Source organism: Haliotis rufescens, unplaced genomic scaffold, assembly GCF_023055435.1.
Source record: "Haliotis rufescens isolate VD_foot unplaced genomic scaffold, xgHalRufe1.0.p SCAF_11, whole genome shotgun sequence".
NCBI classification, from domain to species: domain Eukaryota; kingdom Metazoa; phylum Mollusca; class Gastropoda; order Lepetellida; family Haliotidae; genus Haliotis; species Haliotis rufescens.
In genome coordinates, this window is record NW_025963791.1 from 93,763 (window position 1) to 230,290 (window position 136,528).

General features: G+C 41.4%; 3 protein-coding genes and 1 long non-coding RNA gene across 6 annotated transcripts; 3 read left to right on the top strand and 1 right to left on the bottom strand.

Moving 5' to 3' along the window:
• Positions 1–3,002: 3,002 nt before the first annotated feature.
• LOC124113712 (telomere length regulation protein TEL2 homolog) lies at positions 3,003–83,365 on the bottom strand. Of its 3 annotated transcripts, XM_048392093.1 has the most exons (19): positions 82,908–83,365; positions 81,257–81,457; positions 77,650–77,804; positions 74,590–74,737; positions 71,474–71,576; positions 66,584–66,652; positions 56,125–56,266; positions 55,412–55,548; positions 54,959–55,038; positions 48,194–48,304; positions 46,027–46,207; positions 44,099–44,215; positions 41,536–41,607; positions 39,659–39,915; positions 39,054–39,153; positions 14,199–14,263; positions 11,937–12,052; positions 8,054–8,136; positions 3,003–3,267 (listed from the first exon to the last, which is right to left on the bottom strand). In XM_048392093.1, the coding sequence occupies exons 1-19, from the start codon at positions 83,324–83,326 to the stop codon at positions 3,238–3,240; spliced, it is 2,586 nt and encodes an 861-aa protein (XP_048248050.1). In that variant the 5' UTR covers positions 83,327–83,365; the 3' UTR covers positions 3,003–3,237. The 3 variants fall into 3 exon arrangements, with proteins under 3 accessions (XP_048248050.1, XP_048248051.1, XP_048248052.1); XM_048392094.1 differs by lacking the exons at positions 3,003–3,267; positions 8,054–8,136; positions 11,937–12,052 and adding an exon at positions 13,683–13,729; XM_048392095.1 differs by lacking the exons at positions 3,003–3,267; positions 8,054–8,136; positions 11,937–12,052 and adding an exon at positions 13,744–13,968.
• Positions 17,865–34,558, top strand: LOC124129959 (allatostatin-A receptor-like). The gene is made up of 2 exons (XM_048392096.1): positions 17,865–18,376; positions 32,117–34,558. The coding sequence occupies exon 2, from the start codon at positions 32,281–32,283 to the stop codon at positions 33,304–33,306; it is 1,026 nt and encodes a 341-aa protein (XP_048248053.1). The 5' UTR covers positions 17,865–18,376; positions 32,117–32,280; the 3' UTR covers positions 33,307–34,558.
• A 258-nt stretch (positions 83,366–83,623) lies between the features above and the next one.
• On the top strand, positions 83,624–91,935 carry LOC124113713 (dynein axonemal light chain 4-like). Its single transcript, XM_046474218.1, has 3 exons — positions 83,624–83,802; positions 85,592–85,675; positions 90,738–91,935. Exons 1-3 carry the CDS (start codon positions 83,731–83,733, stop codon positions 90,900–90,902), a joined length of 321 nt encoding a protein of 106 aa, XP_046330174.1. The 5' UTR covers positions 83,624–83,730; the 3' UTR covers positions 90,903–91,935.
• A 19,488-nt stretch (positions 91,936–111,423) lies between these two features.
• LOC124113723 lies at positions 111,424–117,010 on the top strand. The gene is made up of 3 exons (XR_006857799.2): positions 111,424–111,476; positions 112,161–112,261; positions 116,875–117,010. It is a non-coding gene; the product is annotated as an uncharacterized LOC124113723 (long non-coding RNA).
• Positions 117,011–136,528: the final 19,518 nt, after the last annotated feature.

The window sequence follows — 136,528 nt, forward strand, 5'->3', positions numbered from 1 at the left end:
CAACATGTATTCCCTTATAAGGGAATTTGTAACATCGTACCTCAACCATAACAATATCACGTATTTGTTCCAATCTATTCCTCCAGATCACAATTCCTAACATGCGATTGTCTTTCCTGGTTCTCCTTCAAACTCAGCTCAGTACAATCGCGGTTTCTCTTCAAAAGAATGTAGGCGGATGTATTTAGTTCAGTTGACTATGGCACATAAATGTTTTCTTCTTAATGTTTTTCTGTATTTTTCAAGTTCATATCGCATGTATTCTTGTAGATTCTTGCTTGTCTCATAGAAAACATTTTTCTTATCCTCTTTTGCATGTCTATATTGTATTGGAATTACGAAAATTACTTTTCAATGTCTATGAATTGTCCGTTGAAGTTGTAATACTGAAATAGCATAGACTGTGTACCTGAAGGCAACTACTACGTCATGCATATCAAGAACTAATATTTCGAAAATAAAAGTCCAAATATAACAGTTCGGATTATCTCATTCGCCAATATTTGCATACTGCAGCCATTGAAGTGGTAATTCAAGAGTTCAAATTATTTCATGACCTGAGGCTCATAATAATAATGTTTGCAACTTACACTTGTTTGGAATTAAGAATGAAACGTTTAAGATTTATTTGGAGTAAAATGATACAATATTCAGATAATCATAGTACAATTACTATCTACATGTGTGGGTTTGACGATATTATCAAATAAGATTTATAACGCCTGATACATGACAAAACAGATGTGTTAAAGACCTCATTCCCACTTGCTGATTTGACATGTATCTGTCATACACACACTAATTAGATATACACTTACTTAATTATTAAAGATATTTCATGCATGTTACTGTGCAGTTAGTGAATGTTTATATCTTCCCGCCTAATATTGAAGCTATTCACATATATAACAATATTGTTAAAAAAAAGACTTAACTTTCCTTTCAAGCATTATCCTGATATACTGATATAGATGCAGTGTGAAAGTGTGTGTGTTTCATGTTACGTTTGTTTTGGGTGTTAGGGGTGGGGATGAAAGCTAAGTTTCGCAGTATAATTGGATAATTATGTTACTTTCACAGAAGTATCGCATGGAATTATGTCCCATGCAATTCCCTATTTAGATTTGTACCATATGTTCCCGTGCTTTTTTAGGAAAACTATTGACTTCGCATGTCTGCCAATGGTGGGGCAGGATACCCTGAACCTTTCGCAAAAACCTGTTCTCATGACTTTTCTACATCCATGCTAATGATATAAGCAGAATCCTACAATGGACAATGCTATTACTATATTACTATTATTATTACTAGCTGAGATTACTTGTGATCAGGGAAAGAATGTTATGGTGTTTGTTAACGCACACCCATGTTTAATCACCTCAGAAAACATAATTATCACAGTTCCCGTTATTGCACATTACTTTTTAACCTGTTATCTGGTCCATCAAATATAACATCTGTCTCCTTACAAATACTGACATAGATCATGCTTCATAACTCCAACACTCCGTTCTAACTATAGAGTCTCTCCTATGCGTCACCTACTTTTTAAAGACATTACCCTGATGGCAGAGTTCTCAACGAACACGATGTCCATCATATCAACTTACAGGTCTCTTGTTCGTATCTTAGCTACAGTGCAGAAACACATGAGTGATTGCAACATGCTTTATATTTGTATTTATTTAGTATGTTACATAATTTAATTGTTTAACGCCGTATCAACAATCAGTCGCCTAACTATTTGCGGCGATTGTTCTTGAGGATTATGGACCGCATTAACCAAGTAAAGTGAAGATGGGCGTCCCGTTATCTTGTGAATTGTTTTCTTTATTAGTGAAATGTCACACACTTACATAATATTCACTTCCCTAAACATGGTTGAATTTGTGAAATGTTTGAATGTAAACTGATCAACATTAATTATGATGTTTGATAAGAGCTTGATTTTATGGACTGTGTCTAGGCTACAATAGTGCTTCACTATAACGTGAGTGCCAGCATGTGTGCACGTGCATGTGCATTTGTATGTGCCATGTGCTCGGGTGATGTCGTATTCGGCAAAATATTATCCAGTAATCCATGGGGTAGGTGAAGGAAGGGAAGAAGAGGAAGGAGGGGAGGGATCTGTACAAAATGTTAATCTATTCATACTTCTCCGGGGCTACAGATAAGCTGCGTACAATACGCAAACTATATTTGTAAGTCACCAGAACCCATTTAAATTTGAGTTGCTTTCGTACAAGTGCTAGTGCTAGTTACCCAATGTAGCGTTCATAAATGTGTTTACAGTTCTCTTCTTACTGACTGAATGCAGGCATCGTGTATACAAGAACTCTACCGCAGTGATTAATGCACAGATCTCGCTTATGAACTTAGACATATTGCACTGTTGTGACGAAACACATATAAGTTAGAAGTTGAACCCTAAAAGAAAATAGAAGTACACTTAGTTTTCAAAAAGGCCATTCACCGGTAAACAAGTGAGTGAGTGAGTATGATTTTACGCCGCTTTTAGCAATATTCCAGCAATATCACGGCGGGGCACACCAGAAATGGGCTCCACACATTGTACTCATGTTGGGAATCGAACCGGGTCTTCATCGTGATGAACGAACGCTTTAACCACTAGGCTACCTGACCGCCCCTACACGTTTACAAAACCCAACAGAATGGAAGAAAGTAATAAAATACTGAATACACCAAAAAGTATCAATACCCAATGTGAATGATAATGATACATGATCGTAGCTTTATATGCAATAAATGCCCGCAGTCTGTTCATATCGCAAATCTGTTCTTTGCATGCATTTCCTCCTGTTTTGGGTTTGTTTCAATGGTATAAACTCCTGCTTTTGGTCCAGTGAATGCTGGATTCAAACACACAACCATTCCTGGCACTCTCAAGGGTAACTGGGCCATGAGCTGAACGATCCTGTTGCATGTTGAAGATAGAAGACCCAGAGGGGTCTTTATGCAGATTTGACAAACAACAAAATAGGTTTTTTGTTTAATATCAAGTTTATTTCATACAGCAAGTTTCTCATCATTTTAAATGTATGATAAGTAATGTGTTTGGCAGGCCACCTCAGGATCTCTTGATTCACCTTGACCCTGTCACCTTCACAAAGAGGTGAGTCTGATCTGGTCCTGCTGACAGGGGATCGACTTTCCCAGCATGCAACAGGGGGACTGTTACCTTCTTCATCAACCATCTTCAGCCGTTCCTTGTCCAGGTCATGTAACTGGTGTTTCCACATGGAACTCCTGTAGGGCAACACAGGTTATGAGGTATTTAACACCCTCATGCAGTAACAAACATTCAACATTAGGGTTATGACAGGTCCTTTGACTTTCAGGCTTAATTTTAAACACTGCTACGAGTTTAAATTAGAATATTCCACATGTCAAGCTGGTGCAATAACATAACATTTTTCCCAATTCCATTTACAAAGGTTAAACTTTCAACTCAAAACTATCAGTACAACATATATTGGTGCTAACACCCACACAGATTATGAAAACATTTGGGTAAAAATTTCTGAGAAAAAATTCAAAATTGAGCCACTGCACTGCAGCTCACCTGGAGATGTAGTCAACAGTTCCAAATGTCAACAAAGCCGTCAACTTAACATAATTTACTACATTCATATCAACTGTTTCACAAAAGATCAACCCACATGAAGTTTCAGTGACATAATAGTTTAATCAGCTGTATCTGATATAAAATTTCAGAAAGTAGACAAGAGTCATCAGAAGATGACCAGTCCCCAAAAGTTGACCAGTCCCCCTAGGCCAAACAAATTTGAAAGAACAAATCATTTGACTGTAACTAAAGTCCAATGTATATTTGGCAAGAGTGTTTGACTATTCCCCACTCCCACAATACCCCACACTGACCTTTCCTTACATGGACATTTCCCCATATTGAATATATATATATATACTCTATATTACAGTTTTATTTAGAATTTAACAAGAGTCATGAGAAGATGCCCAATCCCCCCGGTCCCAACAAATTAAAAAGATTAATTCATCTGACTGTTACTTGAAGGGAGAATTTCCATCTTATCTGTCTGTCCATAAACAAGAGTAGTTTTGAGCTATCAAAACAATACCATGGAATTGGGATTCAGAACTTTGTATTAATATGTCAGGTACACACCAATATCAATATGAACAGAGTCAAAGTCAAACTTGTTGCCATGGAAACGGAAAAAATATAAATTCTAAACACCCCTAAGTAGCAAAAGGCACCATTTGACACACTTGTTTTGTGTGCGTAAAGTGTCATGAAAGAAACCTATCAGTTTTCGAGATATGGTCCGGACAAACACATCACTATGAATAGAAGTAAAGTCAAAACTATTCCCATGGAAACAGGAAAAAAATTAATTTTTATACAATTCCTCAAAAGCAGAAGGCACCACTTCAGCCCTTGGTTAATACATGTACCAGATTTGGATGAAAAGACTTTCATAGTTTTCAAGTTGTGCTCCCCGTGTTAGCTGTCGTTTCAGAAGCACAACTTGAAAATCCCTTACCCCTTTTTTGAGACTAAGTCCAAATGGTTTCGAAATCGAGAAATATATAAAAGCCAAGCATCCACAAATAGCAAAAGGCTATATCTGCTAAAAGTTTTTGAGTTGTGCTCTGGAAAAGAAATCCATCCCCTTAAGAGGCTACCGTATGTACAAATTGATTCCATGGAGGTCAAGAAAAATAAAAATGCCCAAAATCCATAAAAATAGCAAACAGCACCAGTTCAGGATCTGTTAGATATATCTGCTGTGTTTTGTTGAAAAATATTGAACAGTTTTCGAGCTGTGCTCTGGAAACAAAATGATTATGGACAGACAAACGAGGAATCAACTATATACCCCGCCATTATATGCCGGGGGGTTAACACTTATAAAGGTTGTGTTCTTGAGAAAATGATGTTAAAACTTGCAATTTAACTTTTATTTCTAAATTTAACCAAATTTAACACAATGATTTGGACAAACTATGACGCCATCATGAACTAACATGTACAGAAGCAACCTGAATGTTATGAGAGACTAGTAGAAGCAATGAAAACAGTTTAGTATAAACATCATTCAACCGCAGACAATACAGTAATTCCTGCAGACACACATACCCACCTCACACACTGGTGATACTTACATATATACACACATGCATACCATAGACTAGCACAAGATGCAAAAGACCAACACAATCACAAGCACACACACACAAATGCACACATATACAAGTACACATGCCATGCACGCGCATGTCTTTTTATGCACTCACACACCCCAAAACTGGTGTGATTCATTGACATTCACAACACCAGAGTAGTATACTGAAAAACACAACGCCTGGCAACACCATCACACAAATAATGAAGCTGACAATAGCAATCAGTACCAATTTATTGGTGTTCTGCGAAGAAATCGAAAACCGTTCATTTCAACACCAGCTCACACCACACCATGCAATGAAAGATTATTGTCAACCTAGGAATCAGCAATGACTCTGCAGTCAGCATCTGGAGTGTCCATCCCTCTCACGGAGGACATTCTCCTGATGCTGCAGATCAGACGTCCAAGTTTCAACATTGGTATCCTCTTCCATTCCTGATGCAGTGCCTGCATCGGTTCGTTTAGGTTTTGAACTGGAGGGTCTCTAGTTCTCACTAGGCAGCAGCACATACAACATGCACCACACCCACATTCACCACACCCACATTCACCACCATACAAACTTAGAAATACACATAATATTATCAGTTCCTACAAATACTACTACATACATACTGAACCGCAAAAGAAACGTCACCAGCCCTTGGACGATTGCAAGCTGAACAAACCGCCCCGCAAGTAGCCAAGGCATTTCAAGTCCACATAAGGACCATATACAGGCTCCAACAACAGTACCAGACCAACAACACTACAGATGACCGACCACATAGTGGAAGACCAAGGGTCACCACCTGACATCAGGATCGTCAGATTGTGCGACAGCATCTTCAAGATTGCTTTGTTACTGCTGTGGAAACTGCTCGACAGACCATGGGGACACACCAGCGACACATTAGTGCGGATACCGTGTGTCAGTGATTGATGAACAGACACCTCCACTGTCACAGGCCACACCGAGGACCCATTCTGACAGTGGGCAACACAGCACCAGCATTGGCGCCACCAGCAGTGGAGAAGAGTTGTCTTCTAAGACTAGAGCCATTACTGTATCTCAACAGCAGAGAGAGAGTCTGGCGACGCCGTGGGGAATGCTACTCAGGTGCTTGTGTTGTTGAGAGAGACTCATGGGGTGGTCCGAGCATCATGGTGTGAGGTGGAATTGGTCTTGCACAGAGGGTCGGCCCTGTGGTGTTCTAGAACATTGTCCCAGTGAGAAGCAATGGTGTCACAGCAGCTTGGTACATTGATCAAGTCTTGAGACCACAAGCCATACCTCATTTGACACTTCGCCGCAACCACGAGTTTCAGCATAATAACGCCCGAGCCCACACTGCAAGAGCAACAAGAGACTTCCTCCAGCAGAGTGGCATCAGAACCATGCAGTGGCCTGCCCTCAGTCCCGATTTTAATCCCATTGATCACCTGTGGGACGAGATTCAAAGACGGCTCAATGACGTCAGACCAAGGCCAACAACTGCAGCTGAACTGCGTCAGGCGTTCCTCAGAGTGTGGGCTCAAGTGCCTATGGCCTTCATCAACCGCCTCATCCATTCCATGTATCGGCGTTGCACAGCAGTCATCAATGCACATGGAGGACACACGAGATACTGACTTGTGATGCCATTTTCTCAGAGACTAGTGTTGTGTTTCACTTTAAGAACATTTGACACTTTAATTTCAACCTTGATGATCAGTTTACAGTGTTTGGACAAATAAGATTTCTCATATATCTATCTATGGTGACATTTCTTTTGCAGTTGGGTATATATAATTCTAACAAGAGCAGTAACATAGTACATATGAAACAGTCAAGAAAGCAGTTGATATCAATCCATGGTTGAAATGGTATTGCAGATTTCATAAAAATATATCTGGTTTATTTAAGAGGTGTGTGAACTTTTCGTGTGATGTTGTTAAGAGATGGGAGCATGTCATTCAACTGCATTTCTGTAAACATGTCATATCCTAAATCAGTGTACATGTCACAGTCCATGAGGAAGTGTATTTCACTTTCAGTCTTGTCTGTGCTGAACAGGCACACCCTGTCGTTGAGCATCTTCCTGAAGCAAGGGAGTTAACTGACTGTAAAACTTCGGTTTCAAACCTTGCCGAACGAGGCTTGATTTCTGGGCCTGATCGTAGCGCGACCAGTGGCTATTATGAGTTATGTCCCTTCTATGTCCCTACTATTGACCAATCAGATTCCACCTCTAGTATCACTTGCATTTGCTTCAAACAAAATGGCGATGAGTAGTCAAGATGATCTGATCGATAATCAAAATCTACATGGTGATAAAATAGGTCTTACTTTGCAAAGTGCATCAAAGCATGTGAGCTCCTTGATTAAAAACATGAAAGGATTTGAAATATATTTGTTGCCATCGAGTTGGCGGTACACATGCTTTGCAATCCTGCAATTGACCGAAATCTGCACTGCAGTTTACAAACCAGATGTCAATTTCGTTGGACCATGCATAGACTCGTTAGTCCAGCCAAAATATAACTCCATAATTCCAGCCTAGTTCGGCAAGGGTGGAAACTGGACTTTTAAAGTCAGTTAACTCTCTTGCCTTGGGAAGATGGTCATTGTAAAGTACTGGGGGTCCACTGTACGGAAGTTTTTCTATGTTAAGTTGCAGGCTGCCGCAACAAAGATTAGAAAATATCTGTGTTTTTTCGAGGAATAGATTTTCATAGTACGTTGGTTTCAGGCTACATAGTAGGTAGGTTTGAACTCAAGGTTCATATGATATATACCATGTTGAAGAAACATGGCTGTGTCATGTGCAGAAATGGATTCTAACACCAAAGACAAGCAGAACTTGACAGACTTGACCTTCACTCCCGGTTTTGAGTTAACATACCTGTCTCATCACATTGCCCAACAGCACCAGGGCCTGGAGGGCAAGCTCCCGGCACTCACAGTCAGGATCTCTCTCCATTACCCCTGTCACATAAACATCAAGGGTTAGCTAGGAACATCAACTGATTATATCAGATGATCTTAAACCTTACTGATATACCTCTGGACTCGGATATTACGTAGAGGGGAATGTCCAAGTAACACTTTGATAAAACATTCTCTTGTGGAAAATATTTGAAAAATAAACCAGAACTCTTTGAAGCCTGTATTTATTCTGTGTGAGTTGCCCTTGCCTGATGAACAAGGAATGTGTTCTCTGTCACTGTTGCGCGTGCGCCAATCCAAGATTGGAGTTATTGGATTTGAAAATATTTACTAGTTAATTTCAATCCATATCATCATGTGTAACCACAGCTGAGGTCGATCATCAGACGTCTTCAAATCAAACAATGTGGGTTTGAATCCCAATGGAGACACATGTTTTCCGACAAAATTTGAATATATTCACATGTCAAAATACTTTTAAAATAGTTAAGTCTATTCCAAGAGCAAATTAACTAAAATGTTGTTTCAAGATTATGTATAATTGACAAACAACTACATTCCTGAAACATAATGGAGTGTTTGAACAACAGAATGATGTCACATATGTGTTTAAAGCAGCAGGTAGATATGTTATGAATTATCATAATGAGCAGTTGTTTAATTTCCATACTGGTTATGATGTCGATAATATTCTTAATAATCATATTACACAGGAAGAGATTAAATCATCTGTGAAAGATCTAAGCAGGGTAATGCCGCAACAAGATGGTATTAAGGCTGAGATGATACAAATCGGCAGTACTGTTTTAATTCCACATTTGTCAGTTATGTATAATAATATGTGCTCAACAGGTAATTTTCCATATGAATGGCTAAAGCTGTTATTCTACCACTACACAAAAAAAGGAAGCTTTGATTATGTTAATAATGATAGAGATATATTATTGACGGATATTTTATGGCAGATATTTTGAAGAATAGAAGAATATTTGGGGCCACTGTAGTGTTATTATTGTATGCTGATGATAATATATTGTTGATGACACTGTTGTTCGTTTGCCCCCCAAAATTGACATTTTATGTAAATATTGAAAATCATGGCGCTTACTGGTAAGAATAGGTAAGATTGGAGTTATTTACAACATTATCAGAAGTGGTCCTTTGATGGAGAGCCACTAAAAACAGCAACTTATAATAATTATTCAGGTGTTATGTTTTCGACTAGGTTGTCAAGGAAAGTGTTTAGAAATATTCTTGTATCAAAAGCCAATAAAACTCGGTTATTAAGCATTTAAGGCATAAATAAGTATTTTGTAAATTGTTTAAAATGTCTTCTGATTGCTATGCCATGCAATGTTACCTAATTATTAAGTATATTGATTCAGGAAAGGAATTAAGACATGAGGATTGTGTGTAAGATTGTTGTTTATATCGGTATGGTTTGGGATTTGCACGGGTTAGTCAAGGTACTGAAATCATTTCCTATTTTCTGTGGATGTTCAGGCAGAGATTAAAAGAATGTGGACAATGATTCCACTGACTTGCACATTATAAGAATATACAGCAAAATCTTTTCAAATCAAGACTTTCTCAAATTCAGATTTCGGGGGGGAAAGTTGGTCCAAAATTATCATTGCTCAAACTGACATACAACTCTCAAATTTGGACTTTCTGCACTTCAGACTAAAATTATGGTGCCAACAATCAATTTACTATGGAAAAGAAGCTGCCTGAATCAGATGGACCAGACCGGACCCGGATGTTCTCTCACTTTGAAGTAAACTCAAGTCATTGTCATCTTAAACAACAATGCTAATCTTGCATGTAACCCTATTGATCGTAACACTTTGTTGCCCACTAAGTTAATTAGAATGTACTCACCTGTTGATAAGAAACTCAACTTAATCAGATTAACTCAGTGTCATGAGTGACAAGTATGGCTGTCCTGGATACATATATCATTGCTTTTCGTTTTGTGTTCAGTCCAACTTTTTGTAATCCGGACCTTGCCGTAAACCAGACTTTTTTTACCAGTTCGTACTGAGTCTGAATTGGACAGATTCCACTGTATCGTCATTACCGACTGTTGTATATTATGTTACATAATGTACAAATATCAGTGTTAGGGAATTACGAAGATATGTTTGTTGAGATTGCATGAAGTGCCGCTGTGTTATAATATCAGACATAAAGAAGCCATAACTGTCAACCAAATTTACAGGATGTGTTATACTAATATTATTGAAGAAAAACTCAATTTCATATTGGATTGTGATGCATATGTAGTGTGTGAAAGAAGCTCTGAACATGTGAGTCTGCTCTTGATAGTTAGTATATTGATTGTTTCGTCTACCACATTGGATAGTAAGTATATTATTTGTTTCATCTACCACTCTTGATAGTGAGTATATTATTTGTTTCATCTACCGCTCTTCATAGTTTGTTTGTTGTTTAACGCAGCACTCAGCAATATTCCAGATATATGACGGCGGTCTGTATATAATCGAGTCTGGACCACACAATCCAGTGATTGACATCATGAGCATCGATCCACGCTATTGGAATCGATGACGTGCATCAACCAAGTCAGCGAGCCTGACCACCCACTCCTGTAAGTCGCCTCTTACGACAAGCACAATCGCCTATTACAGCAACCTTGGGTTGCTGAAGACCTATTCTACCCCGGATCTTCACAGGTGAGTAAGTACATAAATTGTTTCATCTACCGCTCTTGATAGTTAGTATATTAACTATTTCATCTACAGCCCTTGATAGTTAGTACATTAACTGTTTCATCTACAGCTCTTGATAGTTAGTACATTAACTGTTTCATCTACTGCTCTTGATAGTTAGTACATTAACTGTTTCATCTACAGCTCTTGATAGTGAGTATATTAGTTATTCCATCTACCGCTCTTGATAGTTAGTATATTAACTATTTCATCTACAGCTCTTGATAGTGAGTATATTAGTTATTCCATCTACCGCTCTTGATAGTTAGTATATTAACTATTTCATCTACAGCCCTTGATAGTTAGTACATTAACTGTTTCATCTACAGCTCTTGATAGTGAGTATATTAGTTATTCCATCTACCGCTCTTGATAGTTAGTATATTAACTGTTTCATCTACCGCTCTTGATAGTTAGAATATTAACTGTTTCATCTACCGCTCTTGATAGTTAGTATGTTAACTGTTTCATCTAACGGTCTTGATAGTTAGTATATTAACTGTTTCATCTACCGCTCTTGATAGTTAGTATGTTAACTGTTTCATCTACCGGTCTTGATAGTTAGTATATTAACTGTTTCATCTACCGCTCTTGATAGTTAGTATGTTAACTGTTTCATCTACCGGTCTTGATAGTTAGTATATAAACTGTTTCATCTACCAGTCTTGATAGTTAGTTATTAGTTATTTCATCTACCAGTCTTGATAGTTAGTATATTAGTTATTTCATCTACCGCTCTTGATAGTGAGTAAATTAACTGTTTCATCTACCGGTCTTGATAGTTAGTATATTAACGGTTTCATCTACCTGTCTTGATAGTTAGTACATTAACGTTTTCATCTACCGGTCTTGATAGATAGTATATTAACGTTTTCATCTACCGGTCTTGATAGTTAGTATATTAACGGTTTCATCGGTCTTGATAGTTAGTGACAGGGACAGGGATCGAACCCTGACCTTCTGAGGACATGAAGGACAACAGACAATGGACAAACAGGCAACGACATATGTTCTGCTGACTTTCCGGGAGGTGAGGTACAAGAGTTCACGCCAGGAGGAAGTCATGAGAAAGTCAATAGCCTGATGCAAACAGAGCCAGCCACCCACCTTCCAGCCACAGTTTCATCTCTGTCACCTCGGCATTCAGGTCTGATATCAGACTGTGACATGGCACCACCAGGATGATCATTGACGTGGCAAACAGCACCGCTTGGCGTACAAACCTATATCAACAGATTCAATGTCATACTGACATGGCAAACAGCACCGCTTGGCATACAAACCTACATGAACAGATTCAATGTCATACTGACATGGCAAACAGCACCGCTTGGCATACAAACCTACATGAACAGATTCAATGTCATACTGACATGGCAAACAGCACCGCTTGGCATACAAACCTACATGAACAGATTCAATGTCATACTGACATGGCAAACAGCACCGCTTGGCATACAAACCTACATGAACAGATTCAATGTCATACTGACATGGCAAACAGCACCGCTTGGCATACAAACCTACATGAACAGATTCTATGTCATACTGATGTGGAAAACAGCACCGCTTGGTGTACAAACCTACATGAACAGATTCAATGTCATACTGACGTGGCAAACAGCACCGCTTGGCGTACAAACCTACATGCACAGATTCAATATCATACTGACATGGCAAACAGCACCGCTTGGCGTACAAACCTACATGAACAGATTCAATGTCATACTGACATGGCAAACAGCACCGCTTGGCATACAACCTACATGAACAGATTCTATGTCATACTGACATGGCAAACAGCACCGCTTGGCATACAACCTACATGAACAGATTCAATGTCATACTGACGTGGCAAACAGCACCGCTTGGCATACAAACCTACATGAACAGATTCTATGTCATACTGACATGGCAAACAGCACCGCTTGGCGTACAAACCTACATGAACAGATTCAATGTCATACTGACATGGCAAACAGCACCGCTTGGCATACAAACCTACATGAACAGATTCAATGTCATACTGACATGGCAAACAGCACCGCTTGGCATACAAACCTACATGAACAGATTCAATGTCATACTGACATGGCAAACAGCACCACTTGGCGTACAAACCTACATGAACAGATTCAATGTCATACTGACATGGCAAACAGCACCGCTTGGCATACAAACCTACATGAACAGATTCAATGTCATACTGACATGGCAAACAGCACCGCTTGGCATACAAACCTACATGAACAGATTCTATGTCATACTGATGTGGAAAACAGCACCGCTTGGTGTACAAACCTACATGAACAGATTCAATGTCATACTGACGTGGCAAACAGCACCGCTTGGCGTACAAACCTACATGCACAGATTCAATATCATACTGACATGGCAAACAGCACCGCTTGGCGTACAAACCTACATGAACAGATTCAATGTCATACTGACATGGCAAACAGCACCGCTTGGCATACAACCTACATGAACAGATTCAATGTCATACTGACATGGCAAACAGCACCGCTTGGCATACAAACCTACATTAACAGATTCAATGTCATACTGACGTGGCAAACAGCACCGCTTGGCATACAAACCTACATGAACAGATTCTATGTCATACTGACATGGCAAACAGCACCGCTTGGCGTACAAACCTACATGAACAGATTCAATGTCATACTGACATGGCAAACAGCACCGCTTGGCATACAAACCTACATGAACAGATTCAATGTCATACTGACATGGCAAACAGCACCGCTTGGCATACAAACCTACATGAACAGATTCTATGTCATACTGATGTGGAAAACAGCACCGCTTGGTTTACAAACCTACATGAACAGATTCAATGTCATACTGACGTGGCAAACAGCACCGCTTGGCGTACAAACCTACATGCACAGATTCAATATCATACTGACATGGCAAACAGCACCGCTTGGCGTACAAACCTACATGAACAGATTCAATGTCATACTGACATGGCAAACAGCACCGCTTGGCATACAACCTACATGAACAGATTCAATGTCATACTGACATGGCAAACAGCACCGCTTGGCATACAAACCTACATTAACAGATTCAATGTCATACTGACGTGGCAAACAGCACCGCTTGGCATACAAACCTACATGAACAGATCCTATGTCATACTGACAAGGCAAACAGCACCGCTTGGCGTACAAACCTACATGAACAGATTCAATATCATACTGACGTGGCAAACAGCCCCGGTTGGGGTGAAACAGATTCAATGCCTATCTATTAGGTTTTTCAGCAGTGACCCAGTGACATAACACCAGTTCATTGTATGTGTCATAGTTGAACTCACTATTACTCCCTGCGACAAACACTTACACATCTGAGTGGAACCTGAGGCCCCAGGTGAACTCCAGTAGAGAGCTGCCCATCTGCCCACTTGCCTGGAACAAACAGATCAAAGTATTCATCATGATCATCAAGTCACAGGAGCATTACATATATCACAGGAGCATCACATATATCACAGGGCATCACATATATCACAGGGCACCACATATATCACAGGGCACCACATATATCACGGGGCACCACATATGTCACAGGGCATCACATATATCACAGGGGCATTACATATATCACAGGAGCATCACATATGTCACAGGGCACCACATATGTCACAGGGCACCACATATATCACAGGGGCATTACATATATCACAGGAGCATCACATATATCACAGAAGCATCACATATATCACAGAAGCATCACATATATCACAGGAGCATCACATATATCACAGAAGCATCACATATATAACAGGAGCATCACATATATCACAAGGGCATTAAATATATCACAGGGCAACACATATATCACAGGAGCATCACATATATCACAAGGGCATCACATATATCACAGGGCACCACATTTAACACAGGGGCATCACGTATATCACAGGGGCATCACATATATCACAAGGGCATCACATATATCACAGGGCATCACATATATCACAGGGGCATCACATACATCACAGGGGCATCACGTATATCACAGGGGCATCACTTATATCAAAGGGGCATCACATATATCACAGGGGCATCACATATATCAAAGGGGCATCACATATGTCACAGGGCATCACATATATCACAGGGAATCACATATATCACAGGGCATCACATATGTCACAGGGCATCACATATATCATAGGGGCATCTCATATGTCACAGGGCATCACATATGTCACAGGGCATCACATATATCAAAGGGGCATCACATATGTCACAGGGCATCACATATGTCACAGGGCATCACATATATCATAGGGGCATCACATATGTCACAGGGCATCACATATGTCACAGGGCATCACATATATCATAGGGGCATCACATATATGTCTCAGGGGCTTAGGTGAAGCTAATACAAACTGCCTTGTGTTGAATTGTGCTAAAGGTGAGGTTCAGTGACATGGGATTTGTGCATGTGCATGAGTGTGTGTGCACTTGTACTAGTCTGCACTAATAGTCCCGATTTCATAGTTCTACCCCACTGAGATACCATCCTGCAGTTTAATGTGGATACCCCAACCCATGCTTGTCGTGAAAGGCGATTAATGGGATTGAGTGGTCAGGCTCACTGACATGGTTGATGCATGTCATTGGATCCCAATTGCCTAGATCGATCCTCATGAAGTCACTTGATTGTCTGGTTCAGACTCAATTATTTTCAGACCGCCGTCATAAAAGCTGGAATATTGCTGAGTGCAGTATCAAACAACAAATAAACAAATAAAACATGGATACCCCACTCAGACAAAGAATATTGACTTTGAGCCGACCAGTCCTTGTTTTATTCTCTCAATGTCAAGCTTCAAACAGTACCATCTTTTAATGTCTTTTGGTATGACACACTCAAACCATCGAACCACCAGCCTTCCAATCACTGGGTTGTACCGCAATTTTCGGAGATGTAAAATGTATTTTCTTTAAACAGCAATAACAATTGCTAAAGATCAGTGCAAGGAATGATGCCTATAAGAAAGAAACACATTTTATTGTATTAGTTTAAAGAAAAACAGCTTAATTCTTATTTGACATTTTGAAAGTGCCCATCCTTGTGCTATACATTCCCACAAACCATCATCTCTCTGGGTCCTATTGTCTCAAATATAACACATTTGCAAACAACCAACCCAGTGGTTTCTAAAAAGAAATTTCAAAACTTAAATCTACTTTTTATTTTACTGATAAGAAACAGAGTTCCATAATATTGGAACACACAGCTCCCTAGATCTTGAAGCTATATTGAGAAGATGAATCTTAAAATTAAAGATTTTTCACAATTAGAATTTTGGTCATTTTTCTCAGTCAAATCCTATAGTGGTGCAAAACATCCTCCCAAAGTTTAAGGTTCATCCCCTCATCTGTTGAGGAGAAAGTTAACTGACTGACACTTGGTGTTCTAGTAAACAAAGAACATTAGTACATTTTATGTGTTTTCTGACCTACTCAAACTAATTCATCAGTATTAAATCAAAATATCCATCCTTTTCACAATCTTGAAAGGAATTGAATACTGATGTCTTAGACGATTTCTAAATGCCCAAAATAATTAAATGAGGGTTCCTTGGCTGGAGGCCGTACTGAATATCACATCGAAACTAAGTTAACAATACCAGGAAGTCATCATGATCAAGCATCAAGAAATATAGTGCAGACATTAAGAAATGCTGGCCAGCACAGCATGCCCCACATGATTAAAAACATGGATCAAACATGTGTCCCTCCGTCATCCATTCAAGGACACTGCGGGTGAAGATGTTCTCATGTGTCCACGGTTCACTCGTGTTAACACATTACTCACAGACCTCAGGTGGCAAATGTGAAACTAAGAATATCCCACTGCTGTAATATAATGCTACAACAACACAAATAATGAATATAGTCCCTAGGACCTGTAGTTCACCTGAAGAATCAATTTTAGGATGCTTCAACCATATCATGATGATAAAAACCCATCGTGGGTGAGCAAAATTTGCAAATCATGTACACGCTAATCAGACCTTAAAAACATCCTATAAACCGCCTCTGTGGTCTAGTGGTAGAGTGTCTGTCCGGAGATGGGAAGGTCATGGGTTTAATCCCCTATTAGCGTCATACCAAAAGATGTTAATAGATGGTACATGTTGTTACCATGCCTGGTGCTGGCAAAAAACAAGGATTGGTCGGCTTTGAGTCATTATACTATGTCTGAGTTGGGTATGCACGCTAAAAATATGGCATGGTATCTTAGTGGGCTAGCACTATAAAACAGCATTAGTCCAGACTAGTACAAGCAGTCATAAACACACACATGTATGCAAGTTGCTACATAAGAGCAATAATCTTGAACATGACATTAAACCCCATTTCACCTCATCTCATCCAACATGAAAGCCACTGAAGCTAGGAAAGAGTCGTAATGTTAGTCCTCCACACTGTAGAATAAAGCCAAAGGCAGTCCTTCTATCATAATACCATTCTAAAGGTGCTACAGCTAGGTTCATACTAGCTATTTAAAGACTTTTCCGTCACACCTCAAAATCATGTCGTGATTGTTAACCTGCGTGGAACAAATCCCATATAAGAAATCATCCTGTGATATGTCTGGCCGAGAGCTGATGTTATTTCCTTGTCACTAGCACTGATGAACATAAAGCATCCCAAATGAGAAAACAAAAACACTGGACATCCTCAAGTGTAATATTTGAGTGTTTCAGCTACAGTAGCATAACAGTATAAATATAGTATTAACATAGTATTATTATAGTATTACCATAGCATTATTATAGTATTACCATAGAATTATTACAGTATTACCATAGTATTGTCAAGTCCCATTAATCCGATATGGTTGGTTGCATATGATTATGTCGGATTACTGAGTATGTCGGTTAAACGAAATTAAGTAGTATCAACGTTCATGATCGAAAATCAGATAACTACACGATAGGTACCGATACAAACTCGTAAAAAAATGAAGCAGGTGATTAATCCTGTTTTCTTTATCTAAAGCATATATTGTTTAATGTTAAGCAAGTTTATCTCTGCAGCCGTTGTAATGTGCAGCTACCAGCCAACTCATCTCGCATGAAAACACGGGTTGTGTACTCGCGGGCAGATGACCACGGATTAACAAGACTGATTAACAAGTGATTTCAGTAATTCGTTGCAAATTAGGTGTGTCAGTGTCGGATTCTTGGATTAACGGGTCTAAATAGCACTGATTTAATCTGTTCCCATCACTAGTGTCGGATAAAGCCAATTGTCAGATTATATAATAATAAATATAATTCTCGAGACTGAGAAATGGCAGCTATTATGCATTGTCTCCTGTTCAGTAGGCAGGTACCACGCCAATTCATCACTGCTCCCCAGAGGCCAGGTTGCAGCTAACACAGTGTCTAATTCTGATGGTGAAGCCACTGTGGTGGCCCCAAGGCTGAGAGCAGATAGCAGTTCTGTCATACAGATGAAGTAAACAAGCCATCCATTGACCAGCAGCTAAAGGTAGGAAATCAAGTTTTAATCAATCCGTTTGGTGTTGGATTAGGATAACAAAAATAAATTCTAGTTTTAGCTAAAGAGCCAAGAGATGAATTATAGATAAAGGTATCAAGCAATTTAAAAACCTAAAATACATCAAACCATATGTCATATTTTATTTTACAGTAAATTTAGTGTACTTTGTAATTTGGACTGAACAGCCTTCAATTATATTGTTGCAAGAAAGGCAACGTTTGTCACCACACGGAGAAACCTATGAAGTAACCACAACAGAATCAAATTTAGGACTTTAAAAAAAATCTCGAAGATTTTTAGTTGTCTTTGGCTGTTGATAATTTTGTATTTGCTAAATACCTTAATACATTGTCCATGGTTCAGTGATAACTGGCTATTTTGAATCACAGTACTTAAACCATGGACAATGTTTTTACATGATTTTTGGTTGAAGGTAGATACAAGCGTAAAATTGTTCCCCACTCGTTTTCTGCAGACCTTTCTCTGTTCAGTCCAAATTACAAAGAACACTAAATTTAGTGCAAAACAAAATATGACTTGTGATACCAGAAATGTTATTTACGCGACTGTTTGTTGTGGGTGCCATTAAAAGTATATCGGAAAGACAGAACTTAAATTAAAATAAAGAAAAAACCTTCACCGTTCACAAATAATGCAGCCACACAACGTACCGTACTGTTCCACTCCACTATTCCACATGTTGGTTGGTTTGTTGTTCAGCTAGTATTCCCGCTATATAAGCTTAGTTTTGATCGTGAACCCACACTGTTTCAAAAAGAGCAACATTTCATTCATAAATATGTGCAAAAGTTATGGCCTATTGAAATAGCCTGATTGAAAGCGCTAGCCAATCAAAACTGTGTGTTCAATGTTACTACTCTTATTTACTTTTTGCCATATTGTGCCTGATAGTTAGAACTTTACTGTGCTTTTATATACTGAACCACAAAGGAAACATCACCATGGATAGATATATGAGAAACCTTATTTGTCCAAACACTGTAAACATACTTTGAGACATTAAAAAGATGAAACTTGGAAAAACTGATCATCTAGGTTGAAATTAAAGTGTCAAATGTTCTTAAAGTGAAACACAATACTAGTCTCTGAGAAAATTGCATCACAAGTCAGTATCTCGTGTGCATTGATGACTGCTGTGCAACGTCGATACATGGAATGGATGAGGCGGTTGATGAAGGCCATAGGCACTTGAGCCCACACTCTGAGGAATGCCTGACGCTGTTCAGCTGCAGTTGTCGACCTTGGTTGGACGTCATTCAGACGTCTTTGAATCTCGTCCCACAGGTGCTCAATGGGATTTAAATTGGGACTGAGGGCAGGCCACTGTATGGTTCTGATGCTTCTGGAGGTAGTCTCTTGTTGCTCTCGCAGTGTGGGCATGGGCATTATCATGCTGAAACTTGTGGTTGCGGCAATGTGCTAAATGAGGTATGGCGTGTGGGCTCAAGACTTGATCAAAGTACCGCGCTGCTGTGACACCATTGCCTCTCTCTGAACCGATGTTCTGGAAGACCACAGGGCTGACCCTCTGTGCAAGACCAATTCCACCCCACACCATGGTGCTTGGACCAGCCCACGATTCAGAATAACGTTCCCCACAGGGTAGCCAGACTCTTTCTCTGCCATCTGCTGTTGAGATACAGTAACGGTGGTGACCCTTGTACTTCCACTACGTGGTCGGTCATCTGTAATGTTGGTGGTCTGGTACCGTTGCTGGAGCCTGCATATGGTCCTTATGTGGACTTGAAATGCATTGACTACATTCCGGGCGGTTTGTCCAGCTTATAATCGTCCAAGAGCTTGTTGTTGCTGATTTCTTGTGAATCTTGGCATGTGGTAGCAATTCAATAGCGAATGAATGTTATCCGATCTGGGTGGGTTTTTATAGGGCAAGAAATAGGGGATCAAATTTTTCCGGACAAGGTAACGTTAAAGTTTAGAAACTTTGACAAAAATTACCCAGATATTTAAATCACAACTTTTATTGCAATGTTATTTGGGGTGACGTTTCTTTTGCGGTTCAGTATATATATGCATTATATCAGGGCTGTAACCAAGTATGCAGATGGACACCTAGTGCAGAATATCAGCGCTGTAACTAAGTATGTAGATGGATTCCTAGTATAGTATATCAGGGGTGTAAAAAAGTATGTAGAGTGACTCCTAGTCCAGTATATCAGGGCTGTAGCCAAGTCCGCAGATGGACACCTAGTGCAGTATATCAGGGCTGTAGCCAAGTACGCAGATGGACATCTAGTGCAGTATATCAGGGCTGTAGCCAAGTACGCAGATGGACACCTAGTGCAGTATATCAGGGCTGTAGCCAAGTACGCAGATGGACACCTAGTGCAGTACATCAGGGCTGTAACCAAGTACGCAGATGGACACCTAGTGCAGTATATCAGGGGTGTAATCAAGTACGCAGATGGAAACCTAGTGCAGTATATCAGGTGTGTAATCAAGCACGCAGATGAAAACCTAGTGCAGTATATCAGGGGTGTAATCAAGTACGCAGATCGACACCTAGTGCAGTATATCAGGGCTATAGCCAAGTATGTAGATGGACTTATTGCAGTATATCAGGGCTGTAGCCAAGTAATGGACCCCCAGTGCAGTATATCAGGGGTGTAATCAAGTACGCAGATGAAAACCTAGTGCAGTATATCAGGGGTGTAATCAAGTATGCAGATGGACACCTAGTGCAGTATATCAGGGCTGTAGCCAAGTATGTAGAAGGACTCCTAATGCAGTATATCAGGGCTGTAGCCAAGTAATGGACTCCCAGTGCAGTATATCAGGGATGTAACCATGTATACAGATGGACTCCTAGTGCAGTATATCAGGGCTGTAGCCAAGTAATGGACCCCCAGTGCAGTATATCAGGGATGTAACCGTGTATACAGATCGACTCCTAGTGCAGTATATCAGGGCTGTAGCCAAGTAATGGACTCCCATTGCAGTATATCAGGGTTGTAACTTAGTATACAGATGGACTCCTAGTGCAGTATATCAGGGCTGTAGCCAAGTAATGGACTCCCATTGCAGTATATCAGGGATGTAACCATGTATACAGATGGAATCCTAGTGCAGTATATCAGGGCTGTAGCCAAGTAATGGACTCCCAGTGCAGTATATCAGGGATGTAACCATGTATACAGATGGAATCCTAGTGCAGTATATCAGGGCTGTAGCCAAGTACAAAGATGGACACCTAGTGCAGTATATCAGGGCTGTAGCCAAGTACGCAGATGAAAACCTAGTGCAGTATATCAGGGGTGTAATCAAGTACGCAGATGGAAACCTAGTGCAGTACATCAGGGCTGTAACCAAGTACGCAGATGGACACCTAGTGCAGTACATCAGGGCTGTAACCAAGTACGCAGATGGACACCTAGTGCAGTATATCAGGGGTGTAATCAAGTACGCAGATGGAAACCTAGTGCAGTATATCAGGTGTGTAATCAAGTACGCAGATGAAAACCTAGTGCAGTATATCAGGGGTGTAATCAAGTACGCAGATCGACACCTAGTGCAGTATATCAGGGCTGTAGCCAAGTACGCAGATGGACACCTAGTGCAGTACATCAGGGCTGTAACCAAGTACGCAGATGGACACCTAGTGCAGTATATCAGGGGTGTAATCAAGTACGCAGATGGAAACCTAGTGCAGTATATCAGGTGTGTAATCAAGTACGCAGATGAAAACCTAGTGCAGTATATCAGGGGTGTAATCAAGTACGCAGATCGACACCTAGTGCAGTATATCAGGGCTATAGCCAAGTATGTAGATGGACTTATTGCAGTATATCAGGGCTGTAGCCATGTAATGGACCCCCAGTGCAGTATATCAGGGGTGTAATCAAGTACGCAGATGAAAACCTAGTGCAGTATATCAGGGGTGTAATCAAGTATGCAGATGGACACCTAGTGCAGTATATCAGGGCTGTAGCCAAGTATGTAGATGGACTCCTAATGCAGTATATCAGGGCTGTAGGCAAGTAATGGACTCCCAGTGCAGTATATCAGGGATGTAACCATGTATACAGATGGACTCCTAGTGCAGTATATCAGGGCTGTAGCCAAGTAATGGACCCCCAGTGCAGTATATCAGGGATGTAACCATGTATACAGATCGACTCCTAGTGCAGTATATCAGAGCTGTAGCCAAGTAATGGACTCCCATTGCAGTATATCAGGGTTTTAACTTAGTATACAGATGGACTCCTAGTGCAGTATATCAGGGCTGTAGCCAAGTAATGGACTCCCATTGCAGTATATCAGGGATGTAACCATGTATACAGATGGAATCCTAGTGCAGTATATCAGGGCTGTAGCCAAGTAATGGACTCCCAGTGCAGTATATCAGGGATGTAACCATGTATACAGATGGAATCCTAGTGCAGTATATCAGGGCTGTAGCCAAGTACGCAGATGGACACCTAGTGCAGTATATCAGGGCTGTAGCCAAGTACGCAGATGGACATCTAGTGCAGTATATCAGGGCTGTAGCCAAGTACGCAGATGAACACCTAGTGCAGTACATCAGGGCTGTAACCAAGTACGCAGATGGACACCTAGTGCAGTATATCAGGGGTGTAATCAAGTACGCAGATGAAAACCTAGTGCAGTATATCAGGGGTGTAATCAAGTACGCAGATCGACACCTAGTGCAGTATATCAGGGCTGTAGCCAAGTACGCAGATGGACACCTAGTGCAGTACATCAGGGCTGTAACCAAGTACGCAGATGGACACCTAGTGCAGTATATCAGGGGTGTAATCAAGTACGCAGATGGAAACCTAGTGCAGTATATCAGGTGTGTAATCAAGTACGCAGATGAAAACCTAGTGCAGTATATCAGGGGTGTAATCAAGTACGCAGATCGACACCTAGTGCAGTATATCAGGGCTATAGCCAAGTATGTAGATGGACTTATTGCAGTATATCAGGGCTGTAGCCAAGTAATGGACCCCCAGTGCAGTATATCAGGGGTGTAATCAAGTACGCAGATGGACACCTAGTGCAGTATATCAGGGCTGTAGCCAAGTATGTAGATGGACTCCTAGTGCAGTATATCAGGGCTGTAGCCAAGTAATGGACTCCCAGTGCAGTATATCAGGGATGTAACCATGTATACAGATGGACTCCTAGTGCAGTATATCAGGGCTGTAGCCAAGTAATGGACTCCCAGTGCAGTATATCAGGGATGTAACCATGTATACAGATCGACTCCTAGTGCAGTATATCAGGGCTGTAGCCAAGTAATGGACTCCCATTGCAGTATATCAGGGTTGTAACTTAGTATACAGATGGACTCCTAGTGCAGTATATCAGGGCTGTAGCCAAGTAATGGACTCCCATTGCAGTATATCAGGGATGTAACCATGTATACAGATGGAATCCTAGTGAAGTATATCAGGGCTGTAGCCAAGTAATGGACTCCCAGTGCAGTATATCAGGGATGTAACCATGTATACAGATGGAATCCTAGTGCAGTATATCAGGGCTGTAGCCAAGTATACAGATGGACTCCTAGTGCAGTATATCAGGGCTGTAGCCAAGTAATAGACTCCTGGTGCAGTATATCAGGGCTGTAGCCAAGTAATGGACTCCTAGTGCAGTATATCAGGGGTGTTACCAAGTATACAGATGGACTCCTGGTGCATTATATCAGGGCTGTAGCCACGTAATGGACTCCTAGTGCAGTATATCAGGGATGTTACCACGTATACAGATGGACTCCTAGTGCATTATATCAGGGCTGTAGACACGTTATGGACTCCTAGTGCAGTATATCAGGGGTGTTACCAAGTACATGTATACAGATGGACTCCTAGTGCATTATATCAGGGCTGTAGCCACATGATGGACTCCTAGTGTAGTATATCAGGGGTGCTACCACGTATACAGATGGACTCCTAGTGCAGTATATCAGGGCTGTAGCCAAGTAATGGACTCCCAGTGCAGTATATCAGGGTTGTAACTTAGTATACAGATGGACTCCTAGTGCAGTATATCAGGAATGTAGCCTAGTAATGGACTCCTAGTGCAGTATATCAGGGATGTAACCATGTATACAGATGGACTCCTAGTGCAGTATATCAGGGCTGTAGCCAAGTAATGGACCCCCAGTGCAGTATATCAGGGATGTAACCATGTATACAGATCGACTCCTAGTGCAGTATATCAGGGCTGTAGCCAAGTAATGGACTCCCATTGCAGTATATCAGGGTTGTAACTTAGTATACAGATGGACTCCTAGTGCAGTATATCAGGGCTGTAGCCAAGTAATGGACTCCCATTGCAGTATATCAGGGATGTAACCATGTATACAGATGGAATCCTAGTGCAGTATATCAGGGCTGTAGCCAAGTAATGGACTCCCAGTGCAGTATATCAGGGATGTAACCATGTATACAGATGGAATCCTAGTGCAGTATATCAGGGCTGTAGCCAAGTACAAAGATGGACACCTAGTGCAGTATATCAGGGCTGTAGCCAAGTACGCAGATAAAAACCTAGTGCAGTATATCAGGGGTGTAATCAAGTACGCAGATGGAAACCTAGTGCAGTACATCAGGGCTGTAACCAAGTACGCAGATGGACACCTAGTGCAGTACATCAGGGCTGTAACCAAGTACGCAGATGGACACCTAGTGCAGTATATCAGGGGTGTAATCAAGTACGCAGATGGAAACCTAGTGCAGTATATCAGGTGTGTAATCAAGTACGCAGATGAAAACCTAGTGCAGTATATCAGGGGTGTAATCAAGTACGCAGATCGACACCTAGTGCAGTATATCAGGGCTGTAGCCAAGTACGCAGATGGACACCTAGTGCAGTACATCAGGGCTGTAACCAAGTACGCAGATGGACACCTAGTGCAGTATATCAGGGGTGTAATCAAGTACGCAGATGAAAACCTAGTGCAGTATATCAGGGGTGTAATCAAGTACGCAGATCGACACCTAGTGCAGTATATCAGGGCTGTAGCCAAGTACGCAGATGGACACCTAGTGCAGTACATCAGGGCTGTAACCAAGTACGCAGATGGACACCTAGTGCAGTATATCAGGGGTGTAATCAAGTACGCAGATGAAAACCTAGTGCAGTATATCAGGGGTGTAATCAAGTACGCAGATCGACACCTAGTGCAGTATATCAGGGCTATAGCCAAGTATGTAGATGGACTTATTGCAGTATATCAGGGCTGTAGCCAAGTAATGGACCCCCAGTGCAGTATATCAGGGCTGTAATCAAGTACGCAGATGAAAACCTAGTGCAGTATATCAGGGGTGTAATCAAGTACGCAGATGGACACCTAGTGCAGTATATCAGGGCTGTAGCCAAGTATGTAGATGGACTCCTAATGCAGTATATCAGGGCTGTAGCCAAGTAATGGACTCCCAGTGCAGTATATCAGGGATGTAACCATGTATACAGATGGACTCCTAGTGCAGTATATCAGGGCTGTAGCCAAGTAATGGACCCCCAGTGCAGTATATCAGGGATGTAACCATGTATACAGATCGACTCCTAGTGCAGTATATCAGGGCTGTAGCCAAGTAATGGACTCCCATTGCAGTATATCAGGGTTTTAACTTAGTATACAGATGGACTCCTAGTGCAGTATATCAGGGCTGTAGCCAAGTAATGGACTCCCATTGCAGTATATCAGGGATGTAACCATGTATACAGATGGAATCCTAGTGCAGTATATCAGGGCTGTAGCCAAGTAATGGACTCCCAGTGCAGTATATCAGGGATGTAACCATGTATACAGATGGAATCCTAGTGCAGTATATCAGGGCTGTAGCCAAGTACGCAGATGGACACCTAGTGCAGTATATCAGGGCTGTAGCCAAGTACGCAGATGGACATCTAGTGCAGTATATCAGGGCTGTAGCCAAGTACGCAGATGGACACCTAGTGCAGTACATCAGGGCTGTAACCAAGTACGCAGATGGACACCTAGTGCAGTATATCAGGGGTGTAATCAAGTACGCAGATGAAAACCTAGTGCAGTATATCAGGGGTGTAATCAAGTACGCAGATCGACACCTAGTGCAGTATATCAGGGCTGTAGCCAAGTACGCAGATGGACACCTAGTGCAGTACATCAGGGCTGTAACCAAGTACGCAGATGGACACCTAGTGCAGTATATCAGGGGTGTAATCAAGTACGCAGATGGAAACCTAGTGCAGTATATCAGGTTTGTAATCAAGTACGCAGATGAAAACCTAGTGCAGTATATCAGGGGTGTAATCAAGTACGCAGATCGACACCTAGTGCAGTATATCAGGGCTATAGCCAAGTATGTAGATGGACTTATTGCAGTATATCAGGGCTGTAGCCAAGTAATGGACCCCCAGTGCAGTATATCAGGGGTGTAATCAAGTACGCAGATGGACACCTAGTGCAGTATATCAGGGCTGTAGCCAAGTATGTAGATGGACTCCTAGTGCAGTATACCAGGGCTGTAGCCAAGTAATGGACTCCCAGTGCAGTATATCAGGGATGTAACCATGTATACAGATGGACTCCTAGTGCAGTATATCAGGGCTGTAGCCAAGTAATGGACTCCCAGTGCAGTATATCAGGGATGTTACCATGTATACAGATCGACTCCTAGTGCAGTATATCAGGGCTGTAGCCAAGTAATGGACTCCCATTGCAGTATATCAGGGTTGTAACTTAGTATACAGATGGACTCCTAGTGCAGTATATCAGGGCTGTAGCCAAGTAATGGACTCCCATTGCAGTATATCAGGGATGTAACCATGTATACAGATGGAATCCTAGTGAAGTATATCAGGGCTGTAGCCAAGTAATGGACTCCCAGTGCAGTATATCAGGGATGTAACCATGTATACAGATGGAATCCTAGTGCAGTATATCAGGGCTGTAGCCAAGTATACAGATGGACTCCTAGTGCAGTATATCAGGGCTGTAGCCAAGTAATAGACTCCTGGTGCAGTATATCAGGGCTGTAGCCAAGTAATGGACTCCTAGTGCAGTATATCAGGGGTGTTACCAAGTATACAGATGGACTCCTGGTGCATTATATCAGGGCTGTAGCCACGTAATGGACTCCTAGTGCAGTATATCAGGGATGTTACCACGTATACAGATGGACTCCTAGTGCATTATATCAGGGCTGTAGACACGTTATGGACTCCTAGTGCAGTATATCAGGGGTGTTACCAAGTACATGTATACAGATGGACTCCTAGTGCATTATATCAGGGCTGTAGCCACATGATGGACTCCTAGTGTAGTATATCAGGGGTGCTACCACGTATACAGATGGACTCCTAGTGCAGTATATCAGGGCTGTAGCCAAGTAATGGACTCCCAGTGCAGTATATCAGGGTTGTAACTTAGTATACAGATGGACTCCTAGTGCAGTATATCAGGAATGTAGCCTAGTAATGGACTCCTAGTGCAGTATATCAGGGATGTAACCATGTATACAGATGGACTCCTAGTGCAGTATATCAGGAATGTAGCCAAGTAATGGACTCCGTGTGCAGTATATAAGGGATGTAACCATGTATACAGATGGACTCCTAGTGCAGTATATCAGGGCTGTAGCCAAGTAATGGACTCCCAGTGCAGTACATCAGGGATGTAACCATGTATACAGATGGACTCCTAGTGCAGTATATCAGGGCTGTAGCCAAGTAATGGACTCCCAGTGCAGTATATCAGGGTTGTAACTTAGTATACAGATGGACTCCTAGTGCAGTATATCAGGGCTGTAGCCAAGTAATAGACTCATGGTGCAGTATATCAGGGCTGTAGCCAAGTAATGGACTCCTAGTGCAGTATACAGATGCAGTATACAGATGGACTCCTAGTGCATTATATCAGGGCTGTAGCCACATGATGGACTCCTAATGTAGTATATCAGGGGTGCTACCATGTATACAGATGGACTCCTAGTGCAGTATATCAGGGCTGTAGCCAAGTAATGGACTCCCAGTGCAGTATATCAGGGTTGTAACTTAGTATACAGATGGACTCCTAGTGCAGTATATCAGGGCTGTAGCCAAGTAATGGACTCCCAGTGCAGTATATCAGGGATGTAACCATGTATACAGATGGACTCCTAGTGCAGTATATCAGGGCTGTAGCCAAGTATACAGATGGACTCCTAGTGCAGTATATCAGGGCTGTAGCCAAGTAATGGACTCCCAGTGCAGTATATCAGGGATGTAACCATGTATACAGATGGACTCCTAGTGCAGTATATCAGGGCTGTAGCCAAGTAATAGACTTCTGGTGCAGTATATCAGGGCTGTAGCCAAGTAATGGACTCCTAGTGCAGTATACAGATGCAGTATACAGATGGACTCCTAGTGCATTATATCAGGGCTGTAGCCACATGATGGACTCCTAATGTAGTATATCAGGGGTGCTACCACGTATACAGATGGACTCCTAGTGCAGTATATCAGGGCTGTAGCCAAGTAATGGACTCCCAGTGCAGTATATCAGGGTTGTAACTTAGTATACAGATGGACTCCTAGTGCAGTATATCAGGGCTGTAGCCAAGTAATGGACTCCCAGTGCAGTATATCAGGGATGTAACCATGTATACAGATGGACTCCTACTGTAGTATATCAGGGCTGTAGCCAAGTAATGGACTCCCAGTGCAGTATATCAGGGATGTAACCATGTATACAGATGGACTCCTAGTGCAGTATATCAGGGCTGTAGCCAAGTAATGGACTCCCAGTGCAGTATATCAGGGGTGCTACCACGTATACAGATGGACTCCTAGTGCAGTATATCAGGGCTGTAGCCAAGTAATGGACTCCCAGTGCAGTATATCAGGGTTGTAACTTAGTATACAGATGGACTCCTAGTGCAGTATATCAGGGCTGTAGCCAAGTAATGGACTCCCAGTGCAGTATATCAGGGATGTAACCAAGTAATGGACTCCTAGTGTAGTATATCAGGGGTGTAACCAAGTATACAGAAGGACGCCTAGCGCATTATATCAGGGCTGTAGCTACGTAATGGACTCCTAGTGCAGTATATCAGGGGTGTTACCATGTATACAGATGGACTCCTAGTGCATTATATCAGGGCTGTAGCCAAGTAATGGACTCCTAGTGCAGTATATCAGGGTTGTTACCAAGTATACAGATGGACTCCTAGTGCATTATATCAGGGCTGTAGCCACGTAATGGACTCCTAGTGCAGTATATCAGGGTTGCTACCAAGTATACAGATGGACGCCTAGTGCATTATATCAGGGCTGTAGCAATGTAATGGACTCCTAGTGCAGTATATCAGGGGTGTTACCACGTATACAGATGGACTCCTAGTGCCTTATATCAGGGTTGTAGCCACGTAATGGACTCCTAGTGCAGTATATCAAGGGTGTAACTTAGTATACAGATGGACTCCTAGTGCAGTGTATCAGAGCTGTAGCCACATAATGGACTCCTAGTGCATTATATCAGGGCTGTAGTCAAGTAATGGACTCCTAGTGCAGTATATCAAGGGTGTAACTTAGTATACAGATGGACTCCTAGTGCATTATATCAGGGCTGTAGCCAAGTAATGGACTCCTAGTGCAGTATTTCAGGGCTATAGCCAAGTAATGGACTCCTAGTGCAGTATATCAGGGTTGCTACCAAGTATACAGATGGACTCCTAGTGCCTTATATCAGGGATGTAACCAAGTATACGATGGACTCCTAGTTCAGTATATCAGGAGATGTCTAACCAAGTATGCAGATGGACTCCTAGTGCATTATATCAGGGCTGTAACCAAGTATGCAGATGGACTCCTAGTGCAGTATATCTGGAGTTACCAATTATGCAGAGTGACTCCTAGTGCAGTATATCAGTGGTGTAACCAAGTATACAGAGTGACTCCTAGTGCAGTATATCAGGCTGTAACCAAGTATACAGATGAATTCCTAGTGCAGTACATCAGGGCTGTAGCCAAGTATACAGATGGACTCCTAGTGCAGTATATCAGGGCTGTAGCTAAGTATGTAGATGGACTCCTAATGCAGTATATCAGGGCTGTAGTTAAGTATACAGATGGACTCCTAGTGCAGTATATCAGGGGTGTAACTAGGTATAGAGATGGACTCCTAATCCAGTACATCAGGGCTGTAGCTAAGTATGTAGATGGACTCCTTGTCCAGTATATCAGGGCTGTAGCCAAGTATACAGATGGACTCCTAGTGCAGTATATCAGGGCTGTAGCTAAGTATGTAGATGGACTCCTTGTCCAGTATATCAGGCTGTAACCAAGTATACAGATGAATTCCTAGTGCAGTATATCAGGCTGTAACCAAGTATACAGATGAATTCCTAGTGCAGTATATCAGGGCTGTAGCTAAGTATGTAGATGGACTCCTAGTGCAGTATATCAGGGCTGTAGCCAAGTATGTAGAGTGACTCCTAGTGCAGTATATCAGTGGTGTAACCAAGTATACAGAGTGACTCCTAGTGCAGTATATCAGGCTGTAACCAAGTATACAGATGAATTCCTAGTGCAGTATATCAGGGGTGTAACTAGGTATAGAGATGGACTCCTAATCCAGTACATCAGGGCTGTAGCCAAGTATACAGATGGATTCCTAGTGCAGTATGGGAACACATGACCACACTTCAATATGGAGCACATTCATGGATACACATGATCACACTTCAATATGGAGCACATTCATGGATACACATGATCACACTTCAATATGGAGCACATTCATGGATACACATGATCACACTTCAATATGGAGCACATTCATGGATACACATGATCACACTTCAATATGGAGCACATTCATGGATACACATATGATCACACTTCAATATGGAGCACATTCATGGATACACATATGATCACACTTCAATAAGGATCACATTTTAATGGTTACACTTTAACATGGAGCACATTCATGGATACAGATATGATCACACTTCAATATGGAGCATATCCATGGATACACATATGATCACACTTCAGTATGGAGCACATTCATGGATACACATATGATCACACTTCAATATGGAGCACATTCATGGATACACATATGATCACACTTCAACATGGAGCACATTCATGGATACAGATATGATCACACTTCAATATGGAGCATATCCATGGATACACATATGATCACACTTCAGTATGGAGCACATTCATGGATACACATATGATCACACTTCAAACTGGAGCACATTCATGAATACAGATATGATCACACTTCAATATGGAGCACATTCATGGATACACATATGATCACACTTCAATATGGAGCACATTCATGGATACACATATGATCACACTTCAATATGGAGCACATTCATGGATGCACTTCAACATGGAGCACATTCATGGATACACTTCAATATGGAGCACATTCATGGATACACTTCAACATGGAGCACATTCATGGATACACATGTGAACCATTGATTTATAAGTGTTTGTTCATTAGAAGGACAACTGAGAGTCAATGTCCCATGATATTTGCTAGCATTGTTCGTTTGTTTGCTGTTTAACGTCACACTCAGCAATATTCAAGCTTTATGACGGCAGTCTGTAAATAATCAAGACAATCCAGGGATTGACATCCTAAGCAGCAATCTACGCAATTGGGATATGATGACCAAGTCAGTGAGTCTGACTACTGCTCTTCTTCCTGACGTAATGCAATGTTTTGCTTTGTTTCAGGGTTAACACTGAGGAATACTTCTGGAAGTCCCTCTGAACATACTGTTTTTACTAAAATACTCCTTGTGACAATGGAGGAAAATTAGTGCCAAACTATTGTTCCAGTACTAACATATTGAGACTATATTGAAGCCACTAACAAAGATTCATGTGTATGACAAGAGATGTCTGATGACTTGAAGCCATCTTCATCCATCTTCAACAAGACCACACTCTTTGGGAGTGATGCCATTGGGGCCACAGCTCAGTTCTTATACATGTTTATTTCACTACTGCTGGCAGGGGGAGGTAACTCCCTTGTTATCACAACCATCATAAGACAACACCAACTCCATTCAACTACCTACTACATCCAGCTTGGCCTTGCTACAGCGAACCTAGTGTTTGCTGCTGTCTGCCTGCCCACTGCAATGTCCGTGGTGAGTGTTGCGCATGCTGGGTTTGCCGGCCCCTGGTGTCAGATCCAGGGCTCCATCATATTCAGCACTGGAATTGCCAGCATGCTGCTCTACACCATCTCCTCTCTTGATAGGTTAATATGCATCCTCCATCCTCTCTGGTACATCAACTCCTGCTGGGCTAATCGCCCATACATCTACATCATAATTATCATCAGCTCAGTGCTTGTTGTTGCCATTGTTCCTCTGGCAAAGCAGAGCTTCAACTTTCATGAAGGCATGATGGTGTGCACTCTCATGTCCACATTCAACTATCGTGAACACACATACATCTCCATCATAGGCACTATCCTCTTCATCATCTGCATCCTCATCGTCAGCATAACACAGATATCCATATTCCTGATAGCCCGGGCCAAGATCAAACACATTCGCCCCTGGAACCAGTCAAACCAGCACCTGATGATGACACTGAGAGCCCACCTCAAGGCCCTCAAGCCCACCAGTCTTACCATCCTCATCTTCGTGCTCACATGGTTAGCCTACAGTGCCATGATCATTGTGGACAAGAAGGCTGAGAACTTTCATAACACAACACAGTTCAAGGCCACATCCCGAGCCATCTGCCTGATGTTCATGACACTTCCCCAGTTCTGTAACCCTTTCATTTACACAATCTATGACAAGAAGTTCTGTGATGCTCTCAAAAGGCTGCTCAATATCAAGAGCTTTCACACCAACACACAGCCACAGCCAACTCAATACCCACAGGAACAGATTTCCAGGTTCTAGATGCTCACAGCATCATGGCCACCAAGGTGTGAGTAAATGTAGAGAATATGTACTTCCATGTGACTTTACATGCCTGTACAAAGGGAAATACTACCATAGCTTTCCTATTTGTATCCTACTGATACTTATTTTTAACATTGGCTTACTGATCTGTCCATCCTGAAAAATTGAAGAGAAGAAAAAATTAAACTGAATGCTGATAGCAATAGTTATTATTATTTGGCCAAATGTAAAGTATTGAGTTGGCCATAAATTGTGTGCATACATTGTGCATACAAATTGTTAAACATGAGGATCACTTTAGCAAACCTTTTACATTTAAAGCCTTAACCAAGAAACAAAAGAAAGAATGTGAAGGCACCAGGTACAATCAACATGTCATAATGTTGTGAAACACTTAGCCATAAAGTAAGGAGACTCCAGGTGTCTGTTGTCTTTGTAATGTTGTCTGTTTGATGTGAGCATTGTGAGAGGAGAAGTAGAATATAAATGGTTGTTGGTTGGTTGGTTGGTTGTTTAACGCCGCACTCAGCAATATTCCAGCTATATGACGGCGGTCTGTAAATAATCGAGTCTGGACCAGACAATCCAGTGATTAATATCATGCGCATCGATCCACGCAATTGGGATCGATGACATGCATCAACCAAGTCAGCGAGCCTGACCTCCCAGAATATAAATGGAATATTTAGGGCTCCTAGCCAGATTGACTAAGAGCCCTCTTGAAATTGTCCAATTTATTATTTGTTGTTATTCAGCCACTTATTGTTGCAGAGATCACTCAATAAGAAGTGGCCTCATTCTGTCCAATTGTTTTAAGTAATTTCAAAAGTGTGGCCACAACATCTAAACGTAAGTCAACGTCATATTTTAAACACATTGTGTCAAGGTCAGTTTCACAGATGACACTTCAGAAGTTCAGACCCAGTTTCTGTTGATGATACAAGCAATAAATACATAATACAACTTCTGAAAACATCAAAGTTAAATTCTAAAATGAAACTTAACCTTTTTGCATTTAAGTTAACCACTTATGGATGGCATGTGCTGTAAAGTTCACTTTGATTGGTTTTTCCTTTCACTGAAACTGTGATAATGCGAGATGAATGGTTTGCTGGAATAGTATTTTCATGGTGTCTTATGTACATGTAACATACTGTAAGCATACAAGATAATATTTGATAACTTTTGTTTGTTTGTTGCTCATCACCGCACTCAGCAATATTCCAGCTGTATGACAGCGGTCTGTAAATAAACGAGTCTGGACCAGACAATCCAGTGATTGACATCATGACCATCAATCTAAGCAATTGGGATATGATAATATGCATTAACCAAGTCAGTGAGATTGACCACCTGATCCTGTTAGTCGCCTCTTATGGCAAGCATAGGTTGCTGAAGACCTATCCTCTACCTGGATCTTCATGAGCATCCATGTATGCAATTGGGATACGATGACATCACAGGTGTTGACAGGGTGATGCGTATTTCTGCATACATGCAGTAGTGTGCAATAACACACTAAACATGTTGGTTTATTTTATAATGCACATTATAAATATCTTCAGAAAATGGAATATATTATCCTTACAAGATAGGTTGCATATTTTCAACATTCTGCTATTGATATTTATCAGTATTAGGTTTACAAATTATTGATGTAGATTGATTATCGTATGAAAAACTATTAAAAGTCTTTAACTTTTCTTTGATATGTTATCTGTTGTCAGCAAAGAATAAACACTACTTTTTCGTTACATGACGTTACAATCTTTTTTGTCTGCTAAATGGCAATTGGTGATTTTCCGCCACTGAGAATTTGTTGTCAGGACAGGTGGCGCTTTGATTGACCTCTGGTGTAGTGGCTAGGGCTACAACGGGTCCAAAAATATGGACTGAAGTACCCAAGGGGTAAGACTCGGCTCGTGCTCGAGTACCCGCAATTATACATCTATTCAATAAAATTGGCAAATATCCTATCGTATACAAAATGAAAGAGTCACGATGACATCGTAGATCACTAAGAAAACAAATGTGATCGCGTATCAAATAAAATACCTTTTAAATTTGTATGCTGATTCGTTGAAGCTTCACTGAAATAAGAATTGTCAACTTGGGAAAAGAAATCGTTTCAATGTATCACACGCCATGTTCTGGGTGAAAAATGAAAACAATATTGCACACGTGATCGTCACGTGATGTATGTTGCGATTGGTCAATGGCTGAATTAATAATGATTAACGTTACGATGCTAATTTAGAATGAATAGGTCGACAGTTTAATAGTTTCGTAAAACATCCCTTTTAAAGAAGCAATGAAGTACTTTTTTAAACCAGGAAATATCCTTATGAAATGGTTGTAAATAAGTGTATTGTTTCGAAAAATAACGAAAATCAAAGCTATTGACACTTTTATTTGATTTAATTGATTACTCCTGATAAAGAAAGTTACATAAAGACACGTTTCTATCAACTTATTGAAAGTCGACCAAATTAGAGTTATCTCCCTTGGTCGAGCACTCGAGTCTCACTAAACTCGGCCCGTGCCCGAGTACGCGAGTACTCTTTGAAGCCCTAGTAGTGGCGTGGATGACGTCACATCAAACAGCTGACCTGTGCTGTGGTTGTATAATGGAGACACATGGCTTTTGTTTCAAAGTGACAATGATATTCTCTTTGATTGTAATAGAACCTAGCACCTCTGGTACACCATGATTGGGAAGAGTTCGACAGTGACCTGTGTGTAAATGAAACTGTTTATTGTTTGACCAACAATGTCTCACAAGTTTGCGCCGTTTTCTAATTTTGGTGTTCTGACATGTCCTTTCCATGTCTGACTTAAGGCAATATTCCATGACAATAATGGGCTTTGTAGTTATTGACCTATCAAAACTATACCATGGAATTGGGATTCAGAACTTTGTACCTCTATGTCAGGTCCTTTTTGGCTAACATATGAGTTAGGGGATGTCGAACAAGTGGCACATGGCTTATGCTGTAATCTGTTGCATTACCAACTGCAGTTATCAATAGTTACTGAAGCCCCCCTTTCACATTAAACCTAAATTTTATATATTGCCACTTAATAGAAAAATATATATTAATGTTTACACTAAACATATCCCTTGTGTTACTTTGGTTACCTTCACTGGTGAATTGTGATCTGACCAGAGTCAAAGTCACACTTGTTGCCTTGGAAATGGACAAAATAAAAAAATCCCAAAATTCTTAATTTACAAAAGGCACCAGCTGACAACCTGGTCTTTCTGTGTGTAGTTTAGAGATATGACGGATGGACAAACAAGTGCTGTTTGTACCACATGGTGCCGACTTAAGAATGATGAAACATAGGTTTCTGAATAGATTTGCTGCCGACAGAAATGCTTCAACAATTAATGATATCTGAAATTGAGCTGACACTTTGAGGATTGTTGGACTATTTAGCCATCTTTAAGTTTTTGTTTTTGTTTTGTTTCACTGATGGAAGAGCACTGACAATGAAACCTATATGGACATAACCAGAATGTCATCAAGGTATATAATCCAAACTGTCATATTTACTGCAATGCAATCTTTGAAACAGTCTGCTTATGAACTAACTAAACATATACATGTTGAATCAATTAAGTCAAATTATCTCCGTTCACAATATTGATGATACAATTATTGGACATCAATATTTTGAATGGAGCTTATTTGACTTTACTTGATTCAACATGTATATGTTTTTGAAACTGCCAGGCACCATGAGGGTTAATAGGAAGCATGTTTTCCTCATCCTCAGCATGTGAAAAACTGCTTACACAGTGACAAACACTTGATACTGCATATATTTACCATATGTGTTTATTATTCCCCTAAGGGAATGAACACAAAAGATTTGGTGAAACTCTTACGTAAGTAATTGTCATGTATACTGAAAGAAGTGTCCGTAAAACATGTGAATAATCCTCCATTACCTGCCCCTACATCTGTGACAGGAGACATGGACAGTCTTGTCTAGATCTTGCTGGTTGTGCATAAATGCACTCATCTAGAACAGGATCTTGCTGGTTGTGCATAAACTCACTCATTTAGAATATGATCTTGTTGGGTGTGAATAAACTACCTCAGTTAGGATAGGATCTTGCTGGTTGTGCATAAATGCACGCATCTAGAACAGGATCTTGCTGGTTGTGCATAAACGCACTCATCTAGAACAGGATCTTGCTGGTTGTGCATAAATGCACTCATCTAGAACAGGATCTTGCTGGTTGTGCATAAATACACTCATCTAGAACAGGATCTTGCTGGTTGTGCATAAAAGCACTCATGTAGTACAGGAGCCTTGCTGGTTGTGCATAAACGCACTCATCTGGAATAGGATCTTGCTGGTTGTGCATTAACTCACTGATTTAGAACAGGATCTTGCTGGTTGTGCATTAACTCACTGATTTAGAACAGGATCTTGCTGGTTGTGCATTAACTCACTGATTTAGAACAGGATCTTGCTGGTTGTGCATAAATGCACTCATTTAGTACAGGATCTTGCTGGTTGTGCATAAACGCACGCATCTAGAACAGGATCTTGCTGGTTGTGCATAAACTCACTGATTTAGAACAGGATCTTGCTGGTTGTGCATTAACTCACTGATTTAGAACAGGATCTTGCTGGTTGTGCATAAATGCACTCATTTAGTACAGGATCTTGCTGGTTGTGCATAAACGCACTCATCTAGAACAGGATCTTGCTGGTTGTGCATAAATGCACTCATCTAGAACAGGATCTTGCTGGTTGTGCATAAACTCACTGATTTAGAACAGGATCTTGCTGGTTGTGCATTAACTCACTGATTTAGAACAGGATCTTGCTGGTTGTGCATAAATGCACTCATTTAGTACAGGATCTTGCTGGTTGTGCATAAACGCACTCATCTAGAACAGGATCTTGCTGGTTGTGCATAAATGCACTCATCTAGAACAGGATCTTGCTGGTTGTGCATAAATACACTCATCTAGAACAGGATCTTGCTGGTTGTGCATAAACGCACTCATTTAGGACAGGATCTTGCTGGTTGTGCATAACCTCACTCATCTGGAATAGGATCTTGCTGGTTGTGCATTAACTCACTGATTTAGAACAGGATCTTGCTGGTTGTGCATAAACTCACGCATCTAGAACAGGATCTTGCTGGTTGTGCATAAATGCACTCATCTAGAACAGGATCTTGCTGGTTGTGCATAAATACACTCATCTAGAACAGGATCTTGCTGGTTGTGCATAAACGCACTCATTTAGGACAGGATCTTGCTTGTTGTGCATAACCTCACTCATCTGGAATAGGATCTTGCTGGTTGTGCATTAACTCACTGATTTAGAACAGGATCTTGCTGGTTGTGCATAAACTCACGCATCTAGAACAGGATCTTGCTGGTTGTGCATAAATGCACTCATCTAGAACAGGATCTTGCTGGTTGTGCATAAACTCACTCATCTGGAATAGGATCTTGCTGGTTGTGCATAAATGCACTCATCTAGAACAGGATCTTGCTGGTTGTGCATAAATGCACTCATCTAGAACAGGATCTTATTGGTTGTATATAAAATATTTACAATAACACAAATTCAACAAGTCCAGCACATCATGGCAGTGCTGGTGGTACCAAGGAACAAATAGCCCAACCATTTCTACAGACAAGACGTGAGTCCTCACCGTTGTGTCTCTCTGTGACATTTCTTAAATTATAATGACATAGTTGCCGTCTTACCGGAACATGCAGGGCAGCGTACAGGATCATGCCTAGACTGTACACCAGTCTCCCCAGCACCAGGGTGTCCTCGCCAAGCAGATCAAAAGTGTTCTCCTTCCTGAAGGTTCAAATCATCACAATTACTGGACAGAGAGCTACAAGCACTACTTCAGGGCTAGTTTAATTAATACCATCTGATTGGGTCAAATGTTTGTGAAACAACAGAGAAAGTGACGTAAATATACCTAGGTATGCTCCCCGTATTCAACATACAAAGACCCACTGATCCACCGATGTCACCGATGTCACAAATATGTCATTACTCATTCTTGAGATACAAAAACTAGGTGAATACTTTTTAGTGCGATATTAGATCTGTCTTGTGGCCACCAGTCGACCCTCAGTATGATGTCTGTACAGGCAAGCCAGCCAACTTGTAGGAAATGTCAGAAAACAGCTAGTGGCCACATCAGATTTTACAATGAGCAATGATAATGTTTAAACACACAAAACATTTAGGTCACAGGAGTGTATTAATCATGTCCAGATAAACATATTTCTCTAGAATGTTGGTTTTGCGCTGACTTTAGAAATGTAACCTAAAGATAACAGAGAGACCATACCTGTCAAAGTTTTTCATGAGGGGGTAGAAGAAGTGTCCTGCCACTGGTGCAAACATGTTGGGCATAGGCTGTGGCAGGGGTTGTGATCGACCTCTGGCAAACCTTCGAGTCTTAGACTCAATCCTCTTCTCCACAATCTCCCTCCATGTAGCACTGTCCGCCTGGCTGGAGGACTGTATCTCTTCCACCTTCCTGTGCGCTGCTTGCGTCGACGGTGGAGATGGTTTAGATAGCTCCTTAGCTGCAGCCACAAGAACCTGGGGGAGGGGGAGAGGTAAAAAGCTGCACGAAATATTACTTCCTTGCAATTGGTAGAGATAATAACCCATTATTTAGCAATTCAAACATGAGACAGCATGTTGTTTTCATGTGTGAGGATAGTTTATTTTATTGCCGCAGGATGCACAAGCTTCCCCATGATCATGGTGTGGTGTGGACAAATCCAGGATTATAATCAGGTGTATCTTGGGTTGGCACCAACAGCATACAGATCTCTGCTGTAATTATCTCTGTACAGTTGTAGCACCTGAGACCACATGGCTATTCTTGCCTCTTACAAAACATAAAGAAAATATATACAAATACACAATACAATATCCTATATATAAGTGGGGTCAACATGAGCTTATGGATGTCTGGTGGTAACTGTGTAGTTGCAAATGTTCTAACATACTTCAAGTCATCTGGCACCAATATGTAACAGGATTGGTAAACTATAAGACAAACTGTCAAAGATACTGTGTTACTCCAACAAAAATCTGAATTATTATATATTGTCTGCAGCAAAGGTGAATGAGAGCGCCGCCTCCATGTCACTGTACTGTACCCCACCATGTGACATAATGGCTCTGTAGGATGGTATCAACGGAATCACAGTAGAAATTCAGGGAAATTTGTAAATGCAGACATTTGTATCCACTATCCATACAGACATTATACTTTCTAAAACATGAATAATGTTTTGTCTCTTACATTGTAATAAGGTTAAATTCCATGACTACTATCTTCTTGCAAGCTTTGGTGCTGTCGTAACCAAGGGTGTCTGTATCACAATAGATTGCACAGTGACCACCTTACTTTTTCATTTTGACAGTTACACTAAATCACTTTAGGATATTACTGATCTAAAGGAGATGAATACTCCCACTACAGACCAGCACACATTTTGACAGTTACACTAAATCACTTTAGGATATTACTGATCTAAAGGAGATGAATACTCCCACTACAGACCAGCACACATTTTGACAGTTACACTAAATCACTTTAGGATATTACTGATCTAAAGGAGATGAATACTCCCACTACAGACCAGCACACATTTTGACAGTTACACTAAATCACTTTAGGATATTACTGATCTAAAGGAGATGAATACTCCCACTACAGACCAGCACACATGTTTCATTTGCCCATTTCCATTCATTTCATTCTAATATCAATTCTATTATCAATTCTACAGTAACTCAGAAGATACCAGGACACAGGGATGTGTGATGTCCTTCATCTGTGTTTATCTGGCCAACAGGTATTAGCATCACAACCTATGGAACACTGGTTCTGGAGCATTTGCCTCAACTCACATGTTTCAGCAGAACTTCTGCTCATACTACCCTTGGTGCAGTCTGGAGATAAACGTTCTGGAATCCTGAGGTTTGCATTTTGCACTATATGATCATGAGTCTGAGCTTGTGAAAGTATCTTTAGAAAAATGTATATATGCTTGTTAGATTCATACTTTTACTATTAATGTTTAGTACTTTTGTTTCAAATTTCCAATAAGAAATCAGTGCATCCTGTCATCTAAGGGCTGCAATGTTTAAGTCAGTTTCACAACTCAGCATAGCCCTATAGTATGTTATATATCAGTTGATCACCTCTAGGATGTCCATCCTCTGCCGCAGGTTGTAGTTCCTCTCATAGAACTCCTGTGTCAGATAGTCAGCCACCTACAACATGGAGGGTAAGAAAGAGTCTCTCACTGTAGTCGGAAATACTACAGCTGTATTACAGCAGTCTTTCACTGTTGTCAGCAATACTACAGCTGTATTACAGCAGTCTTTCACTGTTGTCAGCAATACTACAACTGTATTACAGCAGTCTTTCACTGTTGTCAGCAATACTACAGCTGTATTACAGCAGTCTTTCACTGTTGTCAGCAATACTACAGATGTATTACAGCAGTCTTTCACTGTTGTCAGCAATACTACAACTGTATTACAGCAGTCTTTCACTGTAGTCAGCAATACTACAGCTGTATTACAGCAGTCTTTCACTGTTGTCAGCAATACTACGGCTGTATTACAGCAGTCTTTCACTGTTGTCAGCAATACTACAGCTGTATTACAGCAGTCTTTCACTGTTGTCAGCAATACTACAGCTGTATTACAGCAGTCTTTCACTGTTGTCAGCAATACTACAGATGTATTACAGCAGTCTTTCACTGTTGTCAACAATACTACAGCTGTATTACAGCAGTCTTTCACTGTTGTCAGCAATACTACAGCTGTATTACAGCAGTCTTTCACTGTTGTCAGCAATACTACAGCTGTATTACAGCAGTCTTTCACTGTTGTCAGCAATACTACAGATGTATTACAGCAGTCTTTCACTGTTGTCAGCAATACTACAGATGTATCACAACAATCTCTCATTGTAGTCAGCAATACTACAGATTTACAACACCAATCTCTCACTGTAGACGAAAATACTACAGCTGTATTACAGCAGTCTTTCACTGTTGTCAGCAATACTACAGATGTATTACAGCAGTCTTTCACTGTTGTCAACAATACTACAGCTGTATTACAGCAGTCTTTCACTGTTGTCAGCAATACTACAGCTGTATTACAGCAGTCTTTCACTGTTGTCAGCAATACTACAGCTGTATTACAGCAGTCTTTCACTGTTGTCAGCAATACTACAGATGTATTACAGCAGTCTTTCACTGTTGTCAGCAATACTACAGATGTATCACAACAATCTCTCATTGTAGTCAGCAATACTACAGATTTACAACACCAATCTCTCACTGTAGACGAAAATACTACAGCTGTATTACAGCAGTCTTTCACTGTTGTCAGCAATACTACAGATGTATTACAGTAGTCTTTCACTGTAGTCAGCAATACTACAGCTGTATTACAGCAGTCTTTCACTGTTGTCAGCAATACTACAGATGTATTACAGCAGTCTTTCACTGTAGTCAGCAATACTACAGATGTATTACAGCAGTCTTTCACTGTTGTCAGCAATACTACAGTTATATCACAACGATCTCTCACTGTAGTCAGCAATACTACAGATGTACAACACCAATCTCTCACTGTAGTCAGCAATACTACAGATGTATCACAATGATCTCTCACTGTAGTCAGCAATACTACAGATGTACAACACCAATCTCTCACTGTAGTCAGCAATACTACAGATATATCACAACGATCTCTCACTGTGGTCAGTAATACTACAGATGTATCACAACGATCTCTCACTGTGGTCAGTAATACTACAGATATATCACAACGATCTCTCACTGTGGTCAGTAATACTACAGATGTACCACAAGGATCTCTCACTGTAGTCAGCAATACTACAGATATATCACAACGATCTCTCACTGTAGTCAGCAATACTACAAATGTATCACAATGATCTCTCACTGTAGTCAGCAATACTACAGATATATCACAACGATCTCTCACTGTGGTCAGTAATACTACAGATGTACCACACCAATCTCTCACTGTGGTCAGTAATACTACAAATGTATCACACCAATCTCTCACTGTAGTCAGCAATACTACAGATGTACAACACCAATCTCTCACTGTAGTCAGCAATACTACAGATGTATCACAGCAATCTTTAACTGTAGTCAGCAATACTACAGATGTATCACAACAATCTCTCACTGTAGTCAGCAATACTACAGATGTACCACACCAATCTCTCACTGTAGTCAGCAATACTACAGATGTACCACACCAATCTCTCACTGTAGTCAGCAATACTACAGATGTACCACACCAATCTCTCACTGTAGTCAGCAATACTACAGATGTATCACAGCAATCTTTAACTGTAGTCAGCAATACTACAGATGTATCACACCAATCTCTCACTGTAGTCAGCAATACTACAAATGTATCACAACGATCTCTCACTGTAGTCAGCAATACTACAAATGTATCACAACAATCTCTCACTGTTGTCAGCAATACAGTCTACTGAGACTGTGTGATTCCCGCAGATAATGGCAGGTAAACATAGGAGACATTGCAGATTCCTGCAGGTCTTCTTTTACAAGATTGAAACTACAGGTAGCACAGTGTTAATCCTCTACAAAAGACATCTGTCAAGTAAAAACCACAGTTACTGTGGTAGGAGTATCAGTAACATGAGTAACAGCTACTGTTGGAGGTAGAAGCTGTGACATACCGTCCGGGGACACTGCACTGTGAGAGCCACCATTGCAGCAGAGCGCCTGGTGATGAAACCCCTGTAGCTGGCGCCGTCACTGAGGTGGAGCAGGACCTTTGTGAACTCGGCTGCTATCTGGACACAGAGAACAGTGGTAACAGCAACAACAGGAGAGGAGGGGTCAGACTGTGTCTAACAATAGCAGTCATACCAGTTCAATGTAATGTAACGATTTGCTAAAAGATTGTCATGTGGGTATAACGATGCTGTCTTAAAGATGAAATAAAGAATAAAAACTGTGTTAAATTGCTAACAACATTAAAATGCAGAAATTCAAATTTGAACTTAAGTCTAATTTGTTGTTATAGAAACTGGGAATTTAAAAAAAACACCCCAAATAGCAAAAGGCACCAGTTCATGGCAGGACTAAAATCTGTTGCTAGTTCAATCAATAAATATTGGAATTCTTTGATACATAATAATAAAGCTTTGGTGGTGAATTGGTCCAGTGTATGTATTATAATATAATTGTGGTATGATCCCCTGGAATGTTACATTCCAGTTATTGTCTCAGACTCAATTGTCAAGTGTATCACACATCCATTCCATTACGATAAATACTCTCGACCCATTCGCCTCCATAGCTTCGTTTGGAGTTCAGTTCAAATGACAGGACACTAAAAATAGTCATGACACAATATTGGTTACAGGAACACCATATACTGGTAAGTAACAACAACACAAGTACTTGACTTGTGTTATTACCCTGCCTCATCCCTGTACACCTTGTGAGTGTCATCACCCGATGTATGGATGCTGTTGCAAGGTTAGTTTAAGTTTTCACACCGTAGTATTCAAGCAAATCAGCAATTTTTATAACATAACCACAATAAACGCATTTAAATAGATCCATAAAAGAGTTGAATAGTTGCATATGAAATATTCCTGCTGTCTACTGTGTAAATACTCTGCATAACTATTTCAGATTTATGAAGATAAAGTTGAACAATTTCAGCTTCATGTTACTAAATGAATCTGAACAAGTATTTGTCACAAAGTGACGAAATGTCCCCCGCCTGTATATACACCATAGTACCAAATATGAAGACAATCCAGCGATTAGTTCTTGAGATATTGCGGCAACACCGTTTTCCAACTCCAAAAGCAGATTTGCCTGCTGTGACCTTGAAAATGGGGTCAAGGTCACCAAAACCGACTGGTGTCTACGGTGTCTCTATATACACAATAGTTTTAAATATGAAGACAATCCAGCGATTAGTTCTTGAGATATTGCGGCAACACCGTTTTCCAACTCCAAAAGCAGATTTGCCTGCTGTGACCTTGAAAATGGGGTTAAGGTCACCAAAACCGACTGGTGTCTGCGGAGTCTGTATATACACCATAGTTCCAAATATGAAGACAATCCAGTGTTTAGTTCTTGAGATATCGCGGCAACAAACAGGTGGGACGTACGGACGGACGTACGTACGGATGGTCGTGAATACTATGTCCCCCGCTTCGCGCATTCGCGTGGCGGTGGACAATAACATACATCTGAACTCATGTCCCCTGATCTGTAGGCTGTTATCAGAAAAACTAAAGTGAATTGTACGACATTCGAACTATGTTTATGTCAGAAAGAACCATATTGCATATGGATATGAGCAGTTGCACGTTATAAGTATGTAGGGAGAAGATTAATTGGTAAGGTTCTGTCCTTGTTATGGCCTGCTTCCGTTGCCCGTTGGCGCTGGTAAACATCTTCTCCTCAGATTTACTGACAACAGAGCTAATTTCTCAATGCCCCATGGGACACCTATCCTTTAAACATGTTTTGTTCTCCAATAACCCAACCCAAACAACTTAGTCAATTGAACTTAAAGAAATTTATCTTGATTTTGACTGAATCAATCTGTTAGCAAAAATACAACACAGAGACTTTGTACCTCCTGAAGACCATCTGGATTCCTCCTAATGAGAGTCTCGGCCTCCTGGAGACACACGTCCACTCTGTCCACGTCGTCCGTGCTGATAAGGCCATCCATACAGTCCCGCACATATTTGGGGACCTTCACCTTGGTCCGGACTACATCATGTGACATGTCAAAGGCCTGGAGGTCATCATCGCTGTAGTACATAAATAGATCTCCATGACAGAATGCCAACAACATGGCCAGGGCTTATCACCAATATGAAAGCTCAATGATATAACACATTGCAAAATATTGCCTTTAGTTTCACATACCCATAATACCTGAACTTCATCCTTCTGGAATCCATCAACATAAGTTAAACAAGAATACACAAAAATATGAAACTGAAATCTAAATATAACAAAACAACATAAATATTTCATCATGAAAAAGGCAGAAATGGCAGCGTAATGGGCAAATACGACAATTTCAACATGCATGCCACATATAAAATATTCTGTAGATAATTTGAGTGACGCAATTGCTTCTACTATATTCATTAGATTTCAGATTCATAATCCCGGTTTCCGAGATGCCCCAAATATACATGAAAGGGGGTGAAGGTCAGGGACTACAGCAGGGTCAAGAATCCCATCATACCATATAACAAGAAGTACGAAGGATGGGATCCGCAAGGCCCTGGACCGGGTCAAGAATCCCATCATACCATATAACAAGAAGTATGAAGGATGGGGTACACAAGGCCCTGGACCGGGTCAAGAATCCCATCATACCATATAACAAGTAGTACAAGGATAGGGTACGCAAGGCCCTGGACCGGGTCAAGAATCCCATCATACCATATAACCATGATAACAAGTAGTACGAAGGATGGGGTACGCAAGGCCCTGGACCGGGTCAAGAAACCCATTACACCATATGATTTCAAGGGTGATGTTAAAACGTGTTAGTTAGATTTGTTGAAAGTAATAATCAAAATACTATCTATTGGTATTCTTAATACTTTCTAGCGATCAAACTTAATGAGGAATTGTATGTATTGAAGCGTATGAAACATCAACTGTCTTTCGCTCAGATTAAGTAAAGTAATTCAGATGAAAGTGAAGAATTCACTGATACATAGTTTAGACATGAACAAGAAATAATTGAATCAATCGAATAATCTTTTGATGCACCATTTCAAGTAACACAAGAAGGTTTGGAGCAACAGACATCAATAGATCAACAAAGCAATGTGCCATAAAAGGGAAATTAAATAGATGTTCCCCTACATAATTAATGTTAAGAATATCGATAATGATTGTTAGAAATGGGAATTAAGATCTGCCTTATTCCCAGAAGATTAAAAAAATCACCCAGACTTTAAAGCTACAGATTCACCCACACCATTTTCAAAATTGCAAAAAGTTGAAAATGAAAAACTTAGTTATTACTCTATTTGTAAATGTTAAAGATACAAAAGGATCATTGTACCCAGGATAAGCTCTGCTTGTGAGCAGAGAGTCAATCTATTTCTGGTTGAAAACGATGGACTTTTACATTACACTTGGATAGCCTGTTATAGGATCAAACAGCTCATAGAGAGAAAACCTACTTGTGTGAAACATGTCTGCATGCATATTGCAGAGAAGATCTACTACAATCATATAAGGACAAGTGTAGAGGAGTTTGGCAGACTGCTATTAGAGATGAGGAAAGAGATGCTTTCCTTGATTGGTTGGATGGTTTGTTGTTTAATGCTGCACTCAGCAATATTCCAGCTACATGACGGCGGTCTGTAAATAATCGAGTCTGGACCAGACAATCCAGTGATTAATGTCATGAGCATCGATCCTCGCAACTGGGATCGATGACAAGCATCAACCAAGTCAGCGAGCCTGACCACCCGATCCCGTTAGTTGCCTTTTATGACAAGCATAGTCGCCTTTTACGGCAAGCATGGGTTGCTGAAGACCTATTCTACCCCGAATCTTCACGGGTCGTTTCCTTGAAGAATTACCAAAATCAATTGCCAGTACCATACATATCTATGCCGATTTCGAGGCTCTCATTACAAAAACACTGAGGTGGTACTCATTACACTTGGAAGAGACAATAACAAAAGAAAAGGGCTCCTGGGCAATCATGTAATGCAATATGTGACATGAAACACAGACTGGTGCTGATGGTGGCAACTTACCTGTCCAGGTCGGAATCCTCCCCCAACCCTGACTGTGACGGCTGGGGTGCTTCCCTCGGGACAGCAGCTGGCAAGGGTGTGCTCTCTGATATCACTGTCTTTCCCAACATCCTGCAAATAAAGTGAGTATTAGCAATTGTGCTGGCTGTGTAGCTCACCTGGCAAGAATGGAAATGTCTTTGCATACAAGGATATCATAATGTTGTAATCATAAATAACAAGGCCAGGTTTAATCTAATATACAGTTACCGGTATACATTGTTATTTCAATCAATAGCATTTCAATCAACAGCTGAAGTTCAATACCCCCTGCTGATGCCAGAAACCTGGAATGAACGTCCTCCATAGGACCCACATTTGATATTCATATTCTCTCCATGCCAACTATCTGCTCTCCAGAACACTTTTGACATCTTTGGGTTAACTGTCAGTAGGCTGTTAATAGTTTTTAAACTTGAACTGTTTCACTCTTGTCTTCCCATCATGTAATGCCCTCCGCATGATGCTCATGTGATTAGTTTTCCTTTGTGCCAGATAAATGACATATTTCCACTGTTAAGTCTAATCTCCCCCTTCACAGTGATCAGTTCCTTCTGTTCCTACATACACTTCTGTGCAACCTGTCCTGCTGGAGTTGACAATCTCCCGCCAGATCACCAGACACACAACACACAATGTACAAAACGTTGTCGTCTTCAAATCATACTTAAATGTTTCTGACTTTTTCTTCAAGAAATTGTATCTATACAACTGAATTATTTTGATTTGTTTTCCCAAGAAATTTCCAAAGATTCTTTGTGTACTTATCCACAGACAGATTAGCTCATCTCCGTTACCTCTGACTTTGTGTAATGACAAGGTGGTCCCCTGCCCAACAGGTAGCTTTTTGGAATTCCCAGAATCTTCTAGGTATCCCAAGCATCCAAGTGCACACATAACCCTGAAATACTTACAACGACATTTGTCCTATTGTCCTAAACAGTGCCGAAGATGTGGCCATTGGAGTTTCAAATGCTTTGTCTTTGTGATAGGAGGAACATCTGTCAAGTTGTGTTGATGTGCTGGTGAAATGTTACAGTCTTCCTTGATCTACTGATGTAAGTTTAGCGGCCTTGTTTGAGTCTCTTGATGGGATTCAAACCTTCTGGTCTGAGGTCAGATGCCTTGTCCACATGACCAAAGAGGTTAACCCTGACAAGGTAAGGATGTCAATTATGGGATGACTTCAAGCACTGCTACATACTACCCCCCCCCACCCCCCCGTCAACAGAAGGCATGTCCCAGGCCGCATAGTAGGGATATGAGTCTCATTTTGCTCAAATTTAATATGAGCATCCTCAGCCCCAAGTTTGGTGCCAATGTAGCGGGCATAAAATTTAAACCCATGATGGGATTCAAACTGCAGACCTTCTGATCAGAGGTCGGACACCTTGTCCACAAGACCAAAGAGGTAAGGATGACTCCTACGCCCTGCTACATAAGCATGACTGGAAGTAAGTCCATCACCTCTCCAAGAGGTCCTGCTGCTCACAGTCTGTAGAACACAGACATTCTGGTGGTGCTGGGAAAGATCAAGCTTTATTCCCAACAGAGCTACCATCAACCTGGCTCCTTTGGTCATGGACTGTATGCTTGCTGTTGTCAGGGCCAGCCTGCATGTGACGTGTCCAGTGTTGGTTATTGAGACAGTAGCAGACTGCCACAGAAGACAGCAGGAAAATACAGGCAGACATCTTAACACCTTGTGTCCACACAGTCTCTTCTCCGTGTGTGGGTGTGCTTAATAACTCATCATAATATAATAATCATATACTCATCTATTTATTTGGAACTGAAAATAGACATCCATACTATCCTTTGAGCATTTTACATATTTGTTTTAAAGATCATAGGGTCTTATTGTTATCAGTGTGAATTATTAAATGGAAAGACCTTATATTGGCTCAAATAATAATAAAATGCAAATAAATGTTATATATCAGCTGACCAGCTTTACACAACCTGAAATATTTAAAACTGGTCCTGATGGCTACCCTACAGTTTGAAAGTTAAACTTCTTCCTATCTGTCATCATTATCACAGGTATCACATTCACCAGCCTCATCAGAAGCAGCCTCTTGTTAACACTTCAACACCAATGTTGCCAATCATACACCCTCCCCAACCAGAGGACCAGCAGTACTGAAGCTCACCATAACCAAGTGATACAAGCCCTGAGTAACAGAGAGGAACTAAACCACCACATTTGTCCCAAAACCATTTGACCCAGCATATGGATTCGATGCAATGAGTTTTCATTTATATTTTTCAAGTTCACTGAACACTTTCTGGTACCTATTATGATACCCCAGGATATGTGAACAGAGATGTGACTGTGAAATTTGACGATTTTATTATTCAGTCACAACTGAAACCTAGGCAGTTTTACTCATGTTTTCCTTTGCTTCAATACAACATTTGCATGTATGTAATTCAAATAATGTATACATCTCACATAAGACCCACTAATCAAGCTAGGGAAACTTCAAGTGTAATGTTTTGGTTAGTTGCAAACTTCTATCCTTCACAAACATCTGAAATGTCTTATAATTCAGTATACTGGTTCATGAAAACACATTTAAAACTTTTATCTGGAATAAGTGCCTATTTCACATTCTGGTGACCTTGACCTTTCAAAAAGGCAACCAATGTTAATACAACTTGGGACAATGCCTCAGCGGTCAAGCTGAAGTCACTACCTATACACTATGCCTTACGATCAGCTGACGTACGTACAGCTTATGATGGCAGTGTTTTGAATACACTACACTGAATTATGATAGTCATGTCTCATCTTGAAGACAATAAACATGATAAACGTCAAATACAAGCAATGACACTATCTAGTACATTACAGCAGACATGTTTATGTAAAATTAACATAAAATTAATGGTGAAAAGATATGACGATACAGTGTTGTACCTGATATGAGCCCAATGATACAATACATTCATTTACAGACCCTGTATTGTGTTGCATACGATAAATTTTATTACAAGTTATATTGGTGTAAAACCATGTGAATAATAACAGAAACTGTTCAGCCCCCAGCTTCCCAGATTCTCTAGTATTTTTCTGGTTGGACATAAATAGGGCAACATTCACAGCGTGCCCGCCCTCTAGCATGTCTAGCCTCTATGTTTCTGCCCTACAATATCCTTCTTTGATGTCTTTGATTTGAAAAATGAATGATTCAATGTTGTGATTCATCTTCAAGAAGAAAGAATATCAACTTAAAAAAATAAAAGTACTGTACCTGGATATGAATTGTATCGCACTCATAGTATCAGGGTATGTATCATATCACCACCCCACCCTATCATTACACCTCAACAGATAATATTGCATGTTTGCATTGAAATATTGCATGAATTTGTGCAAAAGTACTGGGAATCTCTGCAATCATTTGCATAATCCATATTCTTGCATTTGCTGCTTTTCCTGTTTTTCATGGAGGTGAGAGGTCAGATGACAAGTATGAGAAGTGTGTTTGCCACCAAATAAACACTACTATTTTAACAAAATTGATCTTGACAGTCATATTTACATACAATACCAAATGAGTGAGTGAGTGAGTCGGGTTTAATGCCACTTTGAACAGTTTTCCAGTTATATCACGGCGCATCAGCTTGATACGCGAGGAAAGCCCAAAGTGATGCAGGTCTCAGACGTTTATCACTTCGGTGAAACCCACGAGCACGGGCATGGTGCTGACAAACCTAGAAACACACCTGGGGTAAACCAAGATTCAAACTCATGATCATAGATTTCTGATGTGCACAAGGGCCGCAACTCTGCACAGCGAATTGCAGCCCCTTATATCACTTGAAAAGACCCCAAGAAGCACAGCTGAGTGTAACTAGAGCTTGGTTGAGGGTTTGCAAGTAATTGCAATATATACTGAAGTAGCACTTCACTGCCATTTCCTCAAAGCAACCAAAATATTATCAAGCCATGTATTTCCATTCCGAAAATAAAACTTCCAGAATTTTAACTTAAACACTACAACTTTCAAGATGCAACAATCAGGATTGCACAGCTAGACATGCAGCTGTAACCTGCAATGAATGATGCATCCATGTTCCAAAATAACCTCAAGGATGACCTCGAACCTTGACAGACATGCCATGAGTATTATATATGCTGGGGGGATAAAAATGGCCCCATCCTAGAGAAGGCAATTGCCAAGTTGAGTTACAAATGGATCAATATTAAACAACCACAAACTTCCTTGTGAGTTTTTTAACCTTGACCTTACCTTTTCATGACGTGTCAATAGAATTCTGCAGGGCAATTTGGAAGAAATCCATAAGAGAATAATATCTAATGTCACTAATCTTTCTATGACAGATCTTAGAAAAATTCCTGTCGCAGAACAAATACTAACAAAAGCTTTTATCAGTCCTGAATCCTAGATCATTGATTGTGTTTACATTTTGTTATAGGACATATGGCAGATGGATTACCTGGTTATAAATGTGGGCTGTTTTCAGTATTAACACTCTCACTGGGAATATGGCAGACAAAGCTTGATATTCAGCTGATTTAACACACCCTACTTCAGACACCTGCCATGGTCATGACGGTGGCCATTTTGATACATTCAAACTTAAAACTTTACTGAAAAGAAGAGTGAGTGATTGAGTTCGGTTTAACGCCGCTTTTAACATTATTCCAGTTATATCACGGCGTGTCAGCTCAATGTGGGAGGAAAGCCCGAAGTGATGCAGGTCTAAGACGTTTACCACTTCGGTGAAACCCACGAGCACGAGTATGGTGCTGACAAACCTAGAAACATAATTGGGGCGAACCCGGATTCGAACCCACAATCATAGGTTTCTGGCGAATCGCGGCGCCTTAGACGACTGGGCCACTCGTGCCCCTCACTGAAAAGAAGAATGTTATGAATATCCACCAATGACTTGAGGCAATATTTCCACTAGTTCTGCACAAGAGGTTGCTGGGAAGGCGGTATCTTCACTATCATGTGCTTTGGTGGTGGCCAGACAAAGGGCACTTTGATCAGAAACAGTACAATCACCAAAACTCCAAGTCACTTTGATATAAATTCATGTTCTTCAAACACGCCATGCCAGGAACATCATTTGACAACATGAAAGTCTTTAAGTGCAAGTATCATGAAAAATAGAGAAATATTTTCTTACATCATGATGTAGCCAGTATGATGTACAATATGATGGCTGAGAAACACAGCGGGAAAATGTCAATTTAGCGCTGTTGAGCTTAATTAAAAGTAGATATCTGAGGTTAGTATTGGTAACAACCCAAACAAATCTTAAAAGCACAAATGAGGGGGCGTGGCTTAATTAGCACGGCCGGCTGAAGCTGAATGGGCAATATCACCAGCCGCATACAGAATCTACATGATCGTTTCTTCAGGTGCAGGAAGAGCTGTGAGGTATATATAATATGGCAAGTGGGGGCGTGTCAAGTAAACTTGATTTAACATGAATAATTTTTAACATTGTAAAATATTGTTATTTTCAATTTAAGTGGTGCAGGTCCCACCACACATCACCACTACCACCATCCCCAATCCATGCCGTTATAAAGATAAACATCATTTGGTCTTTGTAGCCAATTAGTGCCAATTACCCAGAACAGTGTTTGTCTCACCTACAGTTACTCATCTCACATCAACTGCATGCCCCTGAGTAGATTATTGCATAACGTATGTCAGCAGTCAGTCCAGGTACCACACAACACTCAGTCATGTGTACAGTGTATGTGTAACACGTTTACAAAAAGTGACACAGACTCACAGGGTCTTTGACATGATAATTCATCTTTCTAGTGCTATTTCAAGACAATCTAACCAAATCTGTGTTGTGCAATCACTTGTGATCCATGCTTCCAAGATGGGGGTCATCGTGGTTATTTCTGTCACAACTGTCAGTCACAGGTTCACAGGTGTTCATTGTACTTCTTTCCCAAAAAGCACCAATTCATCTTCCGAGACAACTCAAAGACTATCGTCACTGTCAGAGTTGGTCATATCGGCAAGTTATGATCAATTTGAGCTCATGATACCACAAAAAGGAACGAGGTGCGATCGATGCTTCATCATTTTATACACAGATCAGCGAATACTGTAAACAAATAATCTCACAACAAAACACAAGAAAGTACAGAAAGCGAACAATAAACACAAGTGAAGAAATAGCATGTTTCACACATCACTGTTCAAACAGTGAGCTCAATGTGTGGTGTAAATGGCCTTTGTCACATTTCCGTTGTTGAACGAAAAAGGAGTGTTTCTTTATCCTTTGATCATCTCTCATATGAAGGAAAGTGTAGTGTACAAATGGTCAGTGTTTAATTGTAAATAGGAGAATGTCCAGGGATTTAGAAGAGTGAAGAATAGACTTCCTTTGCCGACCATGACTGTGAACGATCAAGCATGTAATTTTGGAGGAAATCGCCTCCCCACATGTCCATATACGGAGCCTCTATATCTGCCTCCGCTGTATTTCGTTTCAGTCTCTGAAACTGGTAGACAAGACTAAAGTGCAAATAAACCTTATTTACACGCCACTTTCAATGTTTTGAATACATATTTGCATTAACAATGTTATGATCTATCCAATTCTGCAAAGTTGTATATGTCCATGAGACTTGCATTTTAGACTTTACTGCTTTCTGTAAATGTTGTGCGCAGAAGACACAGTTGATTAAAACAAAGGGAGACAACAGATGAACATCACCTGTCCAGTGCATCAACATTTGGCTCCTCAGGTACAGCTGTTGCCGCCAGCAACGCATCAATCTCAGCATCACACTCAGACTGAAAATGAAAACAAACACTCAAACAAAAAGTACCAGGTACAGATATACGGATCCCTGAGGGATGATGTGAAAATAAATACAACACCCGGAGGAAGTGAGAGAGTGAGTGAGTATGGTTTTACGACACTTTTAGCAATATTCCAGCAAAATCATGGCAGGGGACCCCAGGAAAAAAATTCACTCATTGCCTTTGGCGTAAAGCTTTAACCACAAGGTTACCCCACCTCCCTTTGAAGGGGTCATTAGTTATGGCAAAATGTTCATCATATTAAGAGGGCAAACCATTTTTATACTCTGATTGATGAAGTCACTCTGGGATACCTGGAAGAGTTTTACTGATCAAGATGTCGTCTACCAAGTGTGTGACTGACCTGGAAGTTGAGCTGCGGTCCACCTTGGTCCACCTGTCGGGTAAGGTTCTCAGCCACTGTCATGCCCAGCCTCCGCATCTTTGGGTCAGAGTGGCCGATGTGACACGACACTCCCGGCATCAGGAGACGAACAAACTCTGAAATAACGAAACTCTACTTACAATTTCTGAATAAATGCTGGATGAAATGCCCACATTAGTGTAACAACACTGTAACTCACCTGTCACTCACTGTCACTCACTGTCACTCACTGTCAGCATTCCACAGCTCTGTATCACAAGGTCACCCAGGGCCTTCTTTTTTCTTTTTCAAAGTTATATCTCCCACAAACATGTACATTGACATGTCATAACCAGTAAATATGAAAAGAACAGAGCATATAATATTGTTTTTTGTTTTTAAGTAAAGGTAGTAATCAGGTATTACAAAAAAATCACTTTGAATTCGCAGGGTCTGAATGATGACCAATAGCAGTAATATTTGGATTGATTACAATTTGTAAATGCTATAATTTTTGTTATTAAATAAAATTATAGAATTTCTCTTTGAATTTGTCAAAAAAAGCTATAAGGGTCTTTTCTCTATTCTCCTCATTTTATGGATGGCTTGTCTAGCTATCAATCTAATAGCATTTAAAAAATCATTATATATACACCTAAAGCCACAAAGTATTTTTGTCTGATGTAGCACATGGTCTGACATAATAAACTTACCATCCTTGTACGCTTCCTTCTCCTGGGAGTTCAGATGTCCCACACAGATGAGCACTGCCTGGGAGATGTAGCGATGTTGCTCGTACGCTGTATGCTTAACACTGCTGGCATCCCCCCACACCTCTAGCAGCGACAGAAACACCTGCACAGAGAGACAACATCAACTTGACAGTGATGACAAACTACCCAGTATCTGCTGACACACAAACCAGAGACATATCAACTTGACAGTAATGACAAACTACCCAGTATCTCCTGACACACTACAGAGAGACATCATCAACTTGACAGTCATGACACACTACCCAGTATCTGCTGACACACGACAGAGAGACATCATCAACTTGACAGTCATGACACACTACCCAGTATCTGCTGACACACGACAGAGAGACATCATCAACTTGACAGTCATGACACACTACAGAGAGACATCATCAACTTGACAGTCATGACACACTATAGAGAGACATCATCAACTTGACAGTCATGACACACTACAGAGAGACATCATCAACTTGACAGTAATGACACACTACCAAGTATCTGCTGACACACAACAGAGAGACTACATGAGTGTGTTACATGGCCAGGCTACATGAGCGTGTTACATGGCCGGGCTACATGAGCGTGTTACATGAGTGTGTTACATGGCCGGGCTACATGAGCATGTTACATGGCCGGACTACATCAGCGTGTTACATGGCCAGGCTACATGAGCGTGTAACATGGCCGGGCTTCATGAGTGTGTTACATGGCCAGGCTACATGAGTGTGTTACATGGCCGGGCTACATGAGCATGTTACATGGCCGGGCTACATGAGTGTGTTACATGGCCAGGCTACATGAGCATGTTACATGGCCGGGCTACATGAGTGTGTTTCATGGCCAGGCTACATGAGTGTGTTACATGGCCAGGCTACATGAGTGTGTTACATGGCCAGGCTACATGAGCTTGTTACATGGCCGGGCTACATGAGTGTGTTTCATGGCCAGGCTACATGAGTGGGTTACATGGCCGGGCTACATGAGTGTGTTACATGGCCGGGCTACATGAGTGTGTTGCATGGCCGGGCTACATGAGTGGGTTACATGAGCATGTTACATGAGCGTGTTACATGGCCGGGCTACATGAGTGTGTTACATGGCCAGGCTACATGAGTGGGTTACATGGCCGGGCAACATGAGCATGTTACATGGCCTGGCTACATGAGTGGGTTACATGGCCAGGCTACATGAGTGGGTTTCATGTCCAGGCTACATGAGTGGGTTACATGGCAGGGCTACATAAGTCGGCTACATGGCCGGGCTACATGAGTGGGTTACATGGCCAGGCTACATGAGTGGGTTACATGGCCGGGCTACATGAGTGGGTTACATGACCGGGCTACATGAGTGGGTTACATGGCCGGGCTACATGAGTGGGTTACATGGCCGGGGCTACATGAGTGGGTTACATGGCCGGGCTACGTGAGTGGGTTACATGGCCAGGCTACATGAGTGGGTTACATGGCCAGGCTACATGAGTGGGTTACATGGCCGGGCTACATGAGTGGGTTACATGGCCGGGCTACATGAGTGGGTTACATGGCCAGGCTACATGAGTTGGTTACATGGCCAGGATACATGAGCGTGTTACATGGCCAGGCTACATGAGAGGGTCACATGGCCAGGCTACAAGAGTGGGTTACATGCCCGGGCTACATCGGTGGGTTACATGGCCGGGCTACATCAGTTGGTTACATGGCCAGGCTACATGAGTGGGTTACATGGCCGGGCTACATGAGCGTGTTACATGGCCAGGCTACATGAGCGGGCCACATGGCCGGGCTACATGAGTGGGTTACATGGCCGGGCTACATGGCCAGGCCACATGGCCGGGTTACATGAGTGTGTTACATGGCCAGGCTACATGAGGGGGCTAAATGGCCAGGCTACATGAGTGGGCTACATGGCCGGGCTACATGGACAGGCCACATGAGCCGGTTACATGGCTGGGCTACTTAGCAGGTTACATGAGCGTGTTACATGGCCAGGCTACATGAGTGTGTTACATGGCCAGGCTACCTAGCGGGTTACATGAGCGGGCTACATGAGCGTGTTACATGGCGGGGCTACATGAGCGAATTACGTGAGCGGTCTACATGAGCGTGTTACATGGCCGGGCTTCATGAGCGAGTTACATGAGTGGGCTACATGAGTGTGTTACATGGCCGGGCTACATGAGCGTGTTGCATGGCTCGGCTACATGAGCGTGTTACATGGCCAGGCTACTTGAGCGGGTTACATGAGCATGTTACATGAGCGGGGTACATGAGCGTGTTACATGAGCATGTTACATGAGCGGGGTACATGAGTGTGTTACATGAGCGGGTTACATGAATGGGCTACATGAGTGTGTTACATGGCCGGGCTACATGAGCGGGTTACATGAATGGCCACATGAGTGTGTTACATGGCCGGGCTACATGAGCGGGTTACATGGCCGGGCTACATGAGCGTGTTACATGAGTGTGTTACAAGGCCGGGCTACATGAGCGTGTTACATGGCCAGGCTACATGAGCGTGTTACATGAGTGAGTTACATGAGTGGGCTACATGAGAGTGTTACATGAGTGGGCTACATGAGAGTGTTACATGAATGGGCTACATGAGCGTGTTACATGGCCAGGCTACATGAGAGTGTTACATGAGCGGGTTACATGAGTGTGCTACATGAGTGTGTTACATCGCCGGGCTACATGAGCGTGTTATATAACCAGGTTACATGAGCGTGTTACATGAGTGTGTTAAATGGCCGGGCTACATAAGCGTGTTACATGAGTGTGTTACATGGTCAGGCTACATGAGCCTGTTACATGGCCAGGCTATATGAGCGTGTTACATGAGCGGGTTACATGAGTGGGCTACATGAGTGTGTTACATGGCCGGGCTACATGAGTGTGTTACATGGCCGGGCTACATGAGCGTGTTACATGGCCTGGCTACATGAGTGTGTTACATGGCCGGGCTACATCAGCGTGTTACATGGCCAGGGTACATGAGCGTGTTACATGGCCGGGCTACATGAGCGAATTACATGGCCAGGCTACATCAGCGTGTTACATGGCCGGGCTTCATGAGCGAGTTACATGAGCGGGCTACATGAGCGTGTTTCATGGCCAGGGTACATGAGCGGGTTACATGAGCATGTTACATTAGCGGGGTACATGAGCGTGTTACATGAGCATGTTACATGAGCGGGGTACATGAGTGTGTTACATGGCTGGGCTACATCAGCGTGTTACATGGCCAGGCTACAGGAGCGTGTTACATGGCCAGGCTACATGAGTGTGTTACATGGCCGGGCTACATGAGCGTGTTACATGGCCAGGCTTCATGAGTTAGTTACATGAGCGGGCTACATGAGTGAGTAACATGAGTGGGCTATATGAGCGTGTTACATTGCCAGGCTACATGTGTGTGTTACATGGCCGGGCTTCATGAGCGAGTTACATGGCTAGGCTACATCAGCGTGTTACATGGCCAGGCTACATGAGCATGTTACATGGCCAGGCTACATGAGTGTGTTACATGGCCGGGCTACATGTGTGTGTTACATGGCCGGGCTACATGAGCGTGTTACATGGCCAGGTTACATGAGCGGGTTACATGGCCAGGCTACCTAGCGGGTTACATGGCCAGGCTACATGAGCGAATTACATGGCCGGGCTACATGAGCGTGTTACATGGCCAGGCTTCATGAGTGAGTTACATGAGCGGGCTACATGAGTGAGTTACATGAGCGGGTTACATGAGTGAATTACATGAGCGGGGTAAATGAGTGTGTTACATGGCCGGGCTACATGAGCGTGTTACATGGCCGGGCTACATGAGCGTGTTACATGGCCAGGCTTCATAGGCGAGTTACATGAGCGGGCTACATAAGCGTGTTTTATAGCCAGGCTACATGAGCGAATTACATGGCAAGGCTACATGAGCGTGTTACATGGCCCGGCCGGGCTACATGAGCGTGTTACATGGCTGGGCTTCAGGAGTGAGTTACATGAGCGGGCTACATGAGCGTGTTTCATGGCCAGGCTACATGAGCGTGTTACATGGCTGGGCTACGTGAGTGTGTTACATGGCCAGGCTACATCAGCGTGTTACATGGCCGGGCTTCATGAGCGAGTTACATGAGCGGGCTACATGAGCGTGTTTCATGGCCAGGGTACATGAGCGGGTTACATGAGCATGTTACATTAGCGGGGTACATGAGCGTGTTACATGAGCATGTTACATGAGCGGGGTACATGAGTGTGTTACATGGCTGGGCTACATCAGCGTGTTACATGGCCAGGCTACAGGAGCGTGTTACATGGCCAGGCTACATGAGTGTGTTACATGGCCGGGCTACATGAGCGTGTTACATGGCCAGGCTTCATGAGTTAGTTACATGAGCGGGCTACATGAGTGAGTAACATGAGTGGGCTATATGAGCGTGTTACATTGCCAGGCTACATGAGCGTGTTACATGAGTGAGTTACATGAGCGGGCTACATGAGCGTGTTTCATGGCCAGGCTACATGAGCGGGTTACATGAGCATGTTACATTAGCGGGGTACATGAGCGTGTTACATGAGCATGTTACATGAGCGGGGTACATGAGTGTGTTACATGGCCGGGCTACATGTGTGTGTTACATGGCCGGGCTTCATGAGCGAGTTACATGGCTAGGCTACATCAGCGTGTTACATGGCCAGGCTACATGAGCATGTTACATGGCCAGGCTACATGAGTGTGTTACATGGCCGGGCTACATGTGTGTGTTACATGGCCGGGCTACATGAGCGTGTTACATGGCCAGGTTACATGAGCGGGTTACATGGCCAGGCTACCTAGCGGGTTACATGGTCAGGCTACATGAGCGAATTACATGGCCGGGCTACATGAGCGTGTTACATGGCCAGGCTTCATGAGTGAGTTACATGAGCGGGCTACATGAGTGAGTTACATGAGCGGGTTACATGAGTGAATTACATGAGCGGGGTAAATGAGTGTGTTACATGGCCGGGCTACATGAGCGTGTTACATGGCCGGGCTACATGAGCGTGTTACATGGCCAGGCTTCATAGGCGAGTTACATGAGCGGGCTACATAAACGTGTTTTATAGCCAGGCTACATGAGCGAATTACATGGCAAGGCTACATGAGCGTGTTACATGGCCCGGCCGGGCTACATGAGCGTGTTACATGGCCGGGCTTCATGAGTGAGTTACATGAGCGGGCTACATGAGCGTGTTTCATGGCCAGGCTACATGAGCGTGTTACATGAACATGTTACATGAGCGGGCTTCATGAGTGTGTTACATGGCCGGGCTACATGAGTGTGTTACATGGCCGAGCTACATGAGCGTGTTACATGGCCGGGCTACATGTGTGTGTTACATGGCCGGGCTACATGAGCGTGTTACATGGCTGGGCTACGTGAGTGTGTTACATGGCTGGGCTACATGAGTGTGTTACATGGCCGGGCTACATCAGCGTGTTACATGGCCAGGCTACAGGAGCGTGTTACATGGCCAGGCTACATGAGTGTGTTACATGGCCGGGCTACATGAGCGTGTTACATGGCCAGGCTTCATGAGTTAGTTACATGAGCGGGCTACATGAGTGAGTAACATGAGTGGGCTATATGAGCGTGTTACATGGCCAGGCTACATGAGCGTGTTACATGAGAGTGTTACATGACTGGGCTACATGAGTGTTACATGAATGTGTTACATGGCCAGGCTACATGAGCGTGTTACATGGCCAGGCTACATGAGCGTGTTACATGAGCAGGTTACATGAGTGGGCTACATGAGTGTGTTACATGGCCTGGCTACATGAGTGTGTTACATGGCAGGGCTACATGAGCGTGTTACATGGCCAGGCTACATGAGTGTGTTACATGGCCGGGCTACATGAGCGTGTTACATGGCCAGGCTACATGAGCGTGTTACATGGCCGGGCTACATGAGCGAATTACATGGCCGGGCTACATGAGCGTGTTACATGGCCGGGCTTCATGAGCGAGTTACATGAGCGGGCTACATGAGCGTGTTTCATGGCCAGGCTACATGAGCGGGTTACATGAGCATGTTACATTAGCGGGGTACATGAGCGTGTTACATGAGCATGTTACATGAGCGGGGTACATGAGTGTGTTACATGGCCGGGCTACATGTGTGTGTTACATGGCCGGGCTTCATGAGCGAGTTACATGGCTAGGCTACATCAGCGTGTTACATGGCCAGGCTACATGAGCATGTTACATGGCCAGGCTACATGAGTGTGTTACATGGCCGGGCTACATGTGTGTGTTACATGGCCGGGCTACATGAGCGTGTTACATGGCCAGGTTACATGAGCGGGTTACATGGCCAGGCTACCTAGCGGGTTACATGGTCAGGCTACATGAGCGAATTACATGGCCGGGCTACATGAGCGTGTTACATGGCCAGGCTTCATGAGTGAGTTACATGAGCGGGCTACATGAGTGAGTTACATGAGCGGGTTACATGAGTGAATTACATGAGCGGGGTAAATGAGTGTGTTACATGGCCGGGCTACATGAGCGTGTTACATGGCCGGGCTACATGAGCGTGTGACATGGCCAGGCTTCATAGGCGAGTTACATGAGCGGGCTACATAAGCGTGTTTTATAGCCAGGCTACATGAGCGAATTACATGGCAAGGCTACATGAGCGTGTTACATGGCCCGGCCGGGCTACATGAGCGTGTTACATGGCCGGGCTTCATGAGTGAGTTACATGAGCGGGCTACATGAGCGTGTTTCATGGCCAGGCTACATGAGCGTGTTACATGAACATGTTACATGAGCGGGCTTCATGAGTGTGTTACATGGCCGGGCTACATGAGTGTGTTACATGGCCGAGCTACATGAGCGTGTTACATGGCCAAGCTATATGAGTGTGTTACATGGCTGGGCTACGTGAGTGTGTTACATGGCCGGGCTACATGAGCGTCTTACATGGCCAGGCTACATGAGCGTGTTAAATGGCCGGGCTACATGAGTGTGTTACATGGCCGGGCTACATGAGCGTGTTACATGGCTGGGCTACATGAGTGTGTAACATGGCCAGGCTACATGAGCGTGTTACATGAACATGTTACATGAGCGGGCTTCATGAGTGTGTTACATGGCTGGGCTACATGAGTGTGTTACATGGCCAGGCTACATGAGCGTGTTACATGAACATGTTACATGAGCGGGCTACATGAGCGTGTTACATGGCTGGGCTACATGAGTGTGTTACATGGCCGGGCTACATGAGCGTGTTACATGAACATGTTACATGAGCGGGCTACATGAGCGTCTTACATGGCCAGGCTACATGAGCGTGTTACATGAACATGTTACATGAGCGGGCTTCATGAGTGTGTTACATGGCCGGGCTACATGAGTGTGTTACATGGCCGAGCTACATGAGCGTGTTACATGGCCAAGCTACATGAGTGTGTTACATGGCTGGGCTACATGAGTGTGTTACATGGCCGGGCTACATGAGCGTCTTACATGGCCGGGCTACACGAGCGTGTTACATGGCCGGGCTACATGAGTGTGTTACATGGCCAGGCTACATGAGCGTGTTACATGGCCAGGCTACATGAGCGTGTTACATGAGTGGGCTACATGAGTGTGTTACATGGCCGGGCTACAAGAGCGTGTTACATGGCTGGGCTTCAGGAGTGAGTTACATGAGCGGGCTACATGAGCGTGTTACATGGCCGGGCTACCTAGCGGGTAACATGGCCAGGCTACATGAGTGAATTACATGGTTGGGCTACAAGAGCGTGTTACATGGCTGGGCTTCAGGAGTGAGTTACATGAGCGGGCTATATGAGCGTGTTTCATGGCCAGGCTACATGAGCGGGTTACATGAGTGAGTTACATGAGCGGGGTAAATGAGCGTGTTACATGGCCGGGCTACATGAGCGTGTTACATGGCCAGGCTACATGAGCGGGTAACATGGCCAGGCTACATGAGTGTGTTACATGGCCGGGCTACATGAGTGTGTTACATAGCCAGGCTACATGAGCGTGTTACATGGCCAGGCTACATGAGCATGTTACATGGCCAGGCTACATGAGCGTGTTACATGGCCGGGCTACATGAGTGTGTTACATGGCCGGGCTACATGAGTGTGTTACATGGCCGGACTACATGAGCGTGTTTCATGGCCAGGCTACATGAGCGTGTTACATGAGCGGGTTACATGAGTGGGCTACATGAGTGTGTTACATGGCCGGGCTACATGAGCGTGTTACATGGCCGGCTACATGAGTGTGTTACATGGCCAGGCTACATGGGCGTGTTACATGGCCAGGCTACATGAGCGTGTTACATGAGCTTGTTAGATGAGTGGGCTACATGGCCGGGCTACATGAGTGGGCTACATGGCCAGGCTACATGAGTGGGCTACATGGCCGGGCTACATGAGTGGGCTACATGGCCGGGCTACATGAGTGGGCTACATGGCCAGGCTACATGAGTGGGCTACATGGCCGGGCTACATGAGTGGGCTACATAAGCAGGCTACATGAGCCGGTTACATGGCTGGGCTACATGAGCGTGTTACATGGCCAGGCTACCTAGAGGGCTACATGAGCGTGTTACATGAGCGGGCTACATGAGCGTGTTACATGGCCCGGGCTTCATGAGCGAGTAAACGAACCGGTTACATGACTGGGCTACTAAGCAGGTTACATGAGTGTGTTACAAGGCCAGGTTACATGAGCGTGTTTCATGGCCGGGCTACATGAGCGTGTTACATGGCCAGGCTACATGAGCGGGTTACATGAGCGAGTAACATGAGCGGGGTACATGAGCGTCTAACATGAGCGTGTAACATGAGCGGGTTACATGAGCGGGGTACATGGCCAGGCTACATGAGTGCGTTACATGAGCGGGGTACATGAGCGTGTAACATGAGCGTGTAACATGAGCGGGTTACATGAGTGGGCTACATGAGTGTGTTACATGGCCGGGCTACATGAGCGTTTTACATGGCCGGGCTACATGAGCGTGTTACATGGCTGGGCTACATGAGCATGTTACATGGCCAGGCTACATGAGCGTGTTACATGAGCGGGTTACATGAGCGGGGTACATGAGCGTGTTACATGGCCAGGCTACATGAGCGTGTTACATGAGCGGGTTACATGAGCGTGTTACATGGCCAGGCTACATGAGCGTGTTACATGGCTGGGCTACATGAGTGTGTTACATGGCCGGGCTACATGAGCGTGTTAAATGGCCGGGCTACATGAGCGTGTTACATGGCCAGGCTACATGAGCGTGTTACATGAGCGGGTTACATGAGTGGGCTACATGAGTGTGTTACATGGCCGGGCTACATGAGTGTGTTACATGGCCGGGCTACATGAGCGTGTTACATGGCCAGGCTTCATGAGCGGGTTACATGAGAGGGTTACATGAGCGAGTTACATGAGCGGGGTACATGAGCATGTTACATGAGGGGGCTACATGAGTGTGTTACATGGCCGGGCTACATGAGTGTGTTACATGGCCGGGCTACATGAGCATGTTACATGGCTGGGCTATTTAGTGGGTTACATGGCCGGACTACATGAGCGTGTTACATGGCTGGGCTACTTAGTGGGTTACATGGCCGGGCTACATGAGCATGTTACATGGCTGGGCTACTTAGCGGGTTACATGGCCGGACTACATGAGCATGGATAATAACTGCCTGCTCCTTGACCAATTAGAAGCAAGTAATGGAAAAAAGATTTTTAGGTTATTTTAATGTAAGATGAGATAATACTGACTAACAGATGACCATGGCAGAGACTTATGATTTATGACTCAAATATAATTGGTACTTTACCAAAGTACCACAGATGAAGAAACATCTTTTGCTTTGACTAAACTATTTATGCAGTGAGACAAGGAGACATTAAGAATATTGAATTGTCAATGAGATCATCAAATGAATTATCTTCCACACAATGGCATGTGAAGCCTCATTAGTGGGGACTCCCCACTATCAGGACGATTATTGCTGGGAATGCTTGCATGTATACAAAGGGATATTTTCCACACCCATGATTTCTTAAATTTCCTGGAAATGCTGCTGCCAAGATTAAAATTATTCTTCTGTATACCTTCTTGTTTGTCTTGTCCAAGTCCGTACTCTCAGTAATCAACTAAAGCTGACTCCTAGAGGCAGTGGCGGTTGACTATCATGAGCAATGATACACTGAACTAGTATGCCCAAAAATCCAGAAATAAACTGCCATATTTAGAACAATGTCAACAAACATCCCATATTTATAGCATCCTCAAATCTTAATCTACCTTGTAGCTGTTGACTGAGATTTGTAGGTATTGTCTTGAAAATACTTCTCATTCATTCTGCCAATATCCCTTAGAACATTACAAGTACATACCTTCAAATAAAGTTTCCGTCTTGTATGTGAAGTTGCCAGGTAACCAATGATATTCTGCACAACAAGAATCTGAAAAATGGAGACTCATCATAATACCGCTGAAGTGTCGGTGTTAAAGTATGTGTGTAACTATAGTGACAGACGGCTGAAGTGTCGGAGTTAAAGTATGGGTGTAACTATAGTGACAGACCGCTGAAGTGTCAGTGTTAAAGTATGTGTGTAACTATAGTGACAGACGGCTGAAGTGTCGGAGTTAAAGTATGGGTGTAACTATAGTGACAGACCGCTGAAGTGTCAGTGTTAAAGTATGGGTGTAACTATGGTGACAGATGGCTGAAATGTTGATGTTAAAGTATGGGTGTAACTATAGTGACAGACGGCTGAAGTGTCGGAGTTAAAGTATGTGTGTAACTATAGTGACAGACCGCTGAAGTGTCGGTGTTAAAGTATGTGTGTAACTATAGTGACAGACCGCTGAAGTGTCGGTGTTAAAGTATGGGTGTAACTATAGTGACAGACGGCTGAAGTGTCGGTGTTAAAGTATGTGTGTAACTATAGTGACAGACGGCTGAAGTGTTGGTGTTAAAGTATGTGTGTAACTATAGTGACAGACCGCTGAAGTGTCGGTGTTAAAACATGGGTGTAACTATTGTGACAGATGGCTGAAGTGTCAGAGTTAAAGTATGGATGTAACTATAGTGACAGACCGCTGAAGTGTCGGTGTTAAAGTATGGGTATAACTAAAGTGAGAGATGGCTGAAGTGTCGGAGTTAAAGTATGGGTGTAACTATAGTGACAGACGGCTGAAGTGTTGGTGTTAAAGTATGGGTGTAACTATAGTGACAGACGGCTGAAGTGTCGGTGTTAAAGTATGTGTGTAACTATAGTGACAGACGGCTGAAGTGTTGGTGTTAAAGTATGGGTGTAACTATAGTGACAGACGGCTGAAGTGTCGGTGTTAAAGTATGTGTGTAACTATAGTGACAGACGGCTGAAGTGTTGCTGTTAAAGTATGTGTGTAACTATAGTGACAGACCGCTGAAGTGTCGGTGTTAAAGTATGGGTGTAACTATAGTGACAGATGGCTGAAGTGTCAGAGTTAAAGTATGGATGTAACTATAGTGACAGATCGCTGAAGTGTCGGTGTTAAAGTATGGGTGTAACTATAGTGAGAGATGGCTGAAGTGTCTGAGTTAAAGTATGGATGTAACTATAGTGACAGACCGCTGAAGTGTCGGTGTAAAAGTATGGGTGTAACTATAGTGACAGACGGCTGAAGTGTCGGTGTTAAAGTATGGGTGTAACTATAGTGACAGATGGCTGAAATGTCGGTGTTAAAGTATGGGTGTAACTATAGTGACAGACCGCTGAAGTGTCGGTGTAAAAGTATTGGTGTAACTATAGTGACAGACGGCTGAAGTGTCGGTGTTAAAGTATGTGTGTAACTATAGTGACAGACGGCTGAAGTGTTGGTGTTAAAGTATGTGTGTAACTATAGTGACAGACCGCTGAAGTGTCGGTGTTAAAGTATGGGTGTAACTATAGTGAGAGATGGCTGAAGTGTCTGAGTTAAAGTATGGATGTAACTATAGTGACAGACCGCTGAAGTGTCGGTGTAAAAGTATGGGTGTAACTATAGTGACAGACGGCTGAAGTGTCGGTGTTAAAGTATGGGTGTAACTATAGTGACAGATGGCTGAAATGTCGGTGTTAAAGTATGGGTGTAACTATAGTGACAGATGGCTGAAATGTCGGTGTTAAAGTATGGGTGTAACTATAGTGACAGACCGCTGAAGTGTCGGTGTAAAAGTATTGGTGTAACTATAGTGACAGACCGCTGAAGTGTCGGTGTTAAAGTATGTGTGTAACTATAGTGACAGACGGCTGAAGTGTTGGTGTTAAAGTATGGATGTAACTATAGTGACAGACCGCTGAAGTGTCGGTGTTAAAGTATGGGTGTAACTATAGTGAGAGATGGCTGAAGTGTCTGAGTTAAAGTATGGATGTAACTATAGTGACAGACCGCTGAAGTGTCGGTGTAAAAGTATGGGTGTAACTATAGTGACAGACGGCTGAAGTGTCGGTGTTAAAGTATGGGTGTAACTATAGTGACAGATGGCTGAAATGTCGGTGTTAAAGTATGGGTGTAACTATAGTGACAGACGGCTGCAGTGTTGGTGTTAAAGTATGGGTGTAACTATAGTGACAGATGGCTGAAGTGTTTGTGTTAAAGTATGGATGTAACTATAGTGACAGACGGCTGAAGTGTCAGTTTTAAAGTATGGGTGTAGTGTAGGAAGGTTGGTGATGCATGGAGATACCTGGCTGAAGTGTAGGAAGGTTGGTGATGCATGGACATACATGGCTGAAGTGTAGGAAGGTTGGTGATGCATGGACATACCTGGCTGAAGTGTAGGAAGGTTGGTGATGCAAGGACATACATGGCTGAAGTGTAGGGAAGTTGGTGATGGAAGGACATACCTGGCTGAAGTGTAGGAAGGTTGGTGATGCATGGACATACCTGGCTGAAGTGTGGGAAGGTTGGTGATGCAAGGACATACCTGGCTGAAGTGGAGGAAGGTTTTTGGTTATGCATGGACATACATGGCTGAAGTGTAGGAAGGTTGGTGATGCATGGACATACCTGGCTGAAGTGCAGGAAGGTTGGTGATGCAAAGACATACATGGCTGAAGTGTAGGAAGGTTTTTGGTTACGCATGGACATACATGGCTAAAGTGTAGGAGATTGGTGATGCAAGGACATACATGGCTAAAAGTGTAGGAAGGTTGGTGATGCATGGACATACCTGGCTGAAGTGTAGGAAGGTTGATGATGCATGGACATACCTGACTGAAGTGTAGGAAGGTTGGTGATGCATGGACATACCTGGCTGAAGTGTAGGAAGGTTGGTGATGCATGGACATATCTGGCTGAAGTGTAGGAAGGTTGGTGATGCATGGACATACATGGCTGAAGTGAAGGAAGGTTGGTGATGCATGGACATACATGGCTGAAGTGTAGGAAGGTTGGTGATGCATGGACATACCTGACTGAAGTGTAGGAAGGTTGGTGATGCATGGACATATCTGGCTGAAGTGTAGGAAGATTTGTGATGCATGGACATACATGGCTGAAGTGTAGGAAGGTTTTTGGTTATGCATGGACATACATGGCTGAAGTGTAGGAAGGTTGGTGATGCAAGGACATACATGGCTGAAGTGTAGGAAGGTTGGTGATGCAAGGACATACATGGCTGAAGTGTAGGAAGGTTGATGATGCAAGGACATACCTGGTTGAAGTGTAGGAAGGTTGGTGATGCATGGACATACCTGGCTAAAGTGTAGCAAGGTTGGTGATGCATGGACATACCTGGCTGAAGTGTAGGAAGGTTGGTGATGCAAGGACATACCTGGCTGAAGTGGAGGAAGGTTGGTGATGCAAGGACATACATGGCTGAAGTGTAGGAAGGTTGGTGATGCATGGACATACCTGGCTGAAGTGTAGGAAGGTTGGTGATGCAAGGACATACCTGGCTGAAGTGTAGGAAGGTTGGTGATGCATGGACATACCTGGCTGAAGTGTAGGAAGGTTGGTGATGCAAGGACATACATGGCTGAAGTGTAGAAAGGTTGGTGATGCATGGACATACATGGCTGAAGTGTAGGAAGGTCGGTGATGCAAGGACATACCTGGCTGAAGTGTAGGAAGGTTGGTGATGCATGGACATACATGGCTAAAGTGTAGGAAGGTTGGTGATGCAAGGACATACATGGCTGAAGTGTAGGAAGGTTGGTGATGCATGGACATACCTGGCTGAAGTGTAGGAAGGTTGGTGATGCATGGACATACCTGGCTAAAGTGTAGCAAGGTTGGTGATGCATTGACATACCTGGCTGAAGTGTAGGAAGGTTGGTGATGCAAGGACATACATGGCTGAAGTGTAGGAAGGTTGGTGATGCATGGACATACCTGGCTGAAGTGTAGGAAGGTTGGTGATGCAAGGACATACATGGCTGAAGTGTAGGAAGGTTGGTGATGCAAGGACATACATGGCTGAAGTGTAGGAAGGTTGGTGATGCAAGGACATACCTGGCTAAAGTGTAGGAAGGTTGGTGATGCATGGACATACCTGGCTAAAGTTAAGCAAGGTTGGTGATGCATGGACATACCTGGCTAAAGTGTAGGAAGGTTGGTGATGCAAGGACATACATGGCTGAAGTGTAGGAAGGTTGGTGATGCAAGGACATACCTGGCTGAAGTGGAGGAAGGTTGGTGATGCATGGACATACCTGGCTGAAGTGTAGGAAGGTTGGTGATGCATGGACATACCTGGCTGAAATGTAGGAAGGTTGGTGATGCAAAGACATACATGGCTGAAGTGTAGGAAGGTTGGTGATGCATTGACATACCTGGCTGAAGTGTAGGAAGGTTGGTGATGCATGGACATACCTGGCTGAAGTGTAGGAAGGTTGGTGATGCATGGACATACCTGGCTGAAGTGTAGGAAGGTTGGTGATGCAAGGACATACATGGCTGAAGTGTAGGAAGGTTGGTGATGCAAGGACATACCTGGCTGAAGTGTAGGAAGGTTGGTGATGCATGGACATACATGGCTGAAGTGTAGGAAGGTTGGTGATGCATGGACATACCTGGCTAAAGTGTAGCAAGGTTGGTGATGCATTGACATACCTGGCTGAAGTGTAGGAAGGTTGGTGATGCAAGGACATACATGGCTGAAGTGTAGGAAGGTTGGTGATGCAAGGACATACCTGGCTGAAGTGTAGGAAGGTTGGTGATGCAAGGACATACCTGGCTGAAGTGTAGGAAGGTTGGTGATGCAAGGACATACCTGGCTGAAGTGTAGGAAGGTTGGTGATGCATGGACATACCTGGCTGAAGTGTCTGTGAAAAAGTAGCTTTGTACACAGCAAGTTCTGTATGGTGTGGTTCTTCACAACGCTGTCACCAAGGAACCTCCCAGCCAAACCATACCTGTAATGATAACACAATGCACAAAAACAATTCATCTTCTATACTACAGGCCATAACATACCTGGTGGTGTCTCGTCATGCTAGTGCGTTGGTTCTAAATGTGCCTTGATTCACAGCAGTGATTCTCATATTCCCCAGGGAGTCACCTCAGCAATATTGTCAGACCACAGAAAATATGGAATATTGTGTATCAATTACTGCTTACCAGTATATGTTCCACCCAATCTGTGCAACTGCCCATTGCGTGCATTAAGCAGGCTGTTTGCCCAATGAATGCAATGGACAGTGACATGTTTGAGCTTTAAGTCTTATTCACAGAAGTCAAAAGGACAAAGTTAATTGATAAGGATCTATTCACCGAGTTGTATTACATAGATCTGTTCACTGAATTGTTTTCACACACAGATGCATTAACATTAAATCATTAATTATTATTTTTATGGTTTCATAGCTACTGTAAAACACAAATAAAATATGGCTGGAAAATAATACGTCTGACCAAAAGTAGACTTGCTATTTGTGACATTTATTTTATGTAAAGGGTGGCTTGGTGTCATCCATACCAAGGTAGTTGTTTCAGGGAGGGTGTCATACATATCAAGGTAGTTGATTCATGGAGTCTGTCATACATACCAAGGTAGTTGTTTCAGGGAGGGTGTCATACATACCAAGGTAGTTGTTTCAGGAAGGGTGTCATACATACCAAGGTAGTTGTTTCAGGAAGGGTGTCATACACACCAAGGTAGTTGTTTCAGGAAGGGTGTCATACATACCAAGGTAGTTGTTTCAGAAAGGGTGTGAGCACATACCAAGGTAGTTGTTTCAGGGAGGGTGTCATACATACCAAGGTAGTTGTTTCAGGGAGGGTGTCATACATACCAAGGTAGTTGTTTCAGGAAGGGTGTCATACACACCAAGGTAGTTGTTTCAGGAAGGATGTCATACATACCAAGGTAGTTGTTTCAGGAAGGGTGTCATACATACCAAGGTATTTGTTTCAGGGAGGGTGTCAAACATACCAAGGTAGTTGTTTCAGGAAGGGTGTCATACATACCAAGGTAGTTGTTTCAGGGAGGGTGTCATACATACCAAGGTAGTTGTTTCAGGAAGGGTGTCATACATACCAAGGTAGTTGTTTCAGAAAGGGTGTGAGCACATACCAAGGTAGTTGTTTCAGGGAGGGTGTCATACATACCAAGGTAGTTGTTTCATGGAGGGTGTCATACATACCAAGGTAGTTGTTTCAGGAAGGGTGTCATACACACCAAGGTAGTTGTTTCAGGAAGGATGTCATACATACCAAGGTAGTTGTTTCAGGAAGGGTGTCATACATACCAAGGTATTTGTTTCAGGGAGGGTGTCAAACATACCAAGGTAGTTGTTTCAGGAAGGGTGTCATACATACCAAGGTAGTTGTTTCAGGGAGGGTGTCATACATACCAAGGTAGTTGTTTCAGGAAGGGTGTCATACATACCAAGGTAGTTGTTTCAGGGAGGGTGTCATACACACCAAGGTAGTTGTTTCAGGAAGGGTGTCATACATACCAAGGTAGTTGTTTCATGGAGTCTGTCATACATACCAAGGTAGTTGTTTCAGGAAGGGTGTCATACATACCAAGGTAGTTGTTTCAGAGAGTGTGTCATACATACCAAGGTATTTGTTTCAGGGAGGGTGTCATACATACCAAGGTAGTTGTTTCAGGAAGGGTGTCATACATACCAAGGTAGTTGTTTCAGGGAGGGTGTCATACATACCAAGGTAGTTGTTTCAGGAAGGGTGTCATACATACCAAGGTAGTTGTTTCAGGGAGGGTGTCATACACACCAAGGTAGTTGTTTCAGGAAGGGTGTCATACATACCAAGGTAGTTGTTTCATGGAGTCTGTCATACATACCAAGGTAGTTGTTTCAGGAAGGGTGTCATACATACAAAGGTAGTTGTTTCAGAGAGTGTGTCATACATACCAAGGTATTTGTTTCAGGGAGGGTGTCATACATACCAAGGTAGTTATTTCAGGAAGGGTGTCATACATACCAAGGTAGTTGTTTCAGGGAGGGTGTCATACATACCAAGGTAGTTGTTTCAGGAAGGGGTCATACATACCAAGGTAGTTGTTTCAGGGAGGGTGTCATACATACCAAGGTAGTTGTTTCAGGAAGGGTGTCATACACACCAAGGTAGTTGTTTCAGAAAGGGTGTCATACATACCAAGGTAGTTGTTTCAGGAAGGGTGTCATACACACCAAGGTAGTTGTTTCAGAGAGGGTGTCGTACATACCAAGGTAGTTGTTTCAGGGAGGGTGTCATACATACCAAGGTAGTTGTTTCAGGAAGGGTGTCATACATACCAAGGTAGTTGTTTCAGGGAGGGTGTCATACATACCAAGGTAGTTGTTTCAGGAAGGGTGTCATACATACCAAGGTAGTTGTTTCAGGGAGGGTGTCATACACACCAAGGTAGTTGTTTCAGGAAGGGTGTCATACATACCAAGGTAGTTGTTTCATGGAGTCTGTCATACATACCAAGGTAGTTGTTTCAGGAAGGGTGTCATACATACAAAGGTAGTTGTTTCAGAGAGTGTGTCATACATACCAAGGTATTTGTTTCAGGGAGGGTGTCATACATACCAAGGTAGTTATTTCAGGAAGGGTGTCATACATACCAAGGTAGTTGTTTCAGGGAGGGTGTCATCCATACCAAGGTAGTTGTTTCAGGAAGGGGTCATACATACCAAGGTAGTTGTTTCAGGGAGGGTGTCATACATACCAAGGTAGTTGTTTCAGGAAGGGTGTCATACACACCAAGGTAGTTGTTTCAGGAAGGGTGTCATACATACCAAGGTAGTTGTTTCAGGAAGGGTGTCATACACACCAAGGTAGTTGTTTCAGGAAGGGTGTCATACATACCAAGGAAGTTGTTTCATGGAGTCTGTCATACATACCAAGGTAGTTGTTTCAGAGAGTGTGTCGTACATACCAAGGTAGTTGTTTCAGGAAGGGTGTCATACATACCACGGTAGTTGTTTCAGGAAGGGTGTGAGCACACTTTCTAAACATCGTGTTGGCACCCCGGTGATGACTCTCTCACATATCCGACACCAGACATAATCTGAGTGTACTTTCGTGTACAGCTGTGGCAGCAAGCATCCCCATACACGATCTGCAGTGTATATTTTTATATGTTATCAAGTCAAAGCGATAATACTTGATATATAAATAAAATGCAAAAGTCCAAAGATGAGCTGTATAATTTACTCAACCAGTTTCATGAATGTGATTTTCAAGAGTACAGTTATACTGTTACGCTGTTTTAACATCACTGTGCACTCTAACACATAAGTGAAATCTAACTTTGTGACATCACAATAAGACGCATAACTTTGTGTGGGGCAGGCGTACAACACATAACGAAATAGGTATTGTAGTGGCAGTAAAATGTACAATAATTGCATAAATTAATTCAATTATTAAAGGCCATTTAATTTTGGTTTGAAAGTATTAACAAAATAACTTTCTTTTATCTTTATAAGGAGTTGGTTGCATATTGCAAGAACACATGTATCCTGATACATGGCTAACATCATTGTCTGTATTCTGATACATGGCTAACATCATTATCTGTATCCTGATACATATCTAACATCATCTGTATCCTGATACATGGCTAACATCATTGTCTGTATCCTGATACATGGCTAACATCATTGCCTGTATCCTGATACATAGCTAACATCATCTGTATCCTGATACATAGCTAACATCATTGTCTGTATCCTGATACTATCTAACATCATCTGTATCCTGATACATGTCTAACATCATTATCTGTATCCTGATACATGGCTAACATCATTATCTGTATCCTGATACATGGTTAACATCATTGTCTGTATCCTGATACATGGCTAACATCATCTGTATCCTGATACTATCTAACATCATTGTCTGTATCCTGATACATGGCTAACATCATTGTCTGTATCCTGATACAAGGCTAACATCATTGTCTGTATCCTGATACAAGGCTAACATCATCTGTATCCTGATACTATCTAACATCATTATCTGTATCCTGATACTATCTAACATCATCTGTATCCTGATACATAGCTAACATCATTGTCTGTATCCTGATACTATCTAACATCATCGGTATCCTGATACATGTCTAACATCATTATCTGTATCCTGATACATGGCTAACATCATTATCTGTATCCTGATACATATCTAACATCATCTGTATCCTGATACATGGCTAACATCATTGTCTGTATCCTGATACATGGCTAACATCATTATCTGTATCCTGATACATGGTTAACATCATTGTCTGTATCCTGATACATGGCTAACATCATCTGTATCCTGATACTATCTAACATCATTGTCTGTATCCTGATACATGGCTAACATCATTGTCTGTATCCTGATACAAGGCTAACATCATTGTCTGTATCCTGATACATGGCTAACATCATTGCCTGTATCCTGATACATAGCTAACATCATCTGTATCCTGATACTATCTAACATCATTGTCTGTATCCTGATACAAGGCTAACATCATTGTCTGTATCCTGATACTATCTAACATCATTGTCTGTATCCTGATACAAGGCTAACATCATTGTCTGTATCCTGATACATGGCTAACATCATTGCCTGTATCCTGATACATAGCTAACATCATCTGTATCCTGATACTATCTAACATCATCTGTATCCTGATACTATCTAACATCATCGGTATCCTGATACATGTCTAACATCATTATCTGTATCCTGATACATGGCTAACATCATTATCTGTATCCTGATACATATCTAACATCATCTGTATCCTGATACATGGCTAACATCATCTGTATCCTGATACATGGCTTACATCATTGTCTGTATCCTGATACATGGCTTACATCATTGTCTGTATCCTGATACATGTCTAACATCATCTGTATCCTGATACATGGCTTAAATCATTGTCTGTATCCTGATACATGGCTTACATCATTGTCTGTATCCTGATACATATCTACCATCATCTGTATCCTGATACATGGCTAACATCATCTGTATCCTGATACATGGCTTACATCATTGTCTGTATCCTGATACATGGCTTACATCATTGTCTGTATCCTGATACATGGCTTACATCATTGTCTGTATCCTGATACATATCTACCATCATCTGTATCCTGATACATGGCTTACATCATTATCTGTATCCTGATACATGTCTAACACATTGTCTGTATCCTGATACATGGCTAACATCATTGTCTGTATCCTGATACAAGGCTAACATCATTGTCTGTATCCTGATACATGGCTTACATCATTGTCTGTATCCTGATACAAGGCTAACTTCATCTGTATCCTGATACATGGCTAACATCATCTGTATCCTGATACAAGGCTAACATCATCTGTATCCTGATACATGGCTAACATCATTGTCTGTATCCTGATACATGGCTTACATCAGTGTCTGTATCCTGATACAAGGCTAACATCATCTGTATCCTGATACATGGCTAACATCATCTGTATCCTGATACATGGCTTACATCATTGTCTGTATCCTGATACAAGGCTAACATCATTGTCTGTATCCTGATACAAGGCTAACATCATTGTCTGTATCCTGATACATGGCTAACATCATTATCTGTATCCTGATACATGGTTAACATCATCTGTATCCTGATACATGGCTTACATCATTGTCTGTATCCTGATACAAGGCTAACATCATTGTCTGTATCCTGATACAAGGCTAACATCATTGTCTGTATCCTGATACATGGCTAACATCATTATCTGTATCCTGATACAAGGCTAACATCATTGTCTGTATCATGATGCATGGCTAACATGATTGTCTGTATCAAGATACATACTGATCTCACATGACACTGCAATCCTGCATATTTTAAATTATCTTCAGTTCCATTATTAATATGTCATATTTGTGGCTATTATTTATCAGTGTGATCAGTCCCTAGATAGATGTTCCAGGGACTCCCTCATAGTGTGTGTTTCAAATCAACACAAGGTTCTTCCTACCTGCATGCCCCGCTAGTGCCAATCTGCCCAGCACCTTGCTGACAAACTCCAGGGAACAATCGCTACCGGCAACTAGGCACCCTTGCACCTTCTCCAGTGTCATGTAGATGTCTCCACACACCAGTGGCACGTAACTTTGAGGGTAAAACATTTCACTGGAACATGACAAATACAATATTTTACAATATTCATCAAGACATCATGATTGATAATGGACATGTTCTCTTTGTAAGCAACCTAACAGAGGACATAACCCAAAATTGATATCACATATAGAACACATCAATATGAAACTGGAGGACTAGCAAGTAATTGCAAAAACAAAAGCAGCTGTGTCATCACCATTTCCTTAATGCTCCAAGTCTTTATGTACTACCATGTACCAGACCAGACTCCCAGACCATGACATTAATCCACATGATCAAGACAACTTCCAAAAGGGAAACAACACTCCAACTCTCAGTCCTCAAGGCAGCCTGTTTTAATTAGCCCACATAATCACCAGATGACAATTAGCGTCAGTGACTAAACAAACTGGGCTTCGTACCAGCGAACTATAACCTTTCACCTTGCAATTTCGTCTGCGTTTGTACCTATGTTTATCATACCTCCATGTCAGAATGATGAGATCTGATTGGTCCACGTGATCTTGATAAAATATTATGTACCCCACCTTGGAAGGGTAATAAATTTCTCAGTGGGGGAATAAATCTCTTATACCCCGCCATGTGCAATACAGGCTGCACGTGGTTTCCTAAGAGGCAGAATAAATCCCTTATATCCTGCTCCCAAGCAAAGAGCTGCATGCTTTTTCCGAGTCAATGGAAGTCAACCTCAGCTTATTGGAACAGCTGTTTTCTATCCATTTTAAATTTGTGTTACCGTATTCGACATAATAAGCGCCCAGGGCGCTCTCAAAATTAGAAATAGGGGGCTCTTATTAGAATATAATTTTGGTGAGATTAAAAACGAGGTTGAAAGATTGTAAATTTTGTGGTCAGCCTGAAATGATATAAAAGAAGAATCTGTGTGTATTATACAGGATAGATATATTTTCGAGAATTTAATTGCCCATAATTAAGGGTGCATATAACAAACTAGTGTGTATTACACACGAATAAATAAGGCTTGTGTTCATTGATCAATCGGAAAGGGTGCTAACTGGGATTGTTCACTTGCCAATATATTATCAAATAACGCTGTGGGCGCTTATTAGAGCGGGGCGCTTATTACGTCGAATATGGTAATTCTTTTACAATGTCACATTAAAACATGTCGGTGAGATAGATTTGTTGTGACAGAATCACGAGGGGTACATGGGGTTTTATGTGTCCCTCCCTAGGTTTTATACCATGAGCCTTGTGATCCTGCCACTACTTATTAGGTACAATTATGAGTTGAGTATACAGCAAATATGTGCATGTATTATATTTGCAGAAATTCAGTTCATATACTCAAAACCATATTGACCCTTTATTTTTCAGGCAAACTGCATGTAATACAACAATTACTACTCCCCTGTTGTCAGCCATGTTCGCTGGTTTAACCCTACACCTGTATATTTGTCGTCATTCACTTGATGCTCAGTTAATGACTTTATTACAGGTATAATTAGTGGTAGCACCACTCAGATTACCTGACAAAGGCCTGCAAAATAACTCAATAACATTCACCACTGCCTCTGAGGGTGTATAGCAATCAGTGGTTCGCATTTGGCATTTCTAGTGTCTGGGGTAATTATTTAATCTAAGATGGGTCATAAATCCAGGTCTGAGGTGGTGAATGTACTACATGTTAGGTAATATGCACCTGCCAGTGCAGAAAGAGAGGAATGGTCAGTTGAGTTGCAAAAATCATTGATCAAAGGATTTAAAGGGGCACTGATCTAACGCAATTCCCCGGACTGGTTGTTGCCTTTGTTATTGTTTTTTCCCCCGTGAGTAGTTGATGTATAGCAGAAATCTAGACTAGTTTGCGACCTCTGCTGCGCCGTTCGTAAGCGCATTAGTCACTTGTATGGGTAGTAATATAGAGGGCGTATGGTCACATTGATCAACAAAATGAAATACAGTTTTGGAGATAATAAGGAAATGTAGGTATCTTTGTGGTTAGCATCGGAAATCAGTGCCCCTTTAACTGATAATACATTGATTGATTAATCACTGTAATCTGGCATAGTGGCTTCGTCAAAAGTAAGTGTTTATATTAGCAGGTTTACTAAAGTAGATGGAATACACCCATATCTGGGCGGGGAGTGCCTATATGTAAAGTCAAGATACTTCGTTCAAAGGATTAGCCAGTAATATGTTGATTAATTACTCATTGTTATCTAACTCAATGGATTTATTCATAGAACCATGGAAAACATGACCATAGCTGTCACATGTGCTATCTCAGCTGACCAATGAGACATGACACCTGTGTGAAACACTTGAAACAAACTTACATGATCAGTTGTAGAGATGAACACAAGTTCCGATAATATCCCGAAACACTATATTATTCTAAAATATTAGAATGTTACAAAGACATGTGACATCGAACGAGTTTCTTCGTATAGCTTCAGATGTATGGGATATTGTTCCTTTATGTGGATATTTACAGATACATTTCTCAGAACAAGGTAACTGCCTGACATTATGTATATAAATTTGCAATTACAATTTTACTAATCTTTTGCAATTACGATATTTGCCTTTTGTTTTCATTCATTTGGTGCAGCAAGAATGCAGAAGGCCTCAAGAGTGACCGATCAAATTGTTCCATGAAATATTCCAAAGTGCTACGCTTAGGGTTATTATAATTTTAAATAAAATAGTGAAGCTGCAAATAAAATAATTCAATATTGGAATATATTACTTCGCATAAAATGATAGTTTCAGATACAATTCTTCTGATCATTGCATCCAAATTCTTTGAAGTAATACTGCTGGGTTTTAAAGGAATCACCATTAGATTTGTAGAAAATGTGCGTACAGCTGATTGCTTTATCCAGCTTAGTTTATTGGAAAATACACACGGTAATCTCTATTTCTGCATATAAAACAAAGCCTTGCAGAACATAATACAATTTAAATGTAAATCATTATGTCTAGTGATAATTTATCTCAAATTTCACATTTTTATTGACCAAATTGGTTATCATCTGTTCTTTTACCTGAATTCTCTGAAGGGATACAATGTAGTTTTTTACTGTGAATCATATGAGGTTCCAACCGGAACAAATATATTGCAAGCATTTGCACCATGCTAAGAAACTCCTGTATCCTTTCTCTCATCCCACCGGAACTTACATATGCATGGAACCAAATCTTGTTTACATATCCAGTAACAAGGCACTGAAGCTCATTTGAAATATGAAGAAATATTAATGAAGGACATTTATAAGCATTATAAAATTTATAAATTATAAGCAATTTATGAGCAATTTTACAAACTCCATAGCTGAGATCATCACCTCAAACTTTCAGTTCCATAGGCCTTGTAGTTTCAGAGAACATGTCAAAATTGTACACTACAAATAAATGCATATGTGAAGGTCAAAGGTTGTTCCTTGATCAAAACTTAAAATATGCCAGTCAGGTGAGTTAAAAATGATGAAACAAACCCTGTTTCCTTCTGCAGTTTGTTTGTGACAGTTTCTGGTAGAGACACAATGGTGGTTGTCAGCTGATCCTGTATGAGGGAGTCGTTACATTCAGGCATGGAGGGGTTCATTACAGACTGCTCCCAGAATATCTCCGCCAGTTTATGATCAGTGAGCAAAGTTTCCAACAAGGACACACACTTATGAAGTTTAAAACCAAGTCTGAAAAAAAGGAAAGAAAATTATGTCAAAACAAACATGTTGTGTATGAAGCCAAGTGTTTTTCTGTGTATGCTGAATCCTACCATCCAAGTGTTACAGCCTGATCTGTTATATCAGTTCTAAACATGGTCCGATCTGTTACAGCATCTCCTAACACAAATATTGACATTGATGTGCTTGTCACAATAAAGAAATGTGTCTAAGTTGGGTTGCCTATAATCATTCAAAGATGCAGAAAAAAGTCTGTATCTAATATATAAGAATATAAGGGAAACTTTTCAATTTGAGATCAACATGGACAAATGAACATAATATTTGATAGGTCAAATTTACTTCTAAACAGATAAATGTTTAATTTCTAACATGCATGCCGTACTTTGGTATGAAAAATGCTAACAATGTTCTAAACTTCCATAGTTATAAAATTCAGGTGCGGATATAACACTGGTGGTAATCTTTGTTTCTAACATTGACAATGATTGATTGTTTCTGATACTTAGTTCTATTTTGTTTTGTTTGTTATTTAGCACTGCACTCAGCAGTATTCCAGCTATATGACAGCAGTCTGAAAATCGAATCAGACAATCCAATTATTGACATTATAAGCATCAATCTAAGCAATTTGGATATGATGACATGCATCAATCAAGTCAGCGAGTCCGACCACCCGATCATGTTAGTCGCCTCTTACAACAAGCAATTACAACCAATTCTAAGAAGGATCTTCACCATGTTGGTTGGTTGGTTTGTTGTTTTACGCCACACTCAGCAATATTCCAGCTGTATGTCGGCGGTCTGTAAATAATCTAGTCTGTACCAGACAATCCAGTGATTGATATCATGAACATCGATACACGCAATTGGGAGCGATGACATGCTTCAATCAAGTCAGCAAGTCTGACCACCCGATCATGTAAGTCTCCTCTTACAACGAACAATTCTGACCAATTTTAAGAAGGATCTTTACCATGTTCACGGGTCTGTTCTATTTTGTTCCAATTAGAGTATCTGATCCATAAATTATTTCTATAAGATGGTAGTTCCAGAAAACCCAAACAGTGATAGTGGATTTCTTATGTACATTACATCTTGTAGTATTAGATGCATTTGGCAGTAGCAATTTGTACAGGTATGACAGACTTCTATAGTGTCAGGAGGTTCTTATTCTTCCGCTATTTGTGACAAATGTATATTCTACTCATCCAGTTTAAAAAAAGACCAGCTTTCCAATGATATAAATTGTCCAGTTACTATCCTCACTGCTACTGGTTGTATTAGCTCAAGTCTGTTTACATCATGTTCATTACAAACTTCACAGGCATATTCCAATATATGTCAAATAAATGTCATCAAGATACTTGAGACAGAATTTTTGCTTTGTTTGTATTTCAGTTTTACATTCAGTCAAACTTTATAGCAGAGATAATGACATATATCATGGATTAATTACCCAGATTTCGAAATAGTTGTACACAGGACTATTATAGCTTGCGTGGCAGGTCCATTCCTGAAGATGCTCTCTAATGACTGTACAGCTGCTTTCGAATACTTTGACACTACTTCAACGGACAAGGAATTCAGCAGGCGACTGCAACATCTTGAATAGTGATACTGGCGAAAGATACTTCTAGCGCTTGCTAAATCTGAACTAGAAATGCCCTCCATGTGTTTTAAATGTGAAAATTCTGTATCACATACAAATTCTCTAAATTTCATCAACATTTCAATATAATTATGACTAATTTTGTCACATGACAACCCGTTCTCGATTTCCCGAGCCATACGTCGGATCTCAGACAACAAAGGTCGTTGCTCTAGATTTTCCATTTCTTTTAAAGTAGGGACATTTATGAAAGTCTTTTCAACCATTCAAATTTGTAAACACAAGCACATGTCAGCTCATATACATCCGCTTCCGCAAATGTTTAAACATATGACTTTCTTTAAGACTTATTATATACTTCATTAAAAAACCATTTATTTTTACAAAAACTTGGAGTGTGTTATCTATATCCAGTAGAATACATATATTTCTATAAATTATACATGTTAAACTTGGTAATATTAGGTTGGATAGGGCAACAAAAGGATAATATATCCTAAAGGAAATTATTGTTTTCTAGTAGTAGTATTTAGAACGATACGTTACTACTTCCGTTACGCATGCGCACAGCCACCTAGTTACCAGTAGCGGAAGGCAACTGGAGCTAACATTTCAACACATTATCTGATCGTTTGTCGGTGTTAACGCATCATTTTCCGTACCTCAAAAGATGGCAGAACAAACAGAAGAGAAAAAGGCAGACACCGATTCAAAGAGAGTACATACGTATCCTCTCATCAGGGTAAATATCTTGATCTTGAAATTTGGCGCTCACAATCTTTTGTTGTTTACAAATTTGAAAATCATTTCAGACATTTGGATATTGTTTGAGTAATTTGTCATACCACCAACGATGATTCGAATGGTCATAACTCATTTGTAAGCTTTCGCTTGAAAGAAGTATTTTTATAGCCATACTCAGTCATCAGCATAATGGTAACATCTAACTCAGTTTTTCCTTGGTAGTCGTTTGTGGAAGTCTAGATTTGTCATGGTGTTTCATAAATTAAACATTCTCAAAGTAGTATGTTCATATTAAAATGTGATGGTAACTGCAACCAAAGTTCACAAAAACCCACCGTAAACATGACAAGCCTGTCTGGTTTGTTTGTTTGTTGTTGAACGCTGCAACCCAGTGATTGATATCGGATAAGCATCAATCCATGCCATTAGGATATAATAACATGCATCAACCAAATCAGCGAGCTTGACCACCCTAACTCGGATCTTCATGGGCATCGGTCTGGTAAAATTAAGGGAGTCAACTCTCATTGCACTAGTATGTATTTTTGACAACAGGCACACTCGGCCAAAAATGATAACATTGGAGTGTATATTATCCACCATATGTACACGCACTGACACCTATTTGGATACTGAAGCTAAGGTTTCGCACAAATTTGAATGAAAAGTGCTTGAATTTTACCATGTCTAATGAAAAGTGCTTAATTCTGTCGTTTTGAAATGAAGTCAGTTTAAAATGTTTGGACTGATATCTAGACTCCATTTGAATGCACCAGCTGTGCCATCAGTGTCCAGTTCAAAGCGTATTTGGAGACACTGTTTCCAAAAGTGAATGATCCCAACACAAGTAATTAACATTCTGTATTGACGTCTAGTGCAAAACGCTATGTGTAGATCACAGTTGAGCACTTCCGTTAAAAAAATAAACAGTGTTTTCCTAAAAGCAACACACAGTTTATATGGTTCTGTTGACTGGCATTAAGGAAGTTCAATGTTCACTGATTGGTATGCGGAAAAGATGTCAACAAACTTGAAGTCAGATGACAAAACAAAGGCTGTAGACATGAGGAGTGTTCGGAAGCCTATCAGTGCGTATTGGGTTGTGTAGGCCTTCAACGAAGAGTTGCATGGGTGGATTCTGTCTGGACTGTTGGAGTGTTCAATGATGCCTAGTTTGACACAAATGGGTAGAACTCTTGACCCCAGCAGTGATAACTCACTGGATGCCTATTGGGTAATTCCTACTCTTTGAATGACGTTATATACTTGTTACAACTGCTGCTCAATAAGCAATGTTTTTGTTCATATTCAAGTTGGTATTTCCGCTATCCAAAGTGTGCAGTGAGGCCCTCTTATTGTTGATAGTCATTTTGGAGACATAACTGCGAAGTTTAATTAATGCGAACAAACACCACTCACATTTTTTGCATTTAATTCACGATCGCGTTAATTTCAAGATTTACAGTAGTTGTGAGGGCCTTAACATTGACATGTTCATCGTATTGATAATTGTGATTAAATAAAATTTTATGTTCTAAACTGATATTGATCATGGCAATGTATGTAAACATTTGATCAGGGCATTGTTCAGTTGTCAGTGAATCAACAGAAATGTGAGGAAGATAATGTATGTGAGAATGAGATAAAGGTTAATCTTGTTGCTACTTTGTTTTAGCCATTGACAAGTGAATTTGTGATAACTGAGATGGGAACTTACTGCCATTTGTAGAACATGCATATTGGGTTCCACCATTGTCAGCTGACTGTGTTCATTGTTTTATTTGAAGCATTCTGATATGAATGATGAAATGAAGACTGAAGCTATGGAGTTGTGTGTCACAGCCTGTGAGAAGTTTGCCAGCAATAATGAGGTATGAACCCAAGTACAAGACACAATCCATTTTCTTCCAGAGTAATCAGGTTAAGGAGAGAAAAACAGGTCTATATTCAGTAATGGAATATTCAGAAAATGATGATCAGATGAATATAATTATTTGAGATAAAAATACAATAATAAATGTTCAACAGTATGTTCAGGTATACATTCTATACACAGTACTTAAAGTATGCTATTACACTTTTCCTCTCTCAAAATACGCCTTTTGTCTCTTTTACTCACCCCACCACCACCTGAAGCATGTCCGTCCGTCTGTCCTCTGTCCATTTCCATAGCAGAACTCCAAAACTGTTGAATAATTCTTGTTGAAACATGCTTTATACAGATCAGTCTCGTGGTTAAGAGTACCTTTTGATGACTTGTAACTAGCAGCACACTCCCACAGTTGGCACATGATCCGGAAGCAATGACGTCACTTAAGAGCACATTACTGCTTTGTCAGACAGACGTGTATTTGAGGGGATTAAAGCTCTATTGTTTCCTGCATCCTTTGATTGTTTATTACATTATTTTTTTTCCTTTATATTGCATTGTGTTTATGGTTTGTGTCTTTTATGGTATTCCCATACGTATATTATAACGTTTACCCAATTGTTTATGGCTCTAGTCACAGAAATATTACAGGCGCCATTTTGAATTTGCCAAGCGGCCTCGTACGTCTGACACCACTGAGGCTCCCTCCCCATCGAGATCAACGGCCCGTTGCAGTCCCCTACCGACAATCTCATCCCCACCACCGGTGACACCCTATCATGGGCTTGCAACTAGTTCCACCCTGCCCTAGCACGATATGGTCTAACCTTACATCGCTTCCACATGACCCCATGTTGACCATCCTCACTTCAGCCTTAGGCGAGGACTTCGCTAAGCTCTATCTCATGCCATCGTTCAAGGTTCGTCGTTATCGAAGGGATGATTTCTGTTCACTCTTTTGATGTAGCTGACCAAGTTCACATATTGGATGACGACCTGCATCGCATGGCAGGGTCTTCCAAACCTACCACCATTCGCATGCCAGATACCCGTCTTGCCTTTGTTGAGTCAGAGATATACCGATCACTCGGCTCTTGCCTTCTCTTCCAGAGCTATCGACCGGGATCTGTGTGAGTTTAGTCTCAACCGGATTGACCATCTGTGGATTATAGTGTTGTTCCACCTCTGACCAGTCAATTACATGAGAAACCACTTGCATGCTGCACTGGCGGAAATTACTACCACCAGACATTTTGGATATCTAGCACATAAGGAATGGGATTCCGAATTTGGGAAATTCCTCCTGCATCAACCCTGGTCTGGTCCCTCTCTGTTTAACGGAGTCATCACCGCTACACACGCTCAGGTTTCCCGCTTCACGAGGGATGAGACGGCTCTCAAAGCCCTAGAGCATGTCACTCAGCAGGCATCGGCCAAGTCGTCCAAGGGCAGTTACCAGCCTCATCATTGTTCCTCCCTCAAGGACTCGTCCCAGCATTTCTCTTCTATTCAGAAGGGGCAGAAGGCGTAGTGGAGGAAAGGCCCAAGGTTCCTACCAGGCTCGATATGATCGCCAACCTAGCAAGCTTGCCGATCTGAAGTCCAAGCGTTGACCTGTTGGACTTGAACGACTGGGTTCTCCCACCCCCAGTCATTCTGGTTATTGACACACCTGGAGGTTGGAGACTGGGCCAGTTCGTTACCACTGTCCTCCATCAGGGGTACCGTCTATCATTATTACTACAACCACCTCTGATGCCACCTTCTCCTATCAACATCAGCTCCTGTGCGACAGCATCAACACCCTGCTCCACATGGAGGCTATAGAGATTGTACACGACCCAGGCCATTATCCTGGCTTCTACTCCCCCGTGTTTCTTGTACCCAAGAAATGTTCCATCATTCTTCCACAATCTCTCCATCTTCAATCAGCGCCTCCTAGAACATCCCCCAACACTCCCTGATCAGCCTCGGCATCCATGATGCCTACCTCCATGTGTCTATCCTCCCAAGCGACCGACTGTTCCTCAGTTTCCATTACAGTGGTACCCATTACCAGTGGGCGGTCCTACCATTTGGAATTTCCACCCACCTTCTTCCTGCCCTGTATCAGGCCTGAACTCAGGTTTCGTCTTCACGCCTGACACATCTGCAGAAAGCCTTAGGGGCCCAGGGCTACTCCTCCAGAGTGCCCAAGGCTATTTCTTTAGCCCATCGTCCGTCCATCTGCACGGAAATTGTATGACAACATGTGGGACTCATTCCATGCCTTTTGTTCAGACAAAGAACAGGCTCTGATAACCAAGTAGACACAATTTATGGATAACATCTTCTTTAATACTGTAAAGGGAATATTTCGGTATAGATCCTTGTACCGTTGTCAAGCAAGATCTGATGACAGCGTCACCCCAGTTCTTGGCTGAAGTTCTACTTTTTCTGCTCAGCAAACGTTAGTTGACAGGTTCAGTCATCGTACATACCTGGTCGCCATTCTGGGTGATCGGAAAATGACGAAAATACCAGAACTACATGCTTTGCCCCGCTTGTTTTGTCTTGAAGAACAGAAAGCCAAGTTCAGACCGGCAGTTTGGGATCTGAAAGTGCTCTTCGGGCGGCTCCTTCCAAACCACGCCATGCATCTTTCTTCGACCTTACGAAAATGACGGTGTTCCTTCTAGCCTTGGCTAACACAGCACAGGTCAGTGAGCATCATTCCCTCGACATTTCTCGCGTCCGGTTCAAATGTGGTACCCATGGAGCCATTATCTCGGGCTGTGCTGGAATTCCATTGCCGGAATCAACTCCCAGGTGAGATCATTCACCATCCCTCCCCTCTTGTCCATCGTGGGTGCAGACAATGAGGCGGAGCTCTTGTTATGCCCGGTGTGGGCATTGCAGGTTTTCCTGCAACAATACAAAGCCTCACACAGGTCTAGGATATACCTATTCCTGTCGCTCTCCCTTGCAGGGGTTAGCCTGAATACTTTTTCCTTCTGGCTCAGAGCAGTCATCCCACAAGCTTATGAAGCTGCCGGATTGGACCCTCCAAGGCTAACAACCCACACAAGATCAGAGCAGTTGCATCTACCATGGGCCTTTATAGTAACTGCTCCATCAAGTCTATCATGGAAGGGTGCTTCTGGCGATCTGATACCATCTTCGCCAGCCACTATCTCCATGATGTATGCTTGGAAGAAGTTGCCACCGTTCAAAGCCTTGATCCCCTGGTGGCAGCCTAACAGGTCACCAATCCCTCATCTATTCTCCGATACCCCTAGCCGGCCTGTCAAACTCTCTGGTATTTATCACCCCAGGTTAGACGTCTCTACTGCGTTCCGCATTGCTCATTATCAGTTCTTGTTTGGGGCTAACCGCCTCATTCTATTTCTGCCGTCTTTTTGGGTCTTCCTGTTTTCCTCATTCTCACTCTCGTCATGAATTTTCCGGTCATCACATCAGATGAGGTGCTGGTACATCGGACCTTGACGAGGGTTTATTATGATCACATCTGAAGGTATACCCACCTGCCGTACTGTCAGATAAAGATGCATTAAGGAGTAAAGCAGGATAAGTTAAAGAAATTAGTAAAATCTAAATATATTTTACGTTTGTATGCTTAACCTGCATTACTACGTCTATATGCCCTCCCTTCACTACGCTGCCTCTCCACGAAGTTCTGATGTTATGTTTGAAGCAGTAATGTGCTCTTATGTGACGTCATCACTTTCGGGTCACACACTGACTGTGCGATGGTGCTGCCAGTTACTGGTTGGAACAACTTTTCTTTAGCAGCTGGACATCTCACAGTTCGTCTTTCTGTCAAAAAATATTAAGGAGTAATGCAGGATAAGTATACAAGTGGAAAAAATATTTAGATTTCACTAATTTGGATGATTTGGGATATTGAAATATACTGATCAGCTCTATTTTTTTCTTTACTGAGCTGAAGGTATCTTATGACAATGAACCAAAAGTGGGGTAGAAATAGCCAAACTCCATTTCCGAATTGCTCTAGAGGGGGAGGTAGGCGGATAGATCCTCTCCTGATGACTCCTGTTTTCATGAATTATTTATGTCATAAAATATCATGGAGAGAAAATTGTTAATGCATTCATTCATCACATGAATATTTCTTTAGAATTCAAAACAGCACTTTGTCTTTCTGTAATACAGTTGAGGTATTGTCACATGATGAATTTTATACATGTGTGGAGCTTTGATGATGTGTTTCGGCAAGAATGCTGTATACTGGACACCTGCCATTTTTGTCAGGGATGTGCATGAGTTCCTTCCTCGGTAGACACCATTCCTTGCCACCTCGAAACAATAACAGAGTTTGGGGGCATGTTTATTGATGAGGTTGTCGCATGCCATTATGGAACTTCTACTTTTGAATACTTTTTCTAGGTTGATGTCAATTTTTCCATGTTTATTGATTTTACAGATGTTCAATTTCGAGATTTAATCATATTACACCTTCAAACGCAAGCAGAGACATTTTTCTGCTTATTTTGAGCTTTATGGCTCTATTTATCAATTCATTTTAGTAGCATAATACAAACATGGCAGATAGGTGTACAGTAAAATGCATGTATAGCTGTTTTTCACATAATCTAGGCCAAACAAACATGTCGATGCGAAAACCCACATCATGGCACTATTGACATTACTCTTTTTCACATAAAATGACACCTTTTATCCCACTGATTACTCCAAATCTTAAGCTTCAGTAAGGGGTGGCATCTCTGTGTACGGAATCCCTAATAGACAAATCAGAATATAAGTATGGAAGTCAAGGGGTCTTTGTCAGACTTGGGTCCCTAGGTTCAAGTGCTATATAGCAGCTAAGCATCCAGGGTCTTCCGGTTCTTTTATTTCTGGTTGACCTGATAATGTTTTCAGGATGTTAGAACCCTGACCTTGATCATGAGTGTCATGAACCAAATATCAGTGATCGACATCTACTGGTTGTGTCTGATCTCCTGCCTCAGTAATACTGATTGCCATAACATGACTGCACTGCTGTTTCCTGTGACATCATCTACATATATTACTTTCCTCAGAATGCTGCCAAAATGATCAAGGAGACAATGGACAAGAAGTTTGGCGCCTCCTGGCATGCAGTTGTTGGTGAAGGCCTTGGTTTCGAGATCACCCATGAAGTGAAGAACCTGCTGTATATGTTCTTTGGCGGCAATGTAGCCATTGTAGTGTGGAAGTGTTCCTGAATGTTTACAGGCATCGGCTGACATCACATGGAGCTGGTCATGTTCCTCTAACTTTGGATCAGTTTGTCACCTTACATTCTACATAATGCATTATCATTCCACTACTGTGTCACTGTGAATTGTGTTCAATGTACAGGTACCTGGGTGAAGGGATATAGTGTAAGCTACAAAAAAAAGTATGGATAAACATCTGCCATACTAAGTTCCATAAACTTTTAATTTAATGCTCAGAGAAGTTTGGGTTTTTTCAAATATTATATTGCTGGATAGTACGTTATTGTGGATGAAACATATTTGGTTTATTGCAAAGGACGTTTATGGTCCTGTGTACAAACATTTTCCGCTAGTTGTACATATTTGTTTTAGATGAGAGATATTGCAAGTATTCTGCAATGTTTCCCTGTCTTTAGGTACAACTACCAGCTTATTGATATAGGTTATCTCCCTTTGTATCAGTGCAGGGAAATATGATATGGTAACATTCCAAATACGAAAGATAGCTTGTGGCATGTTCATATAGTGGATTACAGGAGAACATGCATAAGACTAACTGAAATCAGAAAGGTTATTATTACTTCTAATCATTGGTCAAATATTCGTTACTGGTATGTATTGGAGAACACAATGTCAGTTAGTAGAAAATATACTTCAAAATACTATTCATGTGGTAATTAAGAAACAGCACTATTCAAGTCTTCTTTACCATCTCATTTTGATGCATTACTTGACGGCAGCCATCTTGCAGCATTATAGTGTGTTATACACTTGCCTGCTATATGTCATAGCATAGACCAACCATTGACTGTACCTTGGAGAAGTACCCTTGTGTTATTGCAGTATATATATGCCGCCTTTACAGTGTTTATATGTGTTACTACAGAGTTTACCATCTCCTTGACTTATGACCAAGGTTGATATCACTTGAGCTATGCATTTGTACATAGCAATTCCAGATTTTAGCATTCCATGTACATAAGTTAACTTTATTATTATTATTGATGAAATATGATAATAAAAGAAATTTTAGGACCTATTCGACTGATTGTCCTGAATCAAACATTGAGAAGAGTGTAACGGCAAATGTCCACTGTATACTTGTGGCATGGGTAACCTTGCAGAGTTGTTTTTCTTAGCTATAAGTATCCCTCAGTTGCTGGTTATTGGTCTCGATTCAATCTGTTTGATTCCTGGTGTGTCTGTACCAGTGGTACCAGTGGTTTGTTGTTTAACGCCGCACTCCGCAATATTCCAGCTATATGACGTCAGTCTGTAAATAATCAAGTCTGCACCAGACAATCCAGTGATTGAGATCATGAGCATTGATCCACGCAATTGGGATACGATGACATGCATCAACCAAGTCAGCGAGCCTGACCACCAGATCCCGTTAGTTGCCACTTACGACAAGCATGGGTTGCTGAAGACTTATTCTAACCTGGATCTTCATATGTCTGGTTTCAGTGGTAATCCCTTACAAACTGCATCATTTCCAACCACAGCCGAGGTTAAAATATTTTGAAAATATCTTTGGACAACATTGACTTCCTCATACCCACAACTGAAATCCACTTCCCCAAATACATGATAATAAGATTGATGTGCATTCACATACCAAACTTGTGATCAGAATATATTGCTGTGCATTTGCGTTAAGTTGTGGTCATTTTATACCCCTGCAGGTTATTAAATCCATTATTCCATTTGACCCTTCAAGTGCCTGTAGTTCAAGACACAAACTGGTCATTTGAACAGTTGCCTGAATATACCAGCTGCTCACTAACTGAATGACAAATCACGTGATGATGTCATGTTCAACAAGGTGCTCAGTTTTCCTCTGTGGCACGTGGCATGAAACCGTGTCATATATAGTTCCTCCACCTGTATCATCGCATTTGGGGTCTTCATAACCTGATGAATGTGTCTGTGGTATTTTTTTCGCAATTGAACATTTGCAAAATAATAAAAGGTAAAGTGCCAAATTCAAATCCCACATTTTATTTGAACACAGTATAAAAATGATCACATCAATAAATAAAATATGTGTATTTACATAAACTATAAATACATAACATGATCCATGGGTGACAATGCCTTGACACCATGCAGCAAGATAGAAGATATCCCTTTACCCCACACATGTACACTGTATTTAAAGATAATCCCAAAGTCAGACATACAGGTCTGGGCACAAACAGCACGAAGGGTGATTAAATGACAAAATACTATAACGAAGGTCCATATTTTGAAAACAAAAATGGCCCACAATGCTGTCATGGTGCATTCAAAGATTCACACAGTTTTGTTATCTATCCACAGAAGACAATGACATGAATGTACCATTTTGGTTGATCCCACTTCAGTCATACACCACATTAGATATTGTCATTGCACGTATCGCTACAATAACAAGGTGGTACAAGTGTCTTTAGACACGGCTGACGAACATTGCATTGTACATTGATACTTTATCAAACAGGCGGAACATTTCTTCATAAAGCAACTACATTGATCTGGATATATACAATCAAGTGGATAGAACCGGATAATTATGACACATCTTTCATGGATTTTCGGAATTTCGGATTTTCGGAATTGCAAATCGTGTGTAGAGTATATCCTTGAAACGACAGCAGACGTCTGTCTGAGCACCTGATTCAACACAACACAGAGAGCGGCACCGGGCGATGGAGGGGCGTTCCACTCTGAGTGTTCACAGTTTTTATCTTGTGTCATGTGTATCTATCTCTTGTGCGCTCAGCAGCTCGAGGAACAGGTCAGGGCCCTGGGTGTTGTGCATCGAAATACACTGGCGGAAAAAGGCGAATGCTGTCCCATACAGGCTTTCCCACCCGTTCAGGGCCTCTTTTGGTTCATTCATGTTGGCACTAACGTGATCAATCTCTGCGTTTCCGTCCGACACCCACGTAGACCTGATTGCAGCGACGGGGTACGTCAAACGGTCGCGGGTGTAGTTAGCGTTTTTAACGTGCAGTTCTGTGTCGTCACGTTTCGGATTGATCTCCAGTTCTGCCACACTTGAGTCAACATAACCGAGGTAAAACTTCAAGGAGAAAGGGTCGACAACGACGCTGGATATTGGGGCGTATGGGCGACTGTCCGATGTGCTGAACTGACCAATGACTACAGATGATCCAAACGGTACGAAGTTGACTCCATAGGGAACTATAGCATTGATGTTAGCGAGCCCGTCCTGATAGAGTTGGAAAACCTCACTGAAACCGTCCGTCCAGCGAATAGCCCTGGAAACACTTATTTTTGTTATGTTGTCCCAGGTAACGCCCGAGTCGACACGTGAGACGGTCATCGCGTTAGGTGCGCGCCACCACTGGTCCTCCATCACACCTACCACCTTGGTTTCTCCGTCCTCGTAGATCACAATGTTCCGGTCAGGCATCTTGTCTTTGCGCACGAGTTTCAGACTGTCCACCACTGCTGTTACACCTGGTGGGGTCATGATGGTGAGATTAACGTAGTTCTGGTCATCCGTTACCCATGTAAATTCCGGAATTTCCCATGTATAAAATTCCCCATCATTGGACGCGGGTTGAACCATCGTCAGGTTTCCAGCTCGAGAGCTATGCCCAAGCAGAACCGAAAACAGTGTTTTTGGTTCCTGGAACTTTAAGATGAGATTTGAAGCAACATCTACATCAGACTGTCGAGAAAAGGATTTATCTAGGTTGAACTGGAAGTTCACAGTGGTGAATTTGGCTACATTATCTCCGCCAAATGTCATACGAGCATTACTCACGGCTTGTGGGGTTTCACTGGGAAGAACTCTGAAGTTTCGAAATTCCCAGATAACGTCTGATACAGGCTCACAGCCGGTGGCGTCCTTCTTGTGGTCATTGAGTAGCGTTCTGTATCTCGGTGGGGTAGCCGTCAGGCGGTATTCTGTGATGCTTTCATGGAACAGATGGTAGTTGATGTTTCTGTCTTCAGCACAAAACGTCTTGTGACTCCTCTGAACCAACTCGCCAGAAGGGATGTCGTCTCTTGCTTTGATGCCAGAATACCTGATAGAAGCATCACAGTGGGCCGTGCATCGGAGGAAATCGTCTTTAAGAGACTCATCGTCGACTAGGAGAATCACCGAGTCTATTTCAATACCATAGGAGTCCGTTGACCGGAAGGTAAGTGTGACGACGTGTCTGCCAGGCCATAGTATTCGTGGTTCCCCGATCTGCCCACTGTAGTCGAACTTATTCCAGTTGTGACCGAAGTTGGAGTTGCTATGTGAAGCAAAAGATCCAAGATCTTCGCCGTCCATGTCGACGTCCACAACATCTTTGTCGCCGTCGTTAGAAAAGCGGATGTTAGAAAGTGTGACTGTGGTGTTTTTCCTGAGACAGAAGTCAACTCTCAGAATGTCGCCAGCACGGAACGGGGAAGACCTTGTAGCAGAGGCCATGGTTCGGACAATAGATTCGTGCTCCATGGCAATGGATTCTGCCTCTATGGTGAAAGGTCGGGCGAAGGCTGGCGCTAGCAATGCCACAGTGCAAATGACGAGGTGCAGAGCCATCGACAGTCTTGCGTCTTCCATCTCGCCTCACAAAAGAAACACAATTTGTTTTATGGATCTTTTTGTCTATGGATTAAATCCGTTTAATCCAACTTTTCAAAATCACTCTTGTTACTTAAGGAGGAATCAATCAGGAATATCCCCAAATCGTTAACTGTCAGTCTCACAAACAAAGCCTCTGTCATTACATAGACCAACAACTAAACAATTCTTTCTGATGAGACGCTCTGATTTCCTTTCTTAAATAGTTGATAACATTGTCATGGTGACCGCACATTGGCTACAAGATTGCGGAAATGAACGCACACATTTACGCAAGCATGTCAGCTGTGATCTAGTGTAGGGGAGGGAGTGGAGTTGGCCTACGTCCCCCTGGTATCTTGAACAATAAGGGGAGAGATAGACACGGAGAGGACATCCATCAAAAGCAGGAGGCCACGCCCACTATCTTCTGACGTTGTCAGATTGTCTTTGTATCAACAACGGGACATTTTTCTAATTCGCACTCGTTACATTTTGAATGGGCATATTCGTGTTAACACACACGAGAAGGGCAACATGGTGACATTTATGCCCAACGTCGCCTTCTTCTAATGGGGAATCCTAATTCACAATGTACGCACACTGTATTTTCAGAAAGGTCTGTGATACATCACTCTTATGTCATAATATCAGTTATTATGTGGGGGTCACACTCAGAATACACATACCCTAGTTATGTATGTGAATAATATCATCACATGTGTTTGTAGCTTGTCCAAAGTAATATATGTTTGTGTTAACTGTTAACAAATATAACATAAAAATGCCAACAATTTGAAATGTGATCAAGGAAGTAGTACACTCGTAGCGTGCTTCCTCCCCCTTATGGCATGAGTGCCCTAACACGCTTTGGACTCCACTGAACAAATAAATACATTGTTATACGCGAAAGATATATTTAATGACATAACCTACCAAAACATCGAATGTGTTGTTTTATTGTGTAATATTCCTTAACTCCCTGCGCCTCTAGTGTATACATAGTGTTTACATTCAACATATACGATGGACCTATACTTACAAACACACAAAGTGCTGCTCGTTACTCCTACAATGTATTGTCGTTGACAGGGTATGGGTGCTTTTTCTCTGTATCACCATTATTGGCATATGGGTTTACGAATTAGACATATTGAATTAATTATATACAGATATAGCTTGAATGAATTTGACAGACACAAGCAGCAAATTTTTTGCTGTTTCGGCGAATAATCTAGAATAATTCTCTTGCATTGACAATATAAATTTTCACTACTGACTTTGAATAATAAATATGGAGGAATTCAGCTTTCTCTTCTTTGATTAGTACGAAACAAAGGAATGTGTATTCAATCTAGTGTGGTGTTTCGCTGTCTATTATTTTCAAGAATAAAACAGATAGTTGTGTTGACGAGTTTAGGAGGTCTGGGGGTGTTTATGCTCTACGTCAGTCAGTGGTGGGATGGATGTAGAAACGGGCTTTTAGATACTCTTCCTGTGAACAATATAATCTCCGCATCACATTGTGTTGACATGATTCCTGCAGTAGAACTACACAGTAACAGCATACGCGATAGGGTTGTATGGGTTATATATATAGCAGCTAAACCTTGTACGGTATCCGACACTGGCAGTACACAGTAGCTCCAAGTTCAAATAGGGCTTAAATAAACTACTCGCGCTCAGTCTGTGAAGGATATTAGGACGATGGACGTGAAATACATCGAGCAAGCAGAGGCGGATCCAAGATTGGAAGAAACAGGTTTTCGATTCCAGGAATAATTGCGACCTTTTTATTGAAACAATAACACATCCGGACATTACCCCAAAAAATAAAACTGTGGGTGTTTTTGAGAAATGGTCGTTGTGTGGTAACTGTGTGAGTGACTATTGTTTTACACCGCATCAGCAATGTCACGGTGTGTTGTTTGTTGTCACATCTTGGCTAGACACTCGGTAGCAATCGTAAGCAGCAATCCACGACTGTATGGTGACACATGAATAGGCCATGTCACACATGGTACCAACCCGATTCTTGTTTTAACCAGCTGTGATGCCAAGCACGGGATACTGTGGACCTGCGCCAGAGGCGCCATCTTAAGCCTCACTAATCCACACTAGCAGGTCCGACGTATATGATGTAACAATTAATGCATATTTCCTCCATTCCACTCACGTTTTGATTTAAGGCTGCTCTTATGTTATTGTGTCCGTGTGTGAAGAAACAAGTAGATGTGTTGAGGTCAAGTCGCCTCATCATAACGCCGCACGTGGGGTGACCTGGCCAGGTGGCCTGCGCAAAGTGCATCACGTTTGTTCAGTGGAGAGCGAACACAGGCCCATAGGTCGCGATATTTCGTTTATATACAGATATAACACGTAACATACATGTGAAAATACACCAGACTATTATTTAACTATACACAAGCTTGTATACACCATTCAAATTTCTGAAAGTGAAGTGACATGGGGTTTAATGTCGCGTCCAAGATTTTTGCACTTATATAGCGATGTGCATGTACGTGAGTGTGGCTGCTTGTACAAGTCCGGACTGATGCCTATTTATAGTGCTAGCACACTGAGATACCATGCCGCAGTTTAACATAAATACCCCACTCAGACGCAGTATACTGACTCCTTGTTATATTTAGCCCCTTTATGCCGAGCGCCAGGCAGGGTAACAACAAGGACCATCTTTTGGCATGACGCGGCCGGGGATCGAACGCCGGGCTTCCGCTCGCCGGGCAGACGCTCTCCTACATTTCTTATTGTTTTATTCAAAGACATTCGAGAAGGAAATGAAATTCATATAACTTTACTAGATTATAATATTTTTTTCTGTTAAGTCAGAAGATGCTTGAAATAGAGCAGAACTCTCTGTTTGTATTTGTTCTGTGTGAGTCGTGCGAGGTATTTGAAAGGTGTTCTCAGCTGCTGAATCACGTGCGCCAAGCGCCATCAGGGGTCCATATTTGCAATACATGGAACAGGGCTGTTTACAGTTTCGAGGGGGCCCCAAGGAGCATATAATCAGTGGCTTGAACGGGGATTTAACATACTGTGCTGTCGTGTGTCGCTGTAGCTGAGGTCGACTACTACATCTCAATTGCGTGGATCGATGCTCATGATGTCAATCACTGGATTGTCTGGTCCAGACTCGATTATTAACAGACCGCCGTCTTATAGCTGAAATATTCCTAAATGCGGCGTTAAACAACAAATAAACAAACAAACTACACATCTTCAGTTTATACGATGAGGATTTGAGCCCCACCTGGGACACATGTTCTCAGTCAAAACTTCAAATCGTTCACTTGCTAAAGCAAAATGTTTCGTCAATTCCAAGTGTACATTATTCGAAATGTAGATTCAAGCTAAGGTGAGTATGAATATTGACAATCAACTTCCAGTCGTGATAATGATGGATCGTTTGATAATAGATTGACGTCACAGATGTGTTTTAACGATGCTCTAACCAGATAGGTTGATACTACTCATACACCCAGTCCAATGTGCGATCAACTTGATTCATTTCTATGTTATATCAGTTTTCTATTTCAGCTCGTCACAAGGCCTGGCAGCATGTCGGTTTGGTTGCCACCGGTGGGGCAGGACACGCTCACCTCTTCGCGAACAACCGGTATCGTCACTATTTGATAGTGATTCATAAACACATGCTCATTATATTGTCGGAATCGTACAGTCGACTTCGTTTTGGGCAGATATTTCTTATGAAAAGGGAAAGGGTTTTGTCGGGTTTATTTAGATAGCTTGTCTTCCTATCAGGGTCCCGTGATAGAACAGATCCACAATTGCTGGTTAATCTCCGACTATAGTCTGTTATACAAACCCTGAAATATCCAATACAGCCCATGCATGTCAATAATAAGTCCAGATTACTGCTTTACCTGAAAATGACGAAAGTCTCTGGCCACCTTCATTCTATATTTTATAACTATAATTTAACAACTGTTTTTTTTCTGTAAAATAATTTATGTTAATTTCTGTTGGTAATAATGTATGCCCTGGCTTGTAACCTATCACGGTACTCCCGCGCATGGATGGCTGCTGATCCCATCAAATATTGGTGTACTGTGTGCCTGTCCCGGTCTGGACAGTTTCAGATCGCCGTGGTCTAGATATATTGCAACAAATCAATCCACCAAGTCTCGCCAAAATGTGTTACTTAGTGATCACGACCAATATGACACTTGGCATAAAACAAAACTTATGGAATGATTTGATGGTTGGCAATGTTCACATCTATAACGGCTCTCAGACCAGCAGGCTATAGACAGAACTGAAAACACAGTCTGGTCTATGTATGTACGGCCATTTACAAGTAAATCAGTCATCGAAGACCCAAACACTGAGTACATTATGTTCATATTGTCTGTAGTCTTGTGTACTACAATGAAATATCGGCCTTTAATACCAATAGGTTATCAAGAAATATAACATAATCCATAAATAACAGCAAGAAAACCTTTTCTATAATCATACGACATATGTGTTGAAAGCAGAGTCCATTGCCCCATTCCGACTATATCATCAGCATGTGTTTATGAATAACTATCAAAGAGAGATACTATCAGGTGTCCACGAAAAGGTAATCGTAACCTGCCCCACCGGTTGCACCCGTCACAAACACATGTGAAGGCAAGTCAAGTGTTCACCTGAAGAATCACGGGAACATATTTTACATAAAACGCTTTGAAAGCTGTAACTAATGCCTTGAATAATAATTATAACCCTTACCAAACAATTTCTGATCAAGAGTCGCATGTCGCTCCTTGAAATTCTCGTAGAAACTACCTCAAAATCTGTGAAATGTGGACACCACAGGACGAAGCTACTGGAATATTGCTCGACATAAACGGATAAGTAACTATTTGAAAGCCCCTCTTGTCGTACTGTATAAGAATAGTTTGTTGTAACTCTGAATCGTTACGTAAAGATCTAAATGTGAATCAGAAGAGTAGGTTCCATAATTTGTCTCTTTTATTTCTATTTCAGGGGGTATATCAGAAGGAGAAAATTGGCTATTTGACCGTTATAATGATCAATGATATGCCTGATGCTTAAGTTAAACCTTTTGGCCAAACTCCCGTTTTGATTTTTGCCAATCCGAGCTGAAATTCCGATTCGTATGTATGAAGAAACAGATCAGCAAGGAGGGGGGACAGTTGGTACTTCCTGGCTTTATGTCCTATCCCCATATTTCACACAGATGCTATCTTTGAGGAAATGCTTGTATTTTTAACAAATTGTCCTGCACCTTTGAAGAGAGGAATGTAACTACTGACAAAAGTCCAATAGATCAAGGAAAGAAGTTTTTCTTTAGAGTTGTGTGGGATAGTGGCATATAGCGAAGAAAAATAAGATATTCTTCCTGGTAGAATATAGCTTGGATCTATTCTGAGATTGCAAATATTCAAGCTGATTCGATGATCCCTTTCACATTAATTCTACTTTTCTCAAATACCTTCCTTTATTTTATTAAGGAATAGGTGATAAATGTGCTGGACCCTGCAATATCGCTCTCTTGGTACAGATTTTTATTGAGCTTTGAAATCCAGTACACAAGAGAAATGGACATGCAAAGCCCCAAATCGATACTACTGATGCATAGTTGCTGCTGATGTCGTTCTCAGTTGACGTACTGGCCTTATATATGACATTAACTGGTATGTCACTTATACCAAGGGCTTTGATCAAACAATCAATGTGGCGATGGTTACTTATAACGGTTATGTTATGCGAGGCCTACAACTACACACATGTCACATGGGGCAGCCAGATTTTCGATGATAGCAGTATGGGCCAGAGTAGGTTTATTCCAGTTCCAATAAACGCGTTTTATTTTGCGACTGTGATGTAGTTTTACCCAAATTTAATGCATTATTATTGTGAACCAATGCGATGGTTTACATTTGAGACTGAATATAATGCAAACTAATACACGGTACTTTTGTGCTGCCATACTTTAGTCTATATTGCCGAAACATATATGAAGTAGTTTCACAGTTGCGTATTAATATGACATTCCACAATGGCAGCTATAGTCAATATATATGCGTCACAGGTGTGGAATCAGGAATAGCAGATCAGAAAACTTCATTTTATATTCCCACATTAAAACAATATCCGCACCCCCAAGGGCGTCCACGTGTTTATGAAGGCTTTTCTTCGGCCAAGAGTTGTCAGTGTACAATCCTAACCGGTAAACGAAGTGTTCTGTCAACTTTTATGCCATGTCAATCTGTTACCGTCACCATTTTGTGTGTGTAGCGCTTCTCGCCGGGTAAATAGACAACGCACTTATACATCCTCTAAATACCTTCTTCCCCACCCTGAAAGTAAACTGTAAGAGTGAATATGTCACTGTGAACATGTCACTACAGTTTATTATTTGTAGCTGATGAAAGGTGTGGTGGTTAAAGACGTAAACCGCCAACATTTTACAATGTACCACATTTGTCATGCCTGTCTGTGGGCACGTCTAGCCTTGTACGACTTGGTAACACACGGACGTTCAAACTGAAGCAGCCGATATGTACTATCACCGTCGCCTTGGACTTCCCACTGTGTTAATTCAATGTTCATTGTGTAAGACAGGGAGTGGAACAAGTTCACACATCAAAAGCAAAATGTGAAAATGGTGCTAATCATGAACACCTTCCCGATGACATTTAACTGATGTGTTAAAAACAGCTTCAGTGTTAGCCAATATATCATCTCACTATTTGTAATCCAAATAGCATGTCAAACTGTGAATTGGAATCACACATAACCACTGTAGATAAACGATGTCACATTTTGTAGCATATCAAAATACTTATACAAATGGGGCGTCAAAATATGAAAACAACACAAAACGTTAGCATTACTTAAGGAACAATGCATCTCATTATACTAGGCATACGTAGTATAGTGCATACACTACTGACGGTGTGTTATTCGTATATTGAGCTTGATTAAGTATGCCGCTGTTTTCGCAACTGACACGTTGAAGAAGCGGGTGTTAACTGGAGAGGTAAAATACGTACTTGCTAAAATAGTGAATTAGCATACATATGTTCAAAAAGTGGTCATGCTGTAAAAAGAAAAACTCAAATTTGATATGACAGTGATAATGTCTGATAATCAATCATCCGGCATACTGTACTCCGATGACGATGACTGTAATGCGATGACGTCATTGCAGGTGCGGGAAAATGTCTTATCGGTGATGAGTGAGTGGATATTGCCGTCGTCGCCAATGTTGACAATGTTGACACCAGTAAAGATAGTCGCGGTGATGCCAGTGCTGCTGTGCAGTCAGAAAGCGCCTTTAGCAAGGCCTTTCGTGTCTTCAAGCTGCTTAAACGGAAAAAAGACGTGAAGTAGGCCTCTGAAAGTCCAGTGTTTGTCAGAAACTGATGCAGTACTTATTACCAAATACAGAATGAGGGGCACATATCTAAATAGCATTTTGACATCACCACCACCAATACAAGGCAAAGACTGTCGCAGCACATGGAAAGGTTATGGCCTCCGTGTTCTGGGATGCAGAAGGTGTTATCAGGGTGTTCTAGTGTCCAAAGAACAACAGTAGACAATAAACGGGGTATATCATGCTACACTGTGGGGGTATTTACGGGATGAAATAAAACTAACTGACGTGTGAAGTTAACTTTGAGGAAAGGTGCCAGTGCACACATCCGTCATTGTCATGGCTATTACCCACGAGTGTGGCTTTGAACCACTTCAGCAACCACCCTTTACTCCTGATCTGGCTCTGCCAGACTTCCGTTTGTTCCCAAACATGAAAAAGGCTCTATTCGGAACCAATTTCGACTCGAACGTCATAGTAGCTGTTGGCATGTCTTGGACAGCCAACAGAAGGACCTCTAGGATAAAATCCACCCAACATCGTTGGCAAATGTCCAGTAATGTGGAAGGGGTTCTGCTTAAAAATGTATATTTGTATGCCTTCGGGTCAAACTTTTCTAGATGTGAGTCTCAGAATCTTTAGAAATCGCTTATGATAAATGTTTTACTGAACCACCTAATATTAGTTATGGTGTCTTTAGTTGCCGTATACCGTGTCATATTAGGTTATCAGAAAAATATTGGGCCGAAAAGTTTACACTATTTGGTATCATTGTCGCACATATCATGTCAAAATGAAAACTTGACACTTACAACCGATACAAACGACAGGACTAGTACATATGTTTCCGATATACAACGCTTTAACGTAAACATAAACGTTATCAATGGAATATATAATGCCCTAAATGTGAACGTTTAAATTATCATAGCTAAATTAGATAGAATTATCATAAAAATACCCGCATGGTAACAAAAATATGCTGGCCAGTGTAACTTAATAGAAGTCCGCTTTCACCTAACGACGGGCTGCTGTCTATTCTATTGCTATGTGACGGCATGGCGTCATGTTTCTTGTTTGTGACGTCATCCTATGCTATGTTCTATGACGTTGCTATTTGTAACTCAGTGACCTCCGTTTTAAACTTTTTTCTGTATATATTTTATCAATAAATTCACGAACGTGGTTTCTGTAATAAATAAAGTCTTTGCCCATCACAATTAATCATACTAAAACACAAAACGGTGTCGAATAACGAATATCTGTACCAGAATGTCCATGTAAAATATCAGAGGTGGGTGTTGGAAAATACCAAATGGCTGTTACTGACGGTATACGGTCTCATATTAGGTCAGTAACAATCGTCTTGGATTTTTACTGACGGTATACGGGCTCATGCGGGGTCAGTAGTTCTGCTCTCTGATTGGTCAATCTCACTTTGAGGCAGAATAATTGATCATATGGTGCCAAATGACTGTTTTTTCGCGATGTTTCGGCGACATATTGGGAAACCCCTATCTAAGCATATTTGGAATGTTGGTCAATATTTTACTGAGAGAGAATACATCGTATTAATGTATGGAGCTTGACAGTAGTTCACACAAGGCGACCTCATTTGCATATTTATGGGATCATGGTGCCAAGTTTGGATTGGAGTACAAGTCTTTACATGATAACTTAGATACTGACTGGTATTCACTATGACGAACATTTGACAAAATGAGTACATATACGTAAGGTCAGTAAGTTATACGACATGCATACACATTCGTTCCAGTTGGATAAAAATATAACCGCCTTTCTGAATATCACAACAACCTATAAACTTATATATTTGTTAACAGGAGCTAAACGCCCAGCAAAACAGCGACAGTAAAACCAGGTTCCCCTTTTAATGGGGACATTAAATATAAGCCTCATTTAACTTTTGCTAAGGCGCTTTGTGGATAAAGCGTGTGATGTATCACCACCAAGTTATATCTGTGGCCCACATGGCGAATACAGTCTGTAACTTCCACAAGCTGAATCCACATGTCTCTGCATGATATAATACGTTACAAGAACTAGAACAATACTGAATGAAGTACACACGCACCTTTCATATACTGCTGCCGATGACAACCAAACCAATTAACTAAAAGCTCAAAATATTCGGATCAGAACCAGACATATATGCCTACTCTGATTTATATGTAAACATCTATGGAGAAGTGTAGATTGTAAAAAAACAGCTGTAGTAATATACAAGGTGGACGGGCGTCGAAACATTTTTGCGAAAAAGTTGTTTTGAACCACTGAAAATGGCATCTGTACGTGTGTGTTTTTAAAAACCAACAGTTGAAACTTACATGACAAAAAAGTAATACAACCGAAAAGACGATACAAAGTTTAATGCATATATCCACAATTGTGTCAGCATCTGAGAGGAGGTTCGTACCTTCAAAAGAGCTTCGTACTCGTGTGACTGTCACATGAAAAGAGTCCACTCCCAAAGGGGAGCGACAAGGCACCAGATCTCTTCCGGAAATCTCCCCGTGTTTAGGTTGGTGTTTCTTTCAGGCGTTTTCTAACTGATGCAAGTGTTAAACTTCACTCTGTCTGCATACACGGTTAACGTAGACAAACGCTACATACATCTGAGACAAATTGTAGGATTAATTCCGTCTAAATAATTGCTTGTTATACAGTCAAATACGTTTATAACGAACACGCTTATAACGAACTGACGGATATTATGAACTTAATTTTTGGTCCCCGCCATCTGCTGTATAGATGTTGTATGTATGCATATAACGAACTACGTATATAACGAACGTAAATTAGTGGTCCATTTCAGTTCGGTATAACCGTAGTTTACTGTATTTCCTTTTGTCCAAGCCGATTGAAGTCTGCTCGGTGTAAACGCGTTATTCACCGCAAGTGACACGTGTGTGACAACACAATAGTTTCTGTGTTGTGTTGTATCCTCTACAACATCTACACAGTGTGTATGTGCGTGTTTGTTCGTGTGTGAGTATGCGCGTGCGGACTGGACTGGACTGGACTGGACTGGACGTGTGTTTCACTTCAATGAAGCTCAGACTATGAGTGTTGCCTAACCAAGTCACCACAAGTACATCATATAAAGCAGACAGAGAAGGGGATCATCACCAGGTATATATCAACAATATGTTACTAGAGTCCCTAGGTAGCGTCTCAGCAGCAGATAAGGGTTTGTATCAGGTGTGTTCTTGCAAATTATCTTCACGCCTTATTCTTACTGGCGTGATGCAAGGAGTATATTGTTATCATAAAAGGAAGTATTTTTCATATCACAATTCTTTCTCAAGTCCATCACATTAATAGCAAAAAATATGCCTACATGTATCTTCTCTGCTGATACATATTCATATAGTTTTACTTTTACTACCGATTAACCAAGAGAATATTGGGAAATTCCTGTAAAAGACCGTGTCATAAAACATACAATCCTACCGAGACATCGCACGCGAGTACACGTCAGTTGCGTGAATTGAAAAATGGGGAATGTTAATATTCTGACTGATTGATGAGCCCGCCTTTGAGTTTTGACAAGTGATTATCAAACACTTATCAGACGCCAGCTCACACCATCCTGTTAACGTGTGAGTTTGACGTCATTTGAATGAACCAAAGTACATCAATATGAGCCAGGCACGCCTGTCATCTTGTAGGAAAAAAATGGGAAGAAGAAAAGCGGATTCAACCTACTTCACATTAACATCCTAGCTTCATGCTTATTGCGGAATTAAAACTTTCAGTATAGTTTCATATTGGTATGAATGTTTAATGAACATATCTTTCTCTAAATGATATAAATTGGGGGCCGAAAGAAACAAAAGTTGATTTCATCATATGTTTCATTTTCATTTGAAAATATCTTAAGTAAGCGATATTATATCCAAAGAAACGAAGAACCCTGGCGTTTAGTCAGGACTCAAATAATACTTCTACATGGTTTTATTTTTTAGAATATAATTTGATTCAAAACTTCGCAAAAACCTCGCATAACAGTGAATTATTATAAGCCACGCAATACTAGTTGGAAAAGTACACGGGCGTTGGGGATCCGCTTTGTTATGTTGGGATTAAACTTCTAACCGAGTCCCAGAGAGAGACACTCTAGATAATAAACGTCATGGTGACGCGACCTGTAAGTCACATTCCTGCATAATGAAGAACATTTGTTTTTCTTCTTACTAGGTCGCCTTGAAGACACTAAACATACACTTCAGTGTCTACAATTGAGAATCACAACCTGTATAACCCTCACTTTGCAACTTCAAAATGTATCCTACTACTTGAAGTGCCTATAGTTTATACGTTCGTGTACCTACGAATTAAAAGTGTATTACGCGAACCTTTTGTGGGCATAATAAATAATTGTGTATTCATAATATATAACGAGGGTTATAATCTCTTCATCTCATATGGCAGTCTTAAACTGGTCAATGTTTGTGTCGCAATTAGGCTCACTGAACTAAGTTTAGAAATAGGAATACAGAGCTGAAGCGAAACGCGCCATTTTTGAGATAGTATCATATGATTTGCATCCATGTCTTTGTGACAGACATTCACACATTGGGAAGCAGCTATTGCTTATGAAGCGCAAGGCAATAGCCATTGCAGGAACTTCTTTTTTAACGCCGAACTCAGCAATATTCCAGCTATATCACCGCGGCCTGAAAATAATCGAGTCTGGACCAGACAATCCAGTGATCGATGTTGTGGGCAACGGCCCATGCTGCGGTGGTATAATATAACAGGCTATCAATCAAGCTACCGAGCCTGACAACCCGATCAATTTGGTTGCCTCTTTCACCTCTGGGGACCTTGTTGTTATTTAACGTCACACTCTGCAATATTCCAGCTATATGACGGCGGTATGTAAATAATCCAGTCCGGATCAACAATCCAGTGATTGACATCATGAGCATCAGTCTACGCAATTAGGATACGATGACATGCATTAGCCAAGTCAGCGCGCCTGACCACCCGATCCCGTCAGTCGCCTCTTAAAATAAGCATAGTTGCCTTTTTCAGCAAGCATGGGTTGCTGAAGACCTATTCTACCCCGGATCTTTACGGGAGCTTCAGAAAGTAGACATTGCATCTTATTATAAGTAGCTCATGTTAGGTGATCTTAAAGTTTGCATATTAATTTGTCCGTGGCATCAATAATATCGGCAACACTCTCCATTGTCCATTAATGATTACATTCATGTTGCAATAAACATATATAACTCCCGTTGACATCAGTTCCGTAAAGACTGAAAAGTAGTCAAAAACAGCTACCAGTATGGATTTGATTATCTTCGATGTAACGAAGCAGCTATTTCGCAAGAAAACCCGGAAAAGTTCATCAAAACTGGCAATGATATAAACTACTCGGTTTTGTCAGGGTCTACTCGTACTTGTATTCACGCTAGTTTATGAAAAAAGGGGCTTTAAAGATATGCGGCAGTCACCGTTTCGAAATTAGCTGTACGAGAGGAAACGTTAAGTCAATTATGGACGTATCCACGTTTGTTTAATAATTTAATAAAGTTATTCATGTCTCAGACGTTTACCACTTTTGTGAAACCAGCGAGCACGGGTATGGTCCTGACAAACATAATCGGGGCGAACCGGGATTCGAACCCACAGTCATAGGTTTCTGGCGTGCCCAAGGGACGCAAATATGCACAGTGAATTGCGGCGCCTTAGACGACTGGACCATCCGTGCCCTCTTCTTTATTAACATTAACTAGTAAAAACGGTGAACTGTATTGTCAATGCGTACGTTTAACCCACATGAGTTAAAAAATCGTAATTTCTAACGTATCGAAAGTGACTGATTCTCGTTCAGTCAATGTTGGTTCAACTGACGCCGATTAACCTCGGCAATGAGACACATACAGCATGTGCAAGCAGGTTCATTCCGACAAAGTAACCTTCAGTTTGCGGGCATATAACAATTGACACTTAACCGATTGGTTATATAAATGATATGTTTGTAGATACAGACATACCAGAGACAATCCGGCATTTGCCCTGCCAGGCTAACATGGTATCTGTCGTCCCCCTGACAAGGGAGGGGGTTACGAACTGCTGCGTCATCTCTACATCCCGCGGGGCACGGAGGGCACACCTGCTTGGTGATATTCATCTTTGTAGTGGCGGGTATAATTTGGGAAGATGCGTGTCAGATGGTCCAGAATGACAACTATCAATCACATGTGTCTATATTTGATATTGAATGCACATTACAGTCTCCTTCCCTCATAGCTCTTAGAAATCAGAAAAAAAGGTTTCAGTACAGGGGAATGTTATTTCCGACCGCCATATTTTTGTCTTGACAGTTAATGTGATATATGTTTGTTAGACTCATAACTCATTTGCACTGACAAAAACACAGTTTCCAAAGGCACGCCTTCTGACTCGGTGTACATATAGACCGACAACGCCAATAATGCCTGTATAGGACTGGCAGCACTAGTGCACGTGCACATTTCACAAATTCATACGAACGCATGGGTTGAAAGAAAAATGTACATGTTTGGGTTGAATTATATTAGGCATATATGTGACAGAAACATGTTCAACCTTAGTCATTGTCAGATCAAGTAAGATAAGGCCTACTTTTGGATGCACAATCAGCACGTACACCAAGTACACGTGCATATTTAAAAAAAATAAAACTGACCATTTGATTCGAAACACAAATTGTGAACATCGAATCTTTTACGTATACTTGCGTCGGAAGTTGTGCCATGTAGCCCCTCGCATTCGTGCATGGGACCCCAACAAGATAACACATACCGTTGTTTAATTGTTTATGCAAATTATTAGTGTTTGATTATTTTGAGTTTCAATTTTTTTTTCATCTTCTTTTCTTTGTCTTTTTGTGTCATCCGATTTTGTTTATAATATATTCACTGATCATCGAAATTGATATGGTGAACCGACACCAGTGACTACACACAAGCGAGAGCAGAAAGCATAGCCTTATATATATATATATATATATATATATATATATATATATATATATATATATATATATATATATATATATATATATAATAAAATAATAAAGTCCACGTTAGTCCATCATCTTCTTTATATCAGTTTCATACATAGTACTTTCGCTGTCTATATATACTCAACTAAAGGTCATGGCGTGTCTTGGTGGTGTGTCGTCACAGGTGTGTGTAATCAACCGCTTCCAGGGAATGCCTACACCATAATAGCAGCTTCATTTTATAACTAAGTAAGGATAAGATATATGGATCAACAACGTCTTCATTACAACTAGGAGCGGCGTTTCGGTATTGGTTCTAACACCGTTACCAAACAAGTGATGAATTGTTTGTTGGTTGTTTAACGCCTATATTCCAGCTATATGACGGTGGTCTGTAAATAATCAAGTCTGCACCAGAAAATCCAGTGATTGACATCATGAGCATCGATCCACGCATTTGGGATAAGATGACATGCATCACAACCAAGTCAGCAAGCTTTACCACCCGATCCTGTTGGTCGCGTCTTAAGACAAGCACCGTCGCCTCTTACGACAAGCATGGGTTGCTGAAGTCCTATTCTAACCCGGATCTTCACGGGTGGCAAATGATGTACAGAGTATGGTTGAGAAGCATACTATACATATATGTTTCTCAACCATTCTCAGCACATCACTTGCTTGATAACAGTGTTAAAACCCACACCGAAATACACCGAATTTTAATATATAAGTTGTTCATACATATTTCTTATGGTGGAGTGGAGAAGCCTAAAACAATAAAACAAACTGACCGGTGAATCCAGTAGTATAAACAAAAGGATGAAGCCAGTAATATAAAAAAAAAAGGATTATGACTGATTGGGGTCACTGGTGAGTTGATGGTACGCAGGGGGGATGTAATAGACTTGATCACGGTTAAGTGATGGTTGGAGTCTTGAGATGTTGATGGTTTCTTGTAGTTTTCTGATTTTGAAGTCTTTGAGGTTGGTGGTCGCTCATAATTATAATAAAGACGTTGTTCATCCATATATCTTATCCTTACTTAGCACTCCAACTTCTAAATGTCTCTCAAAGAAATTCTTAATGACTCTCATAGAAGTCATTTCATGAGGCAAATAAGTTCAAAGAAGGTGGTTCAAAAGAAGAAGCCTAAAATGGTTCTCAAATAAAAAAAGGCATTTTACACAAACTTTCTATTTACTTAATATGGATGTATTGTGTCTATTTTATTCCTTCCAATATTACATCTGTCAATCTCCATTCTGCTCCCGGGGGCGTTGCCTCTTTATGGAGTACATTTAAATATCCACATCCTTGTTTTGTCCTGCTTTATTTAGATGGAACCCTGGAGGCAATACAGTGTTATATTCCCTGCCTTTAAGCTGACACATTATCTTTGTAGATACCGCAGGCTTGACAAGTCATGTCTATTTAAACAAATATCCATAATCAGAGAAGAAGATAGGTATTTGATTGTAAGTACATCGCATAAGTTAGTGATGCGTCTATCACGTTATAATGTATTGGTGAACCTTCCTTTATCCAAGGACAAATATAAGAAAGAATAAACACACAAGGGATGAAGACTCCAGGGTGTGAAAACGATGTAACGTTAGTTTATTTTAAATTTATATTATTTTGAACTAGTACATACTGGATTGGTATGTGCACTGTAAACAAATGTGTTAGGATCCTAAACACAAACCTAAGCGCGTTCCTTGTCCCGTAATTTTGACGCGTTTAAGGTCTAAACATGCCTTGGATTATGTTCAACAGCTAAACGTGTTTAGGGCATAAACGTGGGAAAGACCCGTATTCCTCTTCCATCTAAACATGTCTTGTTTGTAAACACATGTATGGATACACATCGAGGAACAGTGACAAACACAACAAAATATGTGAATGGAAGTTTTCAATCATATCCTCGATATCAGTGGAATGTCAATTAAACTTGATAAAATATATACTCGCTATCGTAATAAGTAACGAAAGTATTTCTTCTGTACGTACGCATCTTTACTTTACTCAACACATTGCCAGTCCTAAGAACTCAAGCCATCAGTTGTAACGGGAAGATGGAGAGCTGTTCTAGTACACTGAGTCACACGAGGCATGTCTTGGTGGTAAATATTCCCCGTTCTCATGGCATGCAGTCCGTGGTATGAAGTAAAAAGTAAATTGAGGACAGTGTCCGACCAAATTGGGGTTTCGGGATTACTGTTCAAAAGACAGATGATGTTTACGGCTATATAAAAAACAACAAAAAGGGCTTTCAGTTGTTTTAGTGTGTTCTAGGTTTACACGGGTCTACATTCACTTGGACCTTGATAACATCAAGGATCATTGTGAAGACTACCAGCCTACAGATTTTACGTAGACTTACACTCGTGATTCCGGTAAGTGTATTGGCGCTGTATAAGTGCCTACTTTATTATTATAATTATTCTGAAAATGCATCATAATATCAAACCACTCACCAGTGTAGACTATTGCGGTTAATTGATGTCTGCGCATCCGCATGTCGATAGCTGCACGTGCTGCATGCGTGTCATGACATCGAATTGACACTTCGGCTAGTTGGGTCATACAACTTCTTTGCATACGCAATCTCATTGGTCGGTTCAATGATAGAATGAGGTGAAAGGTCGATACCTTCGTCTGTACATCAGATAGTATAAGCTCCCTTTTTAAAACTTAAGAAATATTTAAATGTAACGAATCTTTTATTATAAATGCAGATCTGTAGTCGATAGTTTTATCTTTGCCCTATATAATGTGATTCATATTTTCCGAGGTCATATATCGCCTCGTCGACCGTCATTGCGCTGATTAATCGAACCCAAATCAATACTCTGTGTCAATCATTCTTCTTTACATATACACATTAGAATTCAACCCGACCTGATATTTACGTCAACTTGCCGCTGTGCAGATGTGCAGCAGCTGATTACGTCTTACTTTCATTAGGGGATGAGGTCGGAGAACTGCGAACACAGGGCATGCCAGAACCCTATGACCGTGTAGTTCGCCATGATAAGGTTTCTTGGTATAATATGGCGTTAAGATGTATTCACATACTATTCCGTGAAGGGGTATTCACATGATATATTGTGTAGAGGTATTAAAATAGCATATTGTTCAGAGGTATTCACATCATATATCGTGTAGCTGCATTAACACAATGTACTGCGTAGAGGTATTCACATACTATACCGTGAAGAGGTATTCACATAATATACTGTGTAGAGGTATTCACATTACATATTGCGTTGAGGTATGCACATACTGTATAGTGAAGAGGTATTCACATGCTATACTTTGTAGGGGTATTCAGATAATATACTTTGTTGGGGTATTCACAGAATACACTGTGTAGAGGTATTTACATGATACGCTGTGTAGAGGAATTCACATAATACACTGTGTAGAGGTATTCACATGATATACTGTGTAGGGGTATTTACATAAATACTGTGTAGGATATTCACTTGATATACTCTGTAGGGGTATTCACGTGATATACTTTGCTGGGGTATTCACATGATACACTGTGCAGAGGTATTCACATGATACACTGTGTAGAGGTATTTACATGATACGCTGTGTTGAGGTATTCACTTAATATACTGTGCAGACGTATTCACATGATATACTGTGTAGGGGTATTCACTTAATATACTGTGTAGATTTATTCAAACAATATACTGTGTAGGGGTATTCACATGATATACTGTGTAAAGGTATTCAAATGACATACTTTGTGGAGGTATTCACATGATACACTGTGTAGGGGTATTTACATAATATACTGTGTAGAGGTATTAACATGATATACTGTGTAGAGGTATTCACATCATATACTTTGTGGAGGTATTCACATGATATACTTTGTGGAGGTATTCACATAATACACTGTGTGGTAGGTATTCACATCATACACTGTTTAGGGGTATTAACATGATACACTGTGTAGGGGTATTCACGTAATATACTGTGTAGAGGTATCACATGATATACTTTGTGGAGGTATTCACATGATATACTTTGTCGAGGTATTCACATGATACACTGTGTGGTAGGTATTAACATGATGCACTGTGTAGGGGTATTTACATAATACACTGTGTAGGTGTATTAATATGATACACTGTGTAGGGGTATTCACGTAATATACTGTGTAGAGGTATTCACATGATATACTTTGTGGAGGTATTCACATGATACCCTGTGTGGTAGGTATTAACATGATACACTGTGTAGGGGTATTCACTTAATATACTGTGTAGATGTATTCACATAATACACTGTGTAGGGGTATTAACATGATACACTGTTTAGGGGTATTAACATGATACACTGTGTAGAGGTATTAACATCATATACTGTGTAGGGGTATTAACATCATATACTGTGTAGGGGTATTAACATGATGCACTGTGTAGGGGTATTAACATGATACACTGTGTAGGGGTATTCACGTAATATACTGTGTAGGGGTATTTACATGATATACTGCGTAGAGGTATTCACATAATATACTGTGTAGGGGTATTAACATAATATACTGTGTAGGGGTATTTACATGATATACTGTGTGGGGGTATTAACATGATACACTGTGAAGGGGTATTAACATGATATACTGTGTAGGGGTATTAACATGATGCACTGTGTAGGGGTATTAACATGATATACTGTGTAGGGGTATTTACATGATATACTGTGTAGGGGTATTAACATGATACACTGTGAAGGGGTATTAACATGATATACTGTGTAGGGGTATTAACATGATACACTGTGTAGGGGTATTAACATGATATACTGTGTAGGGGTATTAACATGATACACTGTGTAGGGGTATTAACATGATATACTGTGAAGGGGTATTAACATGATATACTGTGTAGGGGTATTAACATGATATACTGTGTAGGGGTATTTACATGATATACTGTGTGGAGGTATTCACATGATGTCCTGTGTGGAGGTATTCAACTGAAGCGAACATATAATATATCCCGTTCTCTGTCAATGCGTGAGGACAAATGGCACTTGTGTCTTGCTTACTGATGAAATAATTCCTTTAAGCCGTCTGATGTTAAGCCGTTTGATTCTTCGCGTTGTTACTGCTCACGGGGAGAGTTCCTCCAGTTGTAAAATGCATGATATCCATGTGTTTGTGAAATCAATTTGAAAGCTTGAAAACAAACCCTACTTTAATCTAAAATATTGGACGTTGAACAACAGGGAAAACCTAATACGACTATCTGCTCAAGATGAATTGAGCAGGATCAGCGTGCACAAAACGATCTTAGCGTAACGATTATCGTGAGCCTATGTTAAAGTATGGGAACTAGGATCGCTTTGTGCAAGTGGACCTTGATCAGTTCTCTGTGGAGCGCTGGTCATGCTGTCAACCACTGGTATGTCTTACCAGACGAGAGTTATTATTATGCAATACTGTGACTGCAGCTTAAAATAATATTCACTTACTCATGACACTACGACGTAGAGCAAAATAAGAAAAATAAGGTTTCAATGAATAAATTGCAAGAATGAGGGAATACATTATAGTTAATGCATCATGGGTTAAATGGATATAAACTGCCGGGCAAAATAAAGTTTACACATTTGTTTGATGGTGGCTAAAAATGAAACAAACAAGAAATGGTTATTCGATGGGTACGGGTATCATAGTTGTGTTTTGCACCCCAAGTTTGCAGTGTTTCGGCGACTGTTTTCACGATGGTGACGTTTTGATAACGTTTGTAATTCTTGGTCAATTTAAATTTTCAAGTGTATAATTTCTTTTGCCCGGCAAGCGAGGTATATCATTTGAAACGAAATTCTCCCTTCCAACCACAAATCCAGGACACATTCATATAGCGATGGATTCCGAGACGGATATAACTGGAGAGACATTGTCTTACTCGGCTTTGTGAAATCTCATACATGTGAATTTCATTAGATTTACTTATAATCAATAAATAAAAAAAACAACACCGATAGCAGAACATAGCCACACAAGCTGTCAACAGTCAACATCTATCAATGTCAGTAATTGTACACATTGGTTTTCATGACGTCAACAGTAAAATAAGACATGAACTCCAAGTGCAGTACTCGATTGGCGACGTGTATTTGAACAAAGACAAAACATAGCAACTCAGGCATTGTTACTAATGGCTGCAATTTGTAATTGAAAGTTTTTAAGCAGCTAATTTTATTTGCAGAAATCAATTTTTGTTGTTCCAAAACATAGCCAACTATTGCTAATTATTTCAGAATTATATTCACAAACATTTTATAAATTTTATAAAAAAATTAACTGGATTAAGTGTTATGTCTTCAAGTTGACTGGGTGAAAGTCTTGTATCGGTAGTTGACCTAACATCATCGGGCATAGGCATATTATTTATTTAAAGTTGACAAATGCATAGATGATGTTTGTTTGTTTGTTGTATAACGCCACAAACAGAAATATTCTAGCTATAAGATGGCGGCCAGTTAACACCTGGATCTCGACCAGACAAACCAGTGGTTGATACCGTGAACAACGTCCTGACGAGCACATTCATTATATTGCCTCTTAACACACGCATAGATTGCAGGGAACCTGTTCCAACCCCAAATCCAACAGAGAGGAACATACTTTCCCACTGTACAACAGTATAGGTTTTCACATGTGGTGTTGCAAACATTTATTTGCTGCAACGAAGCCGCACACTCTGTAAGCTACTGTCACGTACCTTACCTACACTAATATATATATATATATTAGTGTGTCATTTGTCATTTGTGCCCTGAGATGCATGTGTGTGTGTGTGTGTGTGTGTGTGTGTGTGTGTGTGTGTGTGTGTGTGTGTGTGTGTGTGTGTGTGTGTGTGTGTGTGTGTGTGTGTGTGTGTCTACGTTTTATTACCAGAATGTTTTAACAACTTACCTGTCGGTTTCAAATTACTATCTGTTAAGACTGACTATATGTGTGTGTCTTTGATCTGAACAGACAAGTTCCTGACTGGTACCTGCACATGAATGCGCCTACCTGTGGCGACGTCGGTCCGCTCACCTTGATGTACACACAGCACCCAGTCTATTATACAGCTACATCGTGGGAGTCACTTAACACTTGACCCGCTGTGTGATTGTATGTTCTGCAAGAGAGGTTCTACAAACCACTTAACCCCAGGGACCACGGACCCCATGCCAAGACGAGAGGCACACACTTAGACCTGCTAGTCAGGCCTCATTGTGTGATCACTGAAAGGTATAATCGATCTGGTGTTGGAGATGTTTCAATTGGTCAACTTCAGTCATACGCAAAATTACTAATTTCTATTTAAAAAAAGTTAAGGCCACAGGCTAAAAGATTAGACCATAGTTTCAATATTAGGTAACTAACGCATTCTACAGAAGGCCTGAGTCCCTATATATACGGAGTCCAGTGGCAGATACTTCACTCTGCCACGATTGAAGACTTAAAGGGACTCAGCAGCCTTCTTTCTGTTTTAAGGTAAGATAACATTATTTTCTTGTTAAATTCTCCTTGCCTGTAACTTATATGATATCCTGTGCAAGCAACGATATATTTACCATGGTTTGTAATATTTAAGAAAAAGTTATATGTCATTCATTATACCGCAAAGCAACTCGAATGTTAATTGTATGTGTGTGTTTATATAGATGTTAGTAGATAAGTTCACTTGTACATTAACGGTTGATATGCCAAGTGATAGCTAAAGCCGTACATTACATAGCATGAGAAAGAGTACATTGTGGTAAATACCCGCGGGTAATCTCACGTAAATACCGTCTCATGCGAATATTGGCCATGCTACGTCTATCATTTGGTTAAGCAGTTACGGTATTAAAATTATACAGTATGTTAAATACTTTTGTGTGTAAATACATGAGTAACGCTAGAATGCCGTAAATGTTAAATGTTAACAGTTCCTGTATGAAATGTTTTTGCATAAAATACTTCCTAGTCCATTATTATTCACAATTCGCTTTTTGTACCTTATTTATTAGAACAGTCCTGTGAAGAAAGTTCAAACCAGTCGCTATCAATTCATGTATGGTTGTCAATTAAATATTTAATGTAACAAGTCATTGACTGCATCTATCTTGTAATGTAATTTTGTTTAAATATCTCTCTATATATGAAACTTCACTCTGCCACGAATAAAGACTAAAAGCGACTCATCGGCCTTCTCTCTGTTTTAAGGTGATAGCCGAGTAATCAGCTCTACCAAGTTAATTCCCCCACTATATTGGTCATTGTGACGTAGCAAACGGGACCACGCCCACACAAGGCAAAACGGTCCCAAAGACAAGCTACGTCAGTAGAAAGCACATGTGGCGGGCCGTCATGTACTCGCGTCAGAATAGAGAACACGACGTGTGGAGGCCTGATATGTGGGTCTATGTGAAGTCAGTGGTCTGTAAGTGGTCGTCCCACGGAGCTGTACAATTGTCAGCCTTATACACGTCGACTGATGCATGTACATGGCAGCTGATCCGCATGTGTACCAAGGCGGACTGAGTGACCCCCGTGTCTCCCTGCCTGGAGATACAGCAGCAGTGGCTCGCTCCCACGTCACTGTAGAGTCGCGGCTGACTGAAGATGCACAAGCTTGTCGCTTATCGCCGCTCGTGTATAGAGGACGCACCTGTGTAGGAGGAATGGAATATGTGCGTAAGAACATGCCCGATCATGTAAACAGTACAGCACACTTCACTATCTTTGCCTGCCAAAGGCCATTCACTACCCCCTGGCACCATAACCATTCCTAACCATACACCAACCCTCACCATTAAAGCAGATTCAGTCCTATGTACATCTCTGGTGACACTAATGTTTGTTTGTTTTTGTTTAACTAATCGAATCAAGACCAGACAATCCAGTGAGTAACAACATGAGCATCGATCTACGCAATTGGGATACGATGACATGCATCAATCAAGTCAGCGAGCTTGACCACCCGTTATTCGCTTCTTACAACAAGCATAGTCGCCTTTTTCTACTAGCATGAGTTGCTGAAGACCTTCACGGGTTGTCACACGTTTGTTATCATAATCGGCCGTGGTTGACGCATGGGCGGATACAGCTTTTTTGAAAAGGGTGTGTGTGTGTGTGTGGGGGGGGGGGGGGGGGGGGGGGGGGCACAATTAAGATCTATTTATTGTCTTTGGTGGTAATTTATACAGAAATAAAGATTTTTTTCGAAATAAAAAGGGGGTAACCCACCCACTCCACGGAAATCAACCACCAGGTTCATGTTTATTCATTTGGCACGTCTGTTCAAGCGTTTGATGTGTACAACTCACGTGATGTATGTGTTGTTGATTTCCCCTGGGTATCCAACTCTAATGGTATGTGAAGAAGTACTGTGTGAGCAACGTGTCAAGACTACAATAGACCTATCGGATTGTGTCAATGACCGACACGCTTGTTGAAGGTGGTCCTTTCAACCCTCCTCCCTCTCATAAGGAAATCGCTTTATACCAATGATTATTTCGTTCCATGTCATTGATACCGACAACTCTGTGCGATCGCGCTGATGTGTATTGATAAACATTTTAGGCGTTTAACTCTGTCTGTAAATTATAAATTGAGAAGTATTTCATTATCTTAACTAAAGAAGTGCTTTCTATTCAATATGTCAATGTGAATCAATCGGTTAGGAGGACACTGTTCCGCCAGATACCCAGAAATGCAAGAGAGGATATCCAGTGTTTCTTACTGTAAACATCTCGGATCGGTGGGGGAGAGCCATGGGCACAGCGTTTGCTCGTCACACTCAAGAAGTGAGTTTCTTCCCAATTCGTCCAGTCCATGTTTGAATGCCGTGTCGTAATGTTGCTCGAATGCTGCGATATGAACTTATTATTTCACAGATTAATTGAAGGAATATGCCAATCGCCATTTCAAACCTTTGATTTATCTATACAAGGCAACGAGGACAAGAAACTGCCAAGTTATATTTTAAACACTCAATGTCCAGGTGCGATAAGACGTGATTGTCCTTCACTAACAGATTCCAGGTGTTAGTCAAATATTCATGTACTCGGAAAATTCCGGATCAATATAGATATAAGATCATGCACCAGTCCTATTATATCGATCGCTCTGCAAACAACAGATGACAAAACACAAGTACTTTGCACATAATAAAACTGATCACATGTCAATCCTTGTTTGTTGTGATTGACAGTGCTGGTGTATGCAGCTTTATCATACATATACGGGGCCGAGGTGAGCGTATCACGTCCACCCTTCATCAGCCAGAGTGTTGGTCTACAGTACAACAATGACTTGACTTCACTGGAGCTCAACACTGACACTTCGTGAAGCATGTAGGTGTGGAATACCCGCCGTCGTGTCAGTGAATTGTTGGTAAGAACAGTTTACATTGAGAAGGAAATCAACACTAGAACCCAGTGCCAGTTGGAAAGCGATCTACATCCACCCGGCTGGTAGAGAAGGCCATGTACATCCATCCGGTTGATACTGACGGCGATCTACATCCTCCCGGCTGTAACTGACAGCGATCTACATCCACCTGGCTGATACTGACAGCGATCTACATCCACCTGACTGATACTAACACAGTGATCTACATCCACCTGACTGATACTAACACAGTGATCTACATCCACCTGACTGATACTAACACAGCGATTTACATCCACCTGACTGATACTGACACAGTGATCTACATCCACCTGGCTGATACTAACACAGTGATCTACATCCACCTGGCTGATACTAACACAGCGATCTACATCCACCTGACTGATACTAACACAGCGATTTACATCCACCTGACTGATACTAACACAGTGATCTACATCCACCTGGCTGATACTAACACAGTGATCTACATCCACCTGACTGATACTAACACAGCGATTTACATCCACCTGACTGATACTAACACAGTGGTCTACATCCACCTGGCTGATACTGACAGCGATCTACATCCACCTGACTGATACTAACACAGTGATCTACATCCACCTGACTGATACTAACACAGTGATCTACATCCACCTGACTGATACTAACACAGCGATTTACATCCACCTGACTGATACTAACACAGTGATCTACATCCACCTGGCTGATACTAACACAGTGATCTACATCCACCTGGCTGATACTAACACAGTGATCTACATCCACCTGACTGATACTGACACAGTGATCTACATCCACCTGGCTGATACTAACACAGCGATCTACATCCACCTGTCTGAAACTGACACAGCGATCTACATCCACCTGACTGATACTAACACAGCGATCTACATCCACCTGGCTGATACTGACACAGCGATCTACATCCACCTGACTGATACTGGCACAGTGATCTACATCCACCTGGCTGATACTAACACAGCGATCTACATCCACCCGGCTGATACTGACACAGTGATCTACATCCACCTGACTGATACTGGCACAGTGATCTACATCCACCTGGCTGATACTAACACAGTGATCTACGTCCACCTGACTGATACTAACACAAGTCTGTCAGCAGCTACCGGTTGCCGAGACGATCATTTGCAAACAAAAAGGCCTCGTTGTATTATTGTACATAACAATTGATGTCGAATCTACCATACAAATAAATAATAAAACAGCATTTGCAAAACGAAATATAAAGTTTTACAGAACGAAATTGATTGATTTCTTTTTATTCAACGTGTTCAATTGATCTCACAAAGTATGTCATCAATGCTGGTCCACGTCATCGAAAATATCAAGTAAAAATGTCAAGTAAAAAAGTCTGGTTAACGACATCTGTAAAAGAGAATATTTTATTTGGATTTATGGGGAAAATAACAACTCTCTCAACGTAGTTATATTACTTATCAAATTTATTGTGTTTAAACAATCACGAAAGGGTTTTCAGCTAAAGTTGAAACATATTCAACGTGAAGTTATTAGATACTACAATATGACCAAGTTAATTGCATTCTCAAATTGCAATTATACAGCTTTCTTTCAGTTCTGGTCTTCCTTCCACAGACTTTTCAATCGTAGCAAAGAATACTAGTACGATATGATATTTTATGATTGTCTATATTTGCAATATGTTTTGAAAGTTTGATGTAAAGGGATTGGTTTTTGAATAATGTATAGTTGATGATATGCTACACGTTGTATTTTATTTGAAATGTGAATACAATTTTAAAAAAGAAGAAGAAAAAAAGTATCTTGAATACACTAATAAAAAAAATGTCATCGATACTTGGTAGTTGTAGCTGACATTGATAAGACAGTTGACTCCTTTTGCTTGATCCGCTTACAGTAAGTAGGCAAGATTAGACATGGTGTGTGTGCGTGCGTGCGTGCGTGTGTGTGCGTGTGCGTGTGTGTGTGCGTGTGTGTGTGTGTGTGCGTGCGTGCGTGCGTGCGTGCGTGTGTGTGCGTGTGAGTGTGAGTGTGTGTGTGTGTGTGGCTGCTTGTACTAGTCCTAATGCCGATTTTATAGTGCTAGCCCACTAAGATACCATGCCGCAGTTAAACATGAATACCCCACCATACGCATGGGGATCGCGACCTCGGGTGTTGTGCTGACAAACCAGGTACAATACGAATGGGGATCACGACCTCGGGTGTTGTGCTGACGAACCAGGTACAATACGAATGTGGATCGCGACCTCGGGTGTTGTGCTGACAAACCAGGTTCAATACGCATGGGGATCGCGACCTCGGGTGTTGTGCTGACAAACCAGGTACAATACGCATGATCAAAGATTCTGGCACTGCGAATTGCTGCTCCTCAGACAACATGGCAAACCGTCCCGGGGAGACGTGGTACGATAGTTGATCAAAACATAAGTAATGTAAGGAAGTATGGGGAAATGAACTGTGTGATGTTGGTGATTTAGTGAGCGCCTCAAGCGGGACTGATTTCACTCTCAGACAAATGGAGACACCAGGTAACCCCAATACAATACGCTTGTAGCGATTCAATCCGACCTACGTATACCTAACAAGGCCAAGGACTGTGATTAACGCGTCTTCGGCCAACACCATGCTGGTCAGTTGGTCAGTGGTGTGACCCTGCCACAGCTACTGAACTAATAAACATATCTATGACAGGTTAATATCTTGTCAGATAATCATAAAACTACAGTCTCACTTCAATTCAGCCACGGCTTCGCTGACCATGGGAAATCTGGTGTCGACACACGCACCACGGTGAATTGTCTTCACGCAACATTTACGCCTTATTTAGGGTGTATTAATTGCTTTACATGTTTTACAACTGCATCATACAAAATACGTAACATGTATACATATGTCCATTTCACAACTTAGATATTCGCTTCCCAACCGAGAATACTTAGGCTTACAAAAGCAAAATAATCAAAACAATAAAATCCTTCGTATAGTATTAGACAAAATCTTAGTGTGATCAATATGTCTTACATCAAGTAAACAGCTTTATCACATAGCTGACCCGTGTGTGTGAGTGAGGGTGCCAAGTCTGACAAGGCAATCCCTTCCACGTTGCTGGAATGTATCAAGACAGATAGTCATACCATGTACGTCCTGGCGGTAATAAACGCTTATTATCTGACAAACAAATTTCTAACAGATGTTCAAGTTCTGGTTTCCGTATCAGATAACACAGGCGCTTGTTTCAGCAACTTGGCTGTACTGAAGCAGGGGATGTCATCGTGCCTGCTTATCGTACACTAATCGTATACTAATGTATCTTTAATACATATAATAAATCGATTTTGTGATTATGCTATATCGCCTTAAATTACCAACGTATCAACACAAACTATCCCCACCGCCTCCCACCCCACCCCCGTCATTTCTATGCGCTGCCTTCTAATTCATCACGATTGTGAACATAAAACCGTAATTGTCCAGTTTTCGTTATGCTTGACGATACTCACCAGTTGCTGAAAGAAGACGATAATTATTTGACCACAATGGGGAAAAATATGGTGTCCTATCTCCTTTATGTGTATGCAAGATTTAATTAATCAGAGTCAACGATTTAAATGTAGAAGCGTACTTTAATCAATGTTACATTGGGCATCTGTGGGAAATGAGTTAGTGATTAGAAACAAACATCTTCACAATTATCTATATATGCCTAAACCGTTTCTTTCAAAATAATTCCATTAAGTAAGCGAAAGAAGGTAACACTTTGTATGTCAGAGATATGAAATCATGTGGAATCTGCTTTAAAACTCAGCTCATTCAAAAATATTTTATACCAGAAAAGTCGCGAGAAACCTGAAAATTGCTGATGTAGTATTAATTATATACCTCACGTATACCCAGGCAACGCGGACACTCGTACTCTTACATGCTTTACTGATAATAAACATCACAATAAAACAAATGTCAGATTCGAGTGTGTGGTGAAAAAGCAAACCACAGATATTAAAATATCAAAATCCGTGTGCATTTTTTGCTTAACCGTATCGGCGCCAATAGAGGGCCAGATTATCGTGGGAGCTTTGAGGCATGACATCACCGAAACGCCACTAAGCCACTCTGTATTATGTCAGAGTAACGATTATGGCCATAAAGTTTGAAGCTGTAAACTGTACATTGCTGCACAAGTGGCTCTCTCGTTGCCGTGAATGATAAGCTCACTTCCAATGACCTCATAAACGCCCAACACATTCTTTTCCAGGGCTCAAGTGTAATGTACAAGTACTTTGACGTCACACCGTGAGTGACATTATCGGGTGTACATATGGTGTTCCTGACCTGTGGCTGACATATATTTCCTGTCTGGCGGGAAACGTGTTCACATAAGACAGGCTTACCGCAGGGAGATTAGCAGATATACCATAATATTCAGTGAGTATATCATTGGAAGCAGTCGTGTGAAACCGATCGAGTAAACCGTCGTGTATAACTGTTCACTGCTGAAGAATCGAGTATATAGTTCTTGTTGATCGTTCTCATACTCGAATGTGATAAGGTGTTTTGGTGCATATAGCGATCAATAGTTTCGTTCTGTGAATAAATTTTAAGTTTACCATTAATGTAAGGGCTGAGAAACGACTACTCGTCAATAAGGAAGTATCGTTTTAGCGCTTAGAAATGAGTTCAAGTGTAGGTCAAACGTGCAAGTGGGCAGAAAATGAAAAATCTGACGATGTGCCATCAATTGCCGATCCTTAACACAACAGTAAATAATACGGAACACGCACAGTTTTTACACTGTGGGTATCGGTTATTTCATGGTTCATGTTGTCATATTTAACAAACAGTTCACTATAATAACCTGCTTCAACGTCTTTTATCATACATCCATATCAGAACGATGAGAACCGATTAGTTAACGTGATCTTGATAATTACAATGTATAACGTATAAGAGGGAAATATATTTTATAAGCGGAAGAATGAATCCCTAGCTTATGGCCCGCCACGAACAAGACAGGCTGCACGTGAATTTCTGAGAGGCAGAACAAATCCCTTATACCCCGCTTCGTAGAAAAAGCCTCACGCCTTTTCCGGGTCAGTGAAAAGCCACGTGACATAGCACAAGTTTGAATTTGTTTCAATTCTTTTACAATGTCACATTAAAACATGTCGGTAAGATCAGTTCGTTGTAGCAGGATCACTCGGGGTACGTGGAGTTTTATGCGTCCCACGTTAGTTTTTATGCTCCGGATTATCCGTCGTGATACTGCTACAACTAATAATATACTCTGTCTCTTCATAGGCAGTTCAACATAACATATGTGGATATATAAAAAAACATATCTGAAACTGAATGTATTCAGAAACAAGCCAAAGGTGCAATTTTTGTGAAAGCATGTTTATTTTTTAGTTCGTCTAAATGCATGTTTTATTGTTCGATTTGTGAACAAGTAATACTGTGTTGACACTTGCCACGTGTGATGCCCCATGGCCAGTCATTGCCTTTCTGCAGTTACAAGCTGAGTAGTCTCGACGTTTGATTCCTGTTAGGTTATATCCCATTAGTTAGACGTCCCAATTGTTAGACATTTTTATTTAGGCAAAGAGGGAATATACCTACAGGTGTAATGGATCAGTCCTAATTAGATTAAAGTACTGAGTAGGGATAGGGGACTCACAGTTTAGGGAGTATTTATGTTACAATTTCGTTTAATTAACCTAAATTACCTTACTCTCAGCACAGGTTCAATAGGCATGAGATTAACTATGTAAACTATGGAGTAGCTTAATTGACTTACTGTATGATCAGTTGAAGGAGTTGAGTTTAGATTATCTACTCATCAAACAAATAAAAATGATCTTGGGGTACGTATCATTATCAGTATCGATATGGCTGACAAGACGTGCAATGGGAAATGTGCGACTGTCGGTGACTTTCTTCGCAATCAGTCGGAACATAACCATCCGCCTGAAGAGAATATTTCAGAGCGTGACAAGTGCACTTTACAGGTAAATATCATCCCGTATTTTTGACTTCGTTAGAATTAACTTTTTTTTAGGTCCCACATAACCTGTTTCGCTCTTAACCATTTCAAGTTAATGAAATCATTGTCAATATTTCATGTAACGTATGTGTAACTGTTCCTTTGCTCTTTTTCAGGCATCGTCGCAGGACTCTAAGGGGATGCAATTGAACTTTGGTGCGGCACCACGCTGCCGCAAGAGAATCTACAGAGAGACAGAGAACCGCCTGGTACGCCTCAAAGATCAGCTGCAGCAGGGTGACAAGCCTGCTATTGAGTATTTAGATGCTTGTGGACACTTGCTTCGTCTGGGATAAATAAAATGTTAAGTATAATATTAAAGTATCTATTTAAAGCTGCTTTGCTTTGTTTGTCGGATCTTATCTGGACTATTCCATTTTAAAGTCTGAGGTAACAAGCATAAGGATTAGTGTGCACTCAACCGTTTAAAGTGTTGTTATAAGCTGTCTAACTATTGGGACGTCTAACTAATGGGAGGACACCTCGTGTATCGCCCCGTCACACGCCTCAAAGTTACCTGTGCCCACACGGACACTGAGCATGTTGTCTTTATAGTGATTGGCTTGTGAAAGTGTATCGACAAGGCCCATAAAAATAATTTGTAATATTTTCGGAAGGAGAAAACGCTTTATTCGTTTACAGATATAAAATGATAATCCGGTGAACTGTTAGAAATGTTTTACTGCTCGCGTGGCACCAGCCGGAGTAGGGCGCCATTACAGAGTTTTCATGTTATATTTTCTTTGTTTTTGAACCTCTCTACGGCATAATCATCATTTTCTTTTACTGAAGATGATTTGAGATTTTTAATCCCCCAAGACCCCGAATACTTAAGATTATCTATACGGGAATTATATGTATGTACATACAATAATATACTCAATATCAACATATTAATGTAGTATTACTGGGTAGTATTCTTCGTGGTACTCTTTGCTCATACGCTAAGAACTATGAGCATAACATCAACCCAACCGCAAAAGAACATGTTCGTGGAATAGTACTAACACAGACTGAAATAAACATCTCCGCAATATACAACATGAACATCAGCCTACTTGACAGACCACCGCAGTACAACCCCACCCTTGTTGTTGTACGGCGTTAAACACAATGAAATATACATATATACAGCAACAGTGATAACATCGGTTCAGTTGAGGTTAACCCTCGCCACAGACTGACAGGGCAAGCTGACAGCCCGACGTGTGGGACGCCGGAGACGGGCAGTACACGGGAATCTCATTAATGACCTAGTTGAAGAGTTCTCTTCAGTCGTGTTTTCACTTTATTCCCATGTGTCGGCGTATGTATGGACGGCATGTTGTTGTTGCTTGAGTACCGTCTGTTTTGGTTTTTTTTAAATAAATAAATAAAAAGTCATGAAACTAATTTTCGTTTGGGACACGCTGCCATGGAGATGTGTTACGGTCGCTCTGCTAATCAAATATCATCAGTGAATGGAATGACAAAGCTTGTGATGGTATCTAAGGACCTGATATCGTCAAAGCAGTGTCCCCGCGGACAAAACACTTCCTGTTTCTTTCTAAAGATTTTCTTATCATTAACGATTTCTCATTTCAAATAACACAGCCTGTGTTGTGTTGCTGTAAACGTGAGGAAGGAGCGGTAAGGCGGTGTACAAGTGTCGACACAAGTTGGGTCACTTCGGTAAATCAGAGACCATATAATAGAGGGACGGCCCTCTAGCCTATGCGCGAAACCATCAGTGCTACGGCTTGTACTGCGCAGCCTGTCCGGAAGCGAGCAGAAACGCGTTCACTGCAGTCATCGTTGTCGCCTTTTTTCCCCATGCAAAAGATATATTTTACAATACAAAATTACACTCATGTATTTCTTAACATTGTTAACATTACAACTGAGATTTGTTGGTGCCCTAAAGCATGTCGTTGTCACTGTATTTGATGACTGTGATCACGCTTTGTCTTTGTCCGAGAGAACAAAATGGCGCACATGTAAAATCGGCAAAAGTGCAGATTTTGATTTTCAATAACGGCCTCTAATTCGCAATGAAAGTCCTTGGTTACCAAGGTGTATAAAAAGGAAATATGTTAAAAATTGGCTTAGTGCCATTTACAAATATAGGGCGGATGCGATATTTCAGATTTTGACTCCAGAAATGGGACTAAATCTAACTTTTCCCGAAATAATTACACCACAACTCTTAATTTTCGCATGCTTTCAGACTATTATATGGTCTCTGGGTAAATCCAAATATACCTTGATGTGTCATCCAGGCAATCTTTTTACTATATTCTATACCCTACCTTCAGTGTAGTACCCACCTAACGTGTTTCGTGCATATGCTTTTTGGGGTGTATATGGCGCCAAGGACATATTACTCTTTATGTTAATGATGTTTGATGATTTATATTATAGAGCAACTCTCTAAAAAGGTTTAATCACACGCCGTTTGTGACAATGTCCACTTCTTGTCATGAAAGGTACCAGTTGATCCAAGTTTTGACTGTGTAGTTGATGTTAAAAGAAGCCTAAATATTTGAATAACTCAGTGTTGGTGTTATATCACAGCCATCCGCGACATTCGGCGTAGTGTTCTTCCTGTCATGAATCGACATGTGAATAAAAACTTTCGTCGAAACACAGATCCATACCCTAGTTTTAGCCAATACACGCATGGTAGACATTAGTCAATCAATTACTTACACTACCTAAATTACATAAGTTACATTGCAGACAGTACTGGTATTACACATATTACTTACATTACTCGAATTACAAACATTTCTCAAATTACACACATTACTCGAATTACATACCTTTCTCAAATTACACACATTTCTCAAATTACATACATCTCTCAAATTACCCACATTACTTAAGTTGCATTTAGTACACACATTACATACAATATAACGTATGTAATTAAAAACATTGTAACTTTAATTACTTACGGTATAATTCACATCAGACATATTACATTTATCAAATCCACAAAATGTATATTCTCGGACAAGATTGGTCAATATATGAACGTTGAGTGTTGTACAATGTCAATACGGCAAGATGTACGACCTCTGGTGTCACGGAGAAGTCTACCTCACCACGGGCCATTTCCCCTGTCAAGAACACTGGAAGACGACTGTCCGAAGGTCGCTATATGACAGAGAACAATCTACAGTAAGAAACCAGAATTAACAAGATTCACTGGAACACATACCACACATTACATAAGTATAACACACATTGCATAAGTATAACACACATTACATAAGTATAACACACATTACATAAGTATAACACACATAACATAAGTATAACACACATAACATAAATATAACACACATAACATAAGTATAACACAGTACATAGCTTATAACTCACATTACATAAGTATAGCACACAGTACATAGCTTATAACACACATTACATACAGTATTACACACATTACATAGCTTATAACTCACATTACATACAGTTTAACACACATTACATAGCTTATAACTCACATTACATACAGCATTACACACATTACATAGCTTATAACTCACATTACATACAGTATTACCCACATTACATAGCTTATAACTCACATTACATACAGTATAACACACATTACATAGCTTATAACTCACATTACATACAGTATAACACACATTACATAGCTTATAACACACATTACATACAGTATTACACACATTACATAGCTTATAACTCACATTACATAAGTATAAGACACACTACATAGCTTATAGCTCACATTACATAAGTATAACACACACTACATAGCTTATAGCTCACATTACATACAGTATTACACACACTACATAGCTTATAACTCACATTACATAAGTATAACACACACTACATAGGTTATAGCTCACATTACATACAGTATTACACACACTACATAGCTTATAACTCACATTACATACAGTATTACACACACTACATAGCTTATAACTCACATTACATAAGTATAACACACACTACATAGCTTATAGCTCACATTACATACAGTATTACACACACTACATAGCTTATAGCTCACATTACAAACAGTATTACACACACTACATAGCTTATAGCTCACATTACATACAGTATTACACACACTACATAGCTTATAGCTCACATTACAAACAGTATTACACACATTACATACGTCACTAACATATTTAACTACCGTGCGAGAAGAAACCCGAAAATGAATCAACAATACAAATAAAACAGGGAATCGATAGACGGTCATCTGTGTGCTTACCTCGTCTTGGAATCGATATCACAATATGATGCTTAATTAAATGTCGTACAGAGTCTAAACAATCAGACGTGTCTACTAATAAAGGCCTGCGTCCTTGCCTTACATTAACAATACTTCCGTAGGGTCAATATTACTGTTATGTGCACGAGCCGAGCCGAGCCGAAACGGAACGAATGCCTTGAACAAACAGAACGCATTAACGGTTCTATCCCAGCTACTCATCCCACTGACAGGTCACAGTGCATAGTGAATGTTGTTGCTGTTTAGCAGTACTGTACATTGGGTGTGCTTATTGTGTACGTTACAAGTTCAATTTGTTCAACACTTGGGAGGTTTGCAACGTCCACGAAAACATTAGAGTCAGGCCACGTGCCAAAGTCAATAAAAACACCTCGGTCCTTACAATTCTGCTAATAATCAATGCAGAACCTATGTTATATAAACTGACGTCCAAAAGAAACTTTACCAGAGTTTGAAATCACTCTTGCTCAAAAACAACAAAACATACATGCATGAAGTAAAGTGTATTGAGAAGATCAATATATCAACATAATCAACACTGAAAATGACAATCATACCGCGACCGAGAATGACGTCAGAGCCCCCCAAAGTTGGGTGTGGTACAAAACTCGAGCTTTCAGAATCATGAACAATAGGCAGAGTACATAAACAATCGCTCACGTTCAATAACAAGTCATTAATAGCGTGTGTGACCACCAAATGCCTCAATACACGCAAAAACTCTTCGACGCACAGAAAAAGTCAGTCGTCTGATGAGGTCACGTAGGATTTGACGCCATTCTTCTTGAATGGCCAAGATCAGTTCTTGCCGGTTGGCTGGAGAGTGTGGTCGTTGTCGAACACGACGATCCATCAAGTCCCAGAGGTGTTCTATGGGGAACATGTCGGGTGAGCGTGCAGGCCACGGCAGGACGTTGACGTTGTTGGCTGCGAGGAAGTTAGTGACAATTCTGGCTGTATGGGCTCTAGCGTTGTCATGTTGATAAATTACACCACGTGGCTGCTGTTGGAGAAATGGTAGGACAACTGGACGAAGAATGTTATCCATGTAACGCTGAGCTGTCAAGTTTCCGTCAACGATGACCAGCGGTGTCCTCTCCTGCCCACAGATCCCTCCCCACACCATGACACTCCCTCCACTATATGGTACGACCTCCTGCACGCAACACGCCGCCGTTCGTTCACCCCTTCGGCGATAAACACGTTGTCTTCCATCAGCCCTAAACATACAGAAACGACTTCCGTCAGTGAAGACAACCCTCTGCCAGTCACGTCGTTGCCAACGTCGTACAGTCCGGGCCCATCTCAATCGCAGACGACGATGTTGCGCTGTCAATAGCTGTCCTCTGTATGGTCTAAAAGCCCTGATTCCATGAGCCCTGAGTCTCCTGGCCACTGTCTGTCGACTAACCCTGTGACCTAAGGCATTTGTCGCCGATGACGTCACTGTCAGGAAGCGATTTCGGAGGTGCAAGGTACGCAAGTACCGGTCATCATGGGGCGAGGTCACCCTGGGTATGCGGTCCGCCCTGTCTGTCTGTAACGTTGCATCAAGTTGGTAACGGCAAAACGGGAGCAACCGAAGGTTCGTGCAATATGGGCGTGGGTGGCTCCCATCTGTACCATACCCAAGGCTCGTTCACGTTGTCCGACTGTGAGTCGTGGCATTTCTTTTGTGTTTTTTTTATCACTGTGGATGTCTGACTTGCCGTTGCAATCGTTTTATGCCCTTACTCGAACGTGCATTTGCAGTTGTCCGTGGTGCACGTGTTTTTCACTTTTTCGCGTGTTATCTCGCAAACATGTAACAGACGATTAACATTTTCTGCATACACTATTGTTGTATTTAGGTTATGTGTTTTAGATAGACTTCATCGAAAATGTATATTTTCAGTTGGTAAAGTTTCTTTTGGACGTCAGTTTAGTTGCATTTATACCTTGTACTTAGTTTGACCTGTTCCGTATCAGGGCAACCCACACAGTCCTATACGACAAGCCCTGGGTGAGATCCCTTACTTTGACCTGTTCCGTATCAGGACAACCTAAACAGTCCTATACGACAAGCCCTGGATGAGATCCCTTACTTTGACCTGTTCCGTATCAGGGCAACCCACACAGTCCTATACGACAAGCCTTGGGTGAGATCCCTTACTTTGACCTGTTCCGTATCAGGGCAACCTAAACAGTCCTATACGACAAGCCCTGGATGAGATCCCTTACTTTGACCTGTTCCGTATCAGGGCAACCCACACAGTCATATACGACAAGCCTTGGGTGAGATCCCTTACTTTGACCTGTTCCGTATCAGGGCAACCCACACAGTCCTAAACGACAAGCCTTGGGTGAGATCCCTTACTTTGACCTGTTCAATATCAGGGCAACCCACACAGTCCTAAACGACAAGCCCTGGTTGAGATCCCTTACTTTGACCTGTTCCGTATCAGGACAACCTAAACAGTCCTATACGACAAGCCCTGGATGAGATCCCTTACTTTGACCTGTTCCGTGTCAGGGCAACCCACACAGTCCTATACGACAAGCCCTGGGTGAAAACCCGTACTTTGACCTGTTTTGTATCAGGGCAACCCACACAGTCCTATACGACAAGCCCTTGGTGAGATCTCTTACTTTGACCTGTTGCGTGTCAGGGCAACCCACACAGTCCTATACGACAAGCCCTGGGTGAAAACCCGTACATTAACCTGTGTCATGTCAGGACAACCCACACAGTCCTATACGACAAGCCCTTGGTGAGATCCCTTACTTTGACCTTTTCCGTGTCAGGACAACCCACACAGTCCTATACGACAAGCCCTGGGTGAGATCCCTTACTTTGACCTGTTCCGTGTCAGGACAACCCACACAGTCCTAAACGACAAGCCCTGGTTGAGATCTCTTACTTTGACCTGTTCCGTGTCAGGGCAACCCACACAGTCCTATACGACAAGCCCTGGGTAAGATCCCTTACTTTAACCTGTTCCGTATCAGGGCAACCTACACAGTCCTATACGACAAGCCCTGGATGAGATCCCTTACTTTGACCTGTTTCATGTCAGGGCAACCCACACAGTCCTATACGACAAGCCCTTGGTGAGATCCCTTACTTTAACCTGTTACGTGTCAGGGCAACCCACACAGACCTATACGACAAGCCCTGGGTGAGATCTCTTACTTTGACCTGTTCCGTATCAGGGCAACCCACACAGTCCTATACGACAAGCCCTGGGTGAGATCCCTTACTTTAACCTGTTCCGTGTCAGGGCAACCCACACAGACCTATACGACAAGCCCTGGGTGAGATCCCTTACTTTGACCTGTTCCGTATCAGGGCAACCCACACAGTCCTAAACGACAAGCCTTGGGTGAGATCCCTCATTTTGACCTGTTCCGTGTCAGGGCAACCCACACAGTCCTATACGACAAGCCCTGGGTGAAAACACGTACTTTGACCTGTTTTGTATCAGGGCAACCCACCGAGTCCTATACGACAAGCCCTGGGTGAAAACCCGTACTTTGACCTGTTTTGTATCAGGGCAACCCACACAGTCCTATACGACAAGCCCTGGGTGAAAACCCGTACTTTGACCTGTCCCGTGTCAGGACAACCCACACAGTCCTATACGACAAGCCCTGGGTGAAAACCCGTACTTTGACCTGTTCCGTGTCAGGGCAACCTAAACAGTCCTATACGACAAGCCCTGGGTGAGATCCCTTACTTTGACCTGTTCCGTGTCAGGACAACCCACACAGTCCTATACGTCAAGCCCTGGGTGAGATCCCTTACTTTGACCTGTTCCGTGTCAGGACAACCCACACAGTCCTAAACGACAAGCCCTGGTTGAGATCCCTTACTTTAACCTGTTCCGTGTCAGGGCAACCCACACAGTCCTATACGACAAGCCCTTGGTGAAAACCCGTACTTTAACCTGTGTCATGTCAGGACAACCCACACAGTCCTATACGACAAGCCCTTGGTGAGATCCCTTACTTTAACCTGTTTCGTGTCAGGGCAACCCACACAGTCCTACTGCAGTTTAGCCCACTTTGGCTGTTTATGTATCAGACTACGTCATACATACTTTGTGACTAAACTCCAGATTCATTAATCTGACTTGTTTAATATCAACCAGGCCTGGATCTCAATCCCTCCAACAACCATTCAAACCTGTTAACTAGACGTAGGGTCTACGTGGTCTAGTAATAATTTTTTCTTTATTCATGTACATGTGTAGGCCAGCGGCCCATGGTACAATATTCGGTCCATCATTAACATTTATAGGCTTAGTGTTTGGAGTCTAACATTCATAGCATGGTATATAAAAGTTGCAACATTTCTAATTACAGTTTCATTGTTTACCGCCATAAGCATATTGAATTTAGCAAGAGTAGGATGTACAAAATACTTCTGTGGTAAATACTGAAGACGAAGTTCATCATAAGCATTACAAATTAATAAAAAATTATATTCATTCTCGACATATCTTTGGTTGCAACTATTGCCCAATCTCTGCTCTCGTGGAGTATTAACGTATCTACCAGTTTCAATATGGAGAGTGTGGGAGCTACAGCGAAACTGGGCTAGTGCAACACGAAATTTGTTGATAGTGATAGCAGACAAATACAACTCTAGACTGAATGAATTTTTGAAAAGTGTATAATGGAACATTTTAGAACTATTTGCTAAAGACCAATGCCAGTACTGTTCGTAAGCAAATTGTAACCGATCTTCACATTCGGAAATAAATGATTCGGGGCAAATAACATATTGGTTCTCCCATATATATCCAAATCCAAGGCTGTATAAAAGAGTTTTGACTTTTGTAGCCCAATTAGTTTTACCATGTGTGGCTAGCTGAAATAACATATCATAACTTTTCTTAGGATATCGTGAATTTGGTAGGGACATAAGTTTACACCAATATTTTATACAGCGTTTATACGCAGAAATGTACAGTGGGTATCTTCCACACTCTCCTCGCACAACATGATTGGGAGTAGACGTTTTAACACCTAGCAGACGTTTACAAGCAAGTACATGGATACTTTCTATTTCTTTGCAGTTTTCAAAACTCCACATTTCAGCCCCATATAACATAATTGGAGCAATTTTAGTATCGAATATTTTAAAAAATAGTTTCAGTGGAATAGGTTTAAGTGATGAAAGGGATTTTAGAACCGAGAACAATACCCTTTTAGCCTGTAATGAAGCATTGTAAGTACGTTTCGACCATGATAAATTCTTTGAAAATACAACTCCCAAATATTTGTACGATGATACACATTCCAACTGACAACCAGTGAAATACCATTTCTCAGATCTAGAAAGTACACCACCATTCTTAAAAACTACTATTTTCGACTTATCAAGATTTACCTTTAGAGAATAATTCTGGCAATAGTGTTCGAGTACATCGATGCGTTTTTGGAGGCCATATACAGTATCTGATATAAGAATTACATCATCAGCAAAGAGTAGCAGGAATAGTTGAATTATGTCTGGATGGAGCTGGATTCCGGGTTCACAGTTAGCCTCAATTTCAACAGCTAGATCATTGATAAACAATGAAAACAAAAACGGGCTCAGTACACAGCCTTGACGGACACCCAAGTCACAATCGAATACATCTGGGAAGTTATTGTTAAACTTTACACAGGAACGTACAGTCGTATATATGGATTGATATAGTTCTAGTGGATAGAGCGTTTGTCCGGAGAGGGGAAGATCGGTGGTTCAATCTCCTGGTCGTTAAAAGACGTAAAAGAAGTTATTTGTTCTTATCCATCGCTCGGCATTAAGGGGACAAAACTAGGACAGATCGGCTGGGACTCGGCATCCTGTGTCTGAGTGGGGTCCATATCAATGTTTATCACAGGCATGGTATCTTAGTGGACTAAAACTATAACACCACCATTAGCCTGGTATATTA

Excerpts from the sequence above, each read along its gene's own strand:
- LOC124129959 (XM_048392096.1), top strand. The coding sequence starts at position 32,281 with ATGTCTGATGACTTGAAGCCATCTTCATCCATCTTCAACAAGACCACA.
- LOC124113712 (XM_048392093.1), bottom strand. The coding sequence starts at position 83,326 with ATGGTTGAAAAGACTTTCATAAATGTCCCTACTTTAAAAGAAATGGAA. Across the intron at positions 41,608-44,098 it reads CAGTGCAGTGTCCCCGGACG|GTGGCTGACTATCTGACACA; the intron begins GTATGTCACAGC and ends TCCATGTTGTAG. Across the intron at positions 39,916-41,535 it reads AGAGGATGGACATCCTAGAG|GTTCTTGTGGCTGCAGCTAA; the intron begins GTGATCAACTGA and ends CCCCTCCCCCAG.
- LOC124113713 (XM_046474218.1), top strand. The coding sequence starts at position 83,731 with ATGGCAGAACAAACAGAAGAGAAAAAGGCAGACACCGATTCAAAGAGA. Across the intron at positions 83,803-85,591 it reads ATACGTATCCTCTCATCAGG|CATTCTGATATGAATGATGA; the intron begins GTAAATATCTTG and ends TTTTATTTGAAG. Across the intron at positions 85,676-90,737 it reads AGTTTGCCAGCAATAATGAG|AATGCTGCCAAAATGATCAA; the intron begins GTATGAACCCAA and ends TACTTTCCTCAG.